This window comes from Spinacia oleracea, chromosome 3 (genome assembly GCF_020520425.1).
Source record: "Spinacia oleracea cultivar Varoflay chromosome 3, BTI_SOV_V1, whole genome shotgun sequence".
Taxonomy (NCBI): Eukaryota; Viridiplantae; Streptophyta; class Magnoliopsida; order Caryophyllales; family Amaranthaceae; genus Spinacia; species Spinacia oleracea.
The window spans coordinates 158349131-158472082 of record NC_079489.1 but is presented as its reverse complement, the minus strand read 5'-3'; the positions used below and the strand labels follow the sequence as shown (position 1 = coordinate 158472082).

The 122952-nt window shown below is 37.9% G+C and overlaps 8 protein-coding genes and 1 long non-coding RNA gene across 11 annotated transcripts; 2 read left to right on the top strand and 7 right to left on the bottom strand.

The window, feature by feature from the left end:
- Positions 1-21713: 21713 nt before the first annotated feature.
- LOC110791629 (outer envelope pore protein 24, chloroplastic) lies at positions 21714-46666 on the top strand. The gene is made up of 3 exons (XM_021996396.2): positions 21714-22047; positions 22165-22527; positions 46400-46666. The coding sequence occupies exons 1-3, from the start codon at positions 21841-21843 to the stop codon at positions 46478-46480; spliced, it is 651 nt and encodes a 216-aa protein (XP_021852088.1). The 5' UTR covers positions 21714-21840; the 3' UTR covers positions 46481-46666.
- On the bottom strand, positions 24026-26193 carry LOC130470604 (uncharacterized). Its single transcript, XR_008931322.1, has 5 exons — positions 26052-26193; positions 25886-25953; positions 25701-25801; positions 25119-25193; positions 24026-24163 (listed from the first exon to the last, which is right to left on the bottom strand). It is a non-coding gene; the product is annotated as an uncharacterized lncRNA (long non-coding RNA).
- Positions 46667-47512: 846 nt separating the features above from the next.
- On the bottom strand, positions 47513-64362 carry LOC110791630 (uncharacterized). Its single transcript, XM_021996397.2, has 9 exons — positions 64139-64362; positions 62346-62394; positions 62174-62262; positions 62004-62060; positions 61793-61855; positions 61599-61664; positions 49108-49194; positions 48546-48639; positions 47513-48136 (listed from the first exon to the last, which is right to left on the bottom strand). The coding sequence occupies exons 1-9, from the start codon at positions 64241-64243 to the stop codon at positions 47631-47633; spliced, it is 1116 nt and encodes a 371-aa protein (XP_021852089.1). The 5' UTR covers positions 64244-64362; the 3' UTR covers positions 47513-47630.
- Positions 64363-66202: 1840 nt separating this feature from the next.
- LOC110791631 (pentatricopeptide repeat-containing protein At4g36680, mitochondrial) lies at positions 66203-68313 on the bottom strand. Its single transcript, XM_021996398.2, has one exon. It carries the CDS (start codon positions 68188-68190, stop codon positions 66940-66942), a length of 1251 nt encoding a protein of 416 aa, XP_021852090.1. The 5' UTR covers positions 68191-68313; the 3' UTR covers positions 66203-66939.
- Positions 68314-69674: 1361 nt separating this feature from the next.
- On the bottom strand, positions 69675-92127 carry LOC110791632 (splicing factor U2af large subunit B). Of its 3 annotated transcripts, XM_056841075.1 has the most exons (15): positions 92106-92127; positions 77937-78148; positions 75784-76127; positions 75486-75617; positions 74539-74603; positions 73817-73881; positions 73694-73744; positions 73544-73603; positions 73379-73439; positions 73180-73292; positions 72232-72678; positions 71476-71611; positions 71187-71254; positions 69898-70042; positions 69675-69737 (listed from the first exon to the last, which is right to left on the bottom strand). In XM_056841075.1, exons 1-14 carry the CDS (start codon positions 92110-92112, stop codon positions 69905-69907), a joined length of 1899 nt encoding a protein of 632 aa, XP_056697053.1. In that variant the 5' UTR covers positions 92113-92127; the 3' UTR covers positions 69675-69737; positions 69898-69904. The 3 variants fall into 3 exon arrangements, with proteins under 3 accessions (XP_056697053.1, XP_056697052.1, XP_021852093.1); XM_056841074.1 differs by having other exon boundaries at positions 69675-70042; XM_021996401.2 differs by lacking the exons at positions 74539-74603; positions 75486-75617; positions 75784-76127; positions 77937-78148; positions 92106-92127 and adding an exon at positions 74159-74494 and having other exon boundaries at positions 69675-70042.
- A 7062-nt stretch (positions 92128-99189) lies between these two features.
- On the bottom strand, positions 99190-101926 carry LOC110779154 (serine/threonine-protein phosphatase 7 long form homolog). Its single transcript, XM_056841073.1, has 4 exons — positions 101550-101926; positions 101365-101452; positions 99954-100385; positions 99190-99862 (listed from the first exon to the last, which is right to left on the bottom strand). The coding sequence occupies exons 1-4, from the start codon at positions 101891-101893 to the stop codon at positions 99323-99325; spliced, it is 1404 nt and encodes a 467-aa protein (XP_056697051.1). The 5' UTR covers positions 101894-101926; the 3' UTR covers positions 99190-99322.
- A 22-nt stretch (positions 101927-101948) lies between these two features.
- On the bottom strand, positions 101949-102460 carry LOC110797401 (protein MAIN-LIKE 2-like). Its single transcript, XM_056839867.1, has 2 exons — positions 102088-102460; positions 101949-102004 (listed from the first exon to the last, which is right to left on the bottom strand). The coding sequence occupies exons 1-2, from the start codon at positions 102458-102460 to the stop codon at positions 101949-101951; spliced, it is 429 nt and encodes a 142-aa protein (XP_056695845.1).
- A 111-nt stretch (positions 102461-102571) lies between these two features.
- On the bottom strand, positions 102572-105136 carry LOC110779153 (uncharacterized). Its single transcript, XM_056839866.1, has one exon. It carries the CDS (start codon positions 105134-105136, stop codon positions 102572-102574), a length of 2565 nt encoding a protein of 854 aa, XP_056695844.1.
- Positions 105137-110148: 5012 nt separating this feature from the next.
- On the top strand, positions 110149-113574 carry LOC110779152 (zinc finger protein GAI-ASSOCIATED FACTOR 1). Its single transcript, XM_021983681.2, has 4 exons — positions 110149-110923; positions 111025-111421; positions 111542-111858; positions 112453-113574. Exons 1-4 carry the CDS (start codon positions 110761-110763, stop codon positions 113277-113279), a joined length of 1704 nt encoding a protein of 567 aa, XP_021839373.1. The 5' UTR covers positions 110149-110760; the 3' UTR covers positions 113280-113574.
- Positions 113575-122952: the final 9378 nt, after the last annotated feature.

Here is a 122952-nt window from a genome sequence, read left to right as displayed (position 1 = left end):
TTTTCTACCAAAAATGGCGTAAAAACTTCCACCTAAATAGAGTAATTGCAAAAAAAAAAAAAAAAAAAATACTGGTAAGGGACATGCATGATCTGAAATATATTCACGTACAATTGTACAAATATAATGTCTGGAAAACGAGCCTAACCAAGACAAAGAAGACGTGAAACGATTTTTACAAGACATGATATTCTGATGGAGTACGTCGTCCGCAATTTTCGCAGAAAACCAGATTGGGTCCACCATGTCTGCAAACTTTTGATATGGAGTATACTTTATCCGTTTCTAAATACTTGTAAGTTGCAACCGTTACACTTTTGTATTAACCCAAATTCTTATATGAGACTGTCCTCACCATCAAGGCATCAACTGATGGTGAGATCAGTTCACACTTGCGAATTTAGGTATGTTACTTCAATATTTTATGCATGTTACTTTTTTTATATATAATTTTAGAGGAGGTACTTTTTTTAGTTTAGGTATGTTACTTCTATTGTTTATACATGTTACTTTTTTTATACGAAGTAGTATTAGGGGAGATACCTTCTTAGTTTAGGTATGTTACTTTTTTTAGTTTAGGTATGTTACTTCTATAGTTTATACATGTTACTTTTTTTATACGGAGTAGTTTTAGGGGAGATACCTTCTTAGTTTAAACATGTAACAGGTACCTCTCCAGTAAGAATAAGTTAAAATCTTTTGGGAAAATGTGGGAATTTTCGTGTCAAGTTTCGGGACGAAACTTCTTTTAGGAGGGGTAGATTGTAATCCCCCGTAAATTTATAAATTTTATTAAATATATTTTAACGTATATTATTTATATTTAAATAGAATTTATGAATTTTAGTAATAAATATATCATTAACGTATATTTATTTTATTTACGTTTTAAATATTTCAACGATTTATGAAATTAAAAGTAATTTTAGAATTTTACGTTGAAAAGAATTCGAAATACGAAAACGCGTTCGATTGAATTTGGATAAACAATCCTAACTATTTTTGGATTCAAACAACATCAATTCCAATCCTAGCCCAAGTTTGCAAAGCCCAATAAAGAAACCCAAACAAAATTACCCATACCTCTACTCTCCTTCAATTCACGTAAAAGCAAAAACAAGAAAAGTCAAAACCCTCCTTCCCTCCTATTCTTTCACGTAAACCAGAAAACCCTCAAACCTGGTACTCTCTGCCCCAGCCGCAGCCAGCGTACACTTGCCGGACCACCGCCGCCACGTTGTTGCACCGTCGATCCCTCCGTCCGGTACTCTCTTTCTCCCTTCTCCCTCTCTTACTCTCTCTCGTTCTTTCTTCTTGTCCCCTAATGTCTACTTGTTTCTTCTTTTTCAACTCCGGCCGGTTAGAACCGCCGCTGCCACCAGTGCTCGCCACCACGCAAGCCCAGCCGCGTCGCCAGTTCGCCGTCCTGGCTCAACGTCGCGCCTTGCCCCGCCAACTTCTTCTCCCTTTCTGCTTTCGCGGGTTACCACCGTAGGCGCACGCAACCACCACCCAGCAAGCCACCTGCGCCACCAGCCTTGTCGACCGACCGTCGACCACCCACACCTGTTGCCGCGTCGCCATTGCCGCCGGCCAGCAGCCCTTCTCTCCTCCTTAATTTCGGTTATTTCTCCCCCTTCAATTTATTTAAATTATTATTTATCTTTTAATAAATTAATTAATGTTAATTTACATGATTTAAATTATTAAGTTTTGATGATGTATTTAGAATTCAGATTATATGTCGATATTATAATTTAGTTTATTTCAGATTTATTAATCATGTTTAAGTTAGGATTTTAATTATATTTTGTCAATTTAAATTATGTTTTCTTGAAGTAAATTTATAGTTTTTATGGTTTAAATATAGATTTCAAATTATATGCACTATATAATAAAGTTATTAATTTTCAGATTATATAATTTTGTCAAATGAGGATTTGAATTATTTAAAGAATGAATTTTAATGCTTTAATAGTTAGAAAATCATAGTATGATGTTTATGAATTATTAAAGTTATTGTTTTTATGATTTTAAGCATATTAATTATGGTTTAGTGAAGTTTTAAACTATTTTATATTGCTGGAATTTTAAAAAGGGATGTTTTATTGGAGTTTATGATAATTGGCGATCATTAGTGTAGTAATCACTATGCTAGGAGGTTTAGTAGCTAAGTGTTGTCATTGGGGAATGCTCTAATTATGTTTAGGAAGGGTTTGAAGCACCCTAATGTTGCTGAAAATTCAATGTGAGTTGATATGAATCTTGTTGGTTGTTTTAGGCGGAGAATTCACTTTAGGCGACTTTTGAAAGTGTTAAAGTGGCCTATCAGTTTGTTCACACAAGGTACGTACATACCTGTGTGCTTGGAATGTGTGCTAATTGTTGAAACCATGTTGAATTTGTTGTTGAACTTGGTTATGTCGAAATTGCATGTTTAATACTGTTGGACGGACATATTGAACTTATATTGCATTATGAGAATTGTAACATGTTAGTATGAATGATTGATACAAACATGTTGGTTGGGAACACTAGATTATTCTATATGTTGGTTTGGATCGATTGATTATTGTTCCCTTTCTAGCTTTTCACTACTTTATGAGGGCGGTGGACCTTGTTTAGTAAGTTGAAACAGGGTTAATCATGCATGGTTAAAGAAAAGGTTGGGTAAATTGGAATGAGTCTTGATTGATGCCTTTATGATCACGTACTTAATTCCAAGATAAAAACAGTTGTGAACGAATGTGGATTATATGCCTTATGTGATTGTTGAGTCATAACAGAGTCTCAATTTGTAAATCATGTAAAGTGAAACTGAGTAGCAATAGCTTTAGACTATGCACGTCTAAAGTGACGGACAAACAGGAGTTGGGGTTCATGGTGGTAGCCCATGGCCTTTATCTCGGACCGGATTGATCACCGTGTCCTATTTTTATTCAAATGTTCCTCGATATCGCAGGTCTCTGGGGTTACGGAGTCGCGCCCGTACCTCGTCTTCCTTAGTGAAGGCTGTCGGACGGTCAACTCGGTCCATTGTCTATTTCAACTAAAATAATATAATTGCTAAAAGTCTAGCCTAGTCTAGTCTGGTCAAGTATGGTCGTCAAACTATCATGTTTTGTCTGCCTTTGTTTGTGTTCATTAGTATCATGTTAGGGTTGTTCGTTTAATAGAATCATGTTAGGATTATTATTGATTTAGTATGTAGTACTCAGCTTTGCTGATTACGTGCTTTTGCTTGTGCATGTTGATCATGGCTATGCCTTATTGATCATGTGATGACCCAATCTTTGGTGAGCAGTCTCTAAGGATCAACAAGCATTGTCCATCTGCAGGTTTGAAGATGTTGCATCATTGGGATCGGGAATAGAGAGCTTGTATTTAGTTTTGATTGCTAAGTTGACTTGGGTTTGTTTAATTGGACTTTAAACTTGTCGTACTATTTATATTTCCTTATTTTCGTTGGTTGATTTTTGGGACTAAACCTGTAATCGATTATTTATAAACCTAAAGTTAGTTTTATGTTTTCCGCTGCAAAATTCTGAATAAGCCGTTACGTTTTCACACGGGCGATAATGCCTTGATAGATAATTCTCTACGTTTTATATTAAAAGGTTATTTTAGAAAAGAGAGAATTGTCGGGGTGTTACATACATCACTTCTATTACAAAGACAAAAGAAAACTATCCAAATATAAGATTTTAAGAACATAGCCCAAAAGATTACCCCCCCCCCCCCCCCCCCCTGATCCAATCAGCCCAATACACAATTTTCATCCAACTTAGAGAAGGGGGAAATACAAGCCTACTAGTTGCCAGTGTTGGAGCTTTCTCCTGGATCAGTGTCTACATCCTTCACGACATTGACGACCCTGGTTGTAACCTTCGTTGGTATTGTCCCAAATAAAATTTATGTGGTGACCATTGGACTCTCATTCTCCGCAGGTGGTGGTGCCTCCAGATGTATGGTAGGAATTCGTGGTTGCTGCTGTTTGGAAGGCTCTCCCATTTCCTTTAACCTCTGTCTCGCTTGTTGAAGCTCGCCCTGATACATTACATCTGTAAATGGTGGTGGATTCAAAAACATCTTATGGCCAACCGCCATTGAAATTGCATATTGTGCCATGCAATGTGCCAACTTATTATGCATCCTTGGTAAGTGAGTGATTTTGAAGTTGGTGAACCTCGTCATTAGGCATGCCACATCTTTCAGCACTGGAGCTAATTCATGACGGTATTGATCATCCATGGATCCTAGAAGCTTCACCATGATCTCCGCATCAGTTTCCACTTCAAGCTCCTTAATGTCATAATCTATTGCCATTTGGAGGCCTTCTATTAGCGCATATAATTCTGCCGCCAAGGGTGTTACTGCATTGTACTTGCTCACAAAGCCAATGTACCAACTACCTGTCTCACTGCGGAAAATTCCCCCTCCACCAGCTACATTTTTAGCTTGCCAACTTCCATCAATGTTTAGCTTAAGTACTCCTAGTGCAGGTGGTCTCCAAGCTGGGCTTCTTTGCAAAAAATTACCAGCTCCCTTTCCCTGCAATAACATTTTAGTATCCATATAGTCAACATAGAACACGTTAAACACTGAGAAGGCCTTGATCATTTTGTGATCAAACACCGCTCTATTTCTTGCCCTCCAAATACGCCAAAATGGCGACTGAGAAAATCATCCTCCATTGAATACTGACAGTGAGATTGTAATCAATCCAATCATGCCAGTTTGAGTTAAAGAAGATGATGAAATTAAGTTTTTTACTGAATCCCAGTCTTTGGAAAATGTAATTCCAAAGAATACTAGATTCCCAACAGTCACGAATCAAGTGAAGGTGATCTTCATACTGAGCAGAACATAGCACAAAATGGTGAAATGGTTGTAATATAAGAGGATAAAGATTTAGCCACAGGTAAAATTTGATGAGCACAATTCCACATTAACATTCTGTATTTAAAAGGCACTGGAATCTTCCACAAGGTTTTCCATGAATCTTCCATAAGCAGATTTAACATTAAAACTTCCATCAACTGATTTTGTCCATCTAATATAGTCTGCATGATCTGAGTGAGTTGCCAATGGTGTGGCTAAAATATCTGTGATTATATGCTGTGGGAGTAAGTGTTTAATCCTATCCAAATTCCACTTCCCCTGCTTTATGATATCACAAACATATAGGAGGGCTACTGAATCAGGAACATCTATTTGGAGTTGTTTGTAAATTGGTGCATGCCCCATCCAGTGATGATACCACAACGAGGTTGATTTTTCCATTCCCAATTTCAGTGTGAGAATGAGTCAAGCATTGATTTAATTACATAGTTGGAATAGCCAGCCCCAGATAAGTATTGGTTCATTATGATCTTGTTTTTTACTCCGTACATACTTAAAAAAAATTAGTTATATGAACATATATGGTTGGCACAGGATGACAGGAGTGAGGGGGATGTATATGAATTATCATCATGTATAGGCAGAAAAAACATGCAATTGCAGATTCATTGTGCTTAATTGATTGGTTACTAAATCCCGTGCCTTATGTATTATAGATTTAGGCATGCTAAGAATATGTCCAATTTTCCATGATTAATGTTGGAAAATCATAGTTTTAAAGAATATAATGAATTATTTCTTCAAATTAACTATGGGGTCACGGTTTAAGTATACCTTTTGACTATACTCCGTATAATTGAAGGATTAAATCTACGGATTTTTCATGAAATGCCCCCGAGGTTTGTGTTAATGCACCAAATACCCCTAAACTTTCCAAAATGCACCAAATACCCCTAAGGTTTAATATAAATATACAAAATGCCCAAAATGACTATTTTCCGTTAACTCCGTTAACTTATCCGTTAACTTTAACTTTAATTTAATTTAATTTTTCTCTTTTCCTTTTAATTTCTTCTTTTTTCATTTGTTTTTCTCTCTCCCCCCTTCCTTCTTCCCTGTTAAAAATGGCAGCCAATTTTTCTGGGTTGGAAGCACCATGACAGTTTTTCTCTTCCTCACCACCACCACACACCGCCATGCTAACCCCTTCTCTTCCTCACCACCACCACCCCACACCGCCACCGCCACCGCCACCGCCAGACAAACACATACATTGATTTTCCTCTCTCAAAATCCAGATCCCAAAAAATTGATCCCCAAATCAGTAATGGGGGATTTTAATCAACCATTGTTGCTAGTTGCCTTGACCGTAACGTAGGGGGAAGTGAGGGGAAGGGAAACGACGCCGGCGAGGAAGGCGAAGTGGAGTTTGGTGGCGGCGGCAGTGGGGAATGAGGTGAAGGAAATAATGCCCTTGGTCCAAGTATGCATTCTATGTTAAGTCTAATAAATGCGGTTCAGTATTAATTAACAAGTTAATAATTCAGTGAGATCAAGTGAGCTGAATGCCTAGCTAGAGGCCGCTTCAGTTCAAGTGGAATTAATGATATTAATCCACAGCTTACTCTTGACTGAACCCGTAGGGTCACACAAATAGTACGTAAACGGATCAAGTATTTAATGGCATTAAATACTCCATCTATGAATATTCGGAACCGACGGATCTTGGTTTCAGTGGGAGCTAAGATCGTCACAGGCAAGAAATGAATACTCCGGAAACGATGATATTGCCGGAAACGGAAATATGGATCGTATCGGAAATATGAATATTATCCAAGTCGTAGATGTTGCCGGAAACGGAAACATGGTACGTATCGGAAAATATTGTTGGAAATGGAAATATTACCAGAATCGGAAATATTGCCGGAAACGGAAATATTGTCAGAATCGGAAATATTACCGGAATCGGAAAATAATTCCGGAAACGGAAATATTAAATATTTGTTCGAAACGGAAATTAATTCCGGAATCGGAAATATTGAATATTGTTCGTATCGGAAATAGATTCCGGAAATGGAAATTTAATCGGAAGCGTATCGTACGAATTAGCATCGGACGAGGCCTGCCGGACGAAGGCCCAGCACGAAGCCAGGCCGTCGCCCAGCAAGCACGCACGCCACAGCCCAGCGCGCACAAGGCCACACATGCGTGGGCCGCGCTGCGTGGGCTGCTGCTCGCATGCGTGGGCAGCCCTTGTGGCTGCCGTGTGTGTGTGAGTTTGAGCTCATACGAGATTCCTGAATCTGCAAGAGTCAGTGTATGATTAAATGTCTATTCCTATTGGATAAATTGATTAAGTAGAATTCATGTAGAATTCTAATTCCAATTAATTCGCATCCTACTAGGATTACGATTCCTTTTCCATAACTCTATAAATAAAGGCCTAGGGGTCATAATTTATATACAAGTTTCAAAGTATTCAAAAGTGAGGTTTTTGAGAGAAAATTCAAACACCCATCTTGCCCCAAAAGTGCCGAATTTTCTGAGTACCTTAAGGGCGATTCTAGTTGGTCAATCTTAAGGCGGATCCGGACGTGCTGTGGACTTTCTACGGAGGGACGACACTTGGAGTCCTAAAAGACTTGTTCTTGTTCGGTTCGGGCGCAGCTAGGGAAGGCACGCAACAAAGAGTATGCATCTAAACTATGCTAAATGATTATGTGTAAATAATATGTTTCCTGGGTTAATGGTTGTTTCCGCATGATCTATGTATCATAACCTAACAGTGGTATCAAGAGCCCCTTATTATTTTCATAATCTAAATTGCATGAACATGGTTAAATATTACAAATTTGCAAGAATTAAAAGGGGTGATTAATTTTCGTAATTGTTAATTAGTTGCAAATTGCGTTTATTTAATTATACGTACGCAGTTTTTCGGCAGTTTCTTCATTACTCATCCGAATTGAGTGATTTTTGTGTCAATTCCGCATGTAAAAGGCATTCTAAAATTTTGACAAAAATAGTATTTTTCTGCCGAACCCAGAATTCTCAAATTCGAAGCCTAACTATGACTTTTCGAAGGTTTTAGTTTTTCGGATGCAAAATTTCGTAAATTTAAGATGTTAAATTAAATATTTGCAATTCCTGTTGATAAATCTTGAATTTTTGATTGACCTACTGCATATGTTTAACAAGTTTGAATGCCTAGTCTTGTTAATTATGCAATCTAATTTGTAATTATGATTAATTTGTTGAAAATTAGAATAATTTAGAATTAATTTGATTTTCATAATTAATTGTAATTTAATTAGAAACCTATGATTAAAAACCACCATAAAAATTGTAAATTTACGATAAATTTTAAATTTTTATGACCTAGACTTGAATCCATATCAATCGGAAATCAATTGGATAATAAATTTTCGATTTTTCGCCCTAAAATTATGAAATTAATATTATTTATTAATTTGTCATTAATTTTAAATATAAATTTTAAATTTTATGCGATTCGTTCAAATAACTTGCACGCGCGAAGCAATGGACGCTTCGTGTTACCCTTAAGGGGTGTTGTATAATGCGGGCATGCGACGACGAGCAAGGGAGCTCGTCGCCCGTGCGGCACGAATGCAATGAGCAAGGGCGTAGTGCACGAGCACAAGGCAGCAGCCCTGCCTTGTGTCGTGTGCCACGAGCAATGAACGGATGGGCATGGGCGAGAGGCGAGCCAAGGCAGTCGCGTGTGGGCAGCAAGCGAGCTGCGCCACAGCGCGCGCTGCCTCGCACAACAGCGCGCAACCTCGTGCGCAGCGAGCGCAAGCTCGCGTGCCACGAGCGCTGCGCACAGCATCACTCGCGCGCACAGCGCGCGACGTCGCCCGCCCAGCGAGCGATGTCGCGCACCAGCGAGCGATGGCTCGCGCGCGCGCAGCGAGCGATCTCGCGCGCCAGCGAGCGATGGCTCGCGCGCACCAGCGAGCGATGCAGCGCCCCAGCGAGCGATGGCTCGCGCGCACCAGCGAGCGATGCAGCGCCCCAGCGAGCGATGGCTCGCGCGCACCAGCGAGCGATCTCGCGCACCAGCGAGCGCGGTAACGCGCGCGCGCTGCGAGCGATAGCTCGCGTGCGGTGGGCGCTGTGCGGAGGCTTGCGGATAGGACAGCAGCAGCTATGCGACGAGCGCATGGGCTGCGCGCACATGGCCAGCAATGGCTGTGTGCGTACAGCCCATGGGCGTGCAACGCGTAGGGTGTTTGCGTTACGATTAGATCGTTTTGAATGTTTAATTTGAAAATTTCAGTTCACGTAATTTTTAATTGATTTTAAAATTAATAATTTGAATTAATTTCTTGGATTTTAATTTTGAATATTATAATTATAATAAATGGCATTTATTCTAATTATTTTACTAAAATTAAAATCATAAATTAATTTAAATGTGACTGAAATTAAAATTAAATTTTTGGATTCAATTATAAATTTATATGAGCTTTAAATTTTAATTAAATTTGTATGTTTCCGGTTAGACTAGAAATACAATTTTATGTTTAAAATTAGTAAAGCATATGAATTTATTGGTTTGAGTGGGAGTGCTTTTAGTCATAAACTCTTGATTAGGTCTACAAATCCTTAAGGTTAAAACAACTCGATTAGAATTAATAAGGACTGAATAATTGGTAGATTATTGGTGCCCTTGATTAATTGCTGCAAATGTTTACGTGATGCATAATGTGTTTAACTAACCAGCTATGTGGGCCATTCATGATAATGAATGGGTGAATGGTATATATTGTATATGTACTGTTTTGCAGGTTATGAAGTGACTAGTATGGCCCAAATAGGATAGAAAATATGGTCTGCGTACCATTAATTTGAATGTAATTGGTCTAAAGTACCAAAGTTGTTTTTCAATTCAAATATGGTCTGCGTACCATCAAATAGTTGTAATTAGTTATAACTTATCCTATTTGAAGAAAATGGTGCCTCCCACGGAGATTTTCAAGACGGACTTTGAAGTCAAAGCTTCAAGATGAAGTCGGGCCATACTAGATCACAAATATCTTATGCATGTTTTAAGTTATTTATTGCTTTAAATATGTCTTAAAATGCATGAGATCAAAAGCTTGATTATGTTGCATGATTAAGGATTTTAGTTCACTTAAAATCTAACCAACATAGTAAGAGCCTTAAGTTCCAAACTTAAAAATTGAGTTAAAAGGTGCCATGCCAAAATATACACTTGCTTGGATATCCTTTACATCAATCTAGTAATAGTTTTCGCTCAGCGAGGTGTTACTTATTGGTCCTAAAGGGGCAAGGTACACAAATAATTGTGAGTACATGTTAGTTTTGGTGAAACTCAACGATATAAGTAAGGAGTCCTTTTATGTCGTGGCAAATTCGATAGGTTTACCTAATAAGTTCTTAGACGTACCTATCAACCAAGAATAGTTTCTAGACTATTAGCAAAAGGCTTTTGCTTACCTAAGATGTTCTAGGATTAAGTCGACAAACTGTGCTTAGTTCTTCAATGATTTTAGGATCTTGGAATCATTTTATTCACACCTGCCGGAACAATAAATTCGAATAAAATGCTAATAACTTGTTGAAATTGCATGATTGCTTTAATTTTCAAGTTATTATTCATGATAAATGTTTAGACTTTGCATGCTTCAATGTATGTTTTAATTATTGTTTATAATTAAATATCTTGCACTGCAATAAATCCTTTTAGAAAGGTAACAGTAAATTTCCTCGATTGGTAGTGAATCCAAGAACGATTCACGGAAATGAGAGAAAGTGAGCAATTTAAAATGTACGTTTCTTTTAGCGACTTTTATGGTTGTTTTCGAAGATCAAAATCGAATGGCAAACCAATTGGTGCTTGTGAATTCAAAATACAATGTAGTTTTGAGATCATAAAGCATTGAGATTAAACGCTCAGCTTTACCAATGGTTAACAACCTAATATCTTTGTCCATTTAATTCTCGAATGAGTCTAGTCCCTAGACATTCGAATAGATCGATGCTTAGAGAACTTTAGAAGCTTCTTGTAAGATCATCTAGTTGAAACAGAATATTCAACATAAATTAAAATGGAAAAGAACCTTGTTGGTGACATTGGACATGTCTAACAAAGTATAAAAGTCAAAACTAAAGAATTCAATTCTTAAGACTATAAGAAAGGGTACAAGAAATAGGAAAACAAAGGAACATATGAAAGGAATTTACGATTCCGTTTCTACCTATAAGTTTATGTTTAAAGAGAAGTGACCTAGCAATCAAACTTCCTTGGTATCATATACCGCTTGAGGTTCTTACTTCGGTAATAACTCAAACAATGGAAGCTAGGATACACTAATGACCTACAAGTGGGAAATGAAGCATGGCAATGCTACATTAGTTGTAGGGTCATCTAGTTTGTTTTAAGTCCTTTCAAAGGCTGGAACTTAATGGCTATTTTGTTCCATAATCAGCATACCTAAATTTCTGTTTTTCAAACACAGAAAAACTCACATTCAAGAAAAACAAAAAATGTTTGTTTGTTTATTTGAATGAAATGGTCAATTACAGATTGAGTCAATATGCTTGATTAAAACAAACAACTCTTTAAAGAACTTTACTAGGTTCAAATCAACTTCTCGATTTGAGTTCCACTAATCTTTGGCATTGTTGCTTAGACCATATCAACAAGTTAACATTCAAAAGCTCTATTTTGATGGACTTTTGAAAGTTGGTTGATTTCTAGATCAACTTAAGACAAGCTAGTCTTACTTGTTGAAAGTAACAAAAGATATGAACTATTGTTAGAACGCCTAGACGATAGAATTCAAAGCTAAAGAAAGATTTTATGACTTTATTATTTCACATGGATTTGAGTGAATATAGGTTTATTTACTCAAATGTGACATAAGTTGAATCTGTTTGGCTAGTTCAAAGATTCAGAAGTATAAAATCCACTTGGCAAGAAATCATAAAAATCTGGGTTAGATCATGTTGATGATTACTTGAGACCAAATATGATCATCAATGATTGTGTGTTGTAATTTCACAATCTAGGTCCATAAGATATGGCATATCTTAGTTGGAATAATCGAAGTCAATAAGTACTTGATTCGATTAATGATGAATCATAAAGACTTTTCCTATAATTTCTAAAACAAAATGCTCAACTACCACCAAACTAAACCAAATTCGTCAAAGCTATTGAAAAGTAATTTCAGAATAACTTTTCATAAAATATATCTAGAGAGTTGCAAAACTCAGTGGGAGCTTAGTGTTTGTCATTCGACAAACTAAGGCCCAAGTATAGATATATGTTTCATTGTGATTTATTCAAATGAGACACAAGGGTATTGTTTCTACCACGAATTTTTGAGAACATAATGTTTGTTTGCTCTAAATAATGTCCTTTTGGAGATTCGTTTCCAAAATGACAAGTGGGAGAAAATAGACCTCGAAAGTCTTCGAGGCGAACAACAAACATAAACGGACATTCCGGAGGCTTTTCGAAGTGCTTCAGAAAATCCGAACTTATTCTTTAAGACTTTAGAAGTGGCTTTAAAGAATAGACCCATCTCTTAGAAGACTTTACAAGTGCTTCAAGGAGAACAGAATATTCAAAGGACTTTCAAGTGGCTATTGATATTCTATTGTTTGATGTTCTATACCCAAGTAGGCATAGAATTCAAGTCACTGAAACTATGAGATTCTTCTATTAGATAGTGAAGAAACATAAAGATCAGGTCAATGAAACTATGAGATTCTTCTATTAAATAGTGAAGAAACCTACAACTTGCAGTCAAACTATTATCATATAGATTAATGAGTTTGTGACTTGTAAGAAAGCTATGACGAAATATAGATTCCCTAAAATGGTTAGAGGCCATATATAGACTATATGTTTAAATGGTTAGAGGCCATAAAACATACTCAATGTTTTGATGACAAAATTAAAATTTTGTTGATTTGCAAGAATAGTTTCACACCTATTGGTTGCAAGTTTGTTTTAAGGATAAAAACCATCAAACATGGAATTGTGTTCACACACAAAGCTAGATTAGTTGCTAAAGGTTACAAGCAAATTCATGGCATGGATTGTGTTGAAACCTCATGCAAAATCGTAATGCTTAAGTCTATAATTCAAGCAATGATTGCATATTGGTACATATGGCAATTGGATGACAAAACATATTCCTCAATCAAATGTTGGAATAAACTATGTACATGGTATGTCATAGGATTTGTGGATCCAAATAAATGCTTAAAAAGGAAAGCTAGCTTATGAAATCTAAGTACAGATTTAAGCAAGCAATTGGGAATTAGAAATGTATTTTAGTGAAGCTAATAAGTATTTTAGTTTCATAAAATATACATGATTCTTATAGATATATAAGAAGTTTAGTGGGAGTACTTAAAACTTAATTGGTCCTATGTGTATTACACACATATCTCTCTATTGTGAAATAACATTCAAATGCTAATGACTTAGATTTGAAATAATGATGGACCATGGCGAAACTTAGTACATACTGGGTATTAAGATCTATTTGCAAAAATCTTATGATTAAGTAATGGCATTTACTAAATCAAACACGAAAGTCTCCATTGGAGATATTCGACCCATGTGAATAAATCTAAGTAAAGGATGTTTGAACTATGTATAAGCATTTACTAAGTTAAACATCAAAGAGTCTAAATGAGATTCTTAACCTATATTATATGTCAAAGAATTTAGCTGGATTCAGTATCTGCTGAAATTGAATAAGCTAAAGTTACATGAATAGAATTCAATTGGGAATTATTCTGCAAAAGAATTTATCATGTATGATATAATATGAGGATCGCCAAAAACGTATCGTATGACTTTAGCCATGACGAACATATACCAATCTCTATTGATCTAAGTGAAGATCAACTAGATTGAGATCAAGAATACTTATGGTACTTGAAAAGGTACATAGGAATAGTTCTTGATTCAAGGAAATAAAGATATGCTAAATATTGATGCTACACGCAGAAACACTGGCAAAGGATCAAGCAAGACCCCTTTGGAGTTAACCATTGACAAGGACGAGCTAAAGAGCATCGTGTTTCGAAATGGCAACATGGGTTGGAGACCATGAGTTGTTGCGTGGGAAATTAAAATAATAATTTCTATGTTCTAAGATATAGTTGGAGAGTCTTCCACATATCTATGAACTGCTTGGATAGGTAAATCCAAACAAAGCATCACTAGCAACCTATACAGTTGAAGTAAAAGTAATTATTGCCTAAGAAGCAATAAAACAGGGTTGTTTAAAGTTCTTCACTGAACTTGGGTAGATCACCTATCTGCTGGCTTGATGGTTCTTCATTGAAAAATGCGTAGAACCACTCTTGAAGCAAGAAAAACGTCTGCTAACTTGATGGTTCTTCATTGCAAAATGATAAAACCACCATCGAAGTAAGAAAGACTAGATCACATAATAAACAAACTCGAAAAGATCTTATCATCATATCTCGAAGAACATTCGATGAAAAGGATATTAAGATTGGCAAAGCATGATAACTAAACCTATGCAACAAGTGAGAAGCAACACTCACATTGTAGCACTGGAAATCAAGCATAGCTTTGAATTCCATGAACTGTTTTAAAGATGGGTTTGAGGCCCATGGTTGTAAAACAATTGGGTTAAACATTTATCATATATGAAATGTATTTTCATATTCCATTTAATCTTGGTTTAGTATTAAATGATGAGTCCCTTCAAATTTGACGATATATTCAAGATGGACTGTCAGGACCAGTCCTGTGACTAAGAAATGTCTATCAAGTGAACTTGAATGTCAAAGGTTGAAAATGGTCCCTAATCGGAGTTTTCTATAAAATTGGACGCATAGAAGACGTTAGACGATTAGAATGCAAGATGACTAGTAGTTCTGTTTCTTGAACTATGTGGACATGGCAATGTCATAATCATTTGCATAGATACTTACTTTGGGAAGACTAGTATCGGACAAGACCTATGAAACTTTACTGTAAGAAATGAAAGTCTGTCATAAGTAAATTTCATTAAATTATTAGACACTAAATCCTCAATACCTGAGTGATTTGAGATTACTTGTTTGAGAACTGGTTGCTTTGACGTTGACCAACCGTCGCACCGTAAAAGGAGGCTATAAAGGCAACGCTCAGGTAATCACCTATCAAACGAAGTCTAATCTCAAGATCGCAAGATTGGGATTGTCCTCCCATAAATCGGGATGAGATGCTTAAAAGTTGTACAAGGCCACTCGGAGAGCTAGAAACTGTGAAATGCATGGCCGTGCTCGGATGAATCATAGGCTATGATTATCTGTTTATTTGATCAGTTGAACTCTGAAACCGAGGAACACCTCTGGACATAATAAGGATGACAACTCTTACCTTATGTTCAAGAGCAAGCATCGAGCGACAAAGGAATTAGGAAATGCACACTTGTCCCTAAGGACAAGTGGGAGACTGAAGGAAATAATGCCCTTGGTCCAAGTATGCATTCTAGGTTAAGTCTAATAAATGCGGTTCAGTATTAATTAACAAGTTAATAATTCAGTGAGATCAAGTGAGCTGAATGCCTAGCTAGAGGCCGCTTCAGTTCAAGTGGAATTAATGATATTAATCCACAGCTTACTCTTGACTGAACCCGTAGGGTCACACAAATAGTACGTAAACGGATCAAGTATTTAATGGCATTAAATACTCCATCTATGAATATTCGGAACCGACGGATCTTGGTTTCAGTGGGAGCTAAGATCGTCACAGGCAAGAAATGAATACTCCGGAAACGATGATATTGCCGGAAACGGAAATATGGATCGTATCGGAAATATGAATATTATCCAAGTCGTAGATGTTGCCGGAAACGGAAACATGGTACGTATCGGAAAATATTGTTGGAAATGGAAATATTACCAGAATCGGAAATATTGCCGGAAACGGAAATATTGTCAGAATCGGAAATATTACCGGAATCGGAAAATAATTCCGGAAACGGAAATATTAAATATTTGTTCGAAACGGAAATTAATTCCGGAATCGGAAATATTGAATATTGTTCGTATCGGAAATAGATTCCGGAAATGGAAATTTAATCGGAAGCGTATCGTACGAATTAGCATCGGACGAGGCCTGCCGGACGAAGGCCCAGCACGAAGCCAGGCCGTCGCCCAGCAAGCACGCACGCCACAGCCCAGCGCGCACAAGGCCACACATGCGTGGGCCGCGCTGCGTGGGCTGCTGCTCGCATGCGTGGGCAGCCCTTGTGGCTGCCGTGTGTGTGTGAGTTTGAGCTCATACGAGATTCCTGAATCTGCAAGAGTCAGTGTATGATTAAATGTCTATTCCTATTGGATAAATTGATTAAGTAGAATTCATGTAGAATTCTAATTCCAATTAATTCGCATCCTACTAGGATTACGATTCCTTTTCCATAACTCTATAAATAAAGGCCTAGGGGTCATAATTTATATACAAGTTTCAAAGTATTCAAAAGTGAGGTTTTTGAGAGAAAATTCAAACACCCATCTTGCCCCAAAAGTGCCGAATTTTCTGAGTACCTTAAGGGCGATTCTAGTTGGTCAATCTTAAGGCGGATCCGGACGTGCTGTGGACTTTCTACGGAGGGACGACACTTGGAGTCCTAAAAGACTTGTTCTTGTTCGGTTCGGGCGCAGCTAGGGAAGGCACGCAACAAAGAGTATGCATCTAAACTATGCTAAATGATTATGTGTAAATAATATGTTTCCTGGGTTAATGGTTGTTTCCGCATGATCTATGTATCATAACCTAACATGAGGAAGGTGGGGGAAGTGAGGGGGAGGGAAACGCGGGTTGGGTGGTGGCGACAGCAGTGGGTAAGGTGGGGGAGGGGAGGGAAACGCCGCCGGTGAGGAAGGGGGAGTGGGGTTTGATGGTGGTGGCATGGCGGTGGTGGGGTTTGGTGGTGGCGGCATGGCTGCATTCTCTCTCCTCTAATTCGTTGATTCTGTGAGGATGGAGGTGGTTGCAAGGATGGAGCTATGGTTGGTGTTGATAATGGAGAGAGAGGAATTAGGGGTTTGACTTGAGGAGACAGAACAAAGGCAACAACAAGGTTGGAATGGAGAATCCAAATTTTTTTGGGGTAATTGATTTTTTCAGACAATAGTTAATTAATTTAATTAAAGATTAATTAATTTAATTAAGGATTAGTTAATGTAATTAAGGTTAATTAATATAATTAAAGGTTAATTAATGTAATTAAGGGTTAATTAATATAATTAAGGGTTAATGTTAGGATAAATAAAGAAAACAGTTTATTAAGGGCAAAAATGTAAACATACGCTAACGGGGACTTAACGTCCGTTAGCCTTGTGGGCATTTTGTGTATTTATACTAAATCTCGGGGGTATTTGGTGCATTTTGGAAAGTTTAAGGGTATTTGGTGCATTAACACAAACCTCAGGGGCATTTCATGAAAATTAATATCTATCTATCTATACTATATATTAAAAGGCGTTTAAAATAAAGTATACGTGACACGTGGCGCTATGTTTATAGGTCGTTCGCTCCATGTAATCTTCATATACATAAAAAATAAAAAAACATTGTTTGCATAAGATTTGAACCCCTGACCTTGAGTTTAAAGGATGAAGCTTTTACCACTAAGCTATTATATGTTTCGTGTTATCATTGCAAAAAGAAAAAGTATAAGTAATTGTGAATGTTATTAATGTAGTCACTCGGGGCATCGCCCGGGCCTAAAACTAGTTGTGTATTATTTCATGCATGCGAGAGTGCTGGTCTTAAATATGTACTACCCCAAAACTGTTGCATTTTTATTTTTTTGTAAATTAAGCTAGTGTCAATCATTTTAGTATGAATATAAGTCCGGGCGATGCCTGGTTGTTATACGTTAATTGAGAATGATCTTAATACGATTAAATATAAAAACATGTCTGCATATAGATTGCAATAAATATTTTATTCAAATAGTACGTACTGTGTAGTATTTGTTTTTTTTTTTTAAAAAAAATGTTTTCCTAAGTCTTTTTTAATACAAATTTGATTAACCATATTCAGAAATTTAATTTTAGCGCACTTTCACTTATTATTCAAAAAATATATTTTGAATTATTTAGTTATAAGAAAGTTTATGCATTAAGAATCTTGACCGGAATATATCGAACGTAATGGTTTTCATTATTTTAGTAACTTTTTTCTATAACTTTACGTACGTGAAAAAACGCAAGGTATAATTTATTGTAAAGTAAAATACAAAAGCCGAGCATTAAAGTTACTTTGTAAACATAACTTGTGTTATTGGAATAATGGTGGGAGTTCTACAATATTGAAGATAAGGTCAAGGATTCAAACATCGATGTTAATAACATTTGTTGTTTTTTTTGTATAAAAGTATTATTTGTTAATATATGACTACAAATTGGAGCCACGTCAAGTCGTCAACCGCCAACTAATAATGACATGTGAATATAATTTGAATTTGTAAAAAAAAAAACAAATTGAATTGTACATAGGATATTTCATATTTGTAGTAGGAAAAATTGATAAAGGCAGTCTGAACTATGGACGTTTATCTCTAAAAGGTCTCAAGTATGGATTATTACTGACTGGTCCCAACTAAGGGGGGTGTTTACATTGCGTGGGTCTTTTTACTGGTGACCGGATGTGTAAGTCAAGGATTTTTTTTTTACCCAAAATAAATATTCTTAACTTTTTTCTCTCTCCACCAAATCTACCCCCGCATCCACCACCGGCCACCACTTTCCTCTCCTCCCTCCTCGCCTCTCACCTTCACGATGCGCGCAAACTCTCCCCTTCAGCCTCCACCGCCGGCCCCTTCAGCCTCCACCGTCGGCAAATAATTATTTTTTTAATTTAATAAAAAAAATTTAAAAACAAGGAGATCTTGTGCACGACCATTGTTGTGGGCGGCGAGATCTGGGTTGGAACCTTCGAACCCCGCCGCGAAATAGAGGGGAGTGTAGGGCGGCTTGTTTGCATCTCCGGCGAGAGGGGAGTGCAGTGCGGCGAGTTCGCAGCTCCGACAGATATGGTGTGAGCGATAGGAGAGTGCAGTGCAGCTTCTCCGTTCGGGTTTGCGTTGGACAGAAACCGAGAAGTGAAAGACAGAAGGGAGATTGGTAAACAGACATGTGGTGGGCGGTGAGATTTTGGGGTCGACGGTTGGGTTTGGTAGCTAGGGTGGTGGGAGGTTGTTGCAGTTGGTGTTGCCGAGGGAGGAAGGAGGTAAAAAAAATAAAAAATCAAAATCAAACACCCAAATAATTGGGTGGGTATTTTAAGTGGTTGGTTTTTTATTTAATGGGTGGGATTTTAGTTAAATGGGTGGGCTTTTTATTAAATGGGTGGATTTTTTTTAAAGTGGCACGTGATTTTTTTAAATGACCCGACACGTCATCGTCCTCAACTTAGTAAACCGGTCATTTTGAAAAAAGACCCACGCAAAGTCAACAACCCCCTTAGTTGGGACCGGCCAATAATAATCCGTAGTTGGAACCTTTTAAAGATAAATGTCCATAGTTGGGACTGCCTTTATCAATTTTTCCTTGTAGTATTGTTGAAAGTTAAAAGGAGTAGGGGCCGACTTGATATTAGGCATTGCACAAGAGTTAAGTTGTACTCATGGGGGCCTTAATTGGCATGCCTCATTGCCTTGCCCATTTTGGGAATGAATAAAACTACGAACTACTACGTATTCTCTAGCATTCTAGGCTTTGCCAATATGCCATACGGACTACTTACAAATAGAAATGGTTGTGGGTCGGGTCGGGCGTCATGCCGAGCCATGAGTCTGGACGGACCTGGCCCACACCAAACCCACTATACATCGGGGTAGGTTGAGCCGAAAATTTCAAAATAGGGCCAAGGCTCATAAACCATTGTGTCGGGCCGTCGTGTCTAAGTCAAAATTTACTAGGTTTTAGCGTGTTTTGTCGTTCCGGGTCGAGTCGTGTCTTGCTTTTTTCCAAAAAAAATGCGGCTCAAGCCCGGCCCACGACTTTGTGCTCGTGTCGGGCTGTGCTTCTTTCTTGCCTATGTCGGACGGAACATTTTTCGTGCCAGGCCGGCCCACAACTATCTTTACTTTCATTTTTATTTTTCTTTTTTTCAGAAAGGTAAGACAAATATAATTTATGAGACCCTCCACACGAGGAAAACTCCTAAAATATCGCTTACGATAATTGAGATATACGGAGGGAAACGGGATAAATAATGTAGATTTTGGGGTTTTTCTAATCTTGATCAAGTCAATGTCGGAGATTTAAATCAATGGTAAGAACCCGGCAAAAGTTACTACCTCACCATCAATATGCTTTTAAAGATCCATTTTAATTTCCACCTTTTGTTTTTAAAAGGCACGTTTTGACCGAAGGTCTATTGTAATTAACCGTCATTTTTGACAAACAAGGACTGGGTAAAGTTAGTACATTACGTACAACTATACAAGGAAAATCTTTTATTGCATTATTACACGGAGATTATTAATACCAATAATGTCTTGGCCCAGTGGTTAAAACTGAGGGCCTGTGTACGATAGGTCTCAGGTTCGAATCCCCCGCCCCCATTTGTAATTTATATTGCCCTTGTGGCTCATTCGCACCAAAAAAACATGGAGATTATTAATGATGTCTTGTGACTATCGTCGTAGTGCATAAGAGTGATAACCTGTGTACGATATATTGCAAGTTTAACTCCCCTACACATTTGTATTTTCCTTGTCAATCATGTTATCATTCGTATTTCTTACCAAGAGTGAGGTAGTGTGTGAAGTCGGTACGGTGATACACTACCGTGCTTGTATGTAGTCAAACTCTTTAAATTTAATTAACTTTCCACAGTAAGATGGTTGTGAGCCGAGCCGACCGGGCTTCATGTCGAGCTCACGTCTCTTGGGCCACGGACCCGACCCATGTCTAACCCACTTGTTTCGTTCTGTGGCGGGACTAGAATTTTCAAAAAAGTAGCCCGGTACGACCCAAGCCTATGTGCCTCTATGCCAGGCCATGCCTTCGTGTCTAATCCTAATTTCACGTGTTTTGTCGTGACGGATCTTGTCGTGCTTTTTCCAAAGCAAATGCGTCTTAATACTAGCTCACGACCCACGACTTCGTGCTCGTTTCATGCCATGCCTTTTCCATGCTCGTGTGGGATCGTGTTGTGCCTTTGGCCAGCCCAGCCCAGTACCATCTTTACTACCACATCCAATTCCAATTTCCAAACATTGGATCAAAAAGCCCAACTTAACAAACCAAATCCCTTGCATTTGGGCACATCTAAACTTCCTTGCACCCGCACCCGCCAACCAATCACATCTTTACTTACTCCACTCTATCTAGGGATGTCAATGGGGCGGGGAGGATGCGGATGTAGGTCTCTCCATCCCCATCCCCACCTAAAATTTTCATCCCCATCCCCGCTCCATCACCCATGGCGGGTACAAAATTCATCCCCATCCTCGCCCCAACGGGTGTAAGCTAAAATCCATCCCCGCCCCACCACCCAACTGGGTATCCATCCCCATCTTATCCCCGCGTTAATACCCGCCTAACTTTTCTTATTTAGCAAACATTTACCATATATATGGAGTAATGAAAGTTAACTATTGAAAAAATACATTATGACTAAAGTAACATATATAATCAAAAATAATACTCGTCATAAAAAAAAAAAATCCAAACAAAAAATTTTAGTCTCACCTAAATTCATATTATCACCTAAAGATGCAAATAAATCCAAACTCACCCCATCACTCATGACGGGGCGGGGATGGGGCGGGTTCAACACAAAATCCACACCCGCCCATCATCCATGACGGGTACGATTTTTATACCCATCCCCGCCCCATCACCCGCCAAACCTACCTCCATCCCCGCCTACTTGGGGCGGATGCGGGGCGGGTCTCCCGCAAAACCCGCCCCACTGACATCCCTAACTCTATCCAGTCCCCGCCAATAATGTGGAAGGCATCGATGAACGGACAATGCGCCGCCGAAAGCAGTGCCGCCGCCGCCGCCACTTTCACCATCAACGCCGGCGACGTCAAGCTGAAAGCCGCCCTTTCTGAAGCCGCCACCTTCAACGCTATCCCCAGCTTCAGCAACCTTTCTCTCTCTCTTGAAAAACCAGGCTCTTTCATCGTCGATTACCACGCCCCGAAACAAGTAAATTCTTCTCTTTTATCTTTATCTTTATCTTACGTTTCCTTAACTCAATAATTGATTCAATTGCCGAAGAGTAACCTCAACTTTTTTGTGTTATTTATTTATTGGGGGTGACAGGATTTGAGGTTTCAATTTATGAACTCAATTAGGGTTTTAGACAAGCGACTGAACATGACATACACGCATTCTAGGGTAGAGAAGAACTTGTTGTTGGATGGGACGCTGGTGATTGATTCGTCGAATAAGGTTACCGCGAATTGTGATTTTGAGTCTGGGATTCGGAAATTGAAGTATAGTTATAGTCATGGAGGAGGGGATACCACTTTCGAACCATGTTATGATGTTTCCAAGAATTCCTGGGATTTCGCGGCTTTTCAGAGGATTCATGGGGGTGATGTAGTTAAGGCTTCTTATCAGACTTCTACCAAGGTTTTGGGGTTGGAGTGGTCTCGATCCTCGCCTTTCAATGGTTCTTTCAAGGTACATTCTAAGAGATTTCTGTTCATTTTGGTTGAGTTTGCTATAATTGTTTGAATGTGTGTTGTTTTTGGGCGTTTTGTTATAAATTGAACTATCAAATTATCAATCAATGTCACAACAAAATCTAGACGAACATAGTAGTTTAAAATGGTTTGAAAGTTGATTATGGTCGCCTATATAAGCTTCGGGAATCATAGTAACTGATGAAATTATATTGAAGCGAAATTTAGGGATTTATATCTTGATCTAAGCTACTGTATGTAAATATGTGATGGCAAGATGCATCTTTGTTGTTGATTATGGCCATGAATGTTGTTTAAATGGTGTTGCAAGTAGAGCTCTAACGGATGAATGTATAAGAAAAAGTCTATTTGCTTAAGAAGTGAAGTATCCACTGCATATGTCAGCCGGTTTTTGTAACTGTTAACCAAATGGTTTTACAAAGTACTCCCTGTATGACCATTGTTGTTGGATTGTTAGAATGTGTTCTTTTTTGGTGTTTTGTTGAAGTTTGAACTATCAATGTCACAACAAAATCTAGACAAACATAGTAGTTTAAACTTTAAAGATGGTTTGAAAGTTGATCATTTTCTCTCTTTTTTTTTTGATAGAAAGCCAATAGGGCGCTAATTTTCATTCATCACAAGACAATAGTCCGAAGAAATTACATCATCGAGGCTCGACGGGCAACACCAAACCCGAACTCTAGTAGAGTAATCAATTGGATTTAAGTGAGCCATCAAATGTGCCGCCTCATTAGCCTCCCTAAAGACATGAGAAAAAACAACTGAAGCAAAAGAATCAACTAAACAGAAAATTTCTCGTAGGATAACCCCTAAGTAGCTACTGTCTTTCTCCTTCACCTTGAGCTTTTTAATAATCTGCAAATTATCACTCTCCACAATAGTCGACCTCACACCACTTTGTAGAGCCATTTTCATGCCAAAAACGACCGCCTAAGCTTCTGCTATGTCATCAGTCCAAGTGCACTTCAGTTGAGAAACAGCAGCCCGCACAACTACACCTTCATGGTCATGTAACACAGCCCCCATACCCACACCCGACTCACCAAAGATTGCAGCATCAAAATTAACCTTTACCATACCTGTTAATGGAGGGCACCATGAGGCAGCCAACCGTGCTTCTTTACCAGCAGCTACAACGCGTCTCCTTACCTCTTTGGCCTCCACGAAAGCATCTAACATGCTTCTGGCACTAACAACAACGTTTGCAGGAAATCGAGGCTCGTCTCCCACCCTTACCTTGTTCTTCTCAAACCATATCATCCCTGTGACACCTCGATAACTCTCATTTTCTAAAATAACCCTTTTTATAAATATAACTATGGAGAATTATCAAAGTATTATCGCCCGTGTGAAAACGTAACGACTTATTCAGAATTTTGCAGCGGAAAACATAAAACTAACTTTAGGTTTATAAATAATCGATTACAGATTAAATCCCAAAAACCAATCAACGAAAATAAGGAAATGTAAATAGTACGACAAGTTTAAAGTCCAAATTAACAAAACCAAAACACATAGCAAAACAAAATAATACAAGCTCTCTAATCCCGATCCCAATGATGCATCGTCTTCAAACCTGTAGATGGACAACGCTTATTGATCCTTAGAGACTGCTCACCAAAAATGGGTCATCACAGGATCAATAAGGCATAGCCATGATCAACACACACAAACAAAGCACGTAATCAGCAAAGCTGAGTACTACATACTAAAACAATAATAGTCCTAACATGATTCTATTAAACGAACGACCCTAACATGATACTAATAAAACATAAGCAAGGATAACCAAAACATATTGACTTGAAGACTATATTTGACTGAACTAGACCTTTGTATCATTAACATTATTTTAATTGAAATAGTCAATGGACTGAGTTGTCTACTAGAAGCCTTCACTAAATAAGACGAGGTACGGGCGCGGCTCCGTAACCCCCAATGACCTGCGATATTGAGGAACTTTTGACTAAAATAGAACCGGTGATCAATCCGGCCCAGAAAAAACCATAGGCGACCCATGACCCCAACTCCTGATTGTCCGTCACTTTAGACGTGCACAGTCTAAAGCTATTGCTACTCAGTTTCACTTTACATGATTTACAAATTAAAACTCTGTTATGACTCAACAATCACATAAGTCATACAATCAGCAATTATTCTCCACTGTTTTTATCTTGGAATTAAGTAAGTGACCATAGAGGTATCAATCAAGACTTATTCCAATTAATTCAACCTTTCCTTTAATACAGATCAACCCCTCTATATGGGTATAAGGTTTCAAATTACTAAACAAGGTCCTCGGCCCTCATAAAGTAGTGAAAAGCTAAAAGGGAACAACGATCAATCGATCTGAATAAATATATATAGAATAATCTAGGGTTCCCAACCAACATGCTTGCATCAATCATTCATACTAACATGTTATAATTCTCATAACGAAATATGTGTTCAACATGTCCATCCAACAATGTTAAACATGTAACTTCAACATAACCAAGTTCATCAACAATTTCGACATGGTTTCAACAAATAACACACATTCCAAGCACACAGGTATGTACGTACCTTGTGTAAACAAACTGATAGGCCACTTTAACACTTTCAAAAGTCGCCTAAAGAGAATTCTTCGCCTAAAACAACCTACAAATATTCCCAATCAATGTCTAATCATTCACAACCATAAAATAAGCATTCTAAATACATCCTAAACATATTTAGAACCTTCTCTAATATCAAAACTTGAATATTTGATTTGCTAGCATCATAATTATTGAATTAGTGATTGAAATTCGTTGAAAACTCTTTGCAAACATCGTACTTTAAATTTTAGCAATATAAATTCATTTAAAAGCTTCACCAAGGCCAATCTACATTCTTAAAACATCGAAACAATAAATTTAATAATCCACAATCGTCCTACCATGATTTACAACTATTAAAACCTTGAAATTCATACTTTAGATAATCAAAAATTAATATTTCAATGTATTTATATAATCTGAAAATTAAATATATTATTTAAACATAATATATAAATCTGAAATTCTAATTAAATCATAAAAATCATAAATTTATTAAATCAAAGCATAAATTAAATAAACAAAATATAATCAAAATATTTAGTTTACTTAGGGTTTAAGAAATAACCAAGTAAAGAGGAGGGTTTGGGCAGCCGGCGGACTGAGTTGCGGCGGCAGGTGGTCGCAAGGGTGGCTGCGAGCAAGGACGGCGGCACACGGTGGTGGTGGCTGCGCGGATGAGCAAAGATCAGCCACGAAAAGTAAGAGAGAAAAGAAAAACGAAAGGGAAAGAAAGAAGGAGGAGAGTTCTACCGTGCGGTGGACGACGGTGGAGCTTTCGCGGCTGCTGGGCTGGCGGCGAGGAAATACTCGCGGAGCTGCTGTGAGAGATATAACAAAGGGAGGGAGATTAATGGTTAGGGAAAGACGAACAGAGAAGAGGGATGAAAGAGAAAGAGAACGACGGGGAAGGGCTTACCGGCGGCGACGAGTTGGTGCGGCTGGCAGAAGCAACGGCGTGAAGGGAGGAAAGAAGGAGGACGGCAACGTGAGGGAGAAGGAGTTCTTGAGGGTTCTTGTTCCTTGTTACGTGAATAGTGAAGGGGGTTTGCTTGGGTTCTTTTTGTTTTACGTGTGAAATAGAAAAGAGGAGGGAGGATTTGTTTGGTTTATGGTTTGGGCTTTGCAAAAAGGGATAGAATTAGGATTTGGTTTTATGATTCGAATCCAAAACTGAGTAGGATCGTTTTCTAAATTCAATAAGTTTTCGTGATTCGATTTCTTTTCAACGTAAAATTTAAAATTACTTTTGATTTCATAAATCATTAAAAATATCATAAATGTAATAAAATAAATATACGTTAATTATATATTTATTTCTAAAATCAGTCAATTATATAATAATCTATACGTTAAAATATATAAATAATGTTTCTAAATTTACGGGGGATTACAATCCCACGCAATCATGATGGTGAATTCAATAACATCTCGCCTTTTAGTATTAGTAAGCCAAGCAAACCAATCAACTATATTCACAAAATGAGGACCATCTGTGACAGAATCAATCAAGGCCAGCAGCATCCCAAATACAATACTCACTGCAAAAGGGCATTTCACAATGGCATGATACTCTGATTCTTCATCGAATCCACACCTTGGACAACATGCTGGGATAGACTAAATTCTCCTATGCAGACGACACAAGTTGGGAGAGCTCTGCAACACAATTGCCAAACAAAGACCCAAACCTTTGGTGGGATTTGCAAATCCCAGGCTTTCTTCCGGTAATAGTCTACACTAGATGAACTTGGAGTATTACTTTGAGAATTCTTGTAGAAATTAATGAAGTGATATCCCGTTTTGATGGAGTAACACCCATTTGTTGAGTAGAACCAAGAGAGAACGTGCCTTTCTTTTCTTTTTTTCGGTATGCCGCTCTAGTGGTTGTGAGCTCAGTGGTATGGACATAACTTCATCTGCTTCAAAAGGCAAAAGTGTGGCGAACAATATTTTCATCCAAAGAGCTGGTATCTCGATCAATTAAATTAAATTAGCCACCGTATTCACACTACAGATTGTTGGGCGAGGGGTAATAATACGGAAAGATGGGCGCCGTCCTAGCCACGGATCATTCCACAAGTTGATTGACATCCCATCACCCACCACCCATATACTACCCTTCTTTATAACCCATCTGCATCCCCAGATCTCCTCCAAATATAACTCGGCCTAATTCCTACATTAACGTGCATAAAGTCCGTATTTGGAAAATAACAGGCTTTAAGAACTCGGGAAGAAAGCAGATCCGTGTTTTAAATAATCCGCCAACATTGCTTTGCCAACATTGCCTCATTAAAGTCCGACACTCTCCTAAATAACACCCCGCCAACGTCGACCGGTCCGGTATAACACATATTTTGTTAGTAAATTGAATCACACAATTTTGATTCATCACCGAACTGCGTCACATAAATTAAATTGCAATTTAAAGCAGGTATTAATAACACATTATCAACTATTAATCCTCCGTTCAATTCCACCTAACCAATTTGATTCGAGTTAGTGAATTGTCCATCTACGAGGCCTACGAGGCAATTTTGGATCGTCCGCACATTCGTCAATATTGAGAGGTCGTTTGTAACATGATTTGATGCTCTTGTATCAACCATCCATAATAAATTATTATCGCATGTACCTTGGAATTTTGTATTGGTTTTTGATGTCAACAGGTCAATAATCTGTTGGACTTGACTTGAGTGGAGCAAAAGAAGTTTGATGTGCCTGGATTGTGAGTTTGTTACCTCTTACACCAACTACTACCCCTTGATTACTTGGCCCTGCGACACCATTGCCTCCTACACGACCACGACCGTCTTTACTACGGAGTATTATTATGGCCAGAGCCTCGTCCTCCTTTTCTCCTATCATCCTACCATTCAGGAAAGCCAACTAGCTGGTATGAAGTCTCATCCTCGTGGCCTTCCCTATTGCAATGGTTTCAAAATCTGTTGGCATGATCTCGATAACCTCGACTTACCTCGTACCTCAGTCTTGAAAGCCATAATGCCTCACGCTGATGGCCTTCCTTTACTCGCAAATCTTCGGTATTATTCACTGATTGGTATGCTTCATCCATCGAAGGTAGAAGCGTTTGTGCTAGTAATTGGACTCGGATGGCTCCTAGGATGCTCGGACTCAGGTACGGGTGTCCGACTCGGGTATGGGTCAAAGGGTCGGATCTTTGAATTTAAAAAATGAAGGACTCGTGGACTCGTTTTTGAAGGGTCCAAAATATGAATATGGACTCGTGGACTCATTTTTTAAGAGTCCAAAATATTAATATATTTGCAGTTAAAAACAAAACTTTGCAGTAAAAGGAAAAAAAAATACACAGTAAAAGGTAAAAAACAGAATAAAAGTAAAACTATAATAGTTAAATAGTACATCTCATTTAATGGAGCTATGGAAAACGTGGGGCCTCTTTATAGGGACTTGTTAAATAGTATATGGGGACTGTCAATTACCTTTTAAAAAAAATACAATTGTCAAATAATACAACTGTCATTTATAGGGACTTGTTAAATAGTACTCGGTATATGGGAACAACATCTTATTAAATAAGATACCGAACGACTCATCTTCTTCCCCAAACTTCCAAGATCTATCCATGGAGTCTCTGTGACTTCAGAAAAACGGCGAGTCCGTTTTCTCCCAAGGGTCCGGTCCGGATTCCGCACCCGTACCCGTGTCGTGTCGTGTGGACACCGGTACGGCGGGGTATAGGGACGAGTCCGAGCATCTCAGCACTCGGATGGCTCTATAAGGTTTGTCAAGCCTAATCAAAAAATAATGTAGATGATCCTCTTCTCTAATCTTCGCTACCTGTGTTGCAATACCACATGTGTAGCCTCCATAATCGCAAATAGGTACCTTTGCATAATTCACAAGTTCCTTCATGATAATTGACAGCGTGACATAATATTCAGCTACTGTCTCATTACCTCCCTGCTTGCATTCACTGAGGTCTGACCACGCAGAAGCGCTTCTTCAGGTGAAGCCACAAAGTTCTGGCATTATCATAATCTCCTACGGTTGATCTCAACGATTCCTCCAACGTGTGTGTGATCCATGATACCAACATAGATTAGACAACAATCCAATCTGCAAGTCTGTCCGCGTCTGTTGGTTCTTTGATTGTTCCATCAATGAAGCCAAATTTTCTCTTCGAAATCAAAGCTCTACGAACCGATGTAGACCACTGATTGTAGTTTTTGGAGCCTCTAAGTTTAATTGGTGTAATTATATTTCCTGGAATATCAGATAATCCTAGATAGTATTCCTTCGCGAGTTCAAACCTTCAGTGGCGAAGTTTCCTCATCAGCCTTCGTGTTAGAATCCAAACTTCCTTTACTTGTATTTCTCTTTTCTATTGTTTTCTAGGATCTTTCTAATAGTTTTCTAGGCTTTAGAAAGGATTATTATGTTACTGTAATTCCAGTGTTCACTGGCAAGTTTTAGCTAATTCATAATAAACCTCTATGAGGGGTATGAACCAATACCTCTCATCAGAAGTTGCCTTTGCTTAATCACCTGCGTTGTTTCTAGCCTTTATAGATATTGCGCTGTCGCATGTGTTTAAGCTTTCCAAGTCCCAACAAAGACCCACTCAAGACATATACATTCTTGTCGACGGTCCCGCTTGTGCCTGCTGTGCGCACACAAGCGCCCCGATCGACCCCTGACTCTCGCTCTTGTCGCCAATAGGCAAGAGTGCCCATTCTAAAGCAAACACCCGCTCGTGCCCCGAGCCTTGAGATTCACTTTCCGCACAAGGCTTGCGCCCTTGCCTCCCCATAGGCAAGAGCGCGCCGCACGATCCGGTGTCAAAACACTTGGACCGTGACAGTTGGTATCAGAGTCAAGGTTCAAACCTAGGCACCGAGAGACCCAAGCAAGCAATCTGAGATGGAATCAATCGAAGAAAGACTAGCCTGGCTAGAGGGCAAGTCAGAAACCTGGACTCGACTCGAGGAAATTGTGATTGGCCAAGCCAAAGAAATAGAGAGACTCGAGAATGCGGTCGACGAGCTCATGTAAGAAAGAGAAGGACTGCATGAGCAGCTGAGTTTTGTAAAAGGGTAAGTTGAAGATGCCCAAGACAAGTGCGCGACCCTGATGCGCGCTGCAAGGATTGACTCAAGTGGAGGTGGTGTGATGAAGATCAAACCTCCGAAACCTCGAGACAACACCGGTGCTAGAGACTCGAAGGAAGTTGATAACTTCCTCTTTGACATGGAGCAGTACTTCAGAATCTGTCAGAATCTGTCAGTTGAGCGACGAGCTGAAGGTGGATACTGCAACCATGCACTTGTCAGATGATGCCAAGCTATGGTGGCGCGGAAAGCACGCTGACATGGTCGCTGGGAAGATAAAGATAGATACTTGGGAGGAGTTAAGAAGGAACTCAAAGATCAGTTCTACCCCGAGAACACCAGGTTTGTCGCAAGAATGAAGCTGCAGGAGATCCGCCATAAGGGCTCCATATGTGAATATGTGAAAGAATACTCGGCTTGTATGTTGGACATTCGAGACATATGAATGAAAAGGATCGGTTGTTCAACATTGTTCACGGGCTACAAGAATGGGCGCAACGTGAAGTATTGAGGGCGAAAGTTGACACTCTTTGGCTGCTATGACTGCTGCAGAGCGATTAATGGACTACTCCGCAGGAAGGGGACATCGCTTGGAAGAAGGAACAAGGGGGACGCTTACAAGCTTGGAGGGCCCGACCCCAAGCTCACCCAAGAGTGCGAGAAGTGACTTAAGGGTGTCGTCTAGCTCAGTCGGAGGATTCAAGAAAGGAAATGGGGGAGGGGATTCACAGAAATCCTGGTCATCACCTTCCATATCAACAAAGGAATCCAAGATCAACACGCCCTCGGGAAACATTAGTAGACTTAACTGTTTGCTATGTCGAGGCCCACACAAATGGTGGGAGTGCAAGCACAAAGGGGAGATCGACAACCTGCAAAGAAAGTTGTCGTCCATGTCCGTGGAGGAGACCCCGAAAGAAACAGGAGAAGAAGCATGCAGTGAGGATGATGAGCCCCGCAGAATGAGCTCTGTCTACATGATGTATGCAGTGGGGAAAGAGACCCCGAAGACAAGAGAAGGCTCCGCAAATATGATGTATGTGGACCTTCTGGTGGTAAATGGGAGGAGTGCTCGAGCCATGGTCGACACCAGAGCCTCTCACAACTTTGTGACCGAACCTGAAGCCCGAAGATTGGGGTTGGTACTCAAGAAAGGAGGCGGTAGCATGAAAACCGTCAACTCTAAAGACTAGCCGATCCTCGGTGTGGCAGAACAGGTGGAAACAAAGTTGGGAGAATGGGAAGGGAAAATGAACTTCACTGCCGTCAACTTGGACGACTTCAATCTTGTACTTGGATTGGAGTTCCTTCGCACCAGCAAAGCAGTTGTAATGCCTCACTTAAATTCTTTGCTTGTAGCAGGTGGACAAACTTGTCTAGTTCGAAGTAAAGGTACTCCCACAAAAACAAAAGAGAAGGGCCGATACCTTTCGGCAATGGAAGCCACCCAGAAAGGCGACATCTCAGATACCCCCTCCGCTCGCCAGAGACACAAGATGCAAAATACAAGCTCAAGCCCAACAGCTCCGAGCAAGAAACCAGAAACAAGGAAGACTTGGATTCACAAGAAGAATCAACTCCAGAAAGAAACACTCATCAAGACTTCAACAAGAACCCACCTACCAACCAAGACACAACAAGATTCAAGAAGACTCCAACAACTGCCATCAACCAACGACGCGAGAGAGACGACAGAATTTAGAATAGGAGATTTTTCTTTTATCTATTGTAACTTTTGTATGTTGACGAGAGCTTCGACAACTTAAGTGGGGGAGGATGTTAGAATCCAACTTTCCTTTACTTGTATTTCTCTTTTCTATTGCTTTCTAGAATCTTTCTAATAGTTTTCTAGGCTTTAGAAAGAATTATTATGTTACTGTAATTCCAGTGTTCACTGACAAGTTTTAGCTAATTTAAAATAAACCTCTATGAGGGGTATGAACCAATACCTCTCATCAGAAGTTGCCTTTGCTTAATCACCTGCGTTGTTACTAGCCTTTATAGATATTGTGCTGTCGCATGTTTTTAAGCTTTCCAAGTCCCAACAAAGTCCCACTCAAGACAGATACATTCTTGTCGACAGTCCCGCTTGTGCTTGATGTGCGTACACAAGCTCCCCGATCAACCCCCGACCGTCGCTCTTGTCGCCAATAGGCAAGAGTGCCCATTCTAAACAAAACACCCGCTCGTTCCCCGAGTCTTGAGATTCACTTTCCGCATAAGGCTTGCGCCCTTGCCGCCCCCTAGGCAAGAGCGCGCCGCACGATCCGGTGTTAAAACGCTCGGACCGTGACACTTCGCCATTACACGATCTCAAAACTCAACGTGTTTCTCTCCTCAATTTTGTGGGGAAAAAAATTGTCTTACCTTGCTATGATACCATGACAAATATAACGCAAAAGACACTTATATTCTTATTAAATTAATAAATCTATATTACAATTCCTAACAATTCTCAACCTAACAATTCCTAGGTATTTTAAGATAATATTAATATTATGGTAATTCTAATATTAGGATATTACTAATTAATACTATGAGAATTCTAATATTAGGGTACTTTTAATGTTCCTAATATAGCTTAATGTAACCCATTTAGTACCATTCGGGACAACTACTCTAGTTCTCCTCATCATTGTCTTATTAATCTTCAAGTCTACACGAAATCTACGAAATCTCATATATTTGCTCCAACCCAAAGGGTATGTCTCATCATACTCCACAAACTTTCCCATCTTAGGTTGCCATGGATATAGCCATAGATTTTGTGCGTTGCCGAGAGGGACATGGGACATCTTTTTCTTTCACCCAAAACCTTATTGTATCAATCACGATCTCCGAGGGTTGAATACCCCCCCCCCCCCACCTCTTTCAATAGCAGGGGAGCACCATCGAACATCCACGACCCATCCTCCAGCACCTTTGATTTGTCCAGTTTCCAACATGAACATGAACAAATTAGTTTCAATCTCCTGCACTACTACACCCTTAGCCAGCCTCCATGCAGCTTTCATAGCATTCTTCATCGCCTCCACACTATAAGGACTTGATGTAAGCAATTTACCAACCAAGCAGAGCATAAGTTGCTCATTAATCACCTCATTATCGTCATCCCTACATTTCCTCCTCCTCCTCCTCCTCCTCCTCCTCCTCCGTTAACACCATCCCCTTCATTTTGTCCTCCAATTTTACAGTCCTATTGTGTTCATAAAATTGATATTTTAATAGTCCAGGGTATTAATTTGACAACCCAGTAATCCAATTCAAACGCCGAGATCCGCGAAAGTCTAGGTTCAATTCGCAATTTTCCGAAAATTAAATACAGTATCTAAGCAGAGGTACTCAAGAAACACCACATATAGAAATCGTGAATCAAAGGAAATAGTAGAGCAGGGCACAAGTACCTCACGCCTAGAAGATAGAGGAAAAAGCTCCACGAAGCCTGGAGAACCACGCTGCGAGAGATGATGGAAATCGGCTTCAAATCACAATTATTGTCGGCTCCCTTGGGTGCAATTACTACGTAATTACGATTCCCTTTGGGTGAAATTAATACGTAATTACGCTCATGGTACTGGCAGGGCTAACCGTAGTGGAGACGGTGAAAGCTCGCGTGACGGTGGTGGTGAGATTTCGCGCAGCGGTGGCGGTATTGAAAATTCACGCCATGGTGGTGGAGCCGTCAATGCTAGTAGTTGATTGAGGGAGGCTCTTTGGTTGGACGAGGTCAAGAATAAGGGGCCCTTGAGCGTTGGGCCTTTGCAGGCTTGGTTGAATGTTGCTGGCCCAGGCCATTATGATCGTGCGACGGATGAGTTATATGGTGTTCGATCCGACAATTGGTGTACTCTGCACGTGAGTGTGAATGATCGTGTCACTCACCCTCCCGAAGGTCATATTGTTGTTTACCTTCGATGTTTCGAAGTTGGACTGAGGTTTCCCCTCGATCCGTTTAATCGAGGTGTTGATTGGGTATAACATCTGTCTTGCTTAGTTGACCCCGAAGTTCATATGTCATATCATCAACTTTCTGTGGATCAATAATTTCTCGGGTTCAAGCCATGCTTCCAGTCTTCAAATCTTTGCACGAATTCAGCAAGAATACCAAAGCACGACAGGGTCTTGGGTATTGGTCTATTACCAATAAGACAAAGAAGAAGATTACTGCCCATCCTCACTTGGATTCCTATAAAGATTGGAAAACAGAGTTTCTCTATGTTAGGGTGCCAACGCATCCGATTCATCGGATAACTTTGGCACCCCTAGATGGTTCGTGGTCGCTGATGTTGACATGTCTTTGGTACCGGGCCGGATGTGACATCCGAGGATTATATGAACTATGTCAGTTGGTTCGAGGCTGATGGTGCAACCAAACCGAAGCTGACCAAGTGGCTTCCAAACATGCATTACATTACCAAGGAGGCCATCCTTACCGTTGTTGGTCTCAGTCGCCAGTACGACAAATGTGAGTGTGGGGTGTTCCCATACTGAGACTTCACTGCTGTGGGATGGTTTCCGCCCTTGTTTTTATGTTGTGCTAATTTTGTTTTCTCTCCTTTTTCAGAGTATGGTCTTGAGCAATTGAAATATTCAACCCTTGGATAGATATAAATTTTAACATACTCAATGTTGTGTCGGCCAATATTGAGTTAAAGGATAGGAATCCGAAGGTGTCTACGTATAGCTTTTCTGAGTCAGAATCAGCTCGGTTTACTTTTGAAAGGTTTGGCCCGTGGGTTCCAAATGAATCTTTATCTGCTCCCCAAGTTTCTGACTCGGTAAACATATCGCATCTTAGTCAATACCTTTCCCCATCTCCAAACATTTCTTGGACAACATCTGCTTCATTTTATCTGAGGAGTATGTATCTTCCAACCCTCTAAATGTTGATCAGTTTGCCGCTTTGCCCGTGACCGGTTAGCCTATAGTTGAAGATCTCCATCCAGAGAATGGTAATCTTTCTTATTCTCCAGATTCCGAGCTCCCTGCCTCTACTTTAGCTCGCGAAGAAAGGATGGGTACTTCTGGAGGCACAGAGGAGATGGACTAACTTATTTCAGTACATCCCTGACTTCGGTGCTCCTTAGGTCCCTCTTACCAAGGATGTTGTTCAAACTCATGAGGAGGTGGCTCAACAATGACTTACTTGGAATATGCGGCCTGTGAAGACAATTTCATACCTTTCACTGTATATGAGGGTGCTCAACAGAAATCTCCTACTACTGCCGCAGGTTATCAGAGGAACACTCCTGGAAAAAGACCATTTGCTGATATTACCCTAGGCGCAGGTCTTTGACCGGGTTGAGCATAACTCTCACCTCGACTTGGTAGTTGGAGTGGGATCCGAAGCTGAGCCTTCACGCAAGAGGTCTTGCCATGTTGGGAGCATAAACTCTTCAGGTTTTGAAGCTTATATTAATCGGGGGGGTCTTCTGTTTAGTATAAAATAAAGGCGGTCTTTTTATTTTAGGTTTAGGTTTTCTGATCCTATATGGATACTAGAAAAGGAAATTACTTTTAGACAAAACACTAGATTTGAAATTTATTTGATTTTCAACACTACTTTGGGAAACGGTTCGGCAAAAAAATAAAAAATAAGAGCAGCTTATTAAGTCGTCTTACCTCAGATAGCATCAACAGAGCAATATCCCCGGGGTCTTTCCCCTCCTGATTAATATAAGCTTTAAAACCTGAAGAGGTTATGCTCCCAACATGGCAAAACCTCTTGCGTGAAGGCTCAGCTTTGGATCCCACTCCAACTGCCATGTCGAGGTGAGAGTTATGCTCAACCCGGTCAAAGACCTATACTTCGCCTAGGGTAATATCAACAAATGGTCTTTTTCCAGGAGTGTTCATCTGATAACCCGCGGCAGTAGTAGGAGATTTCTGTTGAGCACCCTCAGATACAGTGAAAGGTGTGAAATTGTCTTCACATGCCGCATCTTCCAAAGTAAGTCTTTGCTGAGCCACCTCCTCATGAGTTTGAACAACATCCTCGGTAAGAAGAACCAAAGGAGCACCGAAGTCATGGATGCACTGAAATAAGTTGTCCATCTGCTCTGTTCCTCCAGAAGTACCCATCCTTTCTTCGCGAGCTAAAACAGAGGCAGGGAGCTCGGAATCTGGAGAATAAGAAAGATTAACAATATCAGGATGGAGATCTTCAACTATAGGCTCATCGGTCACAGGCAAAGCGGCAAACTGATGAACATTTAGAGCAAGTTCCTGGTTGGAAGATACATATTCCGTCCAAGAAATGTTTGGAGATGGGGAAAGGTATTGACTAAGATGCGATATGTTTACTGAGTCAGAAGCTTGGGGAGCAGATAAAGATTCATTTGGAACCCACGGGTCAAACCTTTCAAAAGTAAACCCAGCTGATTCAGACTCCGAAAAGCTATACGTAGACACCTTCGGATTCCTATACTTTACCTCAATATTCCCCGCGACAGCAGTGAGGGTTGAATATTTCAATAGCTCAAGACCGTACTCTGAAAAAGGAAAGACAACAAAATTAGCACAACATAAAAACAAGGGCGGAAACCATCCCACCGCAGTGAAGTCTCGGTCCGGGAACACTCACGTTTGTCGTACCGGCGACTGAGACTAGCATGACATAGTTCATATAATCCTCGGATGTCACATCCGGTACCAAAGACATGTCAACATCAAGCTCCATGAACCATCTAGGGGCCCAAAGTAATCCGGATGCGTTGGCACCCTAACATAGAGAAACTTTGTTTTCCAATCTTTATCGGAATCCAAGTAAGGATGAGCAGTAATCTTCTTCTTTGTCTTACTAGTAATAGACCAATATCCAAGACCCTGTCGTGCTTTGGTATTCTTGCTCAATTCGTGCAAAGATTTGAAGACCGAGACGCATGGCTTGAACCCGAGAAAGTTACTGGTCCACATCCACATAAAGCTGATAATATGACGTATGGATTTCGGGGTCAACTGAGCAAGACAAATGTTATACCCATTTAACACCTCAGTTAAAAACGGATCGAGTGGAAACCTCAGTCCAAATTCGAAACATCGAAGGTAAACAACAATATGACCTTCGGGAGGGTGAGTGACACGATCATTCACACTCACGCGCAGAGTACACCAATAGCCGGACCAGACACCATATAACTCATCAACCGCACGATCATAATGGCCCGGGCCAGCAATATTCAACCAAGCCTGCAAAGGCCCAACGCTCAAGGGCCCCTTATTCTTGACCTCGTCCAACCAAAGAGCCTCCCTCAATCAACTACGAGCATTGACGACTCTGCCACCATGGCGTGAATTTTCAATACCGCCACCGCTGCGTGAAGCCTCACCACCAACGTCACGCGAGCTTTCACCGTCTCCACTACGGTTAGCCTTGCCAGTACCATGAGCTTTACTCCCTTGCGTGTCATGGGCGTGAATCACTTCCGTGTCTTTTATGTCCATTTTCACTTATATAAGCTTCGGGAAACATAGACATTGATGAAATTATATTGAAGTGAAATTTAGGGATTTATGTCTTGATCTTTTGCTATTGTATGTAATGGCAAGATGATTTTGTGGTGTTCATTATGGCAATGATTAATGGTGTTCCAAGTAGAGCTCTAACGGATAAATGTATAAGAAAATTTATATTTGCTTAACAAGTGGAGTATCAACTGCGTATAATGTCTGCCGGTTTTCGTAACTATTAGCCAAATGTTCTTACAAAGTACTCTACTGTATCTCCATTGTTGTTGGCTATGATGCTCGGACTCGCTCCACCACCCTGTCGTACCGGTGTCGACACGACACGACGCGGGTGCGGACACGGAATCCGGACCGGACTCGCCTTGGGGGAAATGGACTCGTCTTTTAGGGTTTTGAAAACCAGATCTGAAAATAGAGGCCTCGAATCAGGGATATGGAGGCCGAAAACTTGGGGCTTCTGGTCGCCTAAGAAATGCGAGTCACTAGGAATGTTTTCCGGCCATATTGATGCTCTTGCATGTTGCTGAATGCAGACGACCTCCATGGAAGACGACCTCCATGAAAGTCGATGCTCTCTCTTTTTTCTTTTTTTTTTTAGTACGTAGGTGTGGGAAAGGTGGGGAGGGTGGGGGACAACTGTCAAACTGACAATGAATTAAATAACGTGGGGATAACTAGGTAAGCAAATATTAAACTGAAAATGAATTAAAATATTGGGGATAACTAGGTAAGCAAGTGGGACAACCTGTCAGTATTTTTATTTATTTACTTTTTTTTTTGGCAAATAAAAGGGGAATTTTATTACCAAAGAAGGGAAAAACAGGCAACAGCCATACAAGCACAAAGCCAAACAGTCTACAGATTACAAGCTAACAGCTTAAATCCAACAATTTAGTACAAAGATCAGAAGGACATCTAGCTGCAACCCTAAACTGAATGTCCTTAAACAATTCAGCAGGAGTTTTGCAATGTTGGTTGTACAGTTTATCATTCCTGTTGAGCCAAATAGAATAAACTGCTTCAGCAAAAAACATCACCAATAGCTTCTGCCTAGCTCCATTCTTCTTACTGCATTTCAATATCCACTCTAATTCATCATGAAAACCAGCAGGAGCCTTAGCAAACTGAAGGAGAGTGAGAACCCTTTGCCAGACTTGAGATGTAAATCCACACTCAAAGAAGAGATGCTCAACAGATTCAGAGGTAGTATTGCAGTAAAGACAGATATCACAAGTGACAATTGACCATTTCAGCAACCTGTCAAGGGTAGGGATTCTCTTCAAGATCACCAACCAGAGAATGAATAGACTCTTAGGAGTAGCATGGTTGTTACATGTTACCCTTCTCCATGGAACCTTAGGAAAGTCACCACATAGTTTCTTATACATCAGATTGATGGAAAATTGATCATTCTTCATTACACTATCCCATCCACCCACACTCTCCACCAGAGACAGACAACCAAAAATCTTTTTCAGAGCCCATGACATGTTGCTAGAGCACTGAAAACTACCAAGAGATCTCCCTTTAATATAATAGCTATCAACCCATCTCACCCAAAGTTTATCTTTTTTGTGAGAAAGTGCCCAGAGGAGCTTACAAACAGCTGCCTTGTTCCACAGTTCCATGTTCTTAATGTTTAAACCACCAGCAGTTTTGGGAAGACATAGAGTTGCCCAAGAAACCAGAGCTTTTTTTGAGCTAGAAGTGCCACCAGTCCACAAGAAGAGCCTGCAGTACCCTTGAATTTCTTTTATAGCTTTTTTAGGAAGGACAAAGATCTGGCACCAGAAGTTCTGTAAACTGAGTAGAATAGTTTTGATCAATTGTAACCTGCCAGCATAGGAAAGAAATCTTGTAGTCCAAGACTTGGCTCTGACAAGAACCTTGTCAATTAAAGGTTTACATTGAATATAGGATAGCTTTGTGGTAGAAAGAGGGACACCCAAGTATCTGAAAGGGAATTCACCCATTGGAATATTAAGACTTGAGAGAATCTGGTTCTGCATTGCACTTGTAATACCACATAAATAGACATTGCTTTTATCCAGATTAGCTTCCAATCTAGAAGCAATAGAGAAATTCTTGAATTTCTGAAACATCATGGAGACAGAGATAGGATCCCCTCTACAGAACATGAGGAGATCATCAGCAAACATCATATGAGTGATGTTCAATCTTTCACACTTGGGGTGAAAATTAAAATTAGGATCAACCTTGAGCATGTTCATGTTTCTTGAGAGATACTCCATACCCATAGCAAATAGGAAAGGAGAGAGAGGGTCTCCCTGTCTAAGACCTTTCTTAGCAGCAAAGGGAGGGCATGGTCTTCCATTCAGTTGAACACTGTAGGATACAGAAGTGATGCAAGCAAAAATCCAATCTAGAAACACAGTAGGAAATCCCAGTTCAGTCATAACACACCTGAGAAAACTCCATTCAATGGAATCATAAGTTTTTTTGAGGTCCACTTTGATCATACATCTAGGGGATAGGTGCTTCCTGTTGTAGTCTTTAACAAGTTCAGTAGCCAGCAATATGCCTTCCAGGTATGAAACCAGCTTGACACTCACTAACTACAGAGCTCACCACTCTCTGTAATCTAGTAGTAAGAATTTTTGAGATGATCTTGTAAAGAACTATGCAGCAGGCAATTGGTCTGTATTCTTTGATCTTGGTGGGATTAGGGACCTTAGGAACTAGAGTAATAGAAGTGCAATTAATCTGCTTCAGCAATACTTTTTTTTCAAAGAATTCATGAACTGCAGCATAGATATCATTTTTAATAACTGGCCATGCTTTTTTGAAAAACACAGCATTCAACCCATCAATACCAGGGGCCTTACAATCATCAATACCTTTCAGTGCAAGGTCAATCTCTGTATTAGTAACTGGGCAACACATCATAATTCAGCTGAGGTCCACTCCTCATAGTGGGAATATCAATCATAGGAAGACTTTGGGCAGCAGAACCCAAGAGAGAAGTGTAGAACTGAACTATTTCAGTTTGAATATCTGCAGGTCTCACCAGCTTATTATTAGCATCATCAGTAAGTTCATCAATCCTGTTGATCCTATGCCTTTCTTTGACTGCGGCAAAGAAATAACTATTGTTTGAGTCACCATCCCTCAACCAATGGAGCCTAGCCTTCTGCTTCAGAGCACTTTCTTCAATTTTTAACCATTTCCTTAATTGAGAAACACACCTTTGTTCTATATCCAACAGAGAAGAATCAGAATGAAAGTTTTGAAGTTGGTTTTGAACAATATCTAACTGAGATCTAGCTTGGTCAATTTTGTCCTGGATCCCTTTGAATTCTTGCTGGTGCAGAGATTTGAGCTTTACTTTAACCAATTTGAGTCTTTCCCACACCTTGAACATAGCATACCCATGAACATTCTTTTCCCAGCCAAGTTCCACCATAGTGAGAAAGCTAGGGTTGATCAGCAAGATAGTTGAAGAACTTAAATGGTCTTCCACCCCCCTTAAATTCTGGGATACATTTGATAAGAAGGGGGCAATGATCAGAAAGAGAAGCATTGAGATAGTCAAAACAGATAGCACTCTTGTTATGCATCCACTCAGCATTGCCTAAGCATCTGTCTATTCTGCTAGCAGTTTTAGTAGAATCCCCTCATTTGTGCCATGAATAGAAGTGACCCCTACTTCTTAATTCAGAAAGTTTGCAATCATCAATAAAGGCAGCAAAGTCCCTAATTTCAGAGAGACTGGTGCTCCATTAATTCTATCTTGAATATCAAGAATAGCATTGAAATCTCCAGCAATGAGCCATGGAATATTACCAATTCCATTCCCAATTCTACCAAGCTCACTCCATAATTGCTTCCTGTCATCAATAGTGTGCAAGCCATACACAGCAGTAAAATAAAAAGCAAAATCACCCTGTGCATCAATGATCTCACAATGAATGAATTGCTCATGAGTCTGGGTAGTTTTAACTGTGACAAGGCCAGGTTGCCACCCTAACCAAATCCTTCCCCTGCTGCAAAAAAGATAATTGTGTTCCCACTGCCATTGAGTGCCAAACTTTCTGGCAATGGTCTGAAATTTGCTGTTCTTTACTCTAGTTTCTAGAATAGCTATAATAGTAACATTATTGTAACTTAGAAGTTTTTTTACCTCAGTAACCTTAGAGGGGTCATTTGTCCCTCTAACATTCCATGTGCATAAGCTTAGCATAAAGGATCTGGAGGAAAAACAATCCCATCCCCTTGTCCCACAGCAGCATCCCCATCAATATCATCATCAGTATCAGGATTATCAGAATCATCCTCAACCAAAGTGCAGAAAGTATTGCTAGTAGAAACAGGCACACCCCTATTTCTTGTGCTCTTTGTAGCAACCCTCCATCCTGCATCAGCACCAGAATGTGTCCTGCAACTGGTTGGTTCAAAGGGGTGGATGTAGGTGTGGGTGCACCAGCAGCTACAGGTTGTTGTTTCTTGGGAACCCACACCTTCTTCACTTTCTGTGTTTCTTTCCTGGTGGGTTGATGGTGAGTGTAGCTCACTGCTTCACAATTGTGGCCTGGCATTTGACATTTGTGACAGTATGTAGGCTTCCAATCATACTGAACCTTCTGTTTGAACACATTGCCACTTATATCTTCAATCCAAATGTGCTCTGGAAGTTCAGCAGTAACATCCATTTCAACCAGAAGCCTTGCAAATGATACTCTTTGTTGCTTGGTAGTGCAGTCATCAGCACAAACAGGCACTCCCAGTAAACTGCCAATCCTGCTCAGTGAATCACAACTCCAGCAATTAAGGGGTAAATTAGGCAACCTAATCCACAGGGGTATGACCCTAAGAACCTCTTCACAAAAATCAAAATCTGATGACCAAGGCTTGATGATTATTGGTCTACTGAAGAATGTATAAGGACCTCCACTCAGCACTTCATTTCTCTCTTCAATAGAGTTAAAATGTACTACAAAATACCCATCATCATGTAAATAGATACTAGGGGGACTAACATGGCTCCAATTTGCAGCAATATATCGTTTAAAAGAGGCAATAGTAGGTACTTCACCCACTATGTATAACACTAGAGATCTAATCCACTTCTCAGTCAAGGCATCAACCTCAGGTTTCTGCAATTGAGCCATTTTCTTCCCTTCCTTCAGAATTGGAGCAACAAATTGAAGGGAAGCACCCTTACTAGTTAATGGTGAACGTTGAAACAGACTGGACCAAGCAGGAGCAGTTGTAGCAGTTGCCACTACAGGAGGATCCTGCAAATTCAGCCTTCTTTGAACCTGCTGGTTTCCAACAACTCCTTGAATGGGTTCACAGATCTGATTACTTTGAACCAAAGTTTCCTCAAGTTGCACAGCCAAGTTTCTAATCCTCTCATTAACCTCCTCCCCTCCTTGAGATCCTCCCCTATTTCCACTAGCATGACCTGAAATCCCACCCCCCTCCAGATTTGAACCCAACGGCTCATTTCGATTCACAGTAGGAACAGGGATGCCAAGAGAGTGATGATATTGTAAAATAGTATTGTGAAGTTCAACAGGTATTAAACCAGCATTAGCATGAACCAGGGGAGAAGAAATCAACTCACCCGACGACTCCATGGAAGCAGAGCTACCAGTTGCTTGAGGTTGAGATGTAGCAGAATTATGGCCTAAAGTTGCATTTTTGTGCGTTGCATTGTGTTCCAGAGAAGCATCACTAGCTTGAGGTGAAGAGCGGTTCGTAGATTTCTTCTTCTTACCCATTAATGGAGGTGGGTGCACGATAGTAGGTTCGCCCTAACGTGCGCCACCAGAGAGAGAGGAAGTTATTTACTTTTATTTTAATTAGCTTTTGATATTCTTTTGACCCACTTTCTTATCTTGGGAAAATATATCACGTGATTTTTAGTTTATAGTTTCAAGTTTTCAACTTTCAAAGCATTTACTTTATATGGAGTAAATTAAAAAAAAAAACTTCATCTATTAAATATTTATACTGTCATTATAAATATTTAAATAAATAAAGTTAATATTTTTTAATGGTTGCCATGTCCCCAAGTCCGTATCTGAATTTTGGACACTTCTAAAAGGTGTCCCCGAGTCCTTGATTTTAAAAAAGTTCGAGTCCGACTCTTGGACCCGTACCCGAGTCGGACACCCGTACCCGAGTCTGAGCATCCTGGGTTGTTGGATTGTTAGAATGTTTATACAGCTAGATTCACTGTCCATCCCTCCCCTCCCCAAATTAATTTCTCGAAGTGTATAGACACACACTGGAGTATCCAAAACAACAAAATGGTGGCAAGATAAAGAAATTTAGGTAATCTTTTATCCTAGACATTCCGGGTTGTGCTTTTCATGAGCGTTCATTAATTTACATTAGGCTCTCTATGTACAAGTTCTACGCCTAGTAAACAAGTTTGAGATTATTTATGAACTTGTTTGATACGCGATATGGTTTAATCGGATTTATATTGGAAAATAGTGGCAAGATGATTATGAATAATACAAATTAAATGGGATTTTTTTTAAGCTATCGGTTTAACATATCAAGTTGACAAATTTTGACCTATGGAATCACAAAAGACACTACTTTATGGTGACATAAGCTACACTTTGATCCCGCTCTCAGGCTGAAGCTAGCTTACAGACTTGCCTTTAAAATGCTTTAAAGAGGAGTAAAATGATCCTATTAACTGTCAGAATGCAAAGAACTCAGATAATTCTCAACAATCAAGACAAAAATTAAGATAACGAGTGCCTTTGCTGAAAGGTTGTGGCTGTATATTGAAGTTAAGAGCTGAATTTACAAAATAGAGTAACCCATAGACTTTGAGAGGTCTCTACTCTCCCACAATTCCCAGTTACTCTCAAGATAGTTTCTGCTTGTTTCCCCCTTCCCTTTTATTTACAAACTTGGAATAAAAGACGAAAGCAATTATGATAGATGGTCTTCAGACAAAAGCAGCTTGTATAAGACAAAGAGTCGTAATGAACTTGATCGTTGCATCCACTAAGGTTAGTGGTTCCTCTTCCTGCTATTGTGTCTGCTGCTACTGCTATTGTATCAGCTGTTGTCCCCTTGGCACCCTGCTGCCTTTTCTGTCTTCTTGCGTATGTACGGAGAGCCGGCGGGCTTGGTGAATGTGTTGCAGAAGCTACGATCAATATGTTGCTTCAACCAACATTTCTGTGTGTTTAGCTAATTAGCTTGAGTTGAAGTGTTGTTCTTGTTTTCTTGTTTTTTGAATCAACAAGAGCTTCAGGAAATCACGGAGAAGAGAGAGCAGGATTACTAAATTATAGCTAACGTTACCGGGAACGAAGCCAACTTAGTCAGTGACGGAAGGTGGTTCCCTCCCGAAAAAACATCAGATTTTGATGCGAGATGATCCGAACCTATTTCATAACCACCATACATCACTGATCACATTCCACATCCCACTTCAAGTTTATTGCCTCTCTCTAACTCTAAAACTTAAGTGAACCCTTAGTTTAACAAGGCGCAAGGCGCACTAAGACGCACAAGGGTCTTGGAGCCTAGGCGCAAGGCGCAAGGCTCAGGCGCGCGCCTTTTGGATACAAGGCGCACATAATTTTCTAATAAACCTTAAAATTCGGTATAGAAAAAATTAACACAATTTATACTCAAAACAAGATATTTCTATTGGAGTGCCATATTTTCTTGCCGGTTCATAAGCATTGCGTGATCCCGTCGATGTAGTGCCAGAATTAGAACCTTCCATGGTAATTACAAACTGGAAATATGAAAATCAACTCATATTATGCTGCTTCCACTACCCAATAAGCTAAGGTTGTAGAGATATGACCGTTGATAGGTCACATGGGGTGTGTTTATATCATTAAAAAAGAAAATAAAATGTAAATAAAAGATCCACGTCATCCTATGCGCCCGAAGACTGAAGGCGCACAAGGCGCTGCGCCTTGCGCCTTACCTAAGGCGCACAAAGGCGCGCGCCTGGTTGACATCAATGAGCCTGGAGAGCTCAAGCCGCAGAAGGCTGAGCCTAGGTGAGCCTTGCGCTTTTTTAAACTAAGAGTGAACCTTTGAGTGATAGGGTGCCATACTGCCATGTAAAACATATTCCTCTCGATGTCTGACGGTTTCACCTGAATTCAGTGATTAATACTATACTATGGCCTCAGGGTTCCATAGCATCTGAATTATTGTTTCTATGCACACCATTCTTTATGGCTGCCAATAAGACCATAAACCCTTTTACATTAACTTACCTAATTGGCAAAAAATGGCCCAGCTATTGGGCTATAAATCTGTAAATCCGGTTACCCTATTTTTTGTTTCGGGTTCATTTGTTTCCGGGGTAGGTTTCGGTTATTTTGAATTTTCGCAGAGCCAATAATTGGATTCCTCTGACATTTTCTGAATATTAGTATAAAAATCTGTTGCTCGAATTTCCACTGGCATAATGAGCATCATCTAGTTTTGGTTTATCCAATAGTTGCTTATTTTTCTTAAATAGTGATGCCTTTATTTGCATTATTTCTACAGCTGGTGCTGTATTCTTTGAGGCCTCTTCTTCAATTCCTTATTTTATAAACATTAATACACTGAATTTTGTCGGTAGCCCTTATATGATCAAATCTGCGTGGTTATTTAATTTTCGTTTCTGAATGTTCAGAAGCTACACCAGGTTATATGTGATTGAGTACTTTATCTAAGCATATAAAAACTTTTTTTTCAGGTTTCAGCATCTCTGAATCTGGCCGAAGAAGCAAAAATACCGAAATTGAGTGCTGAGAGTACTTGGGATTTTGAAATGTGATTTTTGTAGTTATTTTTTCTTCTTCTCCCTCTTCCTTTAAGCCAGAAATAGCAGGTTAATTTATCTCCCATGCAAGCTTAGTGGCCTTGCTGTATAGCTTTGAAATGTTTAGTGTTAATTTGTCAAATATGTTACAGAGTATATACTGAACTTTAAGGTAGTGTTAAAAAGTTATCGTTTTTCTTATGTGCATACTGGCAATACTGCTATGGTCTCTGGCCTGAGCTTGCAGGTTGTTTCGATTTGTTATTGGATTAACAGGTAATTTGCATACCAAACAAGCAATCATGCAAAGATACCAAACAAGCAATTATGCTAGTTTCTTCATGGTTTCCATGATGTAAGTCCTATTTTTAACTGATCCAGGCTCATTGGTAAAGATGGTTATGGGCTGGGTTGGGCTGGCCTGGCCCAAGAGTCGACCCAGCATGAAAAAAGCACGGCATGAAGTCATGGGCTTAACCCGTAGCCCAGCCTGGCCCACTACATACTGCCTGGTTATGGCAAATTATTGGAACAGCAGTGTGCATAAGATAAACGAATGTATGTATGTTTACTTTATTAACATGCTTTTAATGATACTAACCAATAAACTATTAGACCCAAACGATTATTTATCCCTAACAACTTGACTCTTTCACCCTTCAAAACTATGTACTATGTTCTTTCTTTACATCCAATTTTAATATTCTTTACCAAGTAATTCTCTCACCCATCAAAACTATGTATTACGGAGTATGTTCTTTCTTTACATCCAATTTTAATATTCTTTACTAAGTATGTTTAATCTATCTAACTTGTGATTACATTGCTATTTTCTACAAGTATATCTAATCTATCAAACTATGTGTAGCCTGAAATTTTGAATAATTTGGACTTTTCATCCCCCAAAAGGTTAGAAGTCATGTTGCTTACCGTATTATCCCATGAGTCCCCAAATTTTTTGGAGTTTTCAACCTCATACCAGTGTGCGAACCAAACACCCCTTTAAATGGATCGGGGTGTTCTTAAGCCAAAAGAGATACAACATACTTAAATCTGAAATGACCAATTTGTGTTTTCACCAAAAACTTGTACCTCAACATATGATAAATTTGTACCTAATGTTATACAGCAAGGACACAAAATTTAGACTTCCCATTTAAACATCTTAACCCGATGGAGGTGGTGGAGGCGGCATTGAAAACTGTTGCTGATATTGCGGCCTTCCAACCATTTGCTGCGCCATTTGCTGAGGTGGAGGTGGTGGCCTCCAACCAGGTGGTGGACCCCCCATTGACATTGGAGGAGGTGGCCTCGCATAACCTTGACCTCCCTGAGGGGGTGGAGGGGGCATCATGTTTGGCGGCTGTAGAGGCCTGTACTGCGGCGGTGGTGGTGGCATCGAGGGTGGCTGTTGGGGCTGCTGCCCCTGCCAAGGGTTGGCCATCTGGCCCATCTGCATTGGTGGAGGGGGGAAAGATCCTACTAGAGGAGGTGGTGGAGGACGGAATTGAGGCATGGGTGGCGGGACCGCACCACCATTTGCAAGAGGTCGTGGAGCAGTAGGTGTAGGTACTGCACCGTTGGCTTGAGGAAGGCTCGGGGGACCACTTGCGAACAAGGTGTGGGGTCTGCTTTTTTGAGTGCCCGGATTGCTTGCGGCGAGAACTCTTTCTGCAAGGAAAGAAGGAATTCTTAGTTAAGTGCTTACGCCTTACGGCCCATTTGGTAGGTGGTAATAAACGGTGAGAATGAGAATAAATCCAAGTGTTATCTGACAAGAAATAAACATCATGATGTCTGTGGTAATGAAATTTTGTCTCAAACTTGGTGTTTTTCTTCATAAATTTGCATTACCACCTAATATCAACCCTCAAGCGGTAATAGATGGTAATGGAAATTTATATAGAAAATGAGATAATTTTGAGTGAAGAAGTATTACCATGGGAATGGATATTGATTTCCATTACAAAATTACATGCAAATTCATTCCCATTGACACAATTTATGGTCGGCTACCAACGGGCCGTTAGTGTATTATGGATTACAAACGAAGATGACTTCTGGAGTAAAGAAAGCTGACCTGCAGGAGTGCCATGTCTCTCCCCCTTTGTATCTTTCTTGTATGCATATGATACCGTAATTTGACGATTACAAAGATATTGGCCGTTCATTGCCTGCAATTCCAAAGAAGTCGTCAAGCTTAAGCCTAATCATAATCTTGGCATGCTGACAAAGCATCACGGGCAAAATTAAGGACTAATTATAACTAATATCAGTTTGAATCAAGAAGCCAACTTGTTATTTCCAGAAAAAAAAAAAAAAAACCATTTTATTGTACCAAGAACATGTTAGAAAAGCTTAATAACAGAACAAGTGAAAGTATATACTAGCCATAAACATGTCAAACAATTCAACTGATGTCATCATATAAAACAAAAGAAGCAATATATCCGTATTTTCCATATAAAAATTTATCCGTATTTTCCATATAAAAATTTATTTCTTGAGGATGAAACGATGAATGAACAAACTTCAATAGGTCTCTAATTATTCCAGAAAACAAATCAACAGAGTGGAGAGGTATTTCAGCTTAGCCACTCCAGTTCCAGAGATGGGAAAAAAGCATAAAAAACTGCAAGTACCTCAATAGCTGCATCAGATGCCTCGAAAGAATCATAACTTATAAATCCAAATCCGCGGGAATTTCCTGTCTCTGGATCTCTCATAATCTGAAAACGAGAATTAACAAGAATCAACATAGTGTAAAATCTAAAGTGTAGCTATTGGATAATCTTTAGTGTAAAATCAAATCCCTCTTGTTCTTTCTGGACTCCATAAGAAACAATGACTAGAAATGGGATATTTTATCGAACAATAGAACCACCCCAAAGATCTATTCCACCTATCAGAGTACTGTTTTTAGCTACGCACATGAAAAATTCAAATATAACTAAACCATTATACCTTCTAGTTTAAGGACGTATAAAATATTGAAAAAAAAGTCAGAATTTTTTTGTAAGGGGGCGAGGGCTTAAATCAAATCCCTCTGTTTCTGTTCCGAAACCAAAAAAAAAAAATCTAGATATAGGATATTATATCAAACAATAGAACCACCCCAAAGCCCTATTCCACCTATCACAGTGTTGTGGTTAGCTATGAACATGAAAAAATTCAATTATCTCTAACCACTATTTTGGAGAACCAATTTGGCTTCATGCCAGGAAGATCAGATGTCATTCATCTTATGAGACAACTAACGGAGAGCTCTCGGAATAAGAAGAACGATTTACATATGGTTTTCATTGGTTTAGAGAAGGCATATGATAAGGTACCGAGGGAAGTACTTGGTGGTGATGATATTCAACTTTCCCCACTAAGATCTACTAGGAGTGGAAGAAATTTCTTGGCCTTGAAACAAGAACTTATAGGACTATGGAACCAATTGTTCTTAGTATGGATTCACTTTGGTTCAAGTTGCAAGACAATGGAGTTAAGTTTGTGACTTATCTTAGTTGGACAGATCAAGGCTTAAGCAAGAGTCCTAAACGGTGTAGGACTACGCTACTTTACTAGTGATTTTATTATTTACTTTATTTTATATCATATTAGGATTCCTAGAGCAAAGTGAATAATTCCTAGAGAGTAGAATTAGAGTAATATATACACCTATATACTCCCTCCGTCCCAAAATTATAGTCCTGTTTTCTATTTCGGACGTCCCAAATTTATAGTCTTGTTTCCTTATTTGGACATTACTTAAACCACTTTCCCATACACTATATTCCATTTTCCCACTTTCCCATACACTATATTCCACTTTTCTTAAAACACGTGTTTTTAGTCAAACATGACTATAATTTTGGGACGGGGGGAGTATATGATAAAACTAAAATAGAATTTTGTATTTGTTTAGAATTAATAAAAGAAAGAGTTGTTACCTATAGGTGTAAACCAGAAGAGTCTAAAGAGCTTTAATGACCCCAAAGAATGCTTATTCTGGTACATACAAGAAAGAAGAGCCTAAATCAAGTACATCATCCATGTGGGATCGATGTACAAAAAGGCTCAAGGCGATTTGTAGTTCCCAGCCCCTTAGGCGAGCCTCAATGCGCCCCGTTGAATAAAAGGTAAAAAAACAAATGTTAAAAAATGGTGTGCGCCTCAAGGTGTGCCTCTGTAGGCCTCTGCCTCATCATAATCACCTCAACTAAACTATAAAAGGTGCTGGTTCCAAATTCCTTGCACCTTTTATACACTGGGTGGGATCCTAATGCTACGCCTAAGATAATAATAGGACCAGAACAGGCTGCTTTGGCTAAGAAGCAATGTTACAAGTGCCAAAGTTTTTGGACATTTCTCTAAGGGATTGTCCTCAAAAGATCTCAATCACGGCCAAAGATCATAAGGTGTTGCTCGCTTTCCTAGAGCAAGAGAAAGAGGATGAGAAAGAAAGACTTCTTTTGACACACCAAGAAGGTAATAAAGAAGGGGAAGACTAGGGATCAGATTTTGAACATGAAGAGAGATGGGAAGATCATGAGTTCGTGAACCCCGAGCCAGATAAAGACACCATGATTCTTAGAAGACACCTTAGGGAAGAAGCTGCCCCGTTGAATGAACAAGAGGACCAAAAGGAAAATCTGTAATATACATAATGCTTAGTGAATGGGAGAGCTTAATTTGATCATTGATGGTGGTTCTTGTCAAATATTGCTTCAAGGATGGTGAATATTTTGAAATTTCCTATTCAAGAGTGTCCAAAGCCTTATCCATTGAACTGGTTGAGTGATAGAGATCCTATACGAGTAAAGAAGCAAGCTTTGGTGGCTTTTTCTATTGGAAACTACAAGGATGAACTTCCAATGGATGAACTTCAGTCCGGTGCTGCTAGGAAGACCGTGGCAGTGGTCAAGGAATGTCAATCGCGCGGGAAAGCAGAACATCTATTATGTACAAAAGGATGGTAAGCGGTTCAGATTCTGGCCTTTACCTCCTAAAGTTATTCCTAGAGAAGATTTAAGCAAGAATAGCTCCTTTCTACTTTCTGTCTCGTTGTGAATTTGAAAATAAATTAAAGCTCAGAAATAAGGGTTATTTTGTCCTTATTAGAGAGAATGTTGAAGGAGAAACTAGTTCAAAAGATCCAACATTACAAAAGTTGCCAGAAAAATACAAGGATGTGTTTCCCGATGATCTGCCTTAAGGTTTACCTCCAATCGAGGAGCAACTAATCCAAACAAGGCAGCCTATAGGTGTAAACCAGAAGAGCCTAAAGAGCTTCAATGACAAGTTCAAGAGTTGATTGATAGAGGCTATGTCCGAGGAAGGAAAAGCCCATGTGCAGTACCGACACTTCATGTTCCCAAGAAAGATGGTACGTGGAGAATGTGTATGGGAGTATGGACAGTAGGGCGGTGAATAGTATCACCATAAAATACAGATTTCCTATGCCAAGGTTAAATGATATGTTGGATGAGCTGTATGGAGTTGCGATCCTCTCTAAGAATGATCTACGTAGTGGATATCACCAAATGCGTATTTGGTAAGGGGATGAATGGAAAACAGCTTTCAAGACTGAGCAAGGGTTGTATGAATGGGTTGTTATGCCCTTTGGTCTTTGCAATGCATCTAACTCCTTCATGAGGTTAATAAACGAGGTACTTCGTTTCTTTCTCAATCGTTTTGTTGTCATTTATTTAGATGATATTCTTATTTACTCTAAGTCAAATGAAGAGCATCTAGATCACCTTAGACAAGTATTTGAAGCATTAAGAATGGGTTGTATGACTGAGCAAGGGTTGTATGAATGGGTTGTTATGCCCTTTGGTCTTTGCAATGCATCTAACTCCTTCATGAGGTTTATAAACGAGGTACTTCGTTCCTTTCTTAATCGTTTTGTTGTCGTTTATTTAGATGATATTCTTATTTACTCTAAGTCAAAAGAAGAGCATCTAGATCACCTTAGACAAGTATTTGAAGCATTAAGAGGACAAAAGTTATATGGGAAAATGGAGAAGTGTACGTTTATAGTGCCAAGTCTCACGTTTTTGGGGTATATAGTAGCCGGAGATGGAGTGAGAGTCGATCCAAAGAAGGTGGAAGCTATTTCGTCATGGCCTACTCCAAGTAATGTGCATGAAGTTCGAAGTTTCCAAGGCTTACCTGGTTTCTAACGTCGGTTTATACGTGATTTTAGCTCGTTTACAGCACAATTAACTGAATTGACTAAAAAAGTGAGTTCGTATCGTCCAGGGCAGCAGCAAAGGCATTTGAAGAAGTGAAGAAAAGAGTATGTAATGTTCCTGTTTGAGCTTTGCCTAACTGTGATTAATTGTTTGAGGTTGAGACCGATGCAAGTGGGGTTGGTACTGGGGCTGTTTTACAACAAGAAAAGTGTCCAATTGCTTTTTTAGTGAGAAATTGAACAGTGCTAAATTGAAATGTTCTACTTATGACAAATAATTCTATGCACTCGATTGAGCTTTGGAGCATTGGAGTCATTATTTGCAACCAGAACCATTTGTTCTACATTCATATCATGAGAGTTTGAAGCATATTCATGGCCAACAAAAGCTCAATGTGAAGCATGCCAAGTGGGAGTTTCTACAATCTTTTACTTTTTCTCTGAAGTATAATTGTATAAAGAAGGAAAAGAAAATTTTCTAGCAGATGCTTTATCAAGGAGGTATTATTTGCTTGCTGTTATGGAAGCTTGTATTTTGGGCTACACTACGAGAAAGATGAGAAGCACAATATTAAGTTAATGATGGATCTCTATTCAAGAGAAACAAACTTTGCATACCTAAATGTGGGTTTTAGAGAGCTTTTGATTCGTGAAGTTCATGCTGGAGGTATAGCCGGTCAGTTTGGTATTCAATAGACATATGAGCTTCTAAGTGAACAATTCTATAAGCCTGGAATGAACAAGGATGTGCAACAAGTTGTGAAGTGGTGCGCTACATGTCATAAGGATAAGAGTTCTTTTCATTAGGGACAATAAGCACCAAGACACCACTTCCTGTCCATGCTGCACCATGATTAGTGTAAGCATGGATTTTGTTTTGGGTTTACCAAGAACACCAAGAGGGATGGATTTGATTATGGTTGTGGTAGACGATTCTCAAAAATGGCACATTTTATCCCTTGCCAAATACAAGATGATACTTTGTACGTTGCAGATCTATACTACATGGAAATTGTAAGTTTGGAAGAGCTTGTGGAAGCTAGTTGGTACTAAACTACTCTTTCGTACGTCTCATCATCCACAAACAGATGGACAAACTGAAGTTACCAATTGTACATTGGGTACTCTACTTCAACGCCTAGTGAGTAAGACTACAAAGGACTGGGATACACGGCTAGCATATGCTGAATTTTCTTACTATAGGACGCCTTCGAGTACTACGGGTGATTCTCCATTTGAGATTATATATGGAATCAATCCATTTCTACCTATTGACTTGGCTAAACTACCTAAAAAGGAACAAGCACATTTTGATGCCAAGAGTAGGCATGAAGCTTTTATGAAGACTTGCGAACAAGTGAAGGCTAGAATTGAAACGATGAATGTTAAGTAAAAGGAGCGAGCTAATAGAAATCGGAAGCCAAAAAAGTTCACAAGAGAGGAGACCTGGTGTGGCTTAACTTACAAAAGGAAAGACTTCCCGAAAGAAGAAAGAACAAGCTCCGGAGAGCCGATGGCCCTTTCAAGGTGTTGGAAAGATTTGGGGACAATGCATACAAAATTGAGTTCCCGGATACTTATGGAGGGGTAAGTAGTACATTTAACGTGGGAGATTTGAGCCTTTACCTAGATGATGAGATTTGAAGGGCAAATTCTTGTAAAGAAGGGGAGAATGATGAGATTCAACATGCCCCATTAAGATCTACTACGAGCGGAAGAAATTATTGGGCTTCAAACAAGAACTTATTGGGACTATGGAACCAAACGGTCATGGTTTGGATTCATTTGGGTTCAAGTTACAAGACAATGAAGTTAAGTTTGTGACTTGTGTTAATTGGATTGATAAGACTGAAGCAAGAGTCCTAAACCATGTAGGGCTAAGCTAGTTTACTAGTTATTTTATTATTTACTTTATTTTATATCCTATTAGGATTCCTAGTTAGAATAGAATAAGATTAATACATACACCTATATATATGGTGTAACTCGCATAGGATTTTTATCTGTTTTTGTGTTAAATATTAAATAAAAGAAAAAGTTGTCTGAAAGTTCTATTCAAATATTGTAGAGGCAAATGAGATGTTGTCTAGTTGAAGCTCAAGTCATTGCCTTGTGGTTCACCTTAGGATTCGTAGAATTCTAGGCCTATCCTACGACGAATCAACCAGTTTCGTATTAGTGGGCTTTGACAAGGAAAGGCATTTCGCAGCAGAAATATATTGACATCATCAAAGACGTGTATAAAGGAGGTAACATTGGAGTGCATCAAGATAGTACACTGTGGTGCATGTTGTTTGAAGGTGCGGGGACGGTGTGGGGACGGGAAAGTAAGTTGGAAATATGGAGACATACGTTGGAATCTCGTGGCTTTAAGTTGAGCAGAAGTCACACGTAACATTTGGAGTGTAAGTTGAGAGATAGGGACGATGATCACCTTGGATGGGAGGCTTGTTGAAGGTTCAAATTTCTTTCGCTACCTAGGATCTGTTATTCAAAAGGATGCGGAGTTGGATGGAGATGTCGTCTATAGAATTAAATCAGGTTGGTTGAAGTGAAAAGTGCTACACGATTTCCATGTGATCCAGGCATGCCCAAAAATAGAAGGGGAAATTCTATCATACGCCAAATAGACCTGGTACAGAATGTTAGGTTGTGAAACAATGTTACATTTATAAGATGAATAGCAAAGATGTGTATTTTGCGTAGGATGTGTGACCATACAAAAAAAGATCGCGGAATGAGGTGATTAGGAAAAAAAATAGGTGTTACACCGATAGGGAACAAGATGAGGGAAAATCTACCAAGGTGGTTGATCATGTAAGACGAAGGTCAAATGGTCCGCCTGTTAGAAGGATTGAAGAATGGAAAACTGATGGAATTGTGAGTGATAGGTGAAGACCAAATTTAACATGGAAGAAGGTGATTGAGAGTGATATGAGTTTTTTGTAGATTGAGGAAAATATGACGTTAGATAGGGCGGGGTGGAGGAAGATTATACAACACATGCCGACGACTCAACAAGACTTCTTTTTCCTCTCTTTTTTTCTTTTTCTATTTTCTTTGCAAACTTCTCTCATTGTCTAATTCTTTTTTTTTTAAACATATTTACACCTTTTCTTCAAATAAACCTATTTTGTTTTCATGTTCCCTCTTTTTTCACGCCCATGTGCGGCACCGGCTCTTCATGTTCCCAAGAAAGATGGTACCTGGTGAATATGTTGACAATGTTGACAGTTGGGCGGTGAATAATATCACTAAAAAATTACAGATTTCCGATGCCAAGGTTAGATGATATGTTGGATGAGCTGTATGGAGCTACGATATTATCTAAGATTGATCTACGTAGTGGATATCACCATATGCGTACTGGGGAAGGGGATGAATGGGAAACAACTTTCAAGACTAAGCAAGGGTTGTATGAATGGGTTGTTATGCCCTTTGCAATGCCCCTAGCTCCTTCATGAGGTTAATGAGCGGGTTACTCCGTTCCTTTCTTAATCGTTTTGTTGTCGTTTACTTAGATGATATTCTTATTTACTCTAAGTCAAAAGAAGAGCATCTAGATCATCTTAGACGAGTATTTGAAGCATTAAGAGGACAAAAGTTATATGGGAAAATGGAGAAATGTACGTTTCTACTGCCAAGTCTCACGTTTTTGGGGTATATAATAGCCGGAGATGGAGTTTGAGTTGATCCAAATAAGGTGGAAGCTATTCTACATGGCCTACTCCAACTAAGTTGCATGAAGTTCGAAGTTTCCAAGGCCTAGCTAGTTTCTATCGTCGGTTTGTACGTGATTTTAGCTCGTTTACAACATCATTAACTGAATTAACTAAAAAAGTGAGTTTGTATGGTCGTTTGAAGAAGTGAAGAAAAGACTATGTAATGCTTCTGTTTAAATTTGCCTAACTGTGATAAATTGTTCAAGATTGAGACGTTGGAATTGGGGCTGTTTTACAACAAGAAAAGCATCCAATTGCTTATTTTAGTGAGAAACTGAACAGTGCTAAATTGAAATGTTCTACTTGTGACAAATAATTCTATGCAATAGTTCGAGCTTTGGAGCATTGGAGTCATTATTTCCGGCCTAAACCATTTGTTCTACATTCAGACCATGAGAGTTGAAGCATATTCATGGCCAACAAAAGCTCAATGTGAGGCATGCCAAGTGGGTAGAGTTTGTACAATCTTTACCTTTTCTTCGAAGTATAAAAGAAAAGAAAATGTTGGTGGCAGATGCTTTATCAAGGAGGTATTATTTGCTTGCTATGATGGAATCTCGTATTTTGGGCTCTGATTTAATAAAGGAACACTACGAGAAAGATGAGGATTCAACCAGAAGCACAATATTCAGTTAATGATGGATTTCTCTTTAAGAGAAACAAACTTTGCATGCCTAAATGTGGAATTAGAGAGCTAGCCGGTCATTTTGGTATTCAATAGACATATGAGATTCAAAGTGAACAATTTTTATTGGCCTAGAATAATAAAGATGTGCAACAAGTTGTGGAGCGGTGCGCTACATGTCATAAGGCTAAGAGTTCTTTTCATACGGGAATTTAAACACCTCTTTCTGTCCCGAATGCACCATGGATTAGTGTAAGCATGCATTTTTTTTGAGGTTTAACAGGAACACCAAGAGGGATGGATACTATTATGGTTGTGGTAGAAAAATTCTCTAAAATGGCACATTTTATCCCTTGCCAAAAAACAGATGATGCTTTGTATGTTGCAGATCTATACTACAAGGAAATTGTGAGTTTGCACGGGATACCTAAAAGTACAGTTTCCGGCTACAAAGTTTTTAAGCTATTTTTGGAGGAGTTTGTGGAAGCTAGTTGGTAGTAAACTACTCTTTCCTACGGCTCTATCATCCACAAACTGAAGTTACCAGTCATACATTGGGTATTCTACTTCGAGGCCTAGTGAGCAAGACCAAAAAGGATTGGGATACACGGCTAGCACATACTGAATTTGCTTACTGTGGGACGCCTTCAAGTACTACGGGTGATTCTCCAGTTCAGATTGTTTATGGAATCAATCCATTTCTACCTATTGACTTGGCTAAACTAACCAAAGAGGGACAAGCACATTTTGATGGCAAGAGTAGACAGGAAGCTTTTACGAAGACTTGTGAACAAGTGAAGGCTAGAATTGAAAAGATGAATGCTAAGTAGATGGAGCGGGCTAATAGGAATCGAAAGCCTCAAGTTCACAAGAACGGAGATCAATTGTGGCTTAACTTACGTAAAGAAAGATTTCCCGAAAGAAGAAAGAACAAGTTTGTGCCGGGAGTCGATGGCCCTTCAGGGTGTTGGAAAGATTTGGGGACAATGCATACAACGGTGAGTTCCCATATACTTATGGAGGGGTAAATAGTACATTTATGTGGGAGATTTGAACCCTTACCTAGATGATGAGAATTTAAGTGCAAATTCTTGTAAAGAAGGGGAGAATGATGAGATTCAACTTACCAAGTAAGATCTACCAGGAGTGGAAGAAATAAATTTCTTAGGGCTTGACACAAGAACTTATTGGGACTATGGAACCAATTGTTCTTGGTTTGGATTCACTTGGGTTCAAGTTACAAGACAATGGAGTTAAGTTTGTCACTTGTCTTAATTGGATTCACCTGAAGCAATAGTCCTAAACCGTGTAGGACTAAGCTAGTTTACTAGTTATTTTATTATTTACTTTATTTTATATCCTATTAGGATTCCTGGAGCACAGTATTCCTAGTTAGAGTAGAATTAGAGTATTGTATACACCTATATATATGGTGTAACTCACATAGAATTTTGTATCAGTTTTTGCGTTAAGAATTAATAAAAGAAAGAGTTATCTGACAATTCTATTCAGATACTGTAGAGAGACTCGTTGAGTTTTGCAAACTAGACGTTGTCTAGTTAAATCTCAAGTCGTTGCTTTGCGGTTCACCTAAGGATTCGTAGAATTCTAGGCCTATCCTACGATGAATCAAATAGATTTGTATCAGTGCTTTAACAGGGAAAGGCATTTCGCAGCGGAAATATATTGATATTATCAAAGACATGTTTACGGGAGCTAGAACTAGTGTGCGGACCAGGAAAGACATAGGACTTTCCTACCACGATTAGAGTGCACCAAGGTTCCACACTCAGCCCTTTTCTCTTTTCCATAGTAATGGACGATTTGACAAGTTCAATTCAAGATAGTATGCCATTATGCATGTTGTTTGTAGGTGTCGATGAACTAGGTAGCACTGATACGGATACGGGAACGGATACGGGTACGGAAAACGGCAAAACTAAAATTTCAAAAAACGGGTACGGTTTGGATTCGGCAAAAAAAAAAAAAAATATATATATATATATATATATATATATATATATATATATATATATATATATATATATATATATATATATATATATATATATATATATATATATATATATATATATATATATTACCTTAATTTTTAATAGAAAGATAACCTAAAGAAAAAGGTGAATGAAAAGATAAAAGTAATTTTTTTTTTTTGGTGAAAACATAAAAGTAAATAGTAATACTCTGTAGTGGGCTTGGTAGTTGGCTGCAACATCACAGTCACATGCTTTACAATAAAGTTGTACATATTCTATAGATACTTCTATAATAATAAAACAAAAAGTCCCACCTGGCAATAGTGCTTTAATTCTTTAAGTGTTTTTTTATTTATTTAATAATTATGTAGCTTTTAAAGGGTTTGACTACTTCTCCCCTTTCTCTCTCTTCTATGCCGTTAATTGTTTCTCCTCTGCTATGTCGTCGATTGTTTCTCCTCTGTTACTTTCAACTTTCAAAGGACTTCTTAAAACCAAAGATTCCTCCGGGGATCGCATAGCAGATGATATTATCATCGTCGCCGCGGGCTCGGCCGGTGTCCCTTGTGGTGGATCCCCCGCGGTCATCCTCGGTGCTTGAACCGTCGTCATCCTCAGTGCTTGAATTTTTAGATCTAGATCTGAGAAAAATAGAGGAAGAAGAGGGAGGGGTACGTCTTACAGCTTTAAACTCTGTCCCCAAAACGTCCCCATCAACCTCCATAGCCGTCCCCTACTGAACCTGCCGTCCCCACCATTCAAGAGTCGTCCAGGGGACGTTTTTCCGATGTATACGTCCTGAACCCGTACCGTACCCGTCCCCGGTACGGGAAACGGCACTCCGGAAAAGTACCCGTGCTTCATAGTCGATGAACGAAAGAAGATGTGGGAACTGGGAAGTAAGTTGGAATTACGGAGACATACGTTGGAATCTCGCGGCTATAAGTTGAGCAGAAGTAAGACATAATATTTGGAGCGTAAGTTTAGTGGTAATAGAAGCAAAGAGATAGGAAAGATGATCACCTTAGATGGGAGACCTGTTGGAGGTTCAAATTTCTTTCGCTGTCTAGGATCTATTATCCAAAAGGATGGGGAGTTGGATGGAGATGTAGCACATAGAATTAAATCAGGTTGGTTGAAGGAAAAGTGCTACAGTGTTTAGATGTGATCAAGGCATGCCCCATAGATTGAAGGGGAAATTCTATTGTAAGCCAATTAGATCTGCAGTATTATATTATATGGTACAGAATATTGGCCAGCTTGGGGTGTGAAACAATATTACATTCAGAAGATGAATGTGGCGAAGATGCGTATGTTGCGTTGGATGTGTGGCCATGCAAGAAAGGATCGGTAAGGAATGAGGTGAGAAGAGATGAGGGAGAATCGACTAAGGTGGTTTGGCCATGTAAGACGAAGGCCAAATAATGATTCGATTAGAAGAATTGAAGAATGGCAAACAGATGGAATTGTGAGGGGTATGTGAAGACCAAATTAAACTTGAAATAGGGTGATTGAGAGTGATATGAGTTTTTTGGGGATTAGGAAAATATGACTTTAGATAGGGCGGAGTGGAGGGAGATAATACATGTTGAGCACTCAAATGACTTATTTTTCCTCTCTTTCTCTTTTTTTCTTTTTCTATTTTCTTTGCAACCTTCTCTCTTTTTCTAAGTCTTTTTTATCAAAACATAGTCACGCCTTTTCTTCAAATAGGCCTATCTCGTGTTTACTCTCCTTAAAATAACCTTTTTTCTTACTTTACAATTAGCAAGCGGTTCCTTATGGTCAGTTCATGTTAGTTGGCCCCAATCATTTTGGGACTACGGTATGGTTGTTGTTGTTGTATCACTAACCACTATTTCTACCTTCTAGTTTAAGAGTATATAAAAAAACAAAAAATAACAAAAAACATCACTTTTTATTTAAGGGGGTGAGGGTTACAATTCTTACGAAGGCACCTCCTTAAAAGAAATGGTTATGTTCAAAACTACATTACGTAATAGATAAGTTACTCTCTAACTGCATTCTCCAACACTTTTGGAAACTGCGGTCAAACGGCCTTTTCAATCAAAGGTCTAGTAGAAACCACCTCTTTACAAGGTCCAATTGTTGTAACGGACACTGCATAGAATGATAGAGCTGACACCATTTGAAGGTGGGAACCCAAAAGAATGGTTTTCTTAAAAATACAACTATTGTAATGTTATAAAAGATCAAGGGAAGTTCTAGAAAATAGTACTACATCAAGCATCAGAAGTACTTGCACAAAATTCAAGATAGAAGAAATTATAGATATATTGAATACTTTCCTGAAGCTTTAGTGCGGATGACAGAAAACTAAGAGCACTAGAGCAGGGAATGATAAAGATAGCAAGAGCTATATCAAGCATAGGTATATCCAATTTATATGTTCTAGTCATAGAATTAAGACAAGTGCAGACTTCTACATTGATCATATAAACAATTGGAACTCGGGAATCTAGTATCCACCATGATGAATATATTCAAAGAAAAAAAAATCACAGAAGAAATTGCAAAATCAATAGCTGATGAGCACTTGAGCAGTACTACATGGAAAACCTACACAAGTTAAATTAAACATTACCTTGGGATTTGTAACAATTACTCCAAACGCACTGAAAGTGTCATAAAGTAGTTTCTCATCGACATCCTTCAAAAAAAAGGGAAATAGAATTCAAAGTCAAATTACTGTGAAAGAACTCTGCAGAAACGAAAAAGGCAAGTGACAGAAAGCATTTGTGTAAAAAACATTGAAAAAGAGGTAATAATAGGTCTTACAGGGTCCAGGTTCCCAACAAAGAGATTTGCTCCAACATCCAAGCTCTTTTTGTCTTGAGAAGCCTATACAAGGGCGAAAGGGAGAAAATCAGTTAGGATATAAGCATTCACAGATTTGAGTACTTAACACGGACTGATGGACGTCCTCATATGAAAAAGAAAAACGCATTAAACCATTACATCCCATGACGACAAACAAAGTCCAGGATACCTTATTTACACGTATAGGTTTCCCATAGAGCTTGATCATATTAAGAACTTTAATTGCCTGCATTACAGAGGAAGATATATGGTCATGATCACAAGTATGATTTCTAATACTAAATCATTGTCAACCATGTCAAAAGTTACACGGGCAGCTACTAAGAAAAAAGGGCATACATAGTCAGCATCTTCTTCGCTACGAAATTCTACGAATCCATAACCTTGATGAAGGCTTGTTACTCGATCTTTCGGCACATAGACATTCACTGCAGATAAAGTTAGACAATTATTATTCATAAAATGTTTAATTATAAGAGAAACACAAACCATTGACTTGTAGAAAGATTACCAACAGGGCCTGCTTGAACAAACAATTCCCACAGTAACTCTTCAGTCACCTGCAACATAACAATCAACAAGTATTATCAACGGAAAGTTTTTTTTGCAGGATTATTCAATCAAGTACAAGATTATGTTAATCTCATCTCAGAAAAATATGTATTCCACTTTTAAAGTAGCCCACTTAGAGTAAAACCATAACTTCCTATTACCAGGCTACGTGAATATAAACCTTAAATTATCTGTTTTTAACTGCAGAGACAGCTCATAAATAGATAGTTAAGGAATCCCTAAAAAACATTCCTGTGAACTAGGGGCCAGTTCAGCAGGGTTGTGGGCTACTGGGATTTTCCTGCCATATGTCACCGCAAACCCCCCCCCCCCCCCCCCCAATATGCAACATCCTTTACAGATGAAGAGCAGCACTCAGCAGCCCGAAAAAGCAAGAAGCCTGTTGCCTTTTACCTTGTAACCTTCCAGAGTATGTTTAACAATTTGTTAAAAGTGGACTTGAAACCATTACAGAGTTTGTTTAACAATAGGGCACGTGTGGACCGAGGGTAACGCATTAAAGGGTAATAAAAGTCAAACTAAGAAATAATAACTTGATTGGAGGTGATGAATTGACAAGGGATGAAGTGGTGGTAAAGAGAATAAGCTAGTGTTAATTAGAAAAAAGGAAAAGGAATGAAGAATAGTTACCCTCGCTATGGAATTAATTGTTGTCCACCATCCCAGATTCCCCCTTCATCCATTCTCCTCACAACACCACCACTTCTCATCATAACACAACCACATCACCCTCCTTGCAAGAATGCAACCACCTTCGTTTACCTTCATTTCCCTTTTATTAAAGTGGTTGGACTTTTATTACTACCCCTTTAACTATTACCATTGCAAAACTCAGCAAACTACCGTAAATTTTCAGCTTACCCTTCCTCTTCTCAATATACCCTAATTTAGATAGAGACCAATTCGCTGACTGTTGCTTCCGTTTTTTCTCTAGTTCTTATTGTAATTGAGCAGGATTCAAGAAGTGCACAAAACCCACGAACTAAAATTGCAGGAACCGTACTACTACCCGCAAACAAGTTGCAGCATTGTACTCCCCAAAAGCAGAAAATAAAAGATTACTAGTCAGTTATGCTACAAATCAAAATCAAGGAACCCAAACATACCAAAACCCTCAGACCCACTAAAATCGTTCACAAATACATAGAACTTGGCTGGAATTACAGAGTAATTACTCGATTAAGCTCAACGCCACTAAAATCTTTCACAAATGCATACATTTTGCCGGAATTACAGAGTAATTACTCGATGAAGCTCACTTAAAAGACGATTAATTATGAACCCAGAAAAATTCTACAACCAGCATACACAATCAAAACCTAAACTAACAAAAGAGTCAATCGAAGTAGTAAAAATGAACCCCAAAAAAAACCTAGGAGAGAGAAAAGGAAGGTGAAAGTGGGGGAAACCTGGGCGTCCAGGTTATTAATTAATCGTCTTTTACCAAGAATCTCAGCCCCACTAAAATTGTTCACAAATACATAAATTAGGCCGGAATTACAGAGTAATTACTTGATTAAGCCAAGTCCCACTAAAATCATTCACAAATAAATAAAATTTGGCCGTAATTACTCGATTAAGCTCACTTAAAAGACGATTAATTATGAACCCAGAAAATTCTACAATCGGCACACAAACTCAAAACCTGAACTAATAAAGAATCTATCGAAGTAGTAAATATGAACCAAAAAAACCTAGGAAAGATAAAAGGAAGGTGAAAATGGGGAAAACCTGGGCGTCGAGGTTACCGACATAGGCGGTAGCATCTTGGTTTCTCTCAGCAGAGTGTTGGCCGAGAAGATTGGCTCCTACTCCGGGAGCTATTCGAGTCGTCATTCCTTTTCTCTCTCTTCTCAACTTCGACGATTTTCGGGGATGAATTACCGGCTACCGGCGATGTTTGGGAGGGAAGAGTTGAGAAAGAAACCCCAGAAAAAAGAGCGACAAATTAAGGGATTTTTTTGACGAAGGGTTTAAGACGGTTAACTATTGTCCAGCCCGGCCCGGGTGATGCTTCGGGTGTTTAAGTGTTAAGTTGTTAACTACGGAGTATTGTCCAGCCCGGCCCGGTGATGCCTCGGGTATTTAAGATGGTTGACTATTGTCCAGCCCAGCCCGGGTGATGCTTTAGGTTTTTAAGATGGTTAACTATTGTCCAGCCCGGCCCAGATGATGCCTCGGGTGTTTATGACTTTATGGTAAGTACGGAGTACTTCGTATGACGTGCGTGATTAAAAGCATAGTCATGTTGGAATTTGTTAGATCAACGCACGGTGAAAAGTCTAATTCATTGATTCACGATTTAACTTTTGATGGGCGGTTTTTTAAATAATGTACTTCGTATTTGTTTGATTTATGTGGATGTCGTGCGGAGTATGATATTTTATCAATGAATTAATTGATTATAAACAAAATGTTTTAGGAAGTTTTCTCATAGGAATGTTGATGAACCAGATACGGAGTATGGGTTATATTAGATTTACATCCTGCAGAACTACCACGAAATATTAGGTCAAAACAACGTAAATGGAACAAAATACTAGTGATTTGTTTAACTAGTCTAGTTACTTTTTAGTCCAAAGTTAACCTTGTTCAGTTAGCGCAAGAAATCTTCTCCATGATTGTGGCCAAAGTTGACCTGTACTTTCTCCATTCTCAAATGTTAATCTTATTTGACTTTTCCACATGCTTCAACTTAACGGTTAAACGTAAATATATTCAAATATGTACGTTAAAAAAAAAAAAAGATATTGTAAAACTATACATCAAGGCGGGTTAACAAGATTCCACATAAATATATTTTGAAATATATGTTGGAAATAATTTTGAACTTCACTCGTGAATAGTGACAGATCCCAAACAGGAGTAACATTTGAGAATGTAGAGAGCAGTACTATTTGTAATATTTGACTCGTTTAGACTCACAAGTCACAAACACAACAAGTGAAGTATTAGATAGTCTTAGACTACTCAAAGTTTTCATACGAGGGGAAAATGATGAAGAAAACTCTCCTCATCATCTCCCATCCATGAGGAAGAAGTCATTTCTTCACGAGGAAGATTAAATCTAGTAAAAATGTGAGGAAGAATGGGCATTAACGCATGTACAAGTGGGTATTACTGAAGGTGGTAATTTACATCGGCAAGTGTAGTCCAAAACGCGTTGTTTTGGGTTTCAATCAGCATAAAAGGTCCAACTTCCAACATCAATAGGGTGCGTCAACGCCACGAGTAGGAGAGCGACAACAAGGAATGAAAGGATGACACGTGTCCTTGTAAGCGTGTTGGCAAAACGACAATTCAATATTTAAAACGACAATTCAGTGCTAAATTTCAATTGTGTCACGTAAATGAGAGCGGTGAAAGTATATCGTTAAAAATTGACAGAATTCACCTTAATCTTTTGGGAAATAATCCAGCCATGCAACAGTTTTTATGAACAAAAGAAGGAATGCTCCTCAGCCAGAAATCCCATGATATCTGAAGGAACTTTTCTGATGGCAACAGGCAACAGGCAACTTAACATACTCAAATAGAGCCAAATACTAGGATTTGGATTGACTCAAGAATGAGTATAGTTACCCCATTAGTCGACTAGACATAACCAAAATCAGAGGATGAATTAGTTCATCTTCATGAGAAACAAATCACAACCCTGTGGTTAAAGATGCATCCATTACTAACACAAACATATAGAATGAGAATTGCTGGCTGAAAAGTATAAAATGAGCTTCAATGATGGAGTATTCAATATAGAAATGGAGCAAAACTGTAAGATATACAAAGTAAGTCATATAACAATAATATGGAGTAATTATTTGCATTGCACTATAAATAATGACAATGATATTCACCAGTTTGGTTTACAATGGACTTCAGAAAATCTGAATCCTCCAAAATCACAAAGGTATAAAACAGTCAAACACAGCAATATTAAAAAACCTATTCTATCAAAGTGAAAGGGGAAGCATAAACTTGGGTCAAATCATAGCTTTAGTCTGTTTTGAAGTAGATAAATACCTTCTCCTGAATCGCAAAACGAGTTATCAGCAGTTCTGCACAGTTTTTTGACCACTGTCGGAATCCTATTCTGAATCCTGTTCTTTCGAGTTCAATAATCTGTGCCTTTACACGGTTAACCCGTGCCCTCCCACGGTTAAGGTCACAAGAAAAGCAGCATTTTATGAGGTGTTGACGGCCCGTTTGGTAGTCGGCCATAAATGGTGTCAATGGGAATCAATGTATATGTAAATTTATAAGGAAAATCGATATTCATTTCCATGGTAATGCTAGTTCACTCAAAATTGCTATTTTTCTTTAAATTTTCGTTATCATCCATTCCATCTGGGGAGTGTTATTAGGTGGGAATGTAAATTTATGAAGAAAGACATCAAGTTTGAGATAAAATTTCATTACCATGACATCATGATGTTATTTTCTTGCCAAATAACACTTAGATTTATTCTCATTCCCACCATTTATTACCGGCTACCAAACAGGCCGTAATACATTTCATGATCAATTGAGCACCACTATTTTGCAACCTCTTCCACTTCAGGCACAACAGGAGAAGGTCCTTCAGAAGCCAAACCAAGTTCTACCTCAAGTTTCTTCCAAGCATTCAGAACATTACTTGGGAACTTCTTCTTAACAGTTCGAATCAACCCCTTTGCATCCTTCCTATTCTTCTTCTCCACTAACCCTTCCACTAAAACCTTCAAAGTTGCAAAATCAGGAATCTTGTTATGAAAAACACTCCTCTTGAACACATCATAACCAGTCCCAAAATCCCCATTCTTACACAGATAATGAACCAAAGTCCTAAATGTTGCAGCTTTCGGCTTAAATCCACTTGCCTCTAACTCTTGGTAAAGCTTCATAGCTTCATCAATCCTCTCATTTCTACAATAGCTAGTTAACAAATAATTATAACTAATTGTATCTGGTGTCAAACCTACAGCAGCCATGTCCTCAATCAACTTCTTAACCCCTTCTGGTTCACCACCATGTGCATGACCAATCCTAACATTATAAGCTGCAACATCAATTGGACAACCCTTCTTCACCATTTCATTCCAAACACATTCAGCTTCATCATGTTTCCCTTTCTTATACAATGCATCAAAAATAGTTGTGTAAGTCACAGCAGTAACCTCAATACTGTTCTTCTCCATTTCTTCCAATGTTTTTAAGGCTAATTCAGGATCCCCCTTCTCACAGAAACTCTTGATCAAAATCCCATAAGAAACCTTATCAGGGGCAAATCCATGTCTCTTAGGCATTTCGTCGAACAGTTGGGGTACATTATCAAACAACTTAGAATGATTACAAGCAGAAAGCAATGCATTGAAAGAAAGAGCTGTTCTTGGAGTACCCAGTTCCTCCATTTGATTAAAAGTGTTTAAGGCGTGATCATACATACCTGCTTTGCCATAACATCGGATCAAAGTACAGAGAAAAGGCTCTTGAGTGATCTTGGGGTTGTTCTTGTGGGCTTCGATGAGGGTTTCTATGTCGGTGAAGCGACGAGCTTTTGCGAGGCGTTGGACGGTGAGTTCCTGGGCGTAGCGAGAGGAGGAAGGGGAAGTGTAATGATCGGAAACAGAGGAGTAGATTTGTAAGGCTTTGTCAGGGTCGTGCTCTGTTCTTAGCTTGAATTTTGCTTTGGAGATTGAAATTGAAGGTGTGGTGGCGGTGGTGGTGGTGGTGGTGGTGGAGGAAATGGTGGTGGCGGAGGTGGTGGAGAGTTGACGAACAAGACGAATGGAGCGAGAAAATGACATTCTTTTGCTGCAACAATGGCAGGGTTGAAGATGATTTGAGTAGATGGGGATGAGAAATGAGAGGACAAATGAGGGTTTAGGGTTTTAGGTCTTTTGAAAATCCTAAAATGGGACTTTTATTAAACCATGTTTAAATTATTAGTATTTTTGAAGCTTTTCGAGCATTTGTTCTGAGGATCTTTTGGATAAAACCACCTTTTAAAGTTCAACTTTTTTAAATAACCACCTTATATATTTTTAAAAAAAAAAAACCACCACCTTCTGTTAACTTCCGTCAAATCTTCTGTCTGTGGGGCCCACATCCGACGGCCAAACATTCGGAAGTTAACGGAACATTTGACGGAAGTTAACGGAAGGTGGTGATTTCTTAAACTTTGGAAGTTTAAGGTGGTTTTTTTTTAAAAAAAACATATAAATTGGTTATTTCAAAAAGTTGAATTTTAAAATGTGGTTTTATCCAAATAATCCTTGTTCTGATGACTTTTGGGGTTCAATGAAAAATAACAAGTAAACTCTATTGCAGTAATCAAGAGACGATTTTTCATAGGACTATTTGGGACCTCGTCCATGATATATTATATCAGCTAAAATAAGAGCTGACCGTCTTTGACATGACTCAACAATACGACCGAAATTGACACGACACGAACACGGAGGTACTGAGAGAAAAACACGAAGTTGACACGACACAACACAAAACCAACCCGAACACGATGCAATTAATTTACTTTTTAGATAGTTGATAAATTTTATGAACAACATGAAATTGACATGAGACCAAACACGAACACGACACGACATGTTTGCCAGCTTCAGCTAAAATGTACAGTACTATTTGAATCTCTAATTGTATCTCTAATCACTCTGTGCGTGACAGTGTCCATGAGAAATTATGTCAAAATATGCCTATTCGAAAAGCTTGAGTAGGAATCTTATAGAGAGAAAACGGTAAAGACTAGGGAGAAAAAAAGACTCATATACCACTGAACATGCTTTTAAAAGACGAGAGAAATAACGTGAAACTAAATTTAGGATGTCGCAATGCCAGGTTCGATGAATACTCATTTTTATGTCATCCATGATTGAATGGGGATGGTAGAGGTTTTGTGGTGTTGTTGGTCGGGGCAGGGACGGTAGGGTTTAGGGTTTTCGTGGGTTGTAGGGGCCGGTCAGTAGGGTTTTCGTGGGTTGTAGGGGTTGAACGGTCTATGTTACCTGGACTCTTTATTTTACCTCAAAACACCCGTGTCGGACCTTCGACCGTCATACATGGGTATAAACACTTAAACCCTTCATTTTAGACCAAAATCATATAACTTTTTCACAAAATAGAACAGGAAGACACTTGAACACGTACTCGTGTCCATCATAGATATCAGAGTCCGGGTAACATAGGAGTATAGGACAACTATCTTCCTGTAAAACAAACTTGAGCATTATCCATTTTAACTGGGACTCGCATCTCTATAGATTTCAAAATATCGTTTAACATTCACTTCATGAAGAATTTACTCCATTCCAAGCAATCCTTCAGTATAATTTACTTACTGCAAAAGGTAAAAAGAGGAAGACAACATCAAACAGCAACCCTTTTTAAGGTGCAAAAGAAACACCATTTTAGGTACAAAAAGGTGAGAAAAGGAAATCCTACAATCTTTGTAGCCTAATACAAATCTTCATACAAACAAAAAAATAAGATGACATCACCGTGTCTTTAACCGTCATATAGGCCCTCAGCATACATATTCTCCTGGTAAAACGTAGCCACGACTTCTTTGCCACCAAACTTTCTTCCGTTCATACCAGCTCTTGCCTTTGACGAACTCTCTATATCCGCATACTCTAAAAATACCTGAAATTTGAAGTACATTTCAGCAAACAAATGAAAAATTCAAATCCACGGCATTGACATATATAACAATTCTCTCAATATAACAAAATGTACTTATTGTTCACTAATAACAATTTATTATTAATGGGCCAAATCAAACGTATTTTGTGAAGTTGCAGGCGTGCCATCATCTCGATAAGCATTTGAAATTTTGAACTGTGAACAGTCTCTTCAATTGCACATGCAAGCTTCCATTACGGGAGTGTTAAATTTGGTGTAAAACGTTTTCATAGAAAATGATTTCCCCCTTTTCAATCATTTTATGTTGTTTGTTATAGCAACGGGTGTAAAACAATTTTCCTAAAACTCTCAAATGGGTGAAAAATATTTTCTATTTGAAAGGAAAGGCACTTTCCTACTTCCCTCCTTACCTCTCTCTTCTATCTTCCCATCAATCCGCATTAATCTACTCTCATTTTCCTTTTTCTCTATGAACCAAAACAAAGGAAAACTAGTTGGAAAATGTTTAGGTTACCTTGGAAACTGTTTTCCATATAAAATCATTGTTCACCGTCAAACCAAACAGAGCCTACATCAAACCTACATCAAACCGCACTACCACACACTCCATATAAGGAGCGGGCCTTGTTAAAGGAAGCAAGGTATATTGTGTACTCCCTTACAAAATAAATGAACACATAACCAAGTTATTTCATTCCATATTACACGTCATCAAAATATTAATGTAGATTAGGTTTTGCTTGGTTCAATTTATTTTGTCAGAAATTATCGTACAAAACTATCTGTGTCTAAAAAAAACTTATTTTGTCTTAAATTGTATGGAAAGAAAAACCTATTTTGTCTGAATTTATATGAACTTATTTTGTTTGAAATAAGTCAAAATAAGTTCAAATAATTGAACCAAACAGGGTCTAAGCTAGCTACTATGAGTTTAAGTACCAAGTCTACCAACAAATTGTTAACTGTCAGTTTTAACTTTCCGGTACCATACAATAACTACCAGCTCTAATCAATTTGCCTAACCTGAATAGACACTTATTTTGGAACAAAGGGAGAAGAGTACAGAAATTGAACATAAACATTTGACGATTCAGTAATTCATAAACTGACTATAAACATCAATGTGATACTATACTAAACAAACCTTTCCAAGGCCTGGTGATGGCTCTCCATTAGGTTGTGGTCTGGGGATGACAACACTTAGTAAAGAGCCTGCAAAGCAATGAAAAAACAAATTAGTAACCGGATAAAGTGGAAACAATCAATGCACACAATTATACAGCAAAAACATGGATCCTTTCAGAATAATATTACCCACAACTCCTAATAGTAGAGAATAGAAATATACAATATAGAAAACATTACAATTACCACACAACTGTGGATGTACAGGGGGGGAAAAGTTAGATCAGAAAGCAGTTTAAAACAAGTACCAAATCTTTCACCCTCTAGTCTCATGTCTTCAAAAATATCTTGAAACTCCTCATCATCTCTGAGCTCATCCAGATTCACACAGTTGGTTAAGCAAACAACCTTTGTTGGAAGACCACCAGGTTGCAATATCATTTTCTGCAAAGGTAAAAGAGATGGGTCAACATAACAAAATCCAGCTATAGACTGGGTCAAAATAAAGAAATGGGTCAATAAATCCGCTCAGAAACTTGAGCATATGTAAAATTGTAGCACCGGGCAACAAGGACAGATTGCCATGAGATGTTGGTCTTTCAGTTAAAACCACCTTGGAATCACATAGGCGAAAGGAGTTCATTCATCTCACATGATAACCAATGACAAGTTCCTAGAAAACCTTGCCACAGTAAGGCTCCTTTTGGTAGGGTGTAAAACGTTTTCGTTAAAATTGATTTTCCCCTTTTCAATCATTTTACGTTGTTTGGTTTGGCAAGGGATGGAAAACAATTTTCCTTAACTCCCTCAAAGGTGAAAAAACATTTTCCATTTGAAAGGGAGGGAAACCACTTTTCCACCTTTCCTTTTTTCCTCCTTACCTCCCACTCCCTTCTTCCCCTCAATCTTCACCATCTTCTCCCATTTTCCTTGAACCAAACAAAGGAAAACTAGTTTGGAATTTTGTTGGAAAATCATTTTGCACTAAAAACGTTTTACACCAAACCAAACGGAGCCTTATACATCAACAAGAATTAATAGAATATGGACCATATATATATTACCTGCAGTGCAATCTGCTGCTGTGCATGCATATATACACTCTCTTGCTCTGGCTTTGGTTGTTGAGTACCCTGGTTTGCACGCCTAACAGTAAGTGTTTTATCACCCATCTTGATTCCATTTAATGCTTGACAAACAATATCTGTAACAGACAGATCTTGGTACACACAAAAGGCATAGCCTTTTGAATTTCCAGTTTCTCTGTCCTTGACAAGATCAAAACCCCGAAGTGCTCCAAAAGATTCCAACAACTCTCGCACTTGAGCCTCAGTGAAGTAATAAGGAAGCCCACCAACAAATATCCTGTCAGGACCCTCAAGACTCCCTGTAGAACCTGGTGTCAAGCCAACAGCAGCCAGGTTTAGGTTTGGATTAGGCTGACTCGGACCAAGTGCTGCAGCAAGTGATGGGTTGTAGTCACTGGGTCTCCTCACCTTAACTGGAGCCCCCTGCAATTGCAAGAGAATAATATGTTACCAAGAGTAACTAGTGCCAAATAGACCTGGTTATTGGACAATAACCGGGTAGCCCAATGGGTATAGGGTTTGGGTCATGTTAATAGGGTTTTTATTGGATGGGACTTTTATTGGACAAGGTCAATACAGTGACAAACTTACAACCCAATAATTTTGAAAACTAAAATAGTTATGAGATTAAAAAGAAAAATATGGATAACCTTGTATTCACATGTATTAGCATACGACTTTTTTTTCATTTTTCCTTGTTCGTCAATTGACCTGCCAACTATTGGCCCGCTATTGACCCCGCGACCCACTTTGACCCGCACATTATTGACCCGCTAAAATTGACCCTTTCATTACACGACCCCCTTTTGACCCGTACCGACCCTGACCTGACTCGCCCAATAACCAGGCCTAGTGCCAAATAGAATCCCATATCCGCACCAAAAACAGCAGAACAATGGTGAACAAAGAAGGCAAGAAATATACCTCAAATATAATACCATCTAACGCCATAGCATTACTAGCTTCCTCCACAGATCTCATCTCCACAAAAGCAAACTTTTTTTCATGGTTTATATAGACATTTACAACAGCATCACCTGAACAAGCATAAGTTATGACAAGGTTATTAATTTTTAAAAATAAAAATCTATACCAAAGCGCATCTGGAACTTTGTGCTCGTACCTGGTCCTGCAGTGTTTCCTCCAATTGAGGCCATAACATGGCTGAAATAGATAGCCACAGTCTGTAGCATAATATGATAAGCCAAGATTATTAGCAAATAATATGGTAGAATAGGATAACAAGGATTAACACATGGACAAATTGAAAATAATGAAGACGGAAAACCTGCTCATTAGCTTCTGGGGGTAATCCTCCAACATAAACCCGTCGAGCATGTCTAGTTGCCTGTAAATTTCATACCACTCATCAGATTTTAAAAATATAAAATAATGATTAATGAAAAAGATTCAATGACGAAATATCATCACAGTTAACCTGCTGAGTCATTGCTTGAACAGGCATGATAGGAAGAGTTCCAAGAGGCAACTACAAAGCAAGATAACAAATTAACAACAATGAAGGCAAATTAGTAAAAATGACGCAATTAACAATTTATACCTGCCCTGACGTTAAAGGGAACATGTTAGGAAACATCCCAGGAACAGGAGTTGTCGTGATTGAACCTGTATTGGGTAAAAAGCTGTCACGTCTCTATAAATACACATTAGTAATCAAAATCAAAGACCCGCATCCTTTTCAATTTTTAAAAGAGCTAACACACTGCCTATTATATTTCTTTTAAGTAATAGTTGACAATATTACTAGTGAAAGGTTCTCTATCTTTTCTAAAGATATTAGACAAAAGTAGAAATTGCACAAGGCAGACCTATTTGCTAGGATTAATTATAAAGATTACATAAACATGCATTAGGCGCCAGTTAAAGATGAACAAAACCCAACCTGAGAATTGGTTCTTCCTTGTACATTAAAGCTACAGAAGTCGGCTCACACCCAAAGTCAGCACAGTGGGGCAAGTAGCCCAACATTACCTTCTTACAACAAACAAAGGACACAAACAAGAAACAAACACCAAAAGACAAGAACAAAGGAAAAACATCTTTCAGTTCCAGAGTTATTTGACTAAATAATAAAAACAGAAGAATAAAAAAACTACCGTCCATCTCCAAACACTCCACCATGTTTAATAAAGCAAATAAGAAGTGGAAGCTTACCCAATGAAAGCATGTAATTTGGTACGAAGTTTCCACACTAAAGCAAACAAAAAAGAAGCAACAGTTATAAACACAAGTTTATGTCCAGCGTAAAGTAGATAATCAAACCTCCAACAGCAGGGGCTGTCATCATAGCAGTTGGTGGCGCCATGTCAAATCCGCTGATCCTTTTACTGCTAGCAAACAATAATGTCAGTAAGAAGACACAAGAATACGAGATACCATCAGGGATAACAACATACATAACCATCAGTAACAAAGCAGAGATGCCATCCTATGCTAAAGTTAACCAAAATAAACATGCTCGCAAGGATATTCTAGAACATATTAAAATCTAAAAGCAGGTTTAGACAACCTTCACTCTATAGGCTACAGGTGCAGGGGGGTGAGGTACATTTGCAACAAAAACACAGAACTCCCTTCCCAGAACCATGAACAAGCAGCAGAAGATAGTATTGGTTCTAAGAAATTGTTCACAAGTAATAAGAATACTACTCATGTATTGTAATCATCCTCAAGTGTATAGAACGGTACTACTTATCCATATATCATACAAGTACGTCATGATCATTTGACATAATTGTAAACTTGCCTGCACAACTACAAAGCACGGTGAACAACTAGAGATATTGTCAGAGAATGTGATCATTGATCAATCAATATCGTTTTATTTCTAGCAAGAGAGGCCAAATACACAGCTTTTAACACGTTTCATCATCTTATTTGATATTATAAATGTTTAACCGCATAAAACAAGAGACAAAAATCCTTTAGTAAGAAGCCTAGTAACTTAGTAACCCAGGTACATGTGAACAAGCATTAAACATCATCCATTACAACTTAGTATTACAGGAGATAGTGGCTTCATATAAAGGTGACCTGAAATTGTTACCACAATAAATAAATATAACTGATGATGACCTAACTATTTGTAATAACCTATAAGCCCCAAATGCTGCGCAAACTAATGTCAGCACACATCTTAACATCGCTTGAAACCAATCTCAGTCAATGACACGCTATTAGTCATGATCTCATGAATTTAATAAGTTTACCTCTTAGAACGTGAACGGGATCTTGACCTCGAACGAGAGCGTGATCCGGATTTATGATGAGATGTGGCCCTGGAACGTGATCGAGAACTACGTCTATACCTATCCTCCTTGTCCTCGTCGTAATTTCTATGTCTACAAATAAGACAACATCCCAAACTCATGAAGGAAATGAAGAGAGGAAAAACATTTACATAAACATTTAAAAGAAACCAGTAGATGCTAGATATTTATGTCTAGATTCACACACAAAAGCTAAATGCATAATATGAATAATGTAATATTCTCACAGTAGTCTCACCTATCATAGTCTCGACTGCTGCGGCGATAATCATCATCTACCACATCCCTGCTCCGCTCCCTTCTCTCACCCCTTTCTCTATGCCGATCCCTATGGCGATCACGCTCTCTGTCCTTATCTCTGTCCCTGCTCTTTTCTCGCTCTCTATCTCTGTCCCCACTCTTTTCTCGATCTCTATATCTGTCCCCACTCTTTTCTCGGTCTCTATCTCTATCTCTACCCCTACTCTTTTCTAGGTCTCTATCTCTGTCCCTATCCCTATCCCTCTTTCTTTCTTTGTCTCTATCTTTATCCTTCTCCATTTCTCTGCTTCTTGTAGGCTCTTCATGAGTTTGTGAATCATGCTGCAAGAAATGTTGTTGTCAGCGAAATTTCATACAGTAAGTAAAAAACTACGAACATTTGAAGAACCAGACATTCCATAAGAAAATACAACAACATCCCATAAAACCGTCCATTTAGTGGGTGGTATCAGACAATTAGAATGATAACTGGCCTTTTGCTCAGATAAAAATAGATATATACCAGTATACCACTATACCAAGTAGATTATAGGAAATGCTAAATTCAGATAAAGAATAATCCAACTCAGTATATTACTAGTGAAACATCCTCTTCCAAAAATGTCTTGCAGAATACATCTTAGTATCGCAATACACAAAATTTGAATTTTGCCCTTAAGAAGCACTAAGGAATATGGAATGCCACTCCATCTCTGCTAAGAGAATTAAACTGTAGCATTAATCAGACAATGGCATCATGTGGGTTATTAGTTAGGATGTTCAAAGTTCGCAGAAAAATTAAATTATATTCTGTATCTAAAATAAATTGCAACATCGTCTTAACCCCTCTATGGCTCTATCTGCCATCTTTCAAGTGAATTATGCATGACCATTTACTTTCTTATTTCTGAGTGTTAAAATGTTTCCTCTTTCTCCTCTAATACCTAAAAATGAGTTCCATATCAGATATTCGGATGACAAAAGGATGTCGGAGCTTCTTCTGGAAATAAAGTATTATAGGTAGGAATAAGTGACTAGTTTTTCCAAAGGAGATAGTAGTTTGTTTCACCTGTAAACTATAATCTCAGCTCCCCAGTTAACTTTCATGTGTTTCTAACTCTGATCAGTGCTCATTCGATTAAGTAAATCCAGACATATCATCCCAAGATTACAAACAAAGCTTCCTCTCTATCCATGTCCAGCATATGTATGTGAATGCTTAATTCTAATTCAATACAACAAATTTAACCTAAACAGATTATTTTTTTTGGCTACTTCAACGGCAATGTTCATGATAATTCATTTGCTTAAATTTCACTAGTTCTTCAAGAGAATTATCGTAAAAACAGAAAATATAACTACACAAAAACTTAATAAACAACAAAACCTAGAATCTGGAAATTCCCGGAAAAATCTCAGCTTTCCAGTTAGCTTTCCCGTGTTTCTAACTCTGATCAATGCTCATTCGATTAAGTAACCCAGACATATCATTCCTAGATTACAAAAAAAAAAAACCTTCCTCTCTATCTCTCTCCAGGGTATGTATAATTCTAATTCAATACAACAAATTTAAGGGTTTCTTCAACCGCGTTGTTCATGATAATTCATTTGCTTTAGTACAACAAATTTAACCTAAACAGCTCTCCTTGGCTTCTTCAACCGCGATGTTCATGATAATTCGTTTGCTTAAAATTTCACTAGTTCGCAAGGAGAATTATCGTAAAAACATTAAAAATTTACTACAAAAGACACCTAATAAACAATAAAACCTAGAATCTGGCAAATCCAGCAAAAGAGATTGAAGCTCAATTGCTAACTACAGCTTCTAATTCAATCAGTAACGCTTATAATTCACCTTCTCTAATCAATCAAACTGAGAATAAATTATCGTAAAAACATTAAAATTACTACAGAAGACACCTAATAAACAACAAAACCTAGAATCTGGCAAATCCGGCAAAAGAGATTGAAGCTCAAATTGCTAACTACAGCTTCTATACTATCAGTAACGCTTATAATTCACCTTCTCTGTTCTCTAATCAATCAAACTGAGAATAAAAATCTTGCTAAAACCCTAACATTGAAGAGAAATTCAAACAACCCTAGAATGCTGACAAATTAATCGAAAGGTGTTGTGAATAGAAAATATACCAGAGATTTGGAGTCGTGGTGGTTATCAGCGTCACCGCCATGACCGCCGCTGTTTTGCGGCTGAGGCCAACCACCGTGTTCTTCGCCGTTGCCCTCGTATCTTTCGTCGTGCGACATCGTTTTGCCTTCTCTCTCTCCTGGTGCGCGGAGGTATTCTTTGTATGGTGTATTGGTGGTGTCTCCAAAGTCCAAAACAAGCAACCGAAGTGGTACTGTGGGTCCGTGGTAAGAGGCTAATTAGGCTAATTAATCTAGCATAAACGTTTTAGCCTCCGCTTTATTGCATTTATTTTGACTGACTTATAATATCTGAATTTAATAGATCTTATCTGAACTTAACTGAACTTATCTGATTTGAAATTATTTTATCTAAATAAACTTATTTTGTCTGAAATAAACTTATTTGTATGTGAAAATGTCTGGAAAAAAAACTTATTTTTGCTTAACTTATTTGAACTTATCTGAACTTATTTTGTCTGAAATAAGTCGAACAGAACAGAGCTTGTAGCGCCAAGTGTTACTTAATACTTTTACCCACATCTAACTATCTAAGGTATGCTCTGGTACACCGTGCAATCAATGGACTATTACTTGGACAAACAAATTATAGGTGTGTGGTTTACACGTGCACCTACTTTTTTAAAAATGTTGCCCATATGCTCCTCGTGTAATTGGAACTTCTATGGCAAAGATTATCATCTACTACATATGTGTTTTTTTTACTGAACTTATTTAGAGTTATTGGACCGTTAATCATAGCTTATTGTAAGAGAGTAAAATTATCGAACTTGTTGGACATTTGGGCCTGAATTTGGTGTCCACCTAAACTATTTAAATTATTCTTACTTTTATTATTTCCCTTTTAATAAGACAGTCATACGTGTTTTAAATTGGAAGACTCTCTAACTGAGTATGTCTTAGTATAGTGGTTGCTCACTTTATATCTTATCCAATTAGCTGAGAATTTAAATCTCAACCTTTAGAAATGAAAAAAGATCATTAGTCAACACTCCTATGAATATTAACCAAAGGGACTTAGAAGTGTCTTGTTTCTTCTTTTGCTCAAGTTTCAATTCTTTTATTTCAAAGCAATTTATGGGGGTTGTGGGATAAAGGCTTTTAGGGATTTTTGATATTTTGGAATTACCATCTCTCTTAATTCGCATTTAATGTTTTGTAATTGTAGTACCTTTCGAGTTGGAGTCTGTTTGGCAACTCATATCATTTAAGACTTAGGTGTTGAAACTTATCCTTTTGCTTTTCAGTATACTCAATTCTTAATGAAGTGAACAAAGGTATATGAGGCAATTTTTAGGAACGTATAAAGTATAACACAACCAGTGCATACAAGACCCACTGCTATATACTCTAAAAAGGTTTTGCAATTAATGTCTCATTTCCTTCTTAATTCACATGCAATAAGAGTTTAAGCCCAAGCCCAAGCCCAACCTCAAGCCCAAGCCCAACCTCAAGCCCAAGCCCAACCTCAAGCCCAAGCCCTCCTAAAAAGGGAAAGGAAAGGAAAGGAAAGGAATGAGGAGGAATTGAAAAGAAGAGGATAAGTGGTTGATTGTATAACAATCATTCCAAAGGAAAGGAAAGGAATGAGGAGGAATTGAAAAGAAGAGGATAAGTGGTTGATTGTATAACAATCATTCCAACAAAAGAGATTCGTATAGGTGGATGAAGTTATTGGTAATTAGTCGTCTGTTGATGTAATTATATAGTGGCATGTCTAATCTTTTTCTTTTTTTTAAAAAAATTTGTTGTTTAAGATTATAGTGTATAGAATCATTACTTCTCTTACTTCGATGATGACCTTGTTCCTAACACTTATCCATATGATTTGCCAAATTATTTGTTTTTCGAATGAGTCAGAACGACAATATAAATTATAAATAGGGAAAGGGAATTTAAACATGTGACTTGAATTTGCATGAATGTGTGAAAACCTTAATTAAGGTGTAGTAAAGTAACTTATGTTTAATGGTTGGTATTGTTCATGGGTAATAAGTTGAGATAATATAAGAAATGATGGATTATAACTTGTAAGTTATAAGTGAAATTCATGTGATTGAATAGGGCACGTACTCTATTAAGTACATATAGTAGCATCCTTTTATTGCACCGTGAAGTGTACAAAGCCTAACATGATGTTTGATTGACATGGAAAATCATGGGAAATATGACTTCTTAGGAAATTGAAGATTGTGATATTGTTTGGTTGACAAAAACACACATGGCAAGTCACATTTCCCACAAGATGAAGGACGTTGCTTACCTAAGTTCTCACATAGGTAAGTGGAACATTCAACGGGAATCTACTTCCTATATTTAGCAACACTCACTTCCAACAGCGGGTCTTAGGCCCTGTTTTGTTCGACTTATTTTGACTTATTTCAGACAAAATAAGTTCAGATAAATTTAGATAAGTTCAGATAAATTCAGATAAGTTCAGATAATATTAGTTCAACAAAAATAAGTTTTTTCAGACATTTTCACACACAAATAAGTCTATTTCAGACAAAATAAGTTTTTTTATTTCAGATGAAATAAGTTCAGATAGTTTCAGTTAAGTTCAGATAAGTTCAGTTAAGTTCAAATAATATAAGTTCAGTCAAAATAAGTCCAATAGAACGGAATCTTAATGCAGGCCTGGGTGGGTCTGGCCTCCCGAAGCAGAAAATTTGGCAGTGTATTTTGAATCACGGCACTCCAATAATTGTAAAATTATTGTACTATATTGCTTAACTGTTTTATCAGACCCAGTAGTTAAATTGTTCAAAATCCATCACTGTTTACTTACTAAGAAATACTTATACATGGGAAAAACTTCTTTCATATTAAACTCTCATTCATATGATCAACCAAACGACCCCTAAGTTAGATTAAATAATTGATTAATAATGGTTGAAATAGTAAAAATGGTGACCCAAATTTGTTAAGTGCAAAAGCAATGTGAAAAACACTCAATGAGTATGGAAACCTTTGAAAAGGTTGACAAAGAGATAGATCAAGCTGGCTCCCATAATTGAAAATTCATCGAACAGAAAAAGAGAATTAATTAAGCATCTTTGTTTGACGTTGACTGATCGAAGTGGAAAACTCAATAGGTAAAATTCAATAAAACCCCACGGCAAAAGCATTTCACGGCAATTTTTATATAAGACCGTCTTACTGAAAAGCCTAGTTTGATTATTAATTAATTGATTTCATCGTTTAATTAATTGGTTTAATTGATTAACTAATTGATAATTGGTTCCAGTGTAACTAATTGGTTCTATTGCTTAACGTATATGACACTAAAGTGGTCATTTGTGTAAAATCGTCTTATATAAAAGTTTGTATTCTTTACATACACGAATACGGATCGGAGTATGATTCGTTTCTCTGTATACATGTTGAATATAATATGTATTAGATTGTTGAAGAAGAGTTTTGACGTGGTTGATAATATTTTTGAGCTTTTATGGAGTTTTTTAGATGTCTTTGATTGTATTAATAATTAAGAGGTTATCGCATTTGATATGGATGTTACTGATGTTAAAACGGATAGCTTTAAAAAGATCCTTGTGGAGAGTCAGAGCTAAATTTGAGTATGTTATGAGGTTGAAAGTTGTTGCCAACTAGACCTGATCATCTATAGCCCGATCCGTTGGTCCGACCCAAAAAAGTAAGGGTTTTGGTATCATAAAATATGCATTTTAAGACCATAACCCGAGCCCAGCCCCAAAAAAAACCCTTTTAGGCCTCACCAAATTATGGGTTTGTGCATAATTTTTTGTGTTAAAGCACGGCCCAACCCGAATGTTGATCACACCTCTACTGCCAACGTATGAGAGCCACAGGAATGACGGATGATGAAACATGTTGAAGATTTGGACTTGCAGGGATTGTCGAAGTTGAGTTTGAAGACACCCTTGGGGGGTAAACCATCTCATGAAATGAGGGGGGAGGTGGTTGGAGGGGGATTGAATGGAGTGTGAAAAATTGGTACCTCTTAGTTAATGTGTAATCCCCCGTAAATTTATAGATTTTATTAATATATTTTAACGTATAGTTATTTATATTTTAATAGAATTTACGAATATATAATTAACGTATATTTATTTTAGTTAATTACATTTTAAATTTTTAACGATTTATGAAATCAAAATAATTTTAGAACTTTACATTGAAACGAATTCGTTTTACGAAAACACGTTCGATTGAATTCGGATAAACAATCCTAACTATTTTTTGGATTCAAACAACATCAATTCCAATCCTAGCCCAAGTTTGCAAAGCCCAATAAAGAAACCCAAACAAAATTACCCATACCTCTACTCTCCTTCACTTTCACGTAAAAACAAAAAGAAACAAAACCCTCCTTCTTTCCTACAGCAACCCCGTGAACCATCAAACCCTGAAGCCTTGCTGCCGTCCTCGCCGCCGCCACCACCGCAGGCGTTTCCCCTCCGTTGTCCGCCTGTACCGCCGGTAACTCCTTCACCTTCCCTTTTCTCTTTCGTCCTTCTCCTTTTGGTTTCAGTTTTGTTCCTCCCCCTTAATCATTGTTGCTCGCACAGCCACCACACGACCCAGCCACGTCGACGACAACCACCAGTCGCGTCGCTGCTCTAGGCGTCGCAGTTTCCCGGTCAAGCTGTCGCTCCTGCTCCTCCTCTTCGTTTCTTATTCGTTCACTCTCCTCTCTGTTTCGTCGCTACACCACCAGTCGAGCCACCACTGCCGGTTGTACCCGCTGGTCGTGCCGCCCAGCCCGCGACCCCCTTTCCTGCTGCCGCCGTACCTCCGCCGGGCAGCCTCTCTCTCTCTCCTTGTTTTGGTTATTTCTTAAACCCTAAGTTATTTAAATATTTTGATTTAAGTTTATTGATTTTAATTTATGTTTCTTGAATTAAATTATTAATCTTTATAGTTAAATTATAATTTTCAGATTTGATATTGATATTGTAAATTAATTAATTTCAGTTTTGGTTGATTAATATGTAAGTTAGGGTTTTAAATTAGTTTCGTTATTTAATTTGTGTTTATTGAATATAAATTACAAGTTATTATGATTAAAGTATATTTTCAGATTTTATATTATGTTAAGTAACAAATTTAATTTCCAGATTTATTAATTTGGTTAAATAGTATTTTAAACTATTAAAGCATGAATTTTTAAGGTTATAATGGTTTAAGATGATTGTGAATTATTAAAGTTATGTTTTTTTTTATGATTTTGGGCATGTTAATTTGGTTTTGGTGAAGTTTTAAGTAATTTGATATTGCTGGAAATTTTAAAAGGGATGTTTTATTGGAGTTTAGAACGTTTTGGGATCATTAGTTTAATAGTTATTATGCTTGGAGGTCATTTAATTAAGTTCCGATATTGGAGAAAGTTCTAAATATGTTTAGGATGCATTTAGAATGCTTTAGTATGGTTGCCAATGATTAGAAATTGATTGGGATTATTTGTTGGTTATTTTAGGCGGAGAATTCTCTTTAGGCGACTTTTGAAAGTGTTAAAGTGGCCTATCAATTTGTTACACAAGGTACGTACATACCTGTGTGCTTGGAATGTGTGCTAATTGTTGAAACCATGTTGAATTGTTGATAAACTTGGTTATGTTGATATTGTTGATGAACTTAGTCAGGTTGAAATTGCATGTTTAATACTGTTGGATGGACATATTAAACCTATATTGCATTTTGAGGATTTTAACATGTTAGTATGGATGATTGATGCAAACATGTTTGATTGGGAACACTAGATTACTTATATATAATTCAGATCAGTTGATTGTTGTTCCCTTTTAGCTTTTCACTACTTTATGAGGGCGGAGGACCTTATTTAGTAAGTTGAAACCTTATACCCACATACAGGGTTGATCAGTATTAAAGGAAGGATTGGAGTTAATTGGAATGAGTCTTGTTTGATGCCTTTGTGATCACTTACTTAATTCCAAGATAAAAACAGTTGTAAATAAATGTGGATTGTATGCCTTATGTGATTGTTGAGTCATAACAGGGTGTCAATTTGTAAATCATGTAAAGTGAAACTGAGTAGCAATAGCTTTAGACTGTGCACGTCTAAAGTGACGGACAAACAGGAGTTGGGGTTCATGGTGGTAGCCCATGGCCTTTAATTCGGACCGGATTGATCACCGTGTCCTATTTTTATTCAAACGTTCCTCGATATCGCAGGTCACTGAGGTTACGGAGTCGCGCCCGTACCTCGTCTTCCATAGTGAAGCCTCTAGCTAGAAAACTCGGTCCATTGTCTATTTCAACTAAAATAATATTATTGTTATTAAAGTCCAATCTAGCCTAGTCTAGTTAAGCATGGTCGTCAAATTATCATGTTTTGTCTGCCCTTGTTTATGTTCATTAGTATCATGTTAGGGTTGTTCGTTAATAGTATCATGTTAGGATTATTATTGTTTTAGTATGTAGTACTCAGCTTTGCTGATTACGTGCTTTGTTTGTGCATGTTGATCATGGCTATGCCTTATTGATCCTGTGATGACCCAATCTTGGTGAGCAGTCTCTAGGGATCAATAAGCATCGTCCATTACAGGTTTGAAGGTGATGCATCATGGGGTTTGATAACACAATATTATACGCATTTTATATGTCATATTAGTCCATTGTTTGTCATATTTCTTTCATATTTTAATCTTAAAGTGTTATTATTCGTTATTTTCGATGTTTCTCTCCTCGTGTTTGTTTTATTTTGTTTTGTAGGAAATAGCTCAAGTTGGTAGACCTCGGAGGAGATGTTGATAGCGTGAGTACGAAAGTACGATGTCTAGGAGCCATCCACGTTTACAAGGTGTTTACGTTGTGATACAAACAAGAGTTCAAGACAAATACAAGATCACCGGGCAGCCAATACCACGGTGTACCCGTGGCCTACTTTACATCCCACACCCGAGCCGTGACACTCTTCTTTCGATCCCGTATTAAACGTTTAATGAGCTAATTACTAGAGTTTAATAGTTAGTATACTTCTTATTATATTTAGGTATAAATACAAGTAGTATAGAAGACCTAAGATTTTTTTCGGCCGTCAATTTGTATCGTTTACCTGGGACGCTGCTTACTACCTTGGTCTGCATACTTGTTCGGTTCGTGGATTAACGTGAGTTTGTGGTTTTTGTTCTAGTAATTTGAGACACTAGTAACGTTAATGCTTGATTCCATTGATACAATTTCAAGTATATTACTTTTACTTTCCCTTTATTTTCATTTATTAATTATGTTCTTTTCAATATGTTACTTTGCTTGTTTATTTAATATGTGTGAGTAGATTTATAATCTAGGGTTAAGTAAACCCTAGTCATGATTTATGTATGATTTATTATTTTAATCCCCAAATTTATTGTTTAATTGTTCTTGCTTAATTGATTGTATAATTTCCAATACTAGATTAGGGATAATTAGTATTGTTATCATTCCATTGTCTTAATCGTAACGGGAGTTAGGTTTTGACGGATTTGAATATTTCAATTAAGGACATGAATTTCTCCACGGGAGTAGGTAGAAGGGATTGTTAGGAAATTATGGTATTGAGTTTAATGTCTTTAATTTGCATGATTCCACGGGAGTAGGTCTTGATTGCATATTAGGGAAGCCATTGATACTCGGGAGAGGTTTATGGTATTATTTAAGGTTTACCTTCCCTCGTGAACATTTATTTAATTAGTTTGGGGTAGGAATTTATCTTTACATTGATTATGCTAGTGGTGATGCTTAACTCTAGGTGTTTTTAATCCTTGATTTTAGTCTTATTATTAATTACGTCATTAGCTAGAATTAGTTTAATTATCTATTCTCAATCGTTGTTTGGTTACTTACTTAGTATTAATTCAAGTCAGTTTAACTAGTTTTTAATACATTAGTCTCTTGGGATTCGACCCTTACTTGCCCGACTACATAGTTAGGAGGTCTAGTTAGGTTATTTTTGATAGGCACGCGACAGCCTTGTCAAATTTTGGCGCCGTTGCCGGGGACTAACGGTATTAAATTAGTTATTTTTTATTTATTTCTACTAAGTATTTTTGATTTGGTTAGTGGCTTCGGCTATTGCTCCTTGTTTATCTGATATTTTGTTTCCAGTTTCCTTTGTTGCATGCAAACTCGACGTGCAGGCTCACAGAATTTGATTCCTATTGATCTTGAAATCGAGGCCACTGCACGCAAGCAAGGGGGTAGAAGGAGACAGAACAAGAACAAGAAGAAGGATACAATGGGTGACGAAGTACCAGCCAAATCTCTCTGGGAATATGGTATACCAGATACAACTACTGGTGTACTTTCTAGTGTTGTCAGACCAGCAGTCACTGCTGCACACTTTGAACTGAAGCCTCAATTTATTCAGTTCATCTCCAATGATTCATTCTCAGGCTCGCCTAATGACTGTCCTGTAAGTCATATTGATAACTTTCTGGAGAAGTGTGATACTATGAAGATCAACAATGTCACTGATGAGGCCATTAGGCTACGACTTTTCCCTTTTTCTCTACGGGATAGAGCCAAGGAGTGGTTGAAAGATGAAGGTACAGGCTCGTTTGATACATGGGATAAATTGGTCAAGGCATTCTTGGTGAAATTTCTGGATCAAGAGAAGACTTCTAGAATGAGAAATGAGTTAACCACCTTTCGTCAAGCTGAAGATGAGTCATTGTATGAATCTTGGAGAAGATTTAAACGTCTGCAAAGGCAATGTCCTCATCACGGGATTCCAGAGTGGCTCTTGATCCAAGCTTTCTATAATGGGTTGACGCATGAGTATCAGATCTACATTGATGCTGCATCAGGTGGCTCTATCACTGCCAAGGTTCCATCTGAAGATAAGGCATTAATTGAGAAAATGGCAGCTAATGACAACTATCACCCAGGTGGTCGGAACAGTGCAAAAAAGGGAGGTAAATATAATGTTGATGCTTTAACCATGTTGACCAGTACTGTGCAGGCACTATCTCAAAAGTTTGATCAATTTCAAACTGGTTCATCTACGGTAGCTTCATGTGAAGTATGCGGAATACAAGGACATATTGCTAATGATTGTCAAATCAATAATGCTGGGTTGACAATTGAACAAGCCAATGCTCTTTACAACAACAATAATCAGAGACGACCATTTGATCCTTATTCCAATACATACAACGAGGGGTGGAAGAAAAATCCAACATTCTCATACAAGAACACTCAAAATCAGCTTAATCCACCACCACCGCGCAACAACTTCAATCAACCTCCAGGTTTTCAAGCTAGACCGCCTTTCAACCAGCAATCTTTCACTCAACAAGCCCCTCCACAACCAAAGTCCAATTTGGAAGCTATGGTTGAGTCTCTTGCTGCCTCACAACTTAAGCAAGACAAGTATTGGGAAGGGCAGATGAAGCAAAATGAGTTCCTCGCTACCTCAATTCAACAAATTCAAGCTCAGAACAAGCTTATGGAGAGTCAGATAAGTCAACTTGCTCACCAAGTGGGTCAATTCTCAAAGACTCCAGGCCAATTCCCTGGAAATACTGAGCAACCACCTAAGGGTCAGATGAATGCTGTGACTTTGAGGAATGGTAGAGTGTTAGAAGACCTTCCACCAAAGGTACCTCAAAAGAAAGTGATTGTGGTAGAAGATGAGAAAGATGAATCTGAAAAAATGGTTGAAGAAGAAAAGAAGGAACCTATTATTTCCCCCATTGAGCCATACAAGCCACCTGCTCCTTTTCCACAGAGACTAGCACAGGCTAAGCTAGAGAAGAAATATGGGAAGTTCCTTGAGGTACTGAAGAAGCTGCACATCAACATCCCTTTCTTGGATGCTATCTCAGAGATGCCTTCTTATGCTAAATTCTTAAAAGACATGCTCTCAAATAAGAGGAAGATTGAAGAGAATGCAACTGTTTCATTGACAGCTGAGTGTAGTGCCATTTTGCAGAACAAGCTTCCAAAGAAGCTAGGAGATCCAGGCAGTTATTCTATTCCTGTCAAGCTTGGTGATATTGAGATCAAGAAAGCATTATGTGATCTTGGGGCAAGTGTGAGTCTTATGCCCTTGTCAATCTGCAAGAAGCTTAATATGGGTGAACTGAAGCCCACACGCATCTCCCTACAACTGGCGGATAGAACAATTAAGTTTCCCCTTGGTATCCTTGAAGATGTTCCACTCCGAGTAGGAAAATTCTTCATTCCATGTGATTTTGTTGTGATGGAAATGGAGGAAGATGCACAGGTTCCCATCATACTTGGAAGACCCTTTTTGGCCACTGCTGGAGCCATAATTGATATGAAGAATGGGAAGATCACCTTTGAAGTGGGTGACGAGAAGATGGAGTATACACTCACAAACTCTATGGGTTCTCCTTCTATGGGAGAAACTATCTATAGGGTGGATGCTCTTGATGAGGCGATAGAAGCTAAGGCTTTCAGTTTGCAACTTGATGATTCGCTACAGACAGTCTTGATGGGCAGTGCAGATGAAGAGGATTGGGAGACTAGGGAGTACAAGAGGCTCTTGGAAGAGACACGAGCTTTAGCATCTGAAAATCCTATCAAGGAGGTGTTGAAACCGAGAGAATATAAGGAGAGTTCCACGCCTCCTGAGGTAGAGTTGAAACCCCTTCCCTCTAATTTGAAGTATGTTTTCTTGGGTTCTAATGATACATACCCTGTTATTGTTAATGCTGAACTTGATGACATTCAGATTGAGCAATTGCTTACTGTTTTGAGAAAATATAAGAATGTCATTGGGTACACCATTGATGATATTAAGGGGATTAACCCTTCATTTTGCATGCATAAAATCATTCTTGAGGACGATCATGCTTCTTCTATTGAACCTCAAAGGAGACTTAATCCTAACATGAGGGATGTAGTCAGGAAAGAAGTTGTTAAATTGCTTGATGCAGGTATAATCTACCCTATCTCAGATAGTAAGTGGGTTAGCCAGGTGCAAGTAGTTCCAAAAAAAGGAGGTATGACCGTTGTCAAGAATGATAAAGGTGAGCAAATTCCCATTAGAACTGTGACAGGGTGGCGCATGTGCATTGATTATAGGAGATTAAATAAAGCCACCCGAAAAGATCATTTCCCCCTCCCATTTATTGATCAGATGTTAGAGAGGTTGGCAAAGCATTCCTTTTTCTGTTGGTTAGATGGATATTCAGGCTTTTTCCAAATTCCTATCCATCCCGACGATCAGGAAAAGACTACTTTCACATGCCCTTATGGTACTTATGCTTATCGTAGGATGCCATTTGGATTATGTAATGCTCCTGCCACCTTTCAAAGATGCATGATGGCAATTTTCTCAGGTCTTATCGAGAACTCTATGGAAGTATTTATGGATGACTTCTCTGTCTATGGAACATCTTTTGATGTTTGTCTTGATAATTTGGAAAAGGTGCTCCATAGATGTCAAGAAGTCAATCTAGTTCTCAATTGGGAAAAGTGCCATTTCATGGTACAACAGGGAGTCGTTTTAGGTCATGTTGTTTCTCATAGGGGCATCGAAGTTGATAGAGCAAAGATAGAGGTCATTGAGCGCTTACCACCTCCCAACTCCGTAAAAGAGGTAAGGAGTTTCCTTGGTCATGCGGGCTTTTATCGTCGTTTTATCAAGGACTTTTCAAAAATTGCTCGGCCTCTAACCGAACTCTTATGCAGAGATGTCCCCTTTGTTTTTACTGATGCTTGCACTGAGGCTTTTGACAGGTTAAAGCAAGCTCTCATATCTGCCCCTATCATTCAGTCACCTGACTGGAATCTTCCATTTGAGATCATGTGTGATGCCAGTGACTATGCAGTGGGGGCAGTGTTGGGCCAGAGGAAGGATGGCAAGCTACATGCAATCTACTATACGAGCAAGACTCTTGCTCCAGCACAAATGAACTATGCCACAACAGAGAAAGAGTTATTAGCAGTGGTGTATGCTATGGAGAAGTTTCGGTCCTATCTGGTTGGATCGAAGGTGATAGTTCACACGGATCACGCAGCACTGAAGTATTTGATGAGCAAGAAAGATGCTAAGCCTCGTTTGATTCGTTGGATTTTGCTACTCCAAGAATTTGACTTGGAAATTAGAGACAAGAAGGGAGCCGAAAATGTTGTTGCTGATCATCTCTCCCGACTTGTCCTTGAGTGTGAAAGTGACGAGGATCTCCCGATTGATGATTCATTTCCTGATGAGAAACTCTTAGTTATAGCTACTACAGAGATCCCATGGTATGCTGATATAGCCAATTATCTGGCTTGTGGTACTATTCCTCACGGTTATTCATCACAGCAAAAGAAAAAATTCTTTAAGGAGGTGAGAAGACATTTCTGGGACGACCCTTTTCTTTATAAGTCTTGTGCAGATGGGGTGATTCGAAGGTGCATTCCAGAAAATGAGGTACCATCTATTATTTCACATTGTCATGAATTACCTTGTGGAGGACATGCTGGTACTACTAAGACTTCTGCGAAGATTCTACAGTGTGGTTTTCATTGGCCAAGCCTTTTCAAAGATGTTCATCAACATGTCAAGTCTTGTGATCGTTGTCAACGAACTGGTAACATCTCTAAGAGGAATGAAATGCCTCTTAATAATATTCTCGAGGTTGAACTGTTTGATGTGTGGGGAATTGATTTTATGGGACCGTTCCCTTCTTCCTATGGGAACAAGTATATCTTGGTTGTTGTGGATTATGTCTCGAAATGGGTTGAAGCGATAGCTACTCCAACCAACGATGCTCGTGTGGTAAGCAAGTTCTTTAAGAAAACTATTTTTCCTCGATTTGGCATACCACGAGTGTTGATTAGTGACGGAGGCCAGCATTTCTTGGAAAATCGGTTTGAGGCGATGCTTAAGAAATATGGAGTACATCATCGTGTGGGGTTATCATACCACCCACAAACTAGTGGTCAAGTAGAAATTTCTAACCGGGAAATCAAAACCATCTTGGAAAAGACGGTTGCGAGAACAAGGAAAGATTGGTCTGCGAAAATTGATGATGCACTTTGGGCGTACAGGACTGCTTTTAAAACGCCTATTGGTACGACTCCGTATAGACTTGTGTATGGCAAGGCTTGTCATCTTCCTGTTGAGTTGGAACACCGTGCGTTTTGGGCTATCAAAGCTCTTAATTTTGACTCTCAAGCAGCAGGCGAGAAGAGACTCCTACAACTTAATGAGCTAGATGAGCTTCGACTAGATGCTTATGAAAGTTCAAGGTTGTACAAGGAGAAAACGAAAAGATGGCATGACAAGCATATTTTGAGAAGAGAGTTTAAGGGAGGCGACTTAGTTCTCCTCTTTAACTCTAGATTAAAACTTTTTCCTGGCAAACTCCGCTCTAGATGGTCGGGACCGTTCCGAGTCAATAAGGTTTTCCCGTATGGTTCGATAGAGCTCTGGAACAGACAGAATGGAACTTTTAAGGTGAACGGTCAAAGAGTGAAACACTACAGAGTTGGAGACCCTATTGACGAGAGTGTTGACATCACACTTTCCGAACCTTCACCGGAATGAGTTATAAAGGAGGTCGAGCTTATGACCTTATAAACAAGCGCTTTTGGGAGGCAACCCAACTTGTTCTAATTAGCTTCTTTTCTTCTTTTACTTATTTATTGTTTTTTCTACTTCTTGCATAAAAAAAAAAATTAAAAAAAAAAAGAAAAAAAAAACGTTAAATTAATTATTAGGATTACTTTAGTTAGTTTACTTTCGTTATTTATTTTTATCACCAGTATGATTAGGAATGTAGTTTGTCATTTACTAGGAGTATTCACTGTCATCTTTTTATATTTCTTTCTTTTATTATTAGGATGATTAGGATGTAGTTTCGTCATTTACTAGGAGCATTTACTGGCATTTCTTTTCTTTAATTCTTCCTTTCTGTTTATTTTCTCTTCTTGTTTGTGCGTTTTTGTTGTTGCAGGTGATAACTGTTGAGGCTTGAAGACTCCCCACGCAGAATATCCCACACCAAGGTCGTGGGTAGCAGCTCCAGACACGGGCTTTCCGTGAGCTCTCAACAAAAGTAGCGAAAGAAGCAGTACAACTCACTGTGGTGCCGCGGCCCGAAGCCTCTCGCCACTGGGTGGCTGTGATCCTAACTGGTGTTTGATGGTATTAAAGAAAAGAAAAAAAGAGAGATTAAGAGAAAATTACAGCAAAGTTCGCGGACTCACCTGGCATAGTGATACAAGCCCCGGTCTGACTGCGGCCCGTCGTCTATCCAAAACTAAAGGGAGGATCCTAATATCATTCTACCTCTTAGAGTCCCTGTTCCCTTCAAGTTTTATCCCTCCTTTAAAGATATCTTGATTTCTAGACCTTAAAAATCCGCACTAGAACCGACATTGCTCTCGCAGAATATTCCAGCACTGTAGCATTCTGATTTCACCCCTAATCCAGACCAATTGAAAGAATTCGAACCCCAGGTCTTGAATTCCCTGTTCAATTGGCAAGAATTGGCTGGAGTATTTGTGCCTTATTTGGTTTTCTTTGATCAATTTCTACTTTTCTGGCTGAGAACCAATATTATTGGTGCGGTTTATAGCATAAATTTGAGATGTTTGAGAAGAATATTCGAAGGGAGCTGTAAATAATTTTAATTTCGACGCAAAATCAAAGTGGGTTTTGTGGGTTGAACATCTGGGTAAAAGAACAGTATTTGGGTACCTTAGTTCTGAGTTATAAACTTCTGAATATTTTCTCTCTAATTGTAAGGTATCACCCAAGTTGGTGGGGGCGTGTGAAGGTTGTTCAAGAAATTGGTGTTTTGACTTTTGATTATTGTGATTCATTGAGTATTATATTGATGGCTCCGTCTAAGCAAAAAACGTCCCTTGCATCTTCAAATCCTAGGGTGAAAAAAATTTCTAAGGGTAAAAGCTCCGTTTCTAAAGCTACATCTTGTGTATCTAAGGGTAAAGTATCAACTCCATCATCAAGTGAAAAGGAACAAGTGGTAATTAATTACTACGATATTAAATTTGTGGATGATGAACATAAGAAGAAGTATGAGAGATTGTTTCTGAGAGGAGTAACTACTACTCGGTACTGTGACATTGATGTCATAAATTCCTTGCATATTGAAGATGATATTAATTGGTTATTCTCTAATGTTGGTTGGGGTAAATTTCTCATGAATAAATACCCAACATATAAGAGAGTTACATTGGAATTTTTGAGCTCCTTAAAGGCAGTTACGTATGCGGATTCACGGTGTGGTGATGGCATGATCACTTTCCAGATGTACAACGAGACACACACATGGACTGTAGCAAAATTTAATGAAGTTCTCGGTTTACCCACTACTGGACCCCGACTGACACCTAAGCATTGGTCTGCTGTACCTCTTTGGCGAATTTTAACTGGTGAAAATGACTATGACTCGAAAGAGAGCTCGATAACTTCAGTTCGTCACCCAGCTCTACGGTATATCCTTAAGGTATTTGCGAGTACCATCTTTGGCCGAAAATAATGGGGTAAGGTTCGCAAGGCAGAATTATATATGCTCCATCATATGCTTCATGCTCAACCCATCGATGCAGGTGCTTTCTTAGTACGTCAAATGCAAACCATGGCAAACACGACCATCGGTGGAGGAGTCTTTGTGCAAGGGGGACTAATAACCCCAATTGCACTTTATTTGGGTCATGCGTCTCTACTTAAGAGAGATGGGGCTATTGATGGCCAGGATGCTGTAGACGTTCCTTCGAGCTGGTTAAAAAAGAAAGAGGGTACTACTATTTGGTGTATCAAAAACGTTGAGGATGAACTTCCTTCCCAGGAGGACATGTCTTTACGTAATGCGGCTAATTGGTCTTTTGATGACACCCAACCAAGCGTTCGAGTACCTATTCTTCCCGAGTCGTTGGTCATACCTAGCATTACTGAGGGTGCTAGCTCCTCCTCTAGCTCGATCGAGAGAGCACTTGCAAAACTCCAAGGATCAGTTGACACAATCATGCAGGAGCAATGCACTATTAAGGAAGACATCTCATCCATGTTCGCACTCTTGGAGAATTTAAACACTTGGATGAAGTCACAAGGGTTTCCAAACCCTTCTCTTACCCCTCCTCAGTGAGGCTTTGTGAGTACCTTTCCCCTTTTACTTACGTTTATGCTTTACTTTTGCACTGCGGACATTGCAACATTTAAGTGTGGGGGAGGGTACCAATATGTACATATTAGTTTTTGTGTTTATTTTACTATTTTATTTGTTAGTTTTTTTTTTTTTAGAGTCTTAGAGTCCAAAAATAATGATCATTCCAAACCGATTCATGGAACAAGTAAATTTAAAAGAATAAAAATGTTTTTCTATGTTTTTGTCGTGAGTTGATTGACATTGATATGAGTAATTCGGTAAGATGAGTAAATCCTTTCTTGGCAATGGTTTGTGGTAAGAATTATCTTCCGGGCCCCGACTCGACTGATGCATGTATCTTGAGTAACTGGTGAGATCTTTGAGCCATATAGACTGACACATTCAAATCAGTCTCCATTTTTCATGTGTGATTATATATTTTTCCTCTTTTGTGGTACGATTCTTGGACTTGCCTTGGTACTATTCGAGACTTTGTGATACACGTGCGGGGGGGTGACTGAAGATTCCTTTAGTTAGCTAGAGCTTCAGATTTTAGGAATAAGTTTGCTCATGCAATTTTTATTTTTTATTTTTTTTATTTTACATTCTCCCCTAGGATGAACCATGTTGAGCTTTAATCCCATTTCTTGACGCCTTACATTACATGCCTTAGAGCCTTTTCTTAGGTTTTGTTTGGATTTTTGCGGAGTAATGCTACCATTGTGTATGATATTTATGGACGTATGGAGATTGTGATATGAAAGAAAAGTTATGAAATCTGTTGCTCAAATAAAGTTCTATTTTATTGAAAAAAAATCGAGAAATAAATCATTTCAATTTCTCGAAGCAAAAAAAAAAAAAAAAAAAAAAGAAAAAAGAAAAAAAAAATAAGAAAAAAAAAAAAAATAAGAAAAAAAATTTGCCGTGAATAAATAAAGGGTCGTTCTGGTTGTTTAGAAGGAAGAAGGGAGGAGATTGAACCTAAAATTCGGAAATTGTTGTGTTGATCAGAGTATAATTTATTTTTCCTTGTTAGGAAATGAGCACCACATTCCCAAATGACGTCGTCTTACCCTATTTTAACCAAGCCTACCCTTTTTAAGGAACTCATGATCCCCGTGTATGTATCACTCAAGTAAGTGGAGAAAGACGAGAGGCAAGTCTAAAGATGAAGACTACATAGAGTCGACGTGCTTGAACGATAAATAGGTTGAGTGATAATTCTACTACCTTTTAAACACATGAGAGACACTATTTGTTTTCTTTTGCACAACTAAAGTGAGAAGTTACATGCATATGACTGAGTTAGGGGAAGGAAGCGGTAAGACTGGTTGGTCATTGAAGGGTGTCATCAATTTACTGTTTCATTTGATGTTCGTTGATTTGTGACATTCAACATAGTTCTTAAAAGAAATGATTTCATGTTTTCAAATTTGTTACTTGATTTCATTTATTGGTTTGGATGTTCACTATTTGGCTTTGTAGGTATGCCTTCTGAAAACCTTCACGAGACCTTACTCGTCCACTAGGGTAGCTTAGGGGTTTAAAGGGCTTGTTGCACATGCTAAGTGCAACCGTGATTCCTACGACAGTGAGTTAGGATTTTATTGTTTTATTAGTGTAGTTTTTAGTTTTGTTTACTCGAGGACGAGCAAGGGTTAAGTGTGGGGGAATTTGATAACACAATATTATACGCATTTTATATGTCATATTAGTCCATTGTTTGTCATATTTCTTTCATATTTTAATCTTAAAGTGTTATTATTCGTTATTTTCGATGTTTCTCTCCTCGTGTTTGTTTTATTTTGTTTTGTAGGAAATAGCTCAAGTTGGTAGACCTCGGAGGAGATGTTGATAGCGTGAGTACGAAAGTACGATGTCTAGGAGCCATCCACGTTTACAAGGTGTTTACGTTGTGATACAAACAAGAGTTCAAGACAAATACAAGATCACCGGGCAGCCAATACCACGGCGTACCCGTGGCCTACTTTACATCCCACACCCGAGCCGTGACACTCTTCTTTCGATCCCGTATTAAACGTTTAATGAGCTAATTACTAGAGTTTAATAGTTAGTATACTTCTTATTATATTTAGGTATAAATACAAGTAGTATAGAAGACCTAAGATTTTTTTCGGCCGTCAATTTGTATCGTTTACCTGGGACGCTGCTTACTACCTTGGTCTGCATACTTGTTCGGTTCGTGGATTAACGTGAGTTTGTGGTTTTTGTTCTAGTAATTTGAGACACTAGTAACGTTAATGCTTGATTCCATTGATACAATTTCAAGTATATTACTTTTACTTTCCCTTTATTATCATTTATTAATTATGTTCTTTTCAATATGTTACTTTGCTTGTTTATTTAATATGTGTGAGTAGATTTATAATCTAGGGTTAAGTAAACCCTAGTCATGATTTATGTATGATTTATTATTTTAATCCCTAAATTTATTGTTTAATTGTTCTTGCTTAATTGATTGTATAATTTCCAATACTAGATTAGGGATAATTAGTATTGTTATCATTTCATTGTCTTAATCGTAACGGGAGTTAGGTTTTGACGGATTTGAATATTTCAATTAAGGACATGAATTTCTCCACGGGAGTAGGTAGAAGGGATTGTTAGGAAATTATGGTATTGAGTTTAATGTCTTTAATTTGCATGATTCCACGGGAGTAGGTCTTGATTGCATATTAGGGAAGCCATTGATACTCGGGAGAGGTTTATGGTATTATTTAAGGTTTACCTTCCCTCGTGAACATTTATTTAATTAGTTTGGGGTAGGAATTTATCTTTACATTGATTATGCTAGTGGTGATGCTTAACTCTAGGTGTTTTTAATCCTTGATTTTAGTCTTATTATTAATTACGTCATTAGCTAGAATTAGTTTAATTATCTATTCTCAATCGTTGTTTGGTTACTTACTTAGTATTAATTCAAGTCAGTTTAACTAGTTTTTAATACATTAGTCTCTTGGGATTCGACCCTTACTTGCCCGACTACATAGTTAGGAGGTCTAGTTAGGTTATTTTTGATAGGCACGCGACAGCCTTGTCAGGGTTCGGGATTGAAGAGATGTGTAGTTATTAAATTGTTTTGTTTTAAGTTTGATGTTGAATTTGTTTGGCCTGTTTTAAAGAGACTCGAACTTTGTTTTAATTAATTACGTTGACTTTGTTTTGTCGGTTGGTTTTAGATTTCATTCCGTAGTTGACTTATTTAAATTATTAAAGTTAGTTATTATGTTTTCCGCTGCAAAATTCTGAATAAGCCGATACGTTTTCACACGGGCGATAAGGCCTTGATAATTCTCTACGTTTTATATAAAAAGGTTATTTTAGAAAAGAGGGAATTGTCGGGGTGTTACATAATGGGAGTCGACAAGGAGCCAAAACTCTCATTCTTTGTATTGTAGAAGATTCGAAAAATTATATGCATTTCGAGAAGGTAGCTTGACAATCATGTTCCTTTCAAATTGACAAATTTGGGAAAGGAGTTTAACTTATATCCCTCCGTTCATATTAATGTGATAGTTTGACTTTTAACACAATTCACAAATTTCAGTTTCACTATCATATGTGACTTATTAGTAAGGAAAAATATAGTCGTGTGAGGTATTGTTTTATTCATCTCAATATGTACTTTCAGGATATCAACTTTTTATAATTTTTACGAATATAAAATTAGAGATAAATAATGTCCAAACTTTTATATTGGCAATCGTGAAAAGGTAAAGTGTAACCATTATTTCGAAACTGAGATAGTATTGTTTTTTTTTAGGTCTTAAACACATCTAAAGAATACGACTAACATAGTAGTAAACGGTACTACTTCGTACGTTAGTACTTATACATTTTCTCTTTAAGATAAGATGAGATGCCCTATCAAACCGGAACCCCTTGAATTAATCGGGCTCGATTCAATTGTTGGCTCTTTCTACTCTAGTAAACCATTTGTATATTATGTGGGCCTGTTACCATTTGGCCAAATTGAACCCAATACTCCCTCCGTCCCGGAATACTTGACCTGTTTTCCTTATCGGGCCGTCCCTTAATACTTGACCTGTTTCTAAAAATGGAAATATTCTAACAATATTATATTATTTCTCACTCCACCCCTATTAACCCACCTACCCCCTACACCATACAAAAAATAATTAAAAATTCTACCCCTACTCTCTCCCAACCCCACCCCTTTACACATTTCCCACTAACTACATTAAAATAATACTCCACTGTCAACTACTACCTATTAAATTAAATAAGTCAATTCAAGTCCCTTAAACTCTGTGCCGGTCAAACCGGGTCGAGTATTCCAGGACGGAGGGAGTATATAAAAAAAATTGGGACAAAAAGGACAAAATTTTACCGCAAATCTAAGTCAATACTCAATCACAAAAGCTGTTGTACATTAAAATAAAGTTAACCAAAAATATTTAAATTATATAGGTTGAATGTAAAAGCAAGACACCTACTTCGTATTTTTTAATATAAAATATATCGTGTTAATAAAAATTATCCCTTTAAAATTACTAATAAATAATCATATAATTAATTATGTCAAAAATAAATTATAAAGAGTGAAGTATATTTTTTGTCGTTTTAAAAAATTTCAATACTTTGATTAACATGTTTGACAAGATACAACTTTAAGCATCATCATCTATTATTATCTTTGTCAAAAAAATCTTAAAATTTAATACTATGAAAGTATATAGAGCGATTTCCGTCAATATTGCACAAAGATAAGTTAATTCCCAAAATACGTTACTTTTTTTGTTAATTCCCACCATACCGTCCACGTCAGCAAGGGAGAGAGAAAACTAATTTTTTTTTTCCGGTTCAACACTAATTTTTTTGATTTAGAACTAAACCGCTATCTCAGAATGCGGTTTATACTACTTAACCGCATTCTGAGATAGCGGTTTAGTTCAAAACCAAACCGCTATCTCAGATAGCGGTTCATAATGCCCCCTGCATCCAAACTTGCAGTTTCCAGTGTTCAGCCAGAAAATGGGCTGAGATCTTCTGCCAAATAGTCCAACTCCAACAACCTGTAAACAAATCCAAGATCTCCAACAACGTCTATAATCCAACTCCAACGTCTGTAATCCAACTCCAACAACCTCCACAAATCATACCAACCAACCAAACCATAACACTTATGCAACAAAATAGAAGAGTGCAAACAAAAAATTTCCAAAAGTTCAATCGTTCCAATAATGACACATGAGTTTCTAAAAGTTCTAAAAGTTCCAATACTAGCAAAAAGAACAAAAGATTACACAAAATTTCTAATGTAGCTCAAATCTAAGTTCTACGTTGTTTCTTTGAATGCTCGGACGATGAAAATGAGGACTCATCCTCCTCGGCAATTGGCTCGGGACGTTGACTAGGAGAGCAACCCTTTTGTCGCCGGTAAGTGAGAAGCTGCAAAGGAGGAGATGAAATAACTTGTGATGCTGGTGGAGATGCAGGAGGAGTAAGAGGTGGAGGGCGTGGAGAAGGTGGTGGTGGAGGGTGTGGAGAAGGTGGTGGTGGAGGGTGTGGAGAAGTAAGTGCTAGAGGGCGTAGAGGAGGAGTAAGTGGTGGAGGGCGTGCACGTGGTGGTCGAAAACCACGCCCTCGAGAAACATGTGAGGTGGAGGTGTCGGGTGTACACTGAGACGAGGCTAAATCATATTGTTGGAGGATATGTTCTTGCCCCACTCTTGATAAGGTCTCAATGCAAGAGGAACTCAAATTGCGTAACGTTTCAAGAGTGAGAGGAAGGGCCAAACTGGGAGGTAACTCTAACGCAGAATCCACAGCTCGAGTGCATCTTGAGGCAAGATCAGCCAATGCATGTGACTACAAAAAAGAATGTGAAACAATAATTAGAATTCAACATTAGTTATGAATATAAACATTATACATGAAAATGGAACAAGGATTAATTTACCAAAATAATATCAGAGGAAGACGGCTGATAATGAGTGGTGGGGGGTGATCGTGTAACAGGAGTAATGAGGAGTCTCGTGATGCTACAATACCAATCCATATACTCCTTCATCCTCTCACGATGACCGGCAAAAGGAGTGCCTTGAACAATCCGACTCTCACGATCACGCCACTCCTCCACATATTTGCGATGCATCTCTTCAAACTTCTTGTTTTTATGCCGTCGATCCACATTATGAAGATCAACACTCGTGTCACACGCAACGGGAACTGACTGTTCCAATCCAAACTGACGCATCACTCGATTTGGGTAGTGGTACTCAACAATGTCAAAGCAAATCAACGGTACAACTGAGCGCCATATATCTCTATCACATCTACAAATCTCGGGTAGTAAACCAAGTACCGTCTCTGAATATGGCTGCCAAGTCATCTACAATAAGTAAAAAGTGAGTATTTAGGCAATTTTAGGTGAAATTAAGCAATTTTAGGCTATTTTGGACAATTCTAGGTGAATTTAAGCCTTTAGGTGTGATTTTAAGCTATTATAGACTATGTTAGGTGAACTTAAGCGTGTTTAGGTGTATTTAGGCTATTTTTGGTGGATTTAGGCTAATTAAGGTGAATTGAAGCTATTTAAGGCGATTTTAGGCCATTTTAGGCGAACTTAAGCCTTTTTAGGCTAATTAAGGTGAATTGAAGCTATTTTATGCGATTTTAGCCTTTTTAGGCAATTTTTGGTGAATTAAGGGAATTTTTAGACAATTTTTGGTGAATGTAGGCTATTTAAGACAAAAATAGCACAAATTTACCTAAATTAACCTAAATTAACATAACTTTATCTAAGTAGAATCGAGGGAGCTCAAATTGACGTTCGTTGACTTAATTGACCTAAGTTGACCTAAGTTGACCTAACTAGTTGAATTAATCACAATTTAGACCAAAGTTGACCAATGTTGACTTAAATTGACCGAAGTTGACCTAACTAGTTGAATTTAGGCAATATTAGTTGAATTTAGGTCAATTTATGCTATATTAGTTGAATTTAGGTCATTTTATGGTTTTTTAGTTGAATTAATCACAATTTAGACCAAAGTTTACCAAAGTTGACTTAAATTGACCAAAGTTGACCTAACTAATTGAATTTAGGCTATTTTAGTTGAATTTAGGTCAATTTATGCTATTTTAGTTGAATTTAGGTCATTTTATGCTTTTAACTTGAATTAATCACAATTTAGACCAAAGTTGACTTAAATTGACAATTTAGACCAAAGTTGACTTAAATTGACAATTTAGACCAAAGTTGAACTAGTTGACTTTAATGCACCTACATTGACAAAAATTGACCAAAGTTGACCTAACTTGAAACAAAAGAAGCATTTGAGTAATTAGTAAGGTGAGATATTAAATACCTGTGTCTCCTTTTGATGGTCAAGTGCATCCCTAAAGAAAGAGAGTCCACTAGCTGTATGGCCACATGAAAAGTGAACCCTAAGCCAACTAACAAAACAAGTAAAGTAAAGTGTTAGTAAAGTAAAGTGTTAACAAATTACTTGATTTATGGAAGTAGTAATGAGTAGTTAAACAAATAAGTTACCTGCATGCTAAGGGGTCCACTCCACGCTGATGCTGAGTACCAAGAATAGATGGATCGTCGACCTCAATAGGATGCTCTGGGTCAGGAGGTGGAGCATCGCGAACTCTCGAAATCCTCGGACGACCAATGTGAATATGCTCCCATGACCATAACTGCAGAAGTATAAGTGGACCACCAATGTCACGGGATCGTCTACGAGCGGCTCGACACATCTGTCGATACAAATAAGCAAGGGTCGCACTCCCCCAGCTGTATGTCCCAGCTCTACGCAAGTCGCGAATCAATGGCAAGTAGACGAGCTGCACGGCATCACCACTCTTATCAGCAAACAAAATGGACCCCATAAGTGCAAGAATATATGCTCGGCTAAACCTCTCATAAACAATATGAGCAGCGTCATCAGGGGGGCCCTGACTGAAGTGTCGCCTCAACCAAGTCATCCTCAATGATGAACCCTGGAGAACAGGTTTTCCATCATCACCAGGCTCTGGTCGTATCCCTAACAACTCCTCGACTAAAGCTGACCACACCCCAGTACCATCCCCTGTGACAGGAGCCCCATGAACTCTGAGCCCCAACAAAACAGCGACATCCTGCAGAGTAATAGTAGCCTCACCAACAGCCAAATGAAAAGTGTGCGTCTCCTGTCTCCATCTCTCAATCAATGCTGTGATCAAAGACCTATCTAAGGCTAATCCACCACCAACCAATCTATGTACACCATAGAACCCTGCTAATCTAACAAACTCCAAGACTCGATCATGTATCACCCACTCTCCTAAACCAAGCACGTGCTCCCGACACGTCAAAAGCCTGTCCATACCCCCTCCCCAAACATCCTCACTCCTATGCTCCGCCTGCAACGTCAAAACCGAAGTATCACATGGGCCGGGATGGATCGTCGGCTCCATGAGACCTGAAAAAGAAGTTTATTAGAAATCGTAAAATCACACGTCAAAAGAAATATATGCACAAAAATTAAACTTAGAATCACACATCAAGAGAAACATAAACTGAGTTTATTACCCCGATGATCCAACACCACCCCTAGCTGCACAAGTTTTCTTATTATGCCCTTGACGTCGACAAATGCTACATGATTTTACATTGACACTGCGTCGAGCACTCGAATCCATCTCATTAGGGTATCGAGACGACTTTGGGCGTCCCACACCACGCCGTTTACTAGCATCAGCAACTATTCTCACCCCAGTATAATGAGGCCAATAGGGAACATCAGGAAGTGGATGAAAGCTCTTCAAGTATGTTTGCCTATACTCGACAGTGGTAAAGAAAGGATCAACGAAAGCAGCATAAGATAAGCTGCGAGAACGACAAACCGCAAGCACATGGGAGCATGGCAACTTGTAGATTTTTAATTTCTCACAAGTGCAAGTTTTGGCTACAAGGTTAACAGTGTGTACGTTACCACCTTTACCTGAAGCCCTGCCTCCTCGTCCAGTTGTAACCTCAAATAGCCCCATCTCATGATCAAAGGCTTGGACCTCGTGAGCACCAGATTTTGCCATGTTCATTTCAATTGTTGTTGTGGCCTTCTCAACGAAATCGTGGCCTTCTTCAATTCTCCTTTTACCCCAACCTCGTCTTGTAACAAAGTAGGAGTTCACTCGGTAAAACGTCATCCGAACAAGGGCGGTTATCGGCAAACAACGAGCACCTTTCATCACCCCATTAAAAGCTTCGGACATGTTTGTGGTTTTCACGCCATATCTAAAACCACCATCATGGTGGATCGACCACCGATGAGAAGAAATATCCATCAAGTACTTATGAGCTTCAACATTCAATTCACCAATTCTTCCCAAGTAGTAATCAAACTTCTTTCTTTGACGAGCATCTGCGGCTTTTCCGAAAAGGTTCTTCACATAAGCATTCTTGAACTGAGTGTTGACATTAGAGGCAAGGTGACGAGTACAAAATCGATGGTGGGCACGCGGCTCCTCCCACCCACTATTGACCTCATTCATTGTTTGCAAAATCCCTGCATGTCTATCAGAAATGACACATAAACCTTCCCTCTGAGTAACTAAATGCCGAATGCATTTCATGAACCATTTCCAACTCTCACCATTTTCACTTTCAACAATAGCAAAAGCAAGAGGGAACAATTGAGAATTCGCATCTGTACCCATGGCTATGAGTAACGTGCCCTTGTACTTACCATACAAATGAGTTCCATCTATGGTGATTAGGGGTCGACAGTGCTTAAAACCATCGATGGAAGGCTTGAATGCCCAAAACACTCTAAAAAAAATGTGAACAGAAGGATCTGCATTAGAAGCCAAGGTACACCATTCCACGACGGTTCCTGGATTAGATTCTTTCAATGCTTGCATGTACCTAGGCAACTCTTCGTAAGATTGCTCCCAATCACCAAAAATGCTTGCAATAGCCTTTTGTTTCGCTGACCAAGCTCTCTTGTAAGTGATGGTATACTTAAACTTGACTTTCACCGCTTGCACAATAACACGGATTTTCAAAGAAGGATCGGCACGAATAAGATCTTTTATCTCATTGCATACAAAATCAGAGGAGAGAAGAGGATGATCGATTGAGTTTATGTCACCCAAACAATTACTTGCATGGGGGCCATTATACCTCACAATTCTGAATGAAGCAAGACAATGATCCTTGATTGCACGTAACCTCCATGAGCATTTGCATGAACTCTTTCTTTTACACTCAACTACGTATTTTGTGGGCTCACTCTCCAACACCTTAAATGAATTATTTTTAGCTATGGAATAACCTTTGACTATGTCTTTCAATTGCGCCGAAGAATCAAACTCTTTCCCAATAGCAAATTCACCATCGAAAGAGTGGTTGTTGGACCAAGTCCTCCAAGAATCAAGCAAAATCGGATCCAACTCTGCAACATTGTTGAAAATTTGAGATGGAGCGCTTTCTCTTATAGCTTTGTCATTAGCATCTTGTGTATCTTCATCTTCATCAACATCACTATCTACCCCAACCTCTTCATCTCCAAAAAAATCAACACATATTTGATCTAGAGAATCGAAAAGTATCATAGATGGATCACCATTTGTAGCTTCTACATGTGGTGTTTGAGTTGGAGAAGTGAGCTCTGAAATGTGTTCACTAGCATATTGTTCATCCGTAAGCATTCTTGTGAATGAACCCGATAACCCACTTTGATTTGTCAAGGGCAAGTAGGGAAATGGACTCGCCCATGAATCCTTTTCATGAAAGGATTCCAAGTGGGATTGAGTTTCGGGTTGCTTTGGAAGTTGCTCGATGAACAATTGCATTGTGGTTGATTGTGTTTGAGACATGGCAATCAACATTGCTTTTAAAGAATTGTCATCATCCAACGGAATGGCTTCATATGAACCGGACATCATTGGATACCTCATTAGTAGCTTCAACTCCACATATCTCGAGTCACATCTCATAAGATCATAAACCTTACTCAAAACCTCATCATAACTCATTTGACAATTGACAAACCCAAATTTTCGCTCTCCTCCTTTATATGTAACATCACCGCTACTTTGCAAAATTTCCCCTCCCCAATGACAATAAATAGGATAGTCTGGCAACTCCATATTCTAAACAAAAAATAATATGATTAATAATATGAAATCCCTAATTTGGGCCATCATAATCTGATTTCAATTCAATTGAACTTGAAAAATTGAAGACTAAAATTCCAAATTGAAAAACTCAAGAGCTTAAAACGAATCAAAGATCAGAAATAATTCAAAAAAATAAAAATCACAGCATAATCACTTTAAAATAATATAATTCATAACATCGCTATCTCAAATAGCGGTTAGATATACGTTAACAATAAAAAAAATTACAATTAATTCAGGGTAATCATATCATAAACTCATCAATCAAACATAAGCATGATCTTCCTAATAACATCATCAAACAAACCTAAACATAGCAACGATTATTACTGAATTAATAATTAGCTTCAAATATATTAATTCAAAAAAAAATTAGGGCTTACCTGATTTCGAACCACCGACGACCGGTGGTGGGTGAGAAAGAAGCTCGACGGCTTTGGTGGCTGATGAGGAGGCTCGACGGCTAGTGGTGGTGAGGAAGAGGTCCGACAGCCGGCAAGGGCTGAGGAACAATTTCGAAACGGAGGAACGATGGAGAAGGGTGAGAAAGAGACTCGAGAATCCGTTGTGGGTGAGGAGGCTCGACGCGACGGCCGGAGGTAGGGCGAGGAATGAGGTCGGCTAACGGCGAGCCGGCCGGTGGAGAGAGAAACAGGGACGACGGCGGGTTAACCGCAGGACGACAGAGACAGAGAGAGAGACGCAGAACAAAGCGGGGTTTTTTTTGTGCTTTTGATTTTTTGAATTTGCTTCCTGGAGGTAAGTGATAAGTGGTAAACCGCTATCTGAGATGGCGGTTCATTAAACAGGAACCGCTATCTGAGATGGCGGTTCATTAAACAGGAACCGCTATCTCAGATAGCGGTTAACCCCCATGAACCGCTATCTCAGATAGCGGTTTTGCGCTGCTTATTTTTAAAAAAAAAGACCGGTTCACTATGCTGGCGTGGACGGTATGGTGGGAATTAACAAAAAAAGTAACGTATTTTGGGAATTAACTTATCTTTGTGCATTATTGACGGAAATCGCTCAAGTATATAATGAAATCAATTCAACGATATTTTACTTGATAACATTTAATTTACTAAATTCGTAAAAATATATGGTCAACATTAGTGTATGAATAGTGGCAAACTAAAAAATTTGTAATTTTCATGAAACAAAAAAAGAGCGATTTCTTTCAATATTGTTTAAAGAACGTCAAATTTCCAAAATACGTCACTTTCTAACTTAATTCCCACCATACCGTCCACGCCGGCATTAAAATCGGTCTATCTTTTTTTTTAACAAAGCAGCACTAAACCGCTATGCTATCTGAGATAATGGTTTATGTAAACCGCTACCCGAGATAGCGGTTTATATATTCACTAAATCAAAACTTACAGTGAGCTTCTAAAACAAAAACTTACCGTGCCCCTGTTATTTTTCAAAGCAAACCGCTATCTGAGACAGCAGTTTTGTTTTAAAGCAAACCGCTATATATCTGAGATAGTTGTTTTGTCTTAAATCAAACCGCTATATCAGATAGCAGTTTTGTTTTAAAGCAAACCGCTATCTCAGATAGCGGTTTATAAAATTGAAACCGCCATCTCAGATGGCAGTTTGCTTTAAAACAAAACCGCTATCTCAGATGGCGGTTCAACGCTGAACCGAAAAAAAAATTACTTCTCTTTTTCCCTTGCTGATGTGGACGGTATGGTGAGAATTAACTTAAAAAGTAACGTATTTTGGAAATTATCAAATCTTTTGCAATATCGAAGGAAATCACTAAAAAAAAAAAAAAAAAAAAAAAAAAAAAAAGATAAAAATTTATCAAAATATGTGAAATGTTACAATACGGAGTACTCTGAAAAAAACAGTGATGCTTATCCCATAAAAAGATAATGTTGCCTTTTCATGGTTGTACGTCCCTCCCCTCTTTCTTTCACCACTCTTTCAGATTTCTCATTGGAGTACTAGTACAGTAGTACGTATGTTTAATGTATTTTCACATCTGCCACGTCATTGGTACTACTACTGTATATTTACTCTGTATTAAAAAAACAAAATACAAATAATATTAGGGATGTCAATCAATGAGGTGGGGCGGGTGCGTAGGATAGTCTCGTCAACAGTTTATCGCTATATTCGCTTAAATTTCACTTATTTATCCTCGTTCGTAACGGATGCGCCATTGGCGTATAACCCTGTTTCAAACGGGGTCTAAACTAATAAGAACAAATCTTATATTTCCCCCGTTTCAAATAAATTGCAACACTTTCACTTTTGTCACTATTCATTTACTAACTTTGACCACAAGTTTTTACTAATTTAGTAAAAGCAAATGTTACAAAGGAAATGTTGGTGGATTGATTTCATTGTATATTTTCATAATATTAAATTTTAAGATTAAAAAAAAGTATGATTAGAGATATTTAAGGTCAAAGTTGTGCCTTGACAAACGTGCTAATTAAAGTTTTGCAATTTTTTTGAAACGGAGGAAGTATAACACAATTTTATGTGTAATACTTTCTCTGTTCTTTTTTAAATGACACAATTATTTAGTCACGTTAACCAATACACAATTTCAAACATTAATGAAACTTGTGTGAATAGTGTCAGAATCTCAATTGTATCATGTAACTAGTGTGTGGCCCGAGCGTTGCTCCGGGTTTTACTTTTAGTCGGGTTTACGTTTTCTAAAAATGTGCCAACTTTTAAAAGATTGTGTTTTACATTTATATGTGAAAATATGACAAACATTGTAGCTAGTTTAGATGGTAGGTAGCAAAACTTTTAATCCACGAGGTTTGATTTTCGATCATTCCCACATGCTTTTTTGGTTGTCAATAACATACCATGATGCTTATTAGGGGTGACATGACGAGAGTCTACGTGACACATATACGCTTTCACAAACGCCTTTTAATATATTAGTATAGATTAAAAATGAAGGAATTATATTTCAGCTTCTTACCAAATAGTTTAAATTTTAAATCAAATAGTTATATTTTACTACTATTAATTAAATTCTCCAATCAAATAATTACACTCTCTAATTAAATAGTTATAGTTTCTAATCAAATTAAAGAGTAATTAATTTTTTTTTATTACTATACAATTTTACGCATATAACAATCTCATAAAATACATGCTCCTAGACTAAAATTTATCCATGCTCACCATCACTTGGGTATACTTCCCTATGGCTCAGCCGCATAGTTTCACAATTAATGTATTTTTATTAATAAATACAAATAAGTTACCCATGATGGAAAAAAATGTGAAAACAAAAAAGTGATCATGAAAACAATTGTGCAAATTTTGACATATTCACATTCAATTCACATTTACAATCTGACACCATTTGCAAAAATTTAAAACTTAGTGCTTGTTAGTTTTTGTTTTTTAGTTTTGTTTTGTTTTATACTTAAAATTTGTGGCGAAGTCCTGCTGTTAATGAAGCGGGGAGGATAATGAATATAGTCCGAGTTCACATTTGTATTCGCTATAATTTTTCATCACCGCAAAAGGCACATTTGAAGGAGGCTTCCTCTTACCATTCCCCACTCTCAAAGTATTTAGCCAACTAACTCATCGTATTGACCCATAAGGAGTTCCGACACGTTAGGACACTTCATCTTACCTTCTAATAAAATTATTTATTTGGTAATTAAACTATATGCGGGTGAGATAAGGCGAACCCAACATAAAATCCACACATGTGTCCGAATATACCATCAATATAGCTGGTACACCCTACCCTCACCTACTTGGGTCGAACAAGACGAATCTTCCACGAAACTCGTTGCACTTCCATCTCTTGCTTTTCCCCTCCTAAGGGGAAAGCGAAGCTAGTACATTGATTAATGGACAAAGTATCCGACTATACATATGAATAATTGTTCAGAGGACATTGATTATTCACACTTGTTCTACACCAAACGATGCTACTTGCTAGACCTGATCAAATTGATGGTCGAGTCACACCTTCAAATTTGTACCTATTAGATCAAGTCGAGCTGGCCAAACTCCATACCATTTTTTTCCTGCACAAAACCCATTATTTCGGGCCAAACGTAGTGGGCTACAGGTCGGTCCGAATGTTTAACAAAAAGTGCAATTTTGAGTTGCCCAAAACCCATTCAAAAAAATTACAAATTGAACCAAACCGGACCTGAAACACATGTCTAAAACTTCAGCCTAAACCCGCTATTTTCCAGGCGAAGTCAACAGACCGGACTCATGATAATCCGATCTACTACTAGCCCAGTAAAGTTCTTTTATTTCCCTAATTAAAGTTTAACAATACTTCCTTTGTTCATAAAAGCAACGTTTGATATTTTTACACTATGCACATATTCCACTTTGACTATTGTTGGTGATTTATATGTCAAATAAAACATAGTAATGTTGGATCTTGTTAGGTTAGTCTCAATATGTATTTTCAAAATATCAACTTTTTAAAATTTTTGCTTGAAGATAATTTAAGATATTGCAGATCTAAATTGTGCATTGGCATGCATGAAAGTGACAAACGTTGCGAGTATTTATGAACTAAAGCTGATCAACATAGGTCCGGTCCGAAAATTCCCTGGTTTGACGCGGAATATTCGGCCCGGCCCGAACTTTTTTTAAAAAAATTGCGGACTTGGGCAACATAAAACAACAATTTTAGTTATAAATTTAGCCCGACCAAAAAATGACCCCAAAAGTCCGCTAGTTTTGGCCCAAATTACCGGGCTTTGGACACAAAAAATGATCCACATTTTGACCCGACCCGTCCAGACCCGACATAATGGACAGATTTTTATGAACCGAACTCGGCCTGACCCGTCTTTTGATAAGGACTATTCTGAACGGAGAAAGTATTAATTTTTTTTTTTTTTTTACCTCCAAGGTCAATATTATTTTTTTACCTCCAAGGTCAATTTTTGTTTTCTGTCCCTCTTTTCTGGGTTTCCAAAAAATAAAAATATCCCCACTCACCTTTCTCTCTCTTTCTTTCTTTCTTTCCTACTTTCTTCCTTGTAGTAGACCAAGGATGCCTTGCTAAACTCCCTACTGTTGACATTCTTACCACAATTTACTCTCCTTTTTTATTCTCTTCCTCCATTTCCAAACCTCAAAAAAAAATTAAAAAAAAAATCAAAATTTCCATTATCAGTCAACATCTCCACCTCTTTGAATCTTTCCCTAAATATTCCCCAAATCCATCAATTGCAAGCTCAATCTTCCCTTTCCCCCCTTTTATCCAGAGATCGATTTCCCTTTAATTTTTGTTTTTAATTTGATTTTGCAGAAATAGTAATTACAAGGAGTAATTATTAGCTGAAATTTGTCGTCCTCTTCTTCTTCATCTTCCACCTCCCAGTTTCATGTTATTGTAGTCAGAGAATCATCAGTGCAGGGACCAGCTGGGTAGTTGGGATAGATATTTCGAAAGTGATAAAGGCAGATTGACTGGTAGCTGTTGAAGAGAGAGAAAAGGGGGAAAAATTGATTGTGTTTTTGTTTTGTTTTTTGGGTTTAATTTCTCTCTCCTTCAATAAATAAACAAAACCCTAAATTAATATACCCAAAAAAAAAGCAGAAATTTGGTGTTGTTGTTGGTGATGCCGGCAGATTTGGATGATTCTTCGTCACCTAAAACCACCATGTCAAACACCACAGCAGTTTCCGGCGAAGCAGCTAGTAATAGTGTTATTTCCACCGGCGATCAATCGGAACCCTTAAAACCTCCCCTGAAAAAGAAGCGCAATCAACCCGGAATGCCCGGTAAGAACATAATCTAACCCTAATTTAACTTTAATTCGTTTTTCCGGCGTCGTCTGTAACCTAATTTCATGTTATGAATGAATGAATCAACGAATGAGCAGATCCAGATGCAGAGGTGATAGTGTTATCGCCGAAAACACTAATGGCGACGAACAGATTCGTATGCGAAATATGCAACAAGGGTTTTCAGAGAGATCAGAATCTCCAGTTGCACAGAAGAGGGCATAATCTACCATGGAAGCTTAGGCAAAGATCGAGTAAGGAAGTTAAGAAGCGAGTTTATGTTTGCCCAGAAGTTAGCTGTGTTCATCATGATCCTTCTCGAGCTTTGGGTGATTTAACTGGGATTAAGAAGCATTACAGTAGAAAACATGGTGAGAAGAAGTGGAAATGTGAGAAATGTTCTAAGAAATACGCTGTTCAATCTGATTGGAAAGCTCATATTAAGATTTGTGGTACTAGGGAGTATAAGTGTGATTGTGGTACTCTCTTTTCCAGGTTAGGGTTCTTCAATTTCTGATGTTAAATTCAATTTGTTCTTCGTTAATTAATTAATTAATCTTGTTTGATTTTTCTGGGTTGATTTATGGTTGATGATGATGATGATTGAATTTTCAGGAGGGATAGTTTTATTACACACAGAGCGTTTTGTGATGCTTTAGCAGAAGAAAGTGCAAGAAATCAACCTCTTAATAATGGTAACAAAAACACTACTAAAATGGAGATTGACTCTAAAACTTCCATTACTGCTACTGCAATTGCTTCACCACCACCACCGCCGCCGCCGCAGCTACCACCAACACTGCCGCCAGTTCCACCAGTGTTGCAGCAGCAGCAACTTCCACCGCCGTCACCATTGCCTGCCCCAAGGAAATCGCCACCACCAGCACCACCGACTACTATGGTGGCATCCATTTTGCCTATTCAGAGTTCAGGTAAAAAATATACAAATACTTGTTCATTTCTTGATTAGGAAAACTAGGTAGTTGTCATATTTGTGAGTTCTATGATTAAATTTTGTTGTCTTTTTTTTTTGCTCTAATTTTTGTTTGTTCTTAATCTATTTGGATTTAGTTTCTTTTGTCTGTTACTGATTTTTGTTTTTGTTTTTGTTTTTGTTTTGTTTCTATCTGGGGTTTAGATTGAATGCATATTTAATAAATGTTGACCTTGAAACATTTTTTTTTTCTTCTTCCTTTTTAGCTAAAAGGATAAACAACAGAGTGTTCTGCTCTTCCCCTGTTGGATAGATTGATAGAAGATTCAATTAGTACTTAATTTAATTTAATTAATAATCTTTTCAAACTTTGATTAAAGGGGGTGCAGATCCAATTGATTCAAAAGTGTTTTTAAGAGTTGGAAAGAAGTGGGATATGAGAAAGGAGAACATGATTGAATGAATTTGACTTTCTTTTTCTTTTTCACTTTTATTTAAAGTTTTTATTTTGAGTGAAAGTGAAAAGCCATTGCTGTGTTTAGTCAAGAAACAACCTTTTTTTTCATTCTTGTTTTTGTTCTTGATTTCACAGTTCAAGGGTTGCCGGAAAACCCGATTCCGGTCTTGGAAGACGTACTCCCTCCTCCTCCTCCTCCACCAGTCGCGGTGGTTGTCACGGCCGGGTTAAATGTTAGCAGCAGTGTTAGTAGTAGTAGTTGCAGTTCTAGTAGTGGTGCCAATACTAGTAGCAGTGTGTTTGCCACCTTGTTTGCTTCTTCGTCAGCCACACCACCTAGCTTACCGTCATCTCACCCAAACCCGGGTTTCTCAGACTTCATTCAAACCATGACCCGACATGAATGCCCGCCACCCGAACTCCCCCAACACGGACCAACCGAACCCATATCCCTTTGCCTATCTTCGAGTCACGGATCATCCATATTCGGGCCCGCTGGGCCAGAACGGAGGCAGTACGCACCACCTCCACAGCCAGCAATGTCAGCCACAGCTTTACTTCAGAAGGCTGCTCAAATGGGAGCAAATGGCGGGTCTTTGCTCCGCGGGCTTGGGCTTGTCTCGTCCACTTCATCTACCGGACCCTCGGAAAGTCTTCAATGGACTTCTCGGCAAATCGAGCCCGATCACAGTAGCCCCGTCCAGTCGAGCCTCGGGTTGGGCTTGCCGTGTGATGAAGGGTCCGGATTGAAGGAACTAATGATCGGGAATTCCTCAATGTTCGGCCCAAAACAGCCCACCCTGGACTTCCTCGGGCTGGGAATGGCTGCTGGGGGAAGCCCAAACGGGGGCCTGTCGGCGTTAATCACGTCAATGGGGAACGGCCTCGACGTGGCTGCCGCTGCAGCGGCTTCATTCAGAGGAACCGAGTTTTCCGGTAAAGACACCGGACGGAACTCGTGATGTAAGAAACAAAGAATGAGAAGGTAGATTGTACAGTGGGAAGCTCTTTTGATGATGTTGCAGAGAAAATCAGATATATTATTGTAGGTGGTTTTTTTTTTTTTTACTTATTTATGGCTATAATTAAAGACTAGAAGAAGAGGCAGTTGGGGTCTTTTTGATAATTCTGCTGCCTTTACTTACAATGTTAAATATGTTGTTGTAGACTTGTAGTACTATGTTGTAATTCAACTACTTCTGGTTAGTCAAAATCCATTTCACCCTCTTTAAGTATGTAAAAAGGGGTATGGTGGTATATTCATGAATCAACCTAAGTTCTTCTGCAAAAAATTGCATGATTTTGGTCCAAAATAAATCATCGAAACTCGAAATGTCTATATCCATGTTCGAGTGTCGAGGATTTGGCACGGGTATTTGAGGTAGAATGAAGAGTTCAGGTAGCATAGGTTATCTTTTTGTTCTTCATGTTCAAGTGTAAGGATCTGACACGGGTCACACGGGTTTTTGAGGTAAAATGAAGAGTTCAGGTAATATAGATTATCTTTTTGTTTTCATGTTCAAGTGTCGAGGATCCGACACGGGTATTTGAGGTAAAATGAAGAGTTCATGTAACATAGATTATCTTTTTGTTCTTCATGTTCGAGTGTCGAGGATTCGACACGGGTATTTGAGGTAAAATGAAGAGTTCAGGTAACATAGATTATCTTTTTGTTCTTCATGTTCGAGTGTCGAGGATTCGACACGGGTATTTGAGGTAAATTGAAGAGTTCAGGTAACATAGATTATCTTTTTGTTCTTCATGTTCAAGTGTCGAGGATTCTATACGGGTCTTTGAGGTAAAATGAAGAGTTCTGGTAACATATATTACTTTTTTGTTCGAGTGTCGAATATCTAACACGGGTATTTGAGGTAAAATGAAGTGTTCGGGTAACATAGATGATCTTTTTGCTCTTCATTTTCGAGTGTCGAGGATCCCAACACATATATTTGAGCTAAAATGAATAGTTCAGGTAATCTAGATTATCTTTTTGTTTTTGTTAAACATTTCTTGCAGTTCTGTTTTGTATGTAATAAATTAGAACAAATGGTTCACTACTAGCAAGGTTGGTTTAATGGTGGGAATTCCACTTGGTGACTTTGAAGGTCCCAAGTTCGAGACCCGCCACTAACATTTGTGGGCAAATTCACTGTGTATCAGAGCCTCACGGTAGTAAGTTATCTTCGTGAGGTTTAAATGCAGTGGCAAATTGAAAATAGAGCTTGTTGTGTTGTGAATCCTGGTTTATTGCAAGAAAATTTACCAGGTGAAGTTATTGTTGACTGAGTGGCTCTAACATTTATACTTGTGCAATTCTAATTCACAAATATTACCTTATTACCCCCTCCGTTCCTAAATACAAATTGTTTTAGAAAGACTAGCTTTGGATTGGGATTATAGAAATAATTTTGATGTTATTTGGGTAATATTAAGGGGCTCTACTGCAATTAATCACCTCCCGAATATTATGTTACTACTCCCTCAGTGCCTAAATACTCACAACAGAAATACAAATTGTTTTTAAACGGACAATTTGGACTAGGATTATAGAAATATATTTGATTTTATTTGTGTAATAGTTGCTTGATAAAAGGGGAAATTCTAAACATGATTCTGCATTCAACCAGTTATCACTATGTAGTTTTAGATGTTTCATGCACCTGTAAAACACATACGACAAACCATATTCTACAAGAAATTTGGCCATTTAACCGGCTATCCACCAATATCATGTAGTTTAGATGTTTCATGCACCTTGTAAAACACATACGACACACTTCTACAAGATAAATTTGGTCGTTTAACATGTTCACTATGTAGTTTTAGATGTTTCATGCACCTTGTAAAGCACACACTACTAGATGACATACCATATTCTATAAGATAAATTTGGCCGTTCAACAAGCTACTCACTATGTAATTTTAGATGTTTTATGCACCTTGTAAAATACACACTATTAGATGATACGCCATATTTTACAAGATAAATTTGGCCGTTAGCCTGGTAGTTGAGTAAGCGTTGTATTCAGTTCAGTAAGCGTTAGAAATATAATTCTATTTCAGTTGTATTCAGTTCAGTAAGCGTTAGAAATATAATTATATTTCAATTGTATTCAGTGCAGTCCAGTTTAACTCTTTCCGGTTCAATCCAGCCAAGTTAAAGTAAGAAGAACATGGCTTCATAGGAGACTAGATACAATAGGAAATTATATTCCGTCAAAGTGGAACAAGTGTAAACAATATTGGATGTATAAAATATTCGTAAATGATTTTATGTAATTTTGTTGGATTGTCTTCTTGTAAAGATCATGATCTTTTTGTTCTTGGAATATATTATAGGTTATGATCAGTCAAAGGAAAATTAGTTTTAGGATCCAATAAACTGACAAGTTTGCATTTAAGTTTGCGTACACATACCCCAAAGTCCCAAACAAGAATGCTAGTTTGTTTTGTTTTCTTTGGCCACCTCTATTTGTTTTAGTTTTCTTTGTGTACAACACTTGAAAACACAAGATTGTATTCAACCATTTCACATTTGGTACTTATTGGTAGCTAAAAATTACTTTCTTTTATATATATTTTGCTGTTAGCAATCGGTTCATTCTTAGGGTTAATCCGGATTTGGGGCGAGTTCTGGGTGGATAGGTTTCAGTCCCTCCCTAATTGTTGTTGCGGGGGGATAGAACGCGAGTTATCCCAACCAAGTTCAACCCTAATCACCACTGAACCAACGGGCAATTTGTAGCTAAAAATTATTTCGTATTAACTAGTTTGTGGCTCGAACGATAGTTTTGAATTTTTACTTGATTATTTTATTATTATTATTTAGAGTATCATACTTCGTATTTTTATGTTTTTTTTATTTAGGCACGTTTATCAATGTACGTTTTTAAACGTTGATATATTCAGTTATGAATAACCAACAATTATAAAAGTTTATATTTTGAGAATATTCATTGAGAAGAATCTAATAAGAACCCACACAATTTTTTTTTCTTAACTATAAATCACAAAAAAAGTCAAAGACGCATGTGTGAACAGTATCAAAATCAACTAATAAGAAATTGGAGAAGTATTTGTTTATTATTTGGGTTTAAAAATCTATACTATGTAGTACATGATGAAAGTTAGCAAACAATAAAATAATTGATCATATTAAAAGGACAAAATAAATATTTTTCAAACAAAAAAGATGTACTTGAGTGGAGTATGAGAGCATAATTAAAAGACAACTAAGGTACGTTGTAAGACTTTTACCTTATTTGTTGGTGAAGTGGTTTTGAGTTTAAACTCTGTAATAAGTAATTTTATTGTCATTAAAAATATTAACAATTGAGTAGATAACGAGACATGTTTCTAATGACGAGGGGTGTCACGTGATATGTATACTTTCTTAGCAAACGTTTTAATATAATATATTAGTATAAATTGCCTAATTTTTTCGAGATGACCCTCCTTCCTATTCCTATACAATACAAAATACGTCATGTTGTTTTAGTTTAAGCAACAATTTAGATGGAAAATAAGCTTCATCATGATGTTTTATTTTTGAGAATGATGGATAGCTCAGTTGGTTAGAGCTAGCTTCCATTTCGATTCCAGGTAATCTTGGGATTGATTCTCATCCCCGCCCTTGTGGGCTCATTCGCACAAAAAAAAAATGATGTTTTATTTTTTTACTCCAACTAAAATAGTTGACATCCGCTGTTAAACTTTACCTAAGTTACCTATTAAACAACTTTGAGGAAGATATTTCAAAAATTAAAGAGAGAGATATTGGAACATAATAAGATGGAATAGTAGTACTTAGTTCATCACCAATTAATAAGATCCAACATTTATCTACTCATATAATGCATTTAATCATTTATTCAACATAGCAATTGAGTGGATATATATCTAGTTGGTCATGAAAGCAACACTACTGCTGAAACTCCTCAATCCTCATTATTATTTTCTTGATAGCACCAAATTAGCAATTTACCCAATTATGCATGCCTACCAACAATTATTATTGTTTAATTGGGTGCATAAACTGTTTGACAACTGGCATAACACGACGTTTTCGACAATAAAACTAGTTATTGCCCCGGGCGATGCCCCGATAACTATATGTAATTTGAGAACTAATCTTGATAGAGTTAAATAAAAATAATTATAATACTTTGGTAATAAATACTTACGTATAATATGAGATAAATATTTGTGCATAATTTATTTTTATATTTTATTTATGTAAGGGTGATTCAATATAAAATTTGATTAAACATCTTAGTAACTAAATTTAAATTTAAAATAGAGTAGTCCTTTGTTATGTGTAATACTCTTTTTTTTATTGCTCTAGGTAAACTTACATGAACTGGCCTGCTAAAAAAACGTAATCATAAATGAACCTAAATGAAAATGTAAATGAAAATAAATAAATTATAGTTTAGTTTCATAAGAAAATTATTAAAATATATAATTATGGTAGGCATTAAAGTTTTAATACAGGGTTTTCATAAACATAACTTATATGGTTTGAATTGCTTAAATATCATAAGTTGTATTATTGGAATAGTGGTTAAAGTTCTAACTTATGAACACGAGGTCATGGGTTCAAGCATTGATATTTGCATTTCATCATCTTTTTGTAAGAAAATATTATATGTCATTGTGGCTATGCCATGTCACTTGCCATCTAATGATGGCAACATGTGGCGAGATGGCATGAGATGTCATTGAGATTTAATAATAGTATAGATGATAGAAGAAGAAAAAAGAAATTTATCTAATTGGTACAACGGTTGTATCAGAAAACTTCTGAATCGGACGTGTCTATATTTTTGTTCCCTTGTTGTACGGGAAGTTGGACACATAGCCTCGAAGGTTAAGTATTTCTGGTAAGAATTTAAACTATTTTATATGATCAAAATTTTAGGGACCGTTCGGTATCGCTGTCAGTTTTCAGTTTTTTGTTTTATAAGTCATATGATTTAGATTGAATTATGAACTAAAAATAGTCTTACCTATTGTAATCATGTTAATTTTGAAAACTGGCAACAAAAAACTGAAAACTACTTTTTTGTGGTTTTCATATTTTGAACTGGAAAAAAAAAAACCGATACTGATCAAGCCCTTAAAAAACTATTTGTTTTTTGTTTTTTTGTCATACAATTTAAAACCATATCAGTGATATTTTTTTTTAATTTTGTTGCTTTTAGCTAGGCTTATTTTGGGAATTCTTAACAAGAAAGGTTTCTTTTTTCAGAAAAATGCTCTATTAGTCATTAGTCTTTCTCCATTGCGGTTGATATCATTCCTCATCAGTCATCACCACCCCCTTTATACATTACCTCAAATAAATGGCTTTTACTTGCCAAAAAAAATGGCTTATGATACTATTTATAGTAAGTGACACTAAAGATTAATAAGTGATGTGGTACTCATTAAAAGTGCTCCAAAGTGGAACAAGTAATTGCATAATTAATATTCCATATGTAAAGTGGTAGGGCATTGCAATAATAATAAATATGAAATTACAGATATTAACGATAAAAATGTGCATTGACAAAAGTGACACAAGAAAATAAGAATTATTTTTAGAATCCAGAGAGTAATAATACTCGATGCTATTTACTAGTCGGTATTACTTTCCCTGATTGACCCCAATATTAAAATTTTCCGTCTGGATTGTTTTTAAAATATTGTTAAAAAATAACCTTTTTATTTTTCAAAATTGTGACCTAAGTTATCAAAAAGAAAAAATAAGACAATTTTTTTGCGAATGAAAGAGTCGAATTGTCGATGGATATCTGCCAAATGGCCTATTGAGGTTAAGGCTCTTGTTTTATTAAATTTTTTTATCTAAACTTTATTGTTGTTTAATCTTTTTTATTTGCGTGAGAAATTGTCTTGATAATATTTATTTTCCTTCTGAACTGTATGTCTTAATAATATGAATTTATTTGAACTTCTTTTTTGTTTGAATTTCTCTTACGTACTTGTGTGAGGTAAAACTTATTTCTCGTCTATAATTATATGAAAAACACTTATTTTATCTGAATAAATTTTAACATAAACGAACTAAAATTCAGAAACAACATCAAGTTAAAAATATTGTACTCCGTAATAGATTATTTACGTCAACCAATAACTAAATATACTCGTAGTAGTTTCATTAATTACAACATATCTAAAGTGTACTCAGATGCACCAGACACCTCTTACAATTTTTTTCCCCTTATATATGCTCGTTGTGTGAGGAAAAATGGCGAGAAAGACCGTCAATAAACGTTAAATTATCTTAGGTGCATGATACACCCGACTTTAAATTACACTTAATTTTTTTTTAGTTTAATTCTAATTGTGTTTGTTTGTTGTTTAAATTCAAGAAAGTCGATGGAAGAAAGATTCAGACAAAAAGTACGTAAAATGTGGGGGTTATAACCAAGATTGATTCAACTACTTATTATTTCTTAAACAATTAATGGTTGAAACTCAAGAAAATTGGCACACACATTCTTAAAAACAATGTGAAAAGGGCAATTAACCCGGCAATGCGAAAACCCATGAATTTGTAATCGGGCTCGGATCCATACACCGAAAACAATTAATCTCGATTTGTACGAATTCGAAGGTGATTATTATTATTTTATTATTATTTGGTTCATGAACACATATATTCACGTCATAAAAAAAAAAAAAAAAATTAAAATAATTAATAAATACATACTGCTCCCCCCAACGCGCGGATGGTGCAGGGGCCTGCACGTAGATCTACGTGCACCTGCACCAAAACGCAAAAACATTAAAAGAAAACGAAAAAGAACATAACAAACTAAACAGAAAGAACATAATAAAGTAAACGAAAAGAACATTAACTAAAACCTGAAAAGAACACTAATGCTAAAAAACTAAAGAAAATATACAAAAATGAAAATAACATATTCTCTCTCCTCATAAACTATAAAAAGAACAATTATTTTTCAAAAAGAACATCGTGTGAAAAATACAACAGAAAAACAAAAAAAAAATTATTATCGATAATGTTATTAAATATTAAAAAACATAAATAAGTTAAAAAGAACACAAAATAATTAAAAAAAGAACAACAACTTTTTTACAAAACAGAAGAAAAAAGAACAAAACACATGGAAAAGAACAACATTTTCTTTTTCCTTATCAAACAAAAGAACAGATTGAAAGGGACGAAAAGAACAACAAATCTATGTTCTTTTATTAGTTGTATTTGTTCTTTTCAAACCACTTAGTGTTCTAATTAAAAAGACGAAAACGACGATATTTTGATGCACTTAAAACTAGATCTATATTTTTATTTAAATGTATTTTTGTTCTTATCCCACGCATCAGAACTATGTTCTTTTATTAAGTGTTATTTGTTCTATTCAAACGATTTTATGTTCTAATTAAAAAGACGAAACGAAGATTTTTTGATGCACTTAAAACTAAATCTATATTTTTTTAAAAAGTATTTTTTGTTCTTTTACCACAAATCGGACTATGTTCTTTTTTAAGTGTTATTTGTTCTTTTCAAACCATTATATGTTCTTTTTTAACAATCTATGTACGTTGATATAAAAGAACAAACTATGTTGATTTAAAAGAACAAACTATGTTGATGACACAGTAAAAGTAAAGTTGTGAAAAGAACATAACAACTTGAAAAAGAACATTAGAGGAAAGAACAAGGAAACGTACCTTAATCACTTGATCAACATGTATCAGGAACATCAATATCTTTTAATAAATCATAAAAAACTGATCTCAATCCTCGGAAAATATCACGCTCTCCAGAGATTCTCTTGCTTCAAAAACTAACCAAATTGAACTAGTGTTTTTTCTTAATTCACTCATTTTCAACAAACAAGAAACATTCAGAAGGAATTTTAGAGAGAGAATAAGGAGAAAATGTTTTTTTTACTCTATCACTCACCATCTAACTCTTTCTCTTTCAAAAAATCTCTCTTATGTTGAGAGAATATAAATCATCTTCTCTTTCTCTCTCTAAAATGTATTTATAAAATGACTAATGGTTATGACTCATAAGTACAATTATTATATATATAGTTGCTGAAAAATAGAAAATGAACAAATAGGAAGTAGAATCAAATAATTGAAGAACAAAGAAGGAGAAAGGAAAAATTGTTAAAGAGTGCATAATGAGAACTGTGCACGTGTTTTTATTTTGTTATTTTAACAGAGTATTATAAAAAGAACAAATGAAAAGACTAAAAGAACAAATATAGAGACTAAAAGGAACAAGTCAAGTACTTTGTCCCACAATAACATATGATTCGGAATCATCATTTTCATCATTCTGTTATGAATTATCAAGCACATTATTCTTAATATCTGAAAAAAATAATAGGTTAACATGTATAAAAACAAGAAAAAGAACGCAATCAAAGAAACAAAGGATAAATAAAAAGTAACAAGAAAAATAACACAATAAAATAAAAAGAACAAGTTATGAAACGCAAATAAAATTGAAAATAATAAAAAAGAAGAACACAGTAAAATAAAAGAACAAATTATGAAACGCAAATGGTCTATTTTTCTACTATAATGAAACTGTTATTTTAATACGAGCATAATGAAACTGTTCTTTTAATACGAACATATGTTCCTTTAATAGGTAAAAATGTTCTTTTCTGGGAAAAAAATCGTAATTACCTAATCAAAATCTTCAAAATCAACGATTTCAACAAAATCAGCGTGTTATTACATAATTTGATTCATTAAAATCATCAAATTCATCAAAACACGATTATTACACAATCAAAATCATCAACATAGTCAAAATCATCAAAAACACAATTATTACAAAATCAAAATCATCAAAACATACCTTTTATTATTACAAAATTGAAAAATTACCTCCCAAAATCAGATTACCAGCTGCAGAATTCAGGTTTGAAGAAGAAAAATCAATTTAATTTGATGTTGAAGCAGAAAAATCAACGAATTTTTGGGGATTTTCATTACTTTCTCTCTCTAAAACCCATTTAAGAAAACCTAGTTCACACTTTCTCTCTCCTCTTCATAGTTTGAATTCAAAATATAAAACCCAGAAGAATATATATCGCAAAAATAACAACGAATCAAATAAAAACGCGATAAACATAGCTGAAAAGAATAGAGCCTTTAATGTTCTTTTGTTTAGGGGAATTGTTCTTTTGTTCAAGGGCATTGTTCTTTTTTCTGGGAATTTAATAAAAACGCGCGTTTTATGTTTAATGTTGGTCGTTTTGATCCCGGTGCACCTAGAGCTACGTGCACACGCCTGCACCATCCAATTTGCGCTGCTCCCCCTCCTTCTCTTTGTTCTTTATTTTTTCCCTTTTTAGGTGTCCTAAAATGTTTTTACGTATATACATTATTTTCCTCAGAAATTTGGTTATTTCCGCCCCTTCCCTAGGGTTTACAAAAATTAGGGTTTTCTAGGGCGTAAATAGCCAATTTTCTTCGGAAATTTGGTTATTTCCGCCCATTCTCTTTCAATTCTGTTGTGTTTTTTGCGTTAGATCTCAATAAAACTACATAGTTTCAGTGTAATAAGTACCCTTATGGTGGGTTTGATTGTTTCAGTATAGTAAGTATCCATATGGTGGGTTTAATTGTTTCAGTGTAGTA

Excerpts from the sequence above, each read along its gene's own strand:
- LOC110797401 (XM_056839867.1), bottom strand. The coding sequence starts at position 102,460 with ATGGAGCCGACGATCCATCCCGGCCCATGTGATACTTCGGTTTTGACG. Across the intron at positions 102,005-102,087 it reads GGCTCCTGTCACAGGGGATG|GGTTCATCATTGAGGATGAC; the intron begins GTACTGGGGTGT and ends CCTGTTCTCCAG.
- LOC110791630 (XM_021996397.2), bottom strand. The coding sequence starts at position 64,243 with ATGACGACTCGAATAGCTCCCGGAGTAGGAGCCAATCTTCTCGGCCAA. Across the intron at positions 62,263-62,345 it reads TGTTCAAGCAGGCCCTGTTG|TGAATGTCTATGTGCCGAAA; the intron begins GTAATCTTTCTA and ends CTTTATCTGCAG. Across the intron at positions 49,195-61,598 it reads TAATTGTTACAAATCCCAAG|ATTATGAGAGATCCAGAGAC; the intron begins GTAATGTTTAAT and ends TCTCGTTTTCAG.
- LOC110791629 (XM_021996396.2), top strand. The coding sequence starts at position 21,841 with ATGTGGAAGGCATCGATGAACGGACAATGCGCCGCCGAAAGCAGTGCC. Across the intron at positions 22,048-22,164 it reads ATTACCACGCCCCGAAACAA|GATTTGAGGTTTCAATTTAT; the intron begins GTAAATTCTTCT and ends TGGGGGTGACAG. Across the intron at positions 22,528-46,399 it reads CTTTCAATGGTTCTTTCAAG|GTTTCAGCATCTCTGAATCT; the intron begins GTACATTCTAAG and ends CTTTTTTTTCAG.
- LOC110791631 (XM_021996398.2), bottom strand. The coding sequence starts at position 68,190 with ATGTCATTTTCTCGCTCCATTCGTCTTGTTCGTCAACTCTCCACCACC.
- LOC110779154 (XM_056841073.1), bottom strand. The coding sequence starts at position 101,893 with ATGGGGTCCATTTTGTTTGCTGATAAGAGTGGTGATGCCGTGCAGCTC. Across the intron at positions 101,453-101,549 it reads GTGGACCCCTTAGCATGCAG|TTGGCTTAGGGTTCACTTTT; the intron begins GTAACTTATTTG and ends TTGTTTTGTTAG. Across the intron at positions 100,386-101,364 it reads ACCATCAAAAGGAGACACAG|ATGACTTGGCAGCCATATTC; the intron begins GTATTTAATATC and ends TACTTATTGTAG.
- LOC110779152 (XM_021983681.2), top strand. The coding sequence starts at position 110,761 with ATGCCGGCAGATTTGGATGATTCTTCGTCACCTAAAACCACCATGTCA. Across the intron at positions 110,924-111,024 it reads CAATCAACCCGGAATGCCCG|ATCCAGATGCAGAGGTGATA; the intron begins GTAAGAACATAA and ends ACGAATGAGCAG. Across the intron at positions 111,859-112,452 it reads TTTGCCTATTCAGAGTTCAG|TTCAAGGGTTGCCGGAAAAC; the intron begins GTAAAAAATATA and ends TTGATTTCACAG.
- LOC110779153 (XM_056839866.1), bottom strand. The coding sequence starts at position 105,136 with ATGGAGTTGCCAGACTATCCTATTTATTGTCATTGGGGAGGGGAAATT.
- LOC110791632 (XM_056841074.1), bottom strand. Across the intron at positions 73,604-73,693 it reads TTCAAGCAATGACTCAGCAG|GCAACTAGACATGCTCGACG; the intron begins GTTAACTGTGAT and ends TGAAATTTACAG. Across the intron at positions 72,679-73,179 it reads TAGATGGTATTATATTTGAG|GGGGCTCCAGTTAAGGTGAG; the intron begins GTATATTTCTTG and ends TTGCAATTGCAG.